This window comes from Mustela lutreola, chromosome 2, assembly GCF_030435805.1.
Source record: "Mustela lutreola isolate mMusLut2 chromosome 2, mMusLut2.pri, whole genome shotgun sequence".
Classification (NCBI taxonomy): domain Eukaryota; kingdom Metazoa; phylum Chordata; class Mammalia; order Carnivora; family Mustelidae; genus Mustela; species Mustela lutreola.
The window spans coordinates 8,970,480-9,083,893 of NC_081291.1; the positions used below are offsets into that span (position 1 = coordinate 8,970,480).

At 52.2% G+C, this 113,414-nt stretch overlaps 10 protein-coding genes across 23 annotated transcripts; 4 read left to right on the top strand and 6 right to left on the bottom strand.

The window, feature by feature from the left end:
• Nucleotides 1–6,826: 6,826 nt before the first annotated feature.
• On the bottom strand, nucleotides 6,827–16,349 carry RTBDN (retbindin). 4 transcript variants are annotated; one of them, XM_059160118.1, is made up of 6 exons: nucleotides 15,951–16,349; nucleotides 9,629–9,803; nucleotides 8,591–8,657; nucleotides 8,375–8,485; nucleotides 7,817–7,913; nucleotides 6,827–7,153 (listed from the first exon to the last, which is right to left on the bottom strand). In XM_059160118.1, the coding sequence occupies exons 2-6, from the start codon at nucleotides 9,795–9,797 to the stop codon at nucleotides 6,887–6,889; spliced, it is 711 nt and encodes a 236-aa protein (XP_059016101.1). In that variant the 5' UTR covers nucleotides 9,798–9,803; nucleotides 15,951–16,349; the 3' UTR covers nucleotides 6,827–6,886. The 4 variants fall into 4 exon arrangements, with proteins under 4 accessions (XP_059016101.1, XP_059016102.1, XP_059016103.1 ...); XM_059160119.1 differs by having other exon boundaries at nucleotides 9,629–9,819; XM_059160120.1 differs by having other exon boundaries at nucleotides 6,944–7,269.
• Nucleotides 13,976–46,126, top strand: MAST1 (microtubule associated serine/threonine kinase 1). 4 transcript variants are annotated; one of them, XM_059160116.1, is made up of 27 exons: nucleotides 13,976–14,145; nucleotides 18,017–18,045; nucleotides 19,979–20,067; nucleotides 20,578–20,653; nucleotides 22,501–22,579; nucleotides 24,649–24,809; nucleotides 24,997–25,072; nucleotides 25,246–25,455; nucleotides 31,547–31,648; nucleotides 31,735–31,867; nucleotides 31,947–32,014; nucleotides 35,034–35,119; nucleotides 35,209–35,417; nucleotides 38,993–39,131; nucleotides 39,254–39,386; nucleotides 39,523–39,688; nucleotides 39,790–39,891; nucleotides 40,052–40,174; nucleotides 40,558–40,667; nucleotides 41,360–41,538; nucleotides 41,616–41,863; nucleotides 42,197–42,403; nucleotides 42,616–42,845; nucleotides 43,171–43,293; nucleotides 43,412–43,548; nucleotides 44,453–44,640; nucleotides 44,744–46,126. In XM_059160116.1, the coding sequence occupies exons 1-27, from the start codon at nucleotides 14,107–14,109 to the stop codon at nucleotides 46,000–46,002; spliced, it is 4,701 nt and encodes a 1,566-aa protein (XP_059016099.1). In that variant the 5' UTR covers nucleotides 13,976–14,106; the 3' UTR covers nucleotides 46,003–46,126. The 4 variants fall into 4 exon arrangements, with proteins under 4 accessions (XP_059016099.1, XP_059016098.1, XP_059016097.1 ...); XM_059160115.1 differs by having other exon boundaries at nucleotides 13,977–14,145; nucleotides 18,014–18,045; XM_059160114.1 differs by lacking the exons at nucleotides 13,976–14,145; nucleotides 18,017–18,045 and adding an exon at nucleotides 18,208–18,381.
• Nucleotides 46,127–46,329: 203 nt separating this feature from the next.
• On the bottom strand, nucleotides 46,330–48,854 carry DNASE2 (deoxyribonuclease 2, lysosomal). Its single transcript, XM_059160125.1, has 6 exons — nucleotides 48,516–48,854; nucleotides 48,219–48,396; nucleotides 48,051–48,129; nucleotides 47,579–47,743; nucleotides 47,292–47,489; nucleotides 46,330–46,885 (listed from the first exon to the last, which is right to left on the bottom strand). Exons 1-6 carry the CDS (start codon nucleotides 48,608–48,610, stop codon nucleotides 46,500–46,502), a joined length of 1,101 nt encoding a protein of 366 aa, XP_059016108.1. The 5' UTR covers nucleotides 48,611–48,854; the 3' UTR covers nucleotides 46,330–46,499.
• A 679-nt stretch (nucleotides 48,855–49,533) lies between these two features.
• Nucleotides 49,534–53,264, bottom strand: KLF1 (KLF transcription factor 1). Of its 2 annotated transcripts, none has more exons than XM_059160124.1 (3): nucleotides 53,081–53,264; nucleotides 51,426–52,260; nucleotides 49,534–50,223 (listed from the first exon to the last, which is right to left on the bottom strand). In XM_059160124.1, exons 1-3 carry the CDS (start codon nucleotides 53,165–53,167, stop codon nucleotides 50,048–50,050), a joined length of 1,098 nt encoding a protein of 365 aa, XP_059016107.1. In that variant the 5' UTR covers nucleotides 53,168–53,264; the 3' UTR covers nucleotides 49,534–50,047. The 2 variants fall into 2 exon arrangements, with proteins under 2 accessions (XP_059016107.1, XP_059016106.1); XM_059160123.1 differs by having other exon boundaries at nucleotides 51,426–52,308.
• A 4,699-nt stretch (nucleotides 53,265–57,963) lies between these two features.
• Nucleotides 57,964–64,781, top strand: GCDH (glutaryl-CoA dehydrogenase). Its single transcript, XM_059160127.1, has 12 exons — nucleotides 57,964–58,071; nucleotides 58,166–58,295; nucleotides 58,384–58,419; nucleotides 58,688–58,831; nucleotides 58,978–59,040; nucleotides 59,331–59,501; nucleotides 60,191–60,320; nucleotides 60,402–60,618; nucleotides 61,104–61,207; nucleotides 61,507–61,632; nucleotides 61,949–62,109; nucleotides 63,541–64,781. Exons 2-12 carry the CDS (start codon nucleotides 58,205–58,207, stop codon nucleotides 63,612–63,614), a joined length of 1,317 nt encoding a protein of 438 aa, XP_059016110.1. The 5' UTR covers nucleotides 57,964–58,071; nucleotides 58,166–58,204; the 3' UTR covers nucleotides 63,615–64,781.
• Nucleotides 63,259–78,144, bottom strand: SYCE2 (synaptonemal complex central element protein 2). Of its 6 annotated transcripts, none has more exons than XM_059160133.1 (5): nucleotides 78,048–78,128; nucleotides 77,288–77,412; nucleotides 66,261–66,435; nucleotides 64,553–64,741; nucleotides 63,259–63,451 (listed from the first exon to the last, which is right to left on the bottom strand). In XM_059160133.1, exons 1-5 carry the CDS (start codon nucleotides 78,060–78,062, stop codon nucleotides 63,407–63,409), a joined length of 549 nt encoding a protein of 182 aa, XP_059016116.1. In that variant the 5' UTR covers nucleotides 78,063–78,128; the 3' UTR covers nucleotides 63,259–63,406. The 6 variants fall into 6 exon arrangements, with proteins under 6 accessions (XP_059016116.1, XP_059016113.1, XP_059016112.1 ...); XM_059160130.1 differs by lacking the exon at nucleotides 78,048–78,128 and adding an exon at nucleotides 77,687–77,873 and having other exon boundaries at nucleotides 77,288–77,430; XM_059160129.1 differs by lacking the exon at nucleotides 78,048–78,128 and adding an exon at nucleotides 77,687–77,872 and having other exon boundaries at nucleotides 66,261–66,471.
• A 2,787-nt stretch (nucleotides 78,145–80,931) lies between these two features.
• On the bottom strand, nucleotides 80,932–88,254 carry FARSA (phenylalanyl-tRNA synthetase subunit alpha). The gene is made up of 13 exons (XM_059160126.1): nucleotides 88,066–88,254; nucleotides 85,907–86,044; nucleotides 85,725–85,823; nucleotides 85,526–85,644; nucleotides 84,528–84,620; nucleotides 84,315–84,443; nucleotides 84,117–84,232; nucleotides 82,900–82,984; nucleotides 82,704–82,803; nucleotides 82,444–82,612; nucleotides 82,262–82,339; nucleotides 81,994–82,108; nucleotides 80,932–81,315 (listed from the first exon to the last, which is right to left on the bottom strand). Exons 1-13 carry the CDS (start codon nucleotides 88,210–88,212, stop codon nucleotides 81,177–81,179), a joined length of 1,527 nt encoding a protein of 508 aa, XP_059016109.1. The 5' UTR covers nucleotides 88,213–88,254; the 3' UTR covers nucleotides 80,932–81,176.
• A 2,934-nt stretch (nucleotides 88,255–91,188) lies between these two features.
• Nucleotides 91,189–95,116, top strand: CALR (calreticulin). Its single transcript, XM_059160134.1, has 9 exons — nucleotides 91,189–91,363; nucleotides 91,717–91,818; nucleotides 92,006–92,209; nucleotides 92,668–92,762; nucleotides 92,852–93,061; nucleotides 93,141–93,254; nucleotides 93,345–93,488; nucleotides 94,148–94,240; nucleotides 94,329–95,116. Exons 1-9 carry the CDS (start codon nucleotides 91,273–91,275, stop codon nucleotides 94,527–94,529), a joined length of 1,254 nt encoding a protein of 417 aa, XP_059016117.1. The 5' UTR covers nucleotides 91,189–91,272; the 3' UTR covers nucleotides 94,530–95,116.
• Nucleotides 95,117–96,727: 1,611 nt separating this feature from the next.
• Nucleotides 96,728–102,665, top strand: RAD23A (RAD23 homolog A, nucleotide excision repair protein). Of its 2 annotated transcripts, none has more exons than XM_059160136.1 (9): nucleotides 96,728–96,919; nucleotides 98,438–98,599; nucleotides 98,767–98,948; nucleotides 99,085–99,140; nucleotides 99,274–99,401; nucleotides 99,672–99,750; nucleotides 99,880–100,013; nucleotides 101,658–101,822; nucleotides 101,904–102,665. In XM_059160136.1, exons 1-9 carry the CDS (start codon nucleotides 96,848–96,850, stop codon nucleotides 102,015–102,017), a joined length of 1,092 nt encoding a protein of 363 aa, XP_059016119.1. In that variant the 5' UTR covers nucleotides 96,728–96,847; the 3' UTR covers nucleotides 102,018–102,665. The 2 variants fall into 2 exon arrangements, with proteins under 2 accessions (XP_059016119.1, XP_059016120.1); XM_059160137.1 differs by having other exon boundaries at nucleotides 99,883–100,013.
• A 506-nt stretch (nucleotides 102,666–103,171) lies between these two features.
• Nucleotides 103,172–105,010, bottom strand: GADD45GIP1 (GADD45G interacting protein 1). The gene is made up of 2 exons (XM_059160138.1): nucleotides 104,617–105,010; nucleotides 103,172–103,530 (listed from the first exon to the last, which is right to left on the bottom strand). The coding sequence occupies exons 1-2, from the start codon at nucleotides 104,964–104,966 to the stop codon at nucleotides 103,212–103,214; spliced, it is 669 nt and encodes a 222-aa protein (XP_059016121.1). The 5' UTR covers nucleotides 104,967–105,010; the 3' UTR covers nucleotides 103,172–103,211.
• Nucleotides 105,011–113,414: the final 8,404 nt, after the last annotated feature.

Sequence of the window (113,414 nt, forward strand, 5' to 3'; positions counted from 1 at the left end):
GGAGAGAACACAGTGAAAATCCTCCCTCCCACCTTGTCCTGCAGATTTCTGGTGGGCTTACTAAGGCATCTCAGTCTATTCGGGTGCTTTGACAAAATACCGCAGCTGGGGGGTTTATAAACAACGGGAGGCTGGAAGTCTAAGATCACGGTTTCTGCAGGGTCAAGTTCTGCTGAGGACCCTTTTCCAGGCTGTAGACTACGGGCTTCTCACTGTGTTGTCAGGTGCTGGAAAGTGCGGGGAACCTCCGATTATAAGAGCACTAATCCGGGACGCCTGGGTGGCTCAGTTGGTTAAGCAGCTGCCTTCGGCTCAGGTCATGATCCCAGCGTCCTGGGGTCGAGTCCCATATCGGGCTCCTTGCTCCGCAGGGAGCCTGCTTCTCCGTCTGACTCTGCCTTCCACTCTGTCTGCCTGTGCTCGCTCTCTCGCTCGCTCTCTCTGACAAATAAATAAAATCTTTAAAAAAAAAAAAAAAAGAGCACTAATCCCCTTCTTGACCTAATCACCTCTTAATACCATTATCTGTGGGAATTAGGATACCAACCTGAATTTTGGGGGAACACGCATTCAGGCCACAGCAGGTACCTTTTGTCCTTCTGGAGATAGCCTGGTGTGTTACAAGATAGATGTGCAGTTACTTCCCTAAGTTTGTTGTTGTTTACGAATGCAAACACTCTAGCCCAGGTAGCACGCATTCAGTACTCTTCACCGCGTCTGTCTCGGAGATAATTCCAAACGTGCCTAAAAACGTTCCTCATTCTCTTCTCGCTACAGAGTCCTTGGCGTGACTGTCCTGTGGTTTATTTAATGCTTAAAAGACAGTGAGTTGTTGCCCGGCTTCTCTTAGACATGTACAGCGGAGAAGGACCAGGGTGGGCCATCATTTCTCATGTAGTTTTGTCTGTAGGGTAAAATTCCCAGGGGTGGGCTTGCTGGCTTAGAGAATCTGTGTCATTTGTAATTCGGAGAGATATTAGCGAATTCCTGTCTTGTGAAGACTTGCACCCGTTGGCAATGTAAGTAAGCACTTACTTCGCACACAGCCTTGCCAGTAGCAAGACAGGTTTATCTCACTCCATGAGAAGCTTGGAAGTCAGGGGGCTCTACAACATCAGGAACACCATTTTTTTTTAAGATGTTTATTTTTTTTATTTTAAAGAGTACATGTGAGGAGGAAGGGGGCAGAGGGAGAAGGAGAGAAAGAATCCCAAGCAGACTCTGCACTGAGCACTGTACCTGATGTGGGGCTCGATCCCATGACCCCAAGCCCATGACCTGAGCCAAAATCAAGAGTTGGATGCGTGAGCCACCCAGGTACCCCTCAGGGACACTATTTTTTATTTTTTATTTTATTTTTTTAAAAGATTTTATTTGACAGAGGGAGATCATATGCAGGCGGGGGTGGGGGGAGTAGACTCCCTGCTGAGCAGAGAGCCTGATGTGGGGCTCGATTCCAGGACCCTGAGATCATGACCTGAGTTGAAGGCAGAGGCTTTCACCCACTGAGCCACCCAGGCGCCCCAAGGACACACTATTTTTTAAATTCACCTAGGGGCGCCTGTGTGACTCAGTCAGTTAGGCATCTGCCTTCGGCTCAGGTCATGATCCCAGAGTTCTGGGATCAAGCCCTGTGTTGGGCTTCTGGCTCAGCAGGGAGTCTGCTTCTCCTCTCTCTGCTGTTTACCCTGCTTGTGCTCTCTCTCTCAAATAAATCTTCAAAAAAAGCGGGGGGCACCTGGCTGGCTCAGTGGGTCAAAGCCTCTGCCTTTGGCTCAGGTCATGATCTTAGGGTCCTGGGATTGAGTCCCACATCAGGTTCTCTGCTCAGCAGGCAGCCTGCTTCCTCCTCTCTCTCTGACTACCTCTCTGCCTACTTGTGCTGTCTGTCAAATAAATAAAATCTTAAAAAAACAAACAAACTCATCTTCTATTTTGCCATCTTTGGTGTTTTTTGCCTCTCATGGGCCTACTATGGCTGCCACAGTTCCAGACATCACATCTCAACCTCCAAAGGCCTCACCTCCAAACAGCTGCCCTGTCACTTCCTGGCTGAAAGTAGGACATATCTATGCCCAAAGCATCCCTGTTAGGGGGAATGGAATATCTGGGGTAAAAAGAACCAGTTAAGAACTGGTATCTAGGAGGGATGCCTGGGTGGCTCAATCGGTTAAACTTCTGCCTTTGGCTCAGGTCATGATCCCAGGTACCTGGGATCCAGTCCTGAATTCGGCTCCTGGCTCAGTGGGGAGCCTGCTTCTTCCTCTGCCTGCAGCTCCCCCTGCTTGTGTTCTCTATCTCTCTGACAAGTAAATAATCTTAAAAAAAAAAAAAAAAAAAGGACTGGTACCTGGAGGTGAAAGAGACCCAGTAGCCCCCCCCCCACTTCATTCCCTCATTTTTTTTTTTTTTTTTAAGATTATTTATTGGGCTCCTGGGTGGCTCAGTGGGTTAAGCCCCTGACTTCGGCTCAGGTCATGATCCCAGGGTCCTGGGATCGAGTCCCGCATCAGGTTCTCTGCTCAGCAGGGAGCCTGCTTCCTCCTCTCTCTCTCTGCCTTCCTCTCCATCTACTTGTGATTTCTCTCTGTCAAATAAATAAATAAATACAATCTAAAAAAAAAATTATTTGAGACGTAGCAAGGAGAGCACGAACAGGAGGGAAGGGGAGAAGCAGACTCCCTGCTGAGCAAGGAGCCCAATATGGAGCTTGATCCCAGGACCCCAGGATCATGACCTGAGCTGAAGGCAGATACTTAACCGAGGCATCTCAGGGTTGATTCCTTCTGAGGCCTCTTCCCTTGGTTTGTAGATGGCCATCTTCTCCAACTGTGTTTCACAAGATCTTTCCTTTGTACATGTCTGTGTCCACTTCTCTTTCTCCTCCTCCTTCTTTATTTGAGAGAGAGAGAACATGAGTGAGTGGTGGGGAGGGGCACAGGGAGAGGGAGAAGCAGGTTCCCCGCTGAGCAGGGAGCCCAACATAGGGCTGGAGCCCAACATGGGGCTCGATCCCAGGACCCTGAGATCATGACCTGAGCTGAAGGCAGAGGCTTAACCAACTGAATCTCCTACGGTGCCCCTAATCCCTTCTTTTAAGGACTCCAGTAATTGGATTATGGCCCATCGGTATGACGTGAGTTTACTTTAATTACTCTTTAAAGACTCTATCCAAATATAATCACATTCTGAGGGACTGGGGTTAGGACATGAATTTGGGAAGTGGGATACAATTCAGCCCCATAACTGGTTCCCTCTCCACTCCATGGAGGTCCCGTGCTGGTCACCAGGAAGCCAGCACTGACCCAGCTACAAAAGGTCTCTGAGTATGCACCGAGGTCCAGGGGACCTTGAGTGCATGGTGGGGATGGCAGCCCTGACTTCCAAAGCCCGAGGAGCTGAATGGCGGAGATCTGAAGGGTGAGGGGTGGAACAGAGCAGGAGGGGGAAGAGAGCTCGCCTGAGGGTGAGGATAGTGAAGGCAGACCTTGAGGGGGGGGAACTGTGGCCTCCCTGTTTTCCCACCTGAGGGGATCCTTCTATTCAAGCCACAGCCTCTGATTATCACTGCAGTTGCAAAATGTTTACCCATCCAGAGTCCATTAATAATTCTGCCCTGTCCTTTTCCGTGCTGTAAATTTGTAAATGTATGCTTTCACACATTTGGGCTTTCAGTTTTGGATTTCCATTTTTTCCCCTCCCAAATTGTTATAATTACAGTTTATCTTGAATTTATAGGCTCTTCTGACTGCTGATGGAATTTACCAGAACAAGATCAACTCTCCCCCTTTCTTCACAGCTGGCCATAAGCAGAAGCTAGTCAGCAACCTAAAGATGTAATTTGCAAATGTGATTTTTTTTTTTGAAAGATTTTATTTTGCCAGAGAACGAGAGAGCACAAGCAGGGGGAGCGTCAGAGTGAGAAGGAGAAGTAGGCTCCCCGCTGAGCAGAGAGCCTGATTCGGGGCTTGATCCAGGACCCTGAGATCATGACCCGAACCGAAGGCCAAGGTTTAACCCACTGAGCCACCCAGGTGCCCCTCTTTCTGAGTTCTGAGGATGGTTCTGGTTCACCTAAATGCTGGCTGGGTCTAGGAATCCACTTAAAGGCGTCTTCATTCGCACATCCAGTGGTTGACACTGACTCTTGCCTTGAACCTCAGCTGGGGCTACACGTTGCCTGTCCCTGTGGCTTGGGCTTCTGCACAGTATGGCATCTGGGCTCCAAGGACAAGAGTTCCAAGTCTGGTTGAAGCAGTCTCCTCTCTGACTCCCTAGCCTTGGAAACCAGCATCTGCCCTCTCTTTGCTGATGTGTCACTAGAGCCGGCTTGTATTTAAGGGGAAGCATCTAGACTCCACCTCCTCATGGGAGGGAGGTCACATAAAATATTTAGGAAGTGCCTGGCACATAATTAATACTCAATAAATGTAGACATCATCTGTTATCACTCTTGCTGCTATATACTCTATTATTGTGACAAGGATAAGCATTCAAGGAAGAAAGTAGATAAGCCTCCCCCTCTCTCTCTGCCTGCCTCTCTCTCTGCTTCCCCTTCTGTCTTTGCCTACCTCTCTGCCTCCTTGTGATCTCTGTCAAATAAATAAATAAAATCTTAAAAAAAAAAAACCAGAAAAAATGATTGTTGTTTTCTACCACTAAGTTTGGAGTTGCTACACAGCAATGTATAACCAGAACAATTTGCATTCGCTCATTTAATTAATTTTAATTTAATTAATTTAATCCTAACAACCCTAGGAAAGGAATGATTCTCCCCATTTGATAAAGAAACAGAGTGACTGGGGAACATTCACAAAGTTGTGGCATGAGTAACTGGTAGAACTGGGATGTGAACCCAGGTGGACCTACTCCAGAGTCAGGTCATAGCCACCTCTCTCTGGCCCATATATCTTGATTTCCTCCCCAGCACTCCTTTCCCTTCGGGTCCCAGCACCTGATTTTCCTTTGGGAGCAGCTCTCCACCATCCTAAGTCCATGCAGTTCAGATGGAACTGACCCTACTTTGGGCCTTCAGGCACAAGCCCATAACCCACATCAGGCCAGCGAGAGCACAGCATTCCTCTGGGGACAGTGATTGGTTTGGTGATGAGCTCATGCTGAGGCAGGGTCACTGAGTGCCAGTGATGAAGTTCTAGAACCTAGGTGAGGTTTGGTGGGCTGAGGTCCGGAGCCGATGACCAAGAATTCTTGAGACATCTTTGGTGCAAAATGGTGGTTTATTAAAGCACGGGGACAGGACCCGTGGGCAGGAAGAGCTGCTGCCCCGGGTTGTGAGGGATGGCAGGTTATGTACCCTGCTGTTGGGGGAAGGTGAGGGGAAGGGAGGTGTCAGTGGAGTTTTCATATGCTAAAGAGGGCCTACAAGGTGCCAGGATGTTCCAGGCCTGCCGGAGGCCTTGCCCTTGCTGCTGGATCAATGTTGTCTTTAGACCAGCCATTAACATTAAGATCTTTGGGAGACTTTTTGGTGGGGTCTCACAATCCTGCTATCAATCGTCTTTGTTAGTGAGATTTAGGACATTTGTAAGCCAAGGGAGACTCCTGTCTAGCAGGATTGTGAGCTCTGCAAGTTAACTATTTGCTTATTGTTCATGGCAGTCAGGGCTGCCTGAGGGATGCTACACTTATGGAGGGGAAAGGGTGAAGAGGGGGTGCAAGGCGCCAGCTCTTGCTTTGTCCTCAGCCAGCCTCCTGCTCCCTCATCACCAGCACTGGAAATGTTGCTGGCTTTACAGAGAAATAGGCCTATTTTAACCACGGAATCATGTAGTTGCTGGTCCCATCTTTGCTGTTGCGAGGAGATCCTGTCCAGAAGTATAGTCAAGAGGAAGATAAAGGGTGCCTGGGTGGCCCAGTGGCTTAAGCCTCTGCCTTTGACTCAGGTCAGGATCTCAAGGTTCTGGGATTGAGCCCCACATCGGGCTCTCTGCTCAGCGGGGAGCCTGCTTCCCTTCCTCACCCTGCCTTCCTCTCTGCCTACTTGTGATCTCTGTCTGTCAAATAAAAAAATAAAATCTTTTAAAAAGAGAGAGAGAGAGAAAGATACAAGTAGATTCCTAACATCATTTAAGGACCTAGATATAGCCATTCCTGAAACTTCTCACTGATGGCTAAAGGTGCTTTGAACTGAGTTTGTCTCTTGCAGTTGAAAGAGGCCTCTCTGCTATTCTCCCAGTGAGGCTCTTCTCTTACGCATTTCCACCTTGCCTGAGGACAGAGAATGGACCTGATCTATTCTGTGTCTGGGTACAGGAACCATCCATCAATATTATTCTATTGAATAGAACTAAAAGGCACCTTGCCCCTGTTTCCCTGGTGAGGAAATGGGCTGTCCTAAGGCTTTTGGATAAGAGCAGGATCAGGAGTAGCACTTACATCCCAAATTTGAAATCTGAGTCAAGTTCTTTGTCTTACGTGGGGAACTGGAATTTGGAAGAAAAGGGAGGAAGAAATAATGATGGGGAGATCATGCCAGCAACTGCTGGGTCGGCTTATCAGAGGGGAGGGCCATGAAGTCTGTCTTGAGGTCTATACAAGTCAAGGAGCTTCCTCACGGGCCTGATGGCACACAGTGGGGAGCATAACTCTTACCCTTGTCAGCCACTCTTTTGGACCCCTCTCCATTTCTGACACCTGGATATTCCGAGTTGTGAAAGTGCTCAGAATACAGGCTGTCATTTACATGCTGGTGTGTATCACTTGCTAACTGTGGGACCTGAGGATCTGAAGTTAGACACCGATCACCTTCTGCCTGCTATTTTGCCACCTAGTTCCCCAAGAAGCAGCCACATCACAATGCTCTAGTTGGAGACTTTATTCAGGGAGGAGAGGGGAAGATGAGCTAGAATTGGATTCTTTGGTCTAGTCACCTGGAGAAGGGCGAGTCTCTGGGACTCCAGGAAGGAGAGACAGGACTCTGGAAACTAGAAGGCAGAGCAGGAGAGAGGTGGAGCTTTGGGTATCTTGAGGGGCCGGGTGGGGGAAAGGGACTCCCATCTCCCATCCAAGGCCCGGCGCCCCCTAGGGGCCGCTGCCGCTTCCACTGCCACTCCCGCTGCCCGCGGCATCCAGGATCCAGGTGCGTGAGCGGCGGGAACGCAGGAAGGTGATTTCTCGGGCCTTCCCTTCCTGTCTGGAACCCGGCAGTACCGAGGTGGAAATGTTGATGCAGTGACCGGCGCCAGGAGCTGCCACCGGCATCGCGTAGCCCAGAACCGAGCGGCAAAGTTCCGCCCCGTCAGCGAAGGTCTGGGGGAGGGGGTGGACTTAGGGTCCGAGTGGGCGGAGTCCAGGTACTCTGGGGGGCGTGGCCTTCGGGCTGAGGGGAGGAAGGGCTGAGGGGCATGGCCTTGGAAAAGGAAAATCCCGGACTTTGCAAGTAGGGGCCAGTGTAGAGGTGCGGTCTAGGGGTGGGCAAGTACCGGCTTTGGGTCCTACGGAGAGTGTGGGGGCGGGGCCATAACAGGAACCGAGTCCTGGGAGGGCGAGTTATTTTTACTGGGTCCCATGGTTGGGGTCGGGGAGGGCCAGATTAAGGCTGAGGCCTTAGGGAAGGTGATCTGAGCTTCTGGGTCTTTCAGGGGGAATTGTGGATGGGCCTAGAGCAGAGACGGCCCCTTGGGGAGGCCAAATCCAGAGCTTACAGACTTATCCCATTATGGAGGTTGTGGTGCGGACGGGGGAAGGGTGGGAGCAGGGGCCTTGGGAGTGTCAGTCAGGACCCTGGGGCCTAGGCGGCTTAAGATAGAACATAGTAAGTGGAGGTCTCTCTCCCGCACCTCTATCTCAAGCTCACCTGCTCATAGGTAGGGCAGCCAGGCTCACAGCCCCTCTTTTCTAGGATCGGGAGCCAAGTCGGGTCGCAAATAATATCGCTTTCACATGTGGCAAACCTGTGGATGGTGTGTAGAGAGAAAGTGGGTAAAGTCTCCGCAGTCGTGTCCTAGCGGGTTTCCAGCCCTCCAAGTCTTCGCTTCGTGTATGTCCCGCCCCCAGATCACCCTGCCCTACATTCTCCACGGGCCCTGGCACAGCTGACCTCATCCCGACAGACTTCGGCCAGCCCCTTGCATTCCCCACCTTCTTAGCGTCTCTTTCCTATCAGGAGGCCCCGCCCCTTAAAAGCCCAGGTCTCTGAAAGGTCTCGCCTACGAACCGCCAACCTCAAAAGCCAGGTCCTTTACAGGCCCCGCCCCTTTCCACCTGGCCTCTAAACACTAGGCCTCCAATTTAGACCGTGGTCTTGTGGGAGGCAGGCCACACCCCTTCAAACACTAGGCGGAGCAAACTGCCCAACCGGCCTTTGGTCCCGCCCAAACCATAGGACACGCCCCTCGCGCCCCGCCTCCCATACCAGACATCGCAGAGCTCGGAACAGAGCGGCTGTGCCTGGCGTGCTCCCAGTAACAGCAGGCGGAAGCGACTGTGGAGGGCAACTTGGAGATGTCCCAGAAAGGATTCGCACCTGAACATCGGGAAAGATAGGATCATTTGGGTCAGGATGCGCAGGGGCGGTAGTCCCTGGCAGGGTTAACTGGAGCAAGGAAAGACTGGCGAGTACCGTACTCACCCGGGGCTAGGGTCCCCACAGCGTTCTGGGGCCATCCCAGGGTCCAGTGCCTCTGATGTGTCCATCTCTGACAACAGGACAATAGGAGCATGGAGAAGGGGACTCCTGTGAGTTAGGATCTTGTATCCTCAGGATTGGGGAAGCAAGGCATGGGGGTCCCCTGAACATAACCCCAGTTACGTCAGTGCCGCCCATACATTAAACTTAAATAAAGACACTTCTCTTGGGACACAAAAGCAATTTTGAATAATAATAATAGTTTATCATAATCAGCTTAGTTATGTCCCTGATAATGGTATGTTTTCATATACTTACATATACTGCTTTACAATACCCCTATGAGATAGGTCTATTCCCCCCCCACGCCCCCTTTTTAAGGGTCTACAAGAAGCCCAGAGAGGTAAGTGACTTGCTCAGAATCAACCAGTTATGAAGTGGTAGACCTGGGTTTGGGATTTGAATCCAGGAAATCTGACTCCAGAATTTGTGCACTTTAACGAACATTCCTTTTTTTTTTTTTTTTTTTTTTTAGATTTTTATTTGTTTATGACAGAGGGAGGTATCGAGAGAGGGAACACAAGCAGGAGGAAGCTGGAGAAGGAGAAACAGGCTCCCCGCTGAGCAGGGAGCCCGATGAGGGGCTAGATCCCAGGGTGCTGGAATCATGACCTGAGCCGAAGGCAGACACTTAAGGACTGAGCTACACAGGTGCCCCACTACCATTCTTTTTTTTTTTTTTTTTAAGATTTTGTTTATTTATTTGACATACAGAGAGAGAGCACAAACAAGGGGAATGGCAGGCAGAGGGAGAGGGAGAATCAGGACCCTGGGATCATGACCTGAGCTGAAGGCAGAAGCTTAACTGACTGCACCATCCAGGTGCCCCTTTAACTACTATTCTTTAGCACAAGCCCTGACTCCCCATCTTCCCCCACACATGTGTCACCCCAAGCCCCTCTCATAAGGAGATTCTGGTATTGCTATGGTGAAATGGGATTTCTTAGGTGTTGGCGGTTAGGCAGGGTCTGGAGTGCTCACCTGCAAGGTGCAGCTGGCTTGTGCCAAGATCGGCTGCCAGCCTGTGGTGTCTCCGGGACATAGCTGGGAGTGGGCGGCTTCCTCCACAGGCTCCCAGCAGGATCCAAGCCAGGGTCAGTCCTAGGGCCCAGGTCAGGCCCTTGGGTCGAGTGTGGCCCCTGCAGGCCATGTCCACCTGAGACAAGAATCAGCTGGGGTATGGGGTAAGGTTTGGCTGACTGTATCCGGGAGCTCAGGGTTGTACCCTCCTGATGCCAACCCAGGAGACAGTGCCAGGGAGAGCAGAGAATGAGCAGTTGATGGGGAGGCAATGATCAAGAACCTTCAAATCCCAGGGGATCATCAAGTCCTGCCTCTGATCCAGGAGTCCCTTCTCACCCATCAGACTCATGTCCCCTCCCTTTAGGCCCAAGGGTCCCCTCCTCTAGTTGGACCGTGGTGCCCCTCCCCCTCACACCCAGCAGGGTCTTCCACCCTGTTGGCCCTTAGGTGATCCCCTCTGTCTTCAGAACTAAGGGGACTCCCCAGCTTTTTCTCTCTCTCTCTTCTGTCCAGTAATTCCTCTCTCTCTCTTCTGCCCAGTCTCCTCCCTCCCTCTTGATCCGTGCTGGCCCCTCTCATGGTCACCTTCTCTCGGCCCACAATCGGCTTAGGGGCTGCCACCAGGGCTGGTCCTTCGGAGCCAAGCTTGACCGTGGCAGGACTCTAGTTTTGCCGCTGGGGTACTAAAGCTGTACGGTAGGGGAAGCTGAGGGTCTGTGGAGACAAGACAACTCCCTCCCCTCCTCTGTCCCCTCTGGCCACCCCTCACCTGTTAACTGGACGGGTGTCTAGGGCGCTGCTGAGACACGGCAGGGTCAAGTGCAGGAAAGAGCGGTGGCCAAAGGGGTGTGGTTTGATGCAGAGGAGGAGTTTCCCATTGCTCCACCCCCTGCTCCAACTGACCAAAGGCCAGGGGACCTGGGACTGCGTTGTATATATCTTTGCATTGACCTTTATGTTGAGATGATGGCTTAAACTCTATGTGTATGTGTGTTGGATAAAAGTGTGTTTGTATGGCTGTGTGTGTGGAGAGAGTGTATGTTTGTTGTGTGAGGGTATAGTATGTGTGTCTCTTCGTTAACTAGTTGTATATGTGTGTGTGTGTGTGTATTCAAAATCTGGGTGAGGAAGTCTTTATGTGTTCCAAGCCAAGTGTGTCCAATTGGGTAAGATATAATAAATGTGAGGGGGGTATGTAGGGTCAGGATGGCCATCCTGTGAGAATATTGTGGATGAATCAGTGGATAAATGCTGTTGACCATGAATGGTGTCCATTAGTGAACAAGGGGGTGTTGACCTGTGTGGAGAGGGTGTGTCTGTATCTGAAACGTGTGTGTGTGTGTTCCTCTGCAGTTTCTGTGAATGTGGGTTTTTTGCAAACATTTTCTCAATTCATCCATTCATTCAACAATGTTTATGGAGCACCTATTTTGTGTCAGGTTCAGGGTATGCAGTAGTGATCAAAAAATGAAAACCTCAACCTTGGGATGCCTGGGTGGTTCAGTCAGTTAAGCATCTGTTTTTGGCTCAGATCATGATGCCAGGGTTCTGGGATCAAGTCCTGCATAAGGCTCCTTGCTCAGCAGGGATCCTGCTTCTCCCTCTGCCTGCCACTCCTCACTTGTGTGCACTCACTCTCTCTCTGACAAATAAATAAATAAAATCTTTTAAAAAATCTTTTTAAAAAGACTTTATTTATTTGACAGACAGAGATCACAAGTAGGCAGAGAGGCAGGCAGAGAGAGGAAGGGAAGCAGGCTCCCCGCTGAGCAGAGAGCCCAGCACTGGGCTCGATCCCAGGATGCTGGGATCATGACCTGAGCCAAAGGCAGAGGTTTTAACCCACTGAGCCACCCAGGCACCCCTTAATTTTTTAAAAAAGATTTTATTTATTTATATGAGAGAGAGAACATGAGAGGGGAGAAGATCAGAAGGAGAAACAGACTCCTGGTGGAGCTGGGAGCCTGATGCAGGACTCAATCCCAAGACTTTGGGATCATGACCTGAGTGGAAGGCAGTTGTTTAACCAACGGAACCACCCAGATGCTCAAATAAAATCTTCTAAAAAATTCACATTCCGAGAACTTACATTCTAGTGGGAGACCCTGGCGAGAAGAGCAGTCCTGTAGTGTATATGTGAGTATATGTGTGTCCATGTGTTGTGAGGATAGGATACTGTGTCTGTGTGTTGGATGAGAGTTTGTGTGTAGCTGAGCTTCTCTTGGTTTTTGTATTATGTGTGTGTGCTTGTGTCTGTTGAGTGTACATGTTACTTGTGTGTGTCTGCATTTGCTGAGTGTGTGTATGTCTGTTTTCTCAGTAGGTGCTTGCATGTGTGTGTCTTTGCAGAGCATGAGTTTATGTGTATATGTGTTTTTGTGTGCCTGTGTTTGCTGATTATTTGTCTGTATTCTGTGTTTTTGTGTTTGCATACGATTCAGTGTGTCTGAGTTTGCTAAGTGCATATTTGGAAACGTGTATGTGTGTTTGTGTGTGAGTCTGTGTTTGCTGAGAATGTGTATGTTTGTGTATTTTTGAGGAGTACATATTTGCAGTGTGTGACTATGTGTATGTGAGTCTGTTTCCTGAGCATGTGTTGGTATGTTCGTGTTTGTGTGTATTTTTGCAGTGTGTGTGTGTGTACCTGTGCTTGTAGTGTGTGCATATGTGTTTTTGTGAGCAATGACCACTACCACAATTCTCTCTCCCTTTTCAGGCTAATGCAGAATTTTTGTTTTGTTTCTTTCACTGAGGAACTCCTAGATCTCAAAACACTACTTTGTACACAGTAGGTGCTCAGTACTTGTTGAGTAAATTAACGAATCAGAAGGCCCTATCTCCTGGCCCCTCCAGGGGTACCCACACAGTGATGTCCTATAGGCATCAGCAACAAAGACCTAATGGATCTAGCCTTCCCCTAGTCCATTTTGGGTAGTCCAGGGTGCTCGTGTGTCATATCTTTCCAGTCTTTGGACTGTGCCTCCTGCCAACCCATCCCCTCCCCCGACCTCAGCCCCCAAACCTGCCCTCGGAATTCAGCACCGCGGACAGGAGCGCGTGAGATCAGCACCACGGAGAGCTCCCGAGACAGCTTGCTTTAGAAGGGGCGACAAGAGCGGAGTCTGGGACTTTGACAGAGAAGTGCGAAGAACAGACTTAGCGGGATGGCAAACAAACGTGCCGACAAACAGAGACAGAGAGAAACACTGAGATAACTCAGGCAAAGGCTCAGAGATGAGGAAACAAATGTCTGGGGAACACCTGGACCCAGACCTTGTCGTCGCACTCATTGGCCGGCAGGGGTCGCTCCCGCCCAGGGACCGCGCCCTCCAGGGCTTTCCGGTCGCCCCCTCCCCACCCTGTCCCCTAATGCCTAGAGTGGGGAGGTCACCGATGCTTTCCATACCAACTCTGGGAAGCATGGTCGGCTTGGTCTCAGCTATAGGAACACTGCGGGGTTGTGTGTGTGAAAATCGCGTCAGCTGCCCCCCCTCCCAAACTACCACTAATCGGTCCTATAAATACAGCCCAGCCTGACCTGACTACTTAATCCTGACGGTGAGGGAGGGGGTCGTTAGAGGGGCTGCTACGTTCCCCGAGAAGGCTCTGATTGGGAAGGGGGAGCGGTATATGCAGGCAAAATGTTTGTCTGTGGGAACAACTCCCTTGAGGATGGGTGTCCTCAATGCAAATGTCACTCTGTAAGAATGTATCTCCTCAGGATGTGAGGGTCTCGTGGGTGGGAACAATTTCCCACAGAGAATATGTGGGGGTCTTTCTTTGGGGGTATCTTTACCAGGCTCTCCAAGGAAAATGTCACCCGTGGGGATTTTTCTCTGCGGAAGTGTCTCTTCTTGGGGGCGGCAGGGGGCTTTGAGAGGAAGCGCTACCTCTCAGAGACCATCTGCCTTAGGAATGATTTTCAGGGTGAGGGGGGAGTTTCTGATTGAAGAGGACCTCCGGTGGAGACTATCAACCCGTGGGAATGTGTCTCCCTGAGGGGGTCGCTGCGGGGAGGGGTTGGTATCCGCATAAGGAATAATTTTAGTGAGAATGTCTCCCTTGGGTGTTTCTTGGGTTGGAGGTCTACCCATGGGCATGTCTCTCCCCTGGGGTGGCTCTACTTATAGGGGTATCTCCGTAGCTTGACTCCCTTGGGGACATAGGGAAGCTCCTCCCTCGCTTGCCCCCTCCCACCCCGCCGCGCGGGCAGCCTTGGCCGAGGCCAGGCTCGGGCGCCCAGACGCAGTGACGGCGCCGGGTCCGCCCCACTTTGCTCCGCCCCCGCCACCCCTCAACCACCCCCCCGTCGCCGCCGCCGCCGCCGCCGCCGCCGCGGTCCCCGCGGCTTCTCACTCCCTCCCTCTTCCCTCCTCCCGCCGCCGCCGCTGCCGCCACCTCCCTCCTCCCTCCCCGGGGCCGAAGCCGCCGCCGCCATGGACGATTCGGGCCTGATCCGCCGCCGGAGGCTGCAGGTACGTGGCGGCCCGGGTCCCGGGTGGTGGGGAAGGGGTCGGCGCCCTGAGGCGGGGCCCGGCAGGGGGCGGGAGAACTTGCGCCCGGGCCGGCCCGGCCGCCCCCTCCCACGGCCTCGGGATGCTACCAGAGGGGAACACGGTAGCCGCGCGTCCCGCCGCGCTGGCGACCCCGCCCCTCAGGCGCCGCCCGGGGATCCAGGGAGCTGACGGAGGGGTGCAGCCTAGCGCTCCCCCTCGAGGATAGCCCTGAGGGGCACCTGGTCCTCCTCCTCCGGAGGGGGCTGGGACCGAAGTCATCGCCCTGGCGCAAAGCCAGGCTAGGGGTGAGGGGCCGCAGAGCAAAGTTATTGCCCCAGGGCTCGCGCCCCTCGGGGCCACCGGCGCTGCAGAGGCCGTAAACATGTTTATGCTGCAGCGTCTCCCCTTACTACCCTAGGAACCCCTTTCTGAGGCGTGGGGAACCCCTGCGACCTCCATGCATCAGCCCGGCCACCAGGATTCTTCCTACTGCCCTAATTGGACAGACACCCTAGACAGCCTCCCTCCTCACTCTTCATTCCCCCTCCTTTCACTACCCATCCGCCCCCCCCACCCCCCCACCCCCCACCCCCCCCGCCTGCCTCGAGATCCTCAAGTCCAGCCCAGCTTGTGGGTGGGCGGGAGCGATTTTTAGCTCCTTGCAGCCTTAGAAGATACTGGTCTCTAGGCTGCGCAGGCGCGGGAGTGAGTCCACTGCACAGAGTGGGACACTGAGGATTGTGGAGTGTGGGGAAATCCAGGCCGCTGGAACTGCCACCTTCAAGTTGGGTGGGGACTCAGGCTGAAAAGGGTCCTCCTCTACTATCTTCCTCGTGCGCTTCTAAGGGTTAATAGGAAGGTTCGATGTTGCTCTTAAATTGACCCCAGCAAGGAAACTGATCAAAGCTTCATCCCAAGGCCTGCCTGGGGTCTGGTCCTTGTGAGGCTTCTTGGAGCTCAGACCCACGCTAAATAATCTGGAAGGGTTTAGATAAAGCCTAGGTGGCCCCAGACTCAAACTACATACCTAGCCTGGCGCTTGAAAAAAAAGGGGAAGATTCAAACCCTCCCCCAGGGCCATGTCCATTTCAGGATTCCTCTAACCCACACTATCCCTGAGGTTGGAGACCAAGGTTAACTGATCGGTCATTGCAGCAGGAAAAATCTGAGTCAGATGATAGGAAGGACTTCCCAGGTAGTCTGCATGATGCGGGAGCCAGAGCTGGGTTGGGAAACTAATTTGCTTTCAGCCAGATGGCTCCATCTAAGAGCCTTGGGCTCTCGAAATCTCCTCAGGATTCCCACCTCATCTTAGTGCTGGGGAGAAGAGGTTCTGACATCTTAGTGGGAGAAGAGGTTCTGACAAAAGGGAAGGAGCAGCGGCAAAGCCAAAGCAGGTGCTGAAGCAGCCAGTCTGGGTCCGCGCGGTCGGGTCCCCTGGAAAAGGGCGGAAAGGGGCGGGGCCTGCAAGGGGGTGTGTTCCCGCCCTCCAGGCCGGCGCCGACTCCCATTGGCTCAGCGCCACGCGGGCCTTCCATCTCTTCCTCAAGGCTCCGCCCCCAGCCCGGGATCCGCCCACTCCCCCACCCTTCCTTCCTGAGGCATCCTCTGGGCCAGGCTACCCTCCGCAGTCCTGCCCCTACCCCTTCCCCTCTGGCAGGGTTAACCACTTCACTGCCTTGGATACATCCTCACACACTGATGCAACCCTTTAGGAGCTGTTCCACAACTGCGGAGCGCCCGAGGGCCCCCAACTGTGTGCAGGTGGGATCGTATATACTTACAGCATCCTGAGTTCGAAAGCCCTGTCCACAGAGCCGTCCATCAATCCCAGGGAGAAGCAGAATCCGCTTGGCTGAGCGGCTCTGCAGCTCGTGATGGAGGTGGCGTCTCTTTACTCTGTCGCTGAGGATCCAAATCCTCTACAGCTCCAGTTTGCCCTTTTCTTAGACTCTAGGATGTTTAGGGGCGCTAGCAAATGGAGCTAGGTTCCAGGACTTCTCCGGGAGGTGTTTAAAGGAACCTCAGGGGCTCAACCTCGAAGGCTGAGTGTACCCGGATCTGGAATCCTGGGCTCCGTGGCCGGAAAATCCAGGTCTAGATTTCGCTTGGGCCATTGCGGTCGTCCCGCCCAGCCGGCCAGCCGAGGCTCATTCAAACTGATCCTGCAAAAACAGAGGGAAAACCTGGAATGGATTTTTGGTCATCCGTGGCTCAGGAAGGCAGGGCTGCCCAACTGGACAGCGTTCTCTTTGACTCCAACCGTATGTGTATCCTCTGTACATGGGAGTGGGAGGTCCCTTTGGCCCATCCTCTTTCATGGAGCATGTCCATTCACAATAACTCCTGTTCCTATGACCTAATATTTATTGAGTGCTTACTGTGTACCAGGCATCATGATAAGGTGCCAGGCACCTGAATCAGTTCACAGAATCCTCTAGGAGAAATGGACTGTTGGGAGGTCATTTGCCAAGGTTATAAGAGGCAAAGCAGGGATTTGAACCCAGGGCTTTCTGCTGTCAGAGATCCTAGAAAGGATCTAGAATGTCCCTTATTTTACCCATGTTGGAGTGCCCACCAAAATGCTTTTGAAACCCTCACTAGAATCTTTCCTTCTGTGGCTCCACCCAACCTCCTTTATTCACTTTCACCTGTGGACAGAAAACAGACTGGAAGGTAACACTCCCTTTTCCCACTGCTCTCCTGGGAAAGGGCACCGAATTCCATAACTTCTGATCCCTGTAGTGGCTTCCTGAGTGCTTGACAAACAGAACACAACCTTCTTCTGGTGTGGACACATACTGTTAATATTTAGCGGGGCGCCTGGGTGGCTCAGTGGATTGAGCCTCTGTCTTCGGCTCAGGTCATGATCCCTGGGTCCTGGGATTGAGCCCTGCATCAGGCTCTCTGCTTGGCAGGTAGCCTGACCCCCCCCCCCCCCCACTTCTCTGCCTGCTTGTGATCTCTGTCAAATAAATGGGTAGAATCTTTTAAAAAAATGTTAATATTTAGCAATTATTATCATCACACCAGATCAAAAAGACCTCTTGGCCATCATCTAATTCCCATTTCCAGTTTTATTTTTGAGCCATCCTAACTACATCACCTTCAACACTGAATCTGGCTGGGAGTGGGATAGAACCCTAGGGGTGGGGTGTGGAGTCATTCATTCATTCAGCCTTTCATGCTTGAGCATGCCAAGTTAATTCCTGTCTCCCTTGGGACCTTTGCAGTTCCCTTTATCTGGAATGCTCTTTCCACAAATCCTTCCATGGCTGGCGTTTATTTTTTCAACAACTGTCTTAAAGGTCATTTCCCCAGAGCAACCCTCTGACCATCTTGTCCTTCTCCTTGCATTTTCCCCTCACATCATGTTAGTTTTATTCACGATACTTATGAATACTTAAACTTAGCTTGTTCACGTCTATATTAGTCTTGTGTATTGTATGCTTCCCTTCTCTAAATGGCAGTCCCGAAAAGACAGGAATTTTTCTCTCATTCGCTGCTGTGTCCACAGTGCCTAGGACAGGGCCTGGCATACAAGAGGCGTTCAAGAAATATTTTCAAATAGGCTCTTGTTTCCTTTGCACAAATGCACATTGAGATGTCAACTCAGGAGTCCTGTTTGGGGCTTTGTACAGGCTGGTCTCTGGGGTCGGGAGAGAAATCACTCTGGCACCTTCTCCTCCAAAGAGCCCTGCTTTCCGGGGATAAGGAAGGGTGCAGGTGAGGCTGCTGATGAGGGGCTCGTCCCACCCAACATTTGCTCCTCCAGGGGGTGACAGGGTTTGCAGACAGCAGCTGCTGGTCCTCGCTGACCTCATTCTTTTGCCCCTTTGCCTTCTAGAAGGATTTGCCTCTGCCCCGGAAAAGCAGCAGGTGAGCCTTGGGGAAAGATGCACAGGGCTGGCGGTCCCTTCGCGAGCCCGGGTGGGGGCGCCAGGGGCGCGCGCGGGCGGGGCCTGGCCCACTGGTGCACAGGAGCGCCCCCTTCCGGCGGGCGGCAGTGGCACGGCCCTCCCTTCCCCCGCCCTCCCCTACTCGCTGCGGCTCCAGCCTCCGCCCCGCGCGCTCGCTCCCCGCGCTGCCGCCGCCACTGCCGCACCTGCCACCATGTCGCCGCCGCCGGGTCATGTCTGACTCTCTCTGGACCGCGCTTTCCAATTTCTCGATGCCCTCCTTCCCTGGCGGCAGTATGTTCCGCCGCACCAAGAGGTAGAACCCCCATCCCTCAGACCTTGACCCGGCCCTCCCCACCAAAGCCGTCCCTCTGGCCGCTGCCGCAGGGCGGGGCCCGGGATGCTGCACCCGGTCCAGCAGCGCCAGAGGTGCCCGTGCTGCTCCTTCCTACGGGGGAGGGGGCTGAATTGGGGACTGTGTGGGCCGAGACTGGGGGGCCTGTATGCCGGAGAGGACGGCCGCGGGGTGGGGGGGGGAGGAGGCTGCGCCGGGTGGGGGGTTGCGGCGCCTTTGTCTACTGGCGCTGCGGGCTCCGGCAACCCAGTGGGGGTAGGGGAAGAAGGGGAGGGTGGGGGAATTGGCACCCTCGGAACAATAGCCGCAGCCTGGCTTCCCCCCCGCCCCCCATGCCGCGTGTTCCTGGCCTCGCTAATATGCTCCGTCACTGTGGTGGGGGGGGGTGAGGGAAGTGGAGGGTCTGGGGGCTCCGTCTTCAGAAGCTGGGACCCTGAGGGGCAGAGGGGAAGGGGGGGCTTTATCAAAGCACAAACTACCCCCACCAAGAATACAGCTTCATAAGGAAAATAGTGACACACAGCGTCACGTAGGACATGATGTCACACACATACACACACTACAGCCCCAGTGGCCCAGATACACCCTGGAGCCATCACGCATGCAGTGGCCATAGGTCTGAGTCATGCCCAGACACACAGGGGGACCACCAGTGTCACACACAGACGAATAAGCCCACAGGTACAGTGCTGTGTACATCCAGAAACATGTCACATGCGTGGTGATACATACACACACACATACACACACACACGCACGATTTGGGCATCCAAGATGCACACAGACATATGTATGGCAAAGACATCCATGCACCTAACAATGTCACAGCACATCATATCACCTAAGCATGTCACATGCAGTATTACACGAATGCAGAATACATGGCACAGGGAATCTTGCAGAGATAGAGAGACACAGTGTCGCACGTTATCTCATGGGAGACTAATTTAGGGAATGCCACACATGGTGGCAGGTTCAAACATGCCCAGTATCACAAGGTATGAAACTCGGACACAATAGATGCCATACGTGGTTACACGTGGTGAATGTCACATACACAAGGACAGGATATCACATAGACTTAGAATGCCGAACAAAGCCGTAGACACATGTAGCAAAAATCATGCTCGTATGGAGTACAGCCCACGATGGCACATCTAGCCACGGACAAGTGGCATTACACACTGTGTCACACAGACGCACGAAGGTACAGGTTGTATCTTATGAGATAAATTCAACCCAGTGCTGAGCTCACACCCTCCGTACCACATGTGGATACCTACAGAGAACGTCATGTGCAGCCCCAAAGAGTCTCACACAGGCACTCGGGATCTCTAATGGTGTCGCATGGGCAACATGTCTGTTATTCCATGACTGACACTGTGCCCACATGGTCATACATGCTGGGACCTCTAGCATGTCCTCTGAGCCATCTTCTGGAGGCACCTCCAAGCACCCACAGATAGGACACAGGTGGGGATCTGAGATGGGAAGGTGGGGTTCACAAACTCACTGGGCTGTGCTCTGGCCCGGTCCCCTTGCCTCGCCTTCCCTGCAGCTGCCGCACCAGTAACCGGAAAAGCCTCATCCTGACCAGCACTTCGCCCACGCTGCCGCGACCCCACTCCCCACTGCCTGGACACCTGGGTGAGACAGGTGGTGGGTGTGGACCAGACCAGAGGGGGTGTGGCCACCGGTTAGGGGCGTGGCCACAGGGTAGGGGAGGGCCACAGGCAATGGGTGTGTCCATGCCGCAGGACTGGGCCCAGTCTGGACAGAGGAGGACCCGGATTGGGCAAAGGGCGGGACCATCTTTGTGTGGCCTTGGTCAGTCGGCTGAGGAACCGGCATTGGTGGGCAGAGGCCCAAACGGGGCTAGATTGAAAAAGGGATGGGGCTGAAGGGAGGAACCATGCCCGAGGACCGAGGCCATCTCAGATGAAGACGGAACCGGACTGGAGGGGGTTTGGGCTGACTTGGTAACCAAAACAGCTTAGAGAGGCAGGACCACAGCTAAGGGGGCGTGATCCACTCATGTAAGGTGTGACTAGACTAAAGAGGGGAGGAGCTATTGTTGGCAACCCTCTTTGAGGATTGGAAGGCCTGGTGGGATTGTCTCCCACACCAAGCCTTAAGATCCCCCTCTTTCCGCCACAGGTAGCAGTCCCCTGGACAGCCCCCGCAACTTCTCCCCCAACACCCCCGCCCACTTCTCGTTTGCCTCCTCCCGAAGGTGAGTCCCTCTCCCCAGGGCCCTAGAACCCTGGCCGGATCCTCCCGACCCATCGTCTGGGCCACCATCTGTTCCCCGCGTAATTGCACCTGAGCCAGGGCCCGAGGGACCCGCAGAGTGCCCCCACGTCCCAGCGGGAATAAGCGCCTGGCCATAGGGGCGGGGCCTATGAGAAGGCGGGGCCAACCGCCCATCCGGAATCAGAGGAGGAGTGGGACTTCCTTTGCAGTGGAGAGAAAGCGCCTGCGCTCTGAGCCCAGGGTCTCAGTCTCCCTAGCCTCTAGTTCCAGGCCGAGCGTTACCATAGCAACAGGACAGGGAGCGGAGATGAGGTGCGCAAGCGCAGCCTGCATGATGCCCACCGAGGGACTCGGTCTCCAACAAGAGGAAGGGCACCTGGGGCAATTTCTCGAGGGCCGAAGAGGAGGAATCTCGGGTTTTCCTAACTGGGGTCTTTGAGGGTTTCTGGAGTGTCGCTAATGAATTTCCTCGGGCTTTTGGCGAAATTGGGGGAAGCAGAAAGATTCATCCAATGTGTTTTGGAGAAACTTCTGGGAGTCACCAGGATGTTTGGGCGGCTCTCGTTTTCTTTGAACTTTATTCATTCTAAAAACGTTGTCTGAACACGTGCTGTGATCTGGGAATTGAGCATAAGAGGTGAATGACTCCCCGTCTCTGTCTTTGGGGTTGAGTTGGGGTGGCACTCCAGAAAACCTGGGTCACCGCAAAGGCTGGTGAAGGCTGTCGTGTGGGACTCACACAGGACTGTGGGGGACAGAGGATAGCTCCCTGGGGTGGGTGGGGGAAGACCCCCTTGGCTGTGGGATCCAGCTGAGGGCAATAGGGAGCCAGAAAATGGCTCTAAGATTGGGGCTGATGCAGTTGCCTGGGCTGGGTGGGAGGGCACTCCCTGGAGGGAGGAATACGGGACGAGTCTCGCGCTCGGGAGTGCGTGTCCCCGTGATGTGCAATCCGTGTGCCCATGTGGATGTGTGAGTATGAATTTGTGAGACTGTGCAAATGTGAGGCAGCGTGTGCCTACACATGTGTCCATGGGGGTGTGCGTCGGTGAACATGGATGTGGACATGGGTGTGAGGGTTTATCTGTACTTTGTTAAACGTGTGTGAATATGTGAGGGAGCGTGCCCTTCCATGAATGTCTCCCTGTGAGTGTGCAATCTGGTGGGCGTGTGAATGAATGTGTGGCTGTGTGGGAGTTCGAATGTGTGACTGAGTGCGTGAGGGTTCTTGAATGCGTCTGTGCGAACACGGAAGTGTAGAATGGGCATGAGGGAGTGGCGTGTCTTTGTGTCAGAGTGTGAGTACTGGGTCTCTAAGTACATGTGTTTGGGTGTGAGTGTGTATCTGATTTTGCCTGCGTGGGGGGAGTAAATGTGGGAAAGTGTGGTATTTGGGTCCATATATGGGTCAGTGAGTGTGTGTGAGTGTGTGTGTTGAGGAGTCCTGTGTGAGTGTGTGTGACTGTCAGTGTGTGAACTTGACCGCCCTCGTCGCAGTAACACTGGTACCTGTGGCCATGAGAGTGATGGTGTGTGTGTGTGTGTGTGTGTGTTTGAGGGAGGGGCCTTTCTTCTCTGAGAAGACTCAAGTGGTCTCACTCTGAATGCTTTCTCATGGGGGGTAACTGTTGAGATTCCCCGGTACCTGCCTGGAAGACTTCCTTTTTACCCCCTTGGCTCTGAGGCCCTTTGGAAATCTCAGACGGAGCACAGATATATCCCCTCCCATTCCCTACCCCGGTGGTGGCCAGTGGCTTCTACCACATCCTGAGGAGTGGGGGGACCAGTGGGGCCTCGGAGCCTCTGAGCATCTCGGCCGGGTTCCAGGGCGGACGGACGTCGTTGGTCTCTGGCTTCGCTTCCTTCGTCTGGCTATGGCACCAACACACCCAGCTCCACTGTCTCGGTGAGTTGGCAGGTGGGCGAGTGGGTGGGAGCTGCCAGGGAGCCCTCCAGCCTAGAGGCCCACACCCAGGCCAGTAGTCGGGCTGACCTTAAGGAGAGTTTGGGGCTTCTCTTGTTTTCCAAGGTGTTACCCATCCATCTATTGGCAAGTTACAGGTCCCCTTGAAAGCCCTGCTCTCCACCCTCAACATATCTTCTTGGGGGTCCTACTCATCACCGACTTATTTTACAGATAAAGATATTCAGGCTCATGTGTTGGGCTGCTTGCCCAAGGGGCTCAGCTGACCAAGGTCGGCACAGCCTTCACCTAGAACACATTTGCTCTGCACCGTGCTACCCTAAGTCTCTCTCTCTCCACCTGCCCCTTTTTCTACCTGTGTCTCTGGTTCACTCATCCATCTATTGGTATGATGTTCAGCAGAGATGTCACTGTCATATGGTGGGTGGGCTCTAGAAGCTGGGCCAGGATCCATGGACTGTCGAGGCCCTCACGAGTGGAGACAGATCAGTAAGAAGTCATCTCAACACGGGGTGGTTGGAGCTGTTTTGGGAGTAATACCAGGCGAGGTGATAGCAGTGTGGCAGGGGGGGAGGGGACTTGATTTAGCTGCGGGGGAGGTCAAGGAAGACTTCCTGAAAGAGGTGGAATTGAAGCCAAGACAAAAGATCAGCAGGCATTTGGCAGGTGGGAGAAGGAAAGGAAGTGTATTTCAGGAAGGGGATGAGGGAACAGCATGTGCTAAGTCCCGGAGGCAACAGACAACTTGTTGCCTTTGGAAAGCTGAAAATAGCTCTGAGTGGCTGGTGCTCAGGGTTGGAAGTGGAGGAACTGGGGTGAGGCAGGCAGCGAGTGCCCTTGGTCGTACTGGGGCTTCTCAGTGAGGGCCAAGAAGTGGATCTTATTCTTAATGTGGTGGGAAACCATACAAAGGCTTTTTTGCTGTATATTAAATTATACTAAAATTTCAGCCTGAGCTGTTTGAGATTGTGGTTCTGTAGATTATAGGTTATGTGCATTGAAGAAATTATTTTAGTAGATAACTGATGGGATGGGGAATGAGTAATGTAATATTTCTTTTTTTTTTAAAGATTTTATTTATTTATTTGACAGACAGAGATCACAAGTAGGCAGAGAGAGAGGAGGAGGAAGCAGGCTTCCTGCTGAGCAGAGAGTCTGGTGCGGGGCTCGATCCCAGGACTCTGGGATCATGACCTGAGCCAAAGGCAGAGGCTTTAATACACTGAGCCAGCCAGGTACCCCAGTAATGTAATATTTCAAAAGATCCTTCTGCCTGTAGAATTGAACAGCTATCCTTGTTTTCTCCACTGATATCTGTGGGTCTGTTGTGTATGCCAGGCCCTGATTAGGGCCCAAGCAGAACCAAGATCCTTGCCTCAAGCAGATAGCAATAAAAATTAGTAATAAAGATATAGGAAGTCAGAAGATAAATGTAGCAAGAAGAAACAAGATAGGGCAGGGATAGCGAGTGATGGATATGTGTTCAGAGGGATGAATGCCACCCAGAGGGGTGATATTTAAGCAAAGGTGTGAAGGAGAAGTGATCAGTAGCAGAAATGCTCCGGGCAGAGGGAAGAGTTAGTGCAAAGGCCCTGAGGCAGGGGCGTTTGTGGCTTGTTCAAAAACCATCAAGGAGGACTGTGCAGCTGGAGCAGAGTAAATGATGGGGAGAGTGGAAGGAGGTGATGGCAGAGAGACAGGACTGAATCTTGTAAGATGTTGTGAGTCCTGGGAAGGACTTCAGCGCCCACCTTGAGTAAGGTGGGAGCCATGGAGGGTTCTGAGCAGAGGAGGGATGTGACTTGACTCAGGTTTTAACAGGCTCCCACTGGCCACATCTGTGTGAGTGTCACAGTTCTCATCTGTGTCTGTCCCTGTCCCCCATCTGTCTCCAGGAGTCCCAACCTGGACCCTGGGATCCAAGGATCATAAAACAGGTCCTGATCCCGACCCTGCCCAGTGGCCCATCAAGCCCCAGGAATCCCAGCCCAGGGTCGCGAGATGTGGGGGGACCGCGGTGGCTCTGACTCGGGCCCCGCTCCTCCCCCCAGTCTTCCTGCTCCTCCCAGGAGCGCCTGCACCAGCTGCCCTACCAGCCCACCGTGGATGAGCTCCACTTCCTCTCCAAGCACTTTGGCAGCACCGAGAGCATCACTGACGAAGATGGTGGCCGCCGCTCTCCTGCCGTGCGGCCTCGCTCGCGGAGCCTTAGGTGGGCAAACACCCCCCACCCTCACCCAAGTTGATGATCTGAGGGACTGTGTACTGCGAGACCTCTGTCCGCATGATTAAACGGGTTGCAACACGATGGGTGAGGTTTTACCGGGGTTGGGGGTGGACCCCACCCTGGCTGTTTTCAGAAGCAGGGGGCTGGACAGGATGGGTTTCTCTCCCCGCAGCCCCGGGCGCTCCCCTTCTTCCTACGACAACGAGATCGTGATGATGAACCATGTCTACAAGGAGAGATTCCCGAAGGTGAGACGGGGCGGGGGGCGGCCGCTGGGAGGCCGGGCGGCGGGAGCCCTCGCTCGCCTTAGCTCCGCGCGCCCCCTGGTGGCCGGCGCGCGCAGCGCAGGCTCCTGGCGGCCACAGCCTCCAGGCGCATCCCCGGCGCCGGCACCCCCGCCCCGCCTCTGTCCCTCCCGCAGGCTACCGCGCAGATGGAGGAGAAGCTGCGCGACTTCGCCCGCGCCTACGAACCAGACAGCGTGCTGCCGCTGGCCGACGGCGTGCTCAGCTTCATCCACCACCAGATCATCGAGCTGGCCCGGGACTGCCTGACCAAGTCCCGCGACGGCCTCATCACCACCGTCTACTTCTACGAATTGCAGGAGAACCTGGAGAAGCTGCTGCAGGACGTGAGTGCACGGGGCCGCTGGCCTCATTCGTGCCAGATGCCTTCCCTCACCCCACTTCCGTTCGGAGGGCGCCTACCACGTACCAGGTGCCGGTGTGGAGCTGAGATTCCAGGGCTGGACAGGAAGGACGTGGTCCTCAAGAGAAGGCTGTGGTCCTCATCTAGGTCTGATGGGGGCGGCGAGAATTGAACCTCCCTCACCTTCTTCCCGTCTTTACTCAAATGTCACCTTTTCAGGTGGCCTTTAGACCCTCTTACTTAAAATGTCAACCTCTGCTCCAACTCACCACCTACTGTCTCTTTAGTTTTCTTCTCCTTGGCACTTAGCACCATCTGGCATGATCTATCTATCTATCTATCTATATATTTAAAGATTTTATTTATTTATTTGACAGACAGAGATCAGAAGTAGGCAGAGAGGCAGGCAGAGAGTGAGAGGAGTAAGCAGGCTCCCCGCTGAGCAGAGAGCCCTATGCGGGGCTCAATCCCAGGACCCTGGGATCATAACACCAGATGAAGGCAGAGGCTTTAACCCACTAAGCCACGGAGGCGCCCCATGATCTTTATTTTTGTCTTATTTCTTGTCTCACTTACTCGATTTTTTAAAAAAAGATTTTATTTATTTATTTGACAGAGAGACAGTGAGAGAGGGAACACCAGCCGGGGGCGGGGGGGAGTGGGAGAGGGAGAAGCAGGCTTTCCACTGACCAGGGAGCCCGATGCAGGGCTCGATCCCAGGACCTGGGGATCATGACCTGAGCGGAAGGCAGACACTTAACCAACTGAGCCAGCCAGGCGCCCCTCACTTACTCAAATTATTAAGTAACTACTGTGTGCTGGGGCACTGGAAGCACAACAATAGACAAACCAGAGAAATATTCCTCCCCTCTTGGGGGCTGATATTCTTTTTCTTCCTTCCTTCCCCCCATTTTTTTTTTAAAGATTTTATTTATTTATTTGACAGAGAGAGAAATCGGAAATAGGCAGAGAGGCAGGCAGAAAGAGACAGGGATGCAGGCTCCCCGCTGAGCAGATCAAGTCCTAGGACTTGATCCTAGGACCCTGAGATCATGACCTGAGCCAAAGACAGAGGCTTTAACCCACTGAGCCACCCAGCCTCCCCTCTTTTTTTTTTTTTTTTAAAGATTTTATAGGGCGCCTGGGTGGCTCAGTGGGTTAAGCCGCTGCCTTCGGCTCAGGTCATGATCTCAGGGTCCTGGGATCGAGTCCCGCATCGGGCTCTCTGCTCAGCAGGGAGCCTGCTTCCTCCTCTCTCTGCCTGCCTCTCTGCTTACTTGTAATTTCTCTCTGTCAAATAAATAAATAAAATCTTTAAAAAAAATAAAGATTTTATATATTTATTTGAGAAGGAGAGACTGCAAAAGAGAGTGAGTGGGGGAGGGGCAGAGAGGGAGGGAGAGAGAGAACCTCAAGCAGACTCCCCTCTGAGCAGCAATCCTCATGTGGGGCTCGATCTCACAACTCTGAGATCATGACCTGAGCCAAAATCAAGAGTCTGATGCTTTACCAAATTGAGCCACCCAGGTGCCTCTCTCTCTTTTTAAAAAAATTGTATTTATTTATCAATTTGAGAGAGAGAGAGAGAGAGAGCAGGGGGAAGAATAGAGGGAAAGGAACAAGCAGACTCCCTACTGAGCAGGAAACTGGACTTGGGGTTTGATCTCATGACGCAGAGATCATGACCTGAACCAAAATGAAATCAAGAGTTCAACGCTTACCTGACTAAGCCATTCGGGAGCCCCCTTGGGGCTAATGTGGGAGGAGTATAGGAAACAGACAAATCAAGGAATTCCATGATTTCACCTGATGCTCAGGGCTATGAAGCGAATAGAGCAGGGCACCCAGACAGAGTGTCAGGGGCTCCCTTGTAATGTCCAGGAGGCCTCCCTGGAGGAGGTGACATTGAAATTGGGGCAGGAATAATGAGGACGTGACAGTTATGAGAAATGCCTGGCGGGGGAGGGGGAATGTGTGCCGAGCAGGGGGAACAGCCTGAGGTGAGAAGGGAGTTTGGGAAGTTTCAGGAGCACAGAACCCAAGTGACCGTGCTGTCTCCTGAAATAAAGTTGGATAAGTGCACAAGGACCAGAATATGGAGTTTTGGGCTGCAGGCCCCCATTCAGACCTGAAGGGCAGTATTGGTGTCATTATGGGTTTAATCTTTTTATTTTTTAAAATTATTATTATTATTCTTTTGATTTTATTTATTTATTTGACAGAAAGAGAGAGAGCGCAATCAGGGGAAATGGCAGGGAGAGGGAGAAGGAAGCTCCCCGTGGGCATGGTGTGTGATGCGGGGCTCCGTCCCAGGATCCCGGGATCATGGCCTGAGCCAAAGGCAGATGCCTGAGCCACCCAAGTGCCCCTATTCTTTTTTTTTTCTTTTCTTTTCTTTTTAGGATTTTATTTATTCATTTGAGAGACAGAAAGAGCACAGGCAAGGAGAGAGGCAGAGGGAGAGGGAGGAAGCAGACTCCCCACTGAGCTGGGAGGCCCGATGTGGGGCTCAATCTCAGGACCTAGAGATCATGACCTAAGCTGAAGGTAGACACTTAACCATCTGAGCCACCCAGGTGCCCCTCTTTATACGTTTTGAAGTTTTTTTTGGTTTTGTTTTGTTTTAATTTGACAGAGAGGGACACAGTGAGAGAGGGAACACAAGCAGGGGGAGTGGGAGAGGGAGAAACAAGCTTCCTGCTGAGCAGGGAGCCCAGTGTGGGGCTCGATCCCAGGACCCTGGGATCATGACCTGAGCCAAAGGCAGACGCTTAATGCCTGAGCCACCCAGGCGCCCCTCTTTATGGGTTTTGGCATCAGACCTGGTCTGAGTCTAGATTCTGCCACTAGGCTCATAGGAGTTGAGGGCATAGATACCCAATGGCCTGGATTCATATCTAGCTCATCACTTACTTACTGTGCAGCCTTTGCAAATTTACTTAACCTCTCTGTGCCTCAATTCTTCTGCTATAAAAAGGGAATTTGCTCATTCTTTCATTCCACTCATTCATTATATGAATTCCACTCATTCATAAATATGTATTTTTTTAAAGATTTTATTTATTTATTTGACACAAAGAGAGAGATCACAAGTAGGCAGAGAGGCAGGCAGAGAGAGGGGGAGGCAGGCTCCCTGCCAAGCAGAGAGCCCGATGCGGGGCTCAATCTCAGGACCCTGAGATCATTACCCAAGCCGAAGGCAGAGGCTTTAACCCACTGAGCCACCCAGGTGCCCCGCATTCATATATATTTTTTATATTATATATAAAAAGGGAATTTGCTCATTCATTAATTCCTTGATAATTCCATTCATCAAGCACCTATTCTGGGCCTCCCCCTGACCTAGAAGCTGGAAAATTATCTGGAAATAAAACAAACAAAAAGTCCCTGCCCTCAGGAAGCTGACATTCTAGTTAAGAAGAGTCAGAAGCAGGGTGCCTGGGTGGCTCAGTGGGTTAAAGCCTCTGCCTTTGGCTTCAGTCATGATCCCAGTGTCCTGGGATCAAGCCCCTAATCGGGCTCTCTGCTCGGCAGGGAGCCTGCTTCCTCCTCTCTCTCTGCCTGCCTCTCTGCCTACTTGTGATCTCTCTCTGTCAAATAAATAAATAAAATCTCTAAAAAAAAAATAAAGAGGGGCGCCTGGGTGGCTCAGTGGGTTGAGCCTCTGCCTTCGGCTCGGGTCATGATCCCAGGGGCCTGGGATTGAGTCCCGCATTGGGCTCTCTGCTCAGCAGGGAGCCTGCTTCTCCTCATCTCTCTCTCTGTCTGTCTCTCTGCCTATTTGTGATCTCTCTCTCTGTCAAATAAATAAATAAAATCTTTAAAAAAAAAATAAAGAAAGAAAGAAGAGTCAGAAGATAATTAATAGGCATCAGGGCTGGGGTGCCTGGGTGGCTCAGTGGGTTAAGCCTCCGCCTTCGGCTCAGGTCATGATCTCAGGGTCTTGGGATGGAGCTCCACATCGGGCTCCATGCTCAGCGGGGAGCCTGCTTCCCCCTCTCTCTCAGCCTGCCTCTCTGCCTACTTGTGATTTCTGCTTGTCAAATAAATAAATAAAATCTTAAAAAAAAATTAAAAAATAAAATAGGCATCAGGGCTGGGACTAGGATGAGACAAGTGATTCCCCGCCCTCCAAAACATGAAAGTAATTGTTGAAAAGTAGGTGTATTAATACTTAACATTATTTTAAGTATTTTATTTATAACCAGAATTTGTTAGAATTTTACTTCCCTGGTTTTAATGAAAACAAACTCATCAATAATATTTTCATTAAAACTTGATCACTGAGGGGTACCTGGGTGGCTCAGTCAGTTAAGCAATGGGTTCTTGGTTTCAGCTCAGGTCATGATCTCAGGGTTGTAAGATCAAGCCCCGTGTTGGGCTCCGTGCTCACTGGGGAGTCTGTTTGATATTCTCTCTCTCCTTCTCCCACTAACCCTCCTCCAACACTCTCAAATAAATAAATAAATCTTTAAAAAAAAACAAAAACGTTAATCATCGAAAAACCATGTATCGGTTGCCATACACTTTTCCTTTTGCTTCAACCTCCAGTATGGCTTGACACAGCCCTCCTGGGTCCTATCCTTGTTTAAATTTTGTTATTTTGCTTGTCAGAGGTTTTTGCATTATTTCTTTCAAATACTACATTAAAATATCAGTTATCTCGAAGACTGAGATTTTTGGCATCAAGGTGAGTGTCTCACTGCCTCACCCTGGTCTTGGCCCTGAGAGGCATGATAGAGAAATTCATATACGGCTTGTTAGAAGGGGCTTCATGGAGTAGGAAACCGAAGTGTAGTAGGGTAATGGTGATTGAGGACCCAGTCAGGAGCTGGGGTGTGATTTTATTTTATTTTTTATTCTTTTAAAGATTTTAGTTATTTGTGAGAGAGAGAGCACAAACACGGGAAGCAGCAGCGAGAGGGAGAGAAGCGGGCTCCCCGCTGAGCAAAAGCCCAATGTGGGACTCGATCCCGGGACTCCAGGATCATGACCTGAGCTGAAGGCAGATGCTTAACAGACTGAGCCACCCAGGCATCCCATGGGGTGCGACTTTAGAGTGGGGCAGTGGGGTCAAGGGAGGCCTCCATGGCGAGGTGACAATGGAGCAGAGACCCAGTGGAGCAGAAGTAGGAAGCTGCCCAGGGACTGGAGAGGAGAGCGTGCCAGGCAGAGGGAGTCGAACTTGGCCTGGAATATAGGGTTGTTTTGGAAGATGAATGAGTGAAAGTTTAAGGACAGTGCTGACTCTAATCATCATCTTTTTAAAAAAAGATTTCATTTATTTATTTATTTATCAGAGAGAGAGAGAGAATGCACACAGGCAGGGGGAGCAACAGGCAGAGGGAGAAGCAGGCTCCCCACCGAGGAAGGAGCCTGATGACCGACTTGGTCCCAGGACCTTGGGGATCATGACCTGAGCTGAAGGCAGACAGTTAACTGCCTGAGTCACACAGGTGTCCCTATCATTATTATTTTTTTAAATTTAAATTTAAATTTTTATTATTTTAAAAGATTTTAGTTATTTATTTGACAGAGAGATAGAGAGCACAAGTAAGCAGAGCAGCAGGGAGAGGGAGAGAGAGAAGCAGGCCCTCTGCTGAGCAGGGAGCCCCATGCGAGGCTTGATCCCAGGACCCTGGAATGATGACCTGAGCTGAAGGCAGCCGCTTAACCAACTGAGTCACCCAGTCGCCCTCATTATTTTTTTTTTAAGGATTGATTTATATTTGAGAGAGGTAGAGAGAGAGAGCATGCACGTGAGTGGGGGGAGGGGCAGAGGGAGAGAATCAATCCTCAAGCCAACTCCGTGTTAAGCGTGGAGCCCATTGTGGGGCTTGATCTCAAGACCCATCAGATCAGGCCGATGAGCCCAAACCAAGAGTCTGAGGCTCAAGCAACTGGGCCACTCAGGCACCCCCATCATCATAATTTTTACAGTGTGGCCTGGTCCTCAGTTTTCTCACCCGTAAAATGGGACAACAGCAGCACTGTGTACCCGGTGGGGTTGGGACAGGGGCCGGGCTGAAGCAGGGCGCCTGTGACCCCCACCCCCACTGTGCCCGCCACCCCAGGCCTATGAACGCTCGGAGAGCATGGAGGTGGCCTTCGTCACTCAGCTGGTCAAGAAGCTGCTTATCATCATCTCGCGCCCCGCGAGGCTGCTGGAGTGCCTGGTGAGGCCCCTAGGGTAGGGGTAGGGAGCGGGGCAGGGGGAGGCGGTCTTGGAGCCCGCTGCCAGCCAGTCCCTGCCCTGCCTCAGGAATTCAACCCGGAGGAGTTCTACCACCTGCTGGAGGCCGCGGAGGGCCACGCCAAGGAGGGCCACCTTGTCAAGACCGACATCCCGCGCTACATCATCCGCCAGCTGGGCCTCACCCGTGACCCCTTTCCAGGTGCCGGCTGGTGGGCGCAGCGGGCTGTGGGTGGACCCGCCCGGACTCCAGCCTCCGCTCACTGTCGGTCTCTTCCCAGACGTGGTGCACCTGGAGGAACAGGATAGCGGCGGCTCCAACACCCCCGAGCAGGACGACCTGTCCGAGGTAAGGCCCGGCGGTCCAGCTGGTAGCGCTCTTGCTCTGCCCGGAGAGGCCCTTGCCACCTGGCTCTCTGCCTTCAGCCCAAGTGGATCTCTTGGTCCTTGCTCCCAGCCTCAGTTTCCCCGTCTGAGGATTGGGTTAATAATAATAGCTGTTCCTCCATGGGCTTTTTTCTCTTTGTGGTAAAATACACATAATATACACCCGTGTACACATGGTACATAAGATGTGCCATTTTGACCATTTAAAAACATTTTAAAAAGATTTTGTATTTATTCGAGGGGCAGCTGGGTGGCTCAGTCCTTAAGTGTCTGCCTTCTGCTTGGGTCATGATCCCAGAGTCCTGCATTGGGCTCCCTGCTCAGAGGGAAACCTGCTTCTCCCTCTCCCACTCCCCCTGCTTGTGTTCCCTCTCTCACTCTGTCTCTCTCTTAAATAAATAAATAAATAAAATTTTAAAATAAAATTTTTAAAAATTTATTCAAGAGAGTGAGAGAGATGTGGGGCTAGAAGCAGAGGGAGAGGGACAAGCAGACTTGGCGCTGAGTGTGTAGCCCAATGCAGGGCTTGATCTCACCACCCTGAGATCATGACCCCAGCTGAAACCAAGAGTTGGATGCTTAACAGACTGAATCACCCACGAACCCCCATTTTAACCATTTTTAAATGAACAATTCACTGGGTTTTAGTACAATCACAATGTTGTACGGCCATCACCTCTATCTAGTTCTGGAACATTTTCATTACCCCCAAAGAAAACTGTGTCCTCATTAAGCCATTAGTTCCCATTCACCCTTCCCCCATCAGCCTCTGGCAACCACTGATCTGCATAGATTTGTCTATTCTGAATATTTCATATATTTTTAAATTTTACCTAATTGTATATTTCCTGTAAATTTCCAGGTATTTTATATAAATTCACGTTCACTCTGTGGCCTTTTGCATCTGGCATAACATTTTCAAGGTTCATCCATGTTGTAACGTGAATCAGTGCTTCATTCCTTTTCGTGGCTGAATAATATTCCATTATTGGGATCCGCCATATTTGTTTGTCCATCACCCATGGATGGACATTTGGAATGTTTCTATCTTTTGGCAGTTGTATGAATAGTGCTGCTGTGAATATCTGTGTACAAGTGTTTGGACAACTGTTTCAACTCTTTTGAGTATATAACCAAGAGCAGAATTGCTGGTCATACTGGTAATTGTGGGAGGCCTGCATGGGGTTTTGAGTAGGTTGGATTGTCTGTGTTAACAGCTCAGCATAGTAAAAATTGCCATAGTCCCACCTCCCTGTCAGCCACACTCTGACAGATGTTCCCCATGTCAGGTATTGGCCACACATGTGTTTTTGCTGAACTGCGCAGCATTTTTTAAAAACTTGAAGCAAAATATAGAAAAGAGAAGATTTTGACTCAAAATCTAGATTGGGGCCTTCTTTTGAAAAAATCAGAGGTTCTGATAACACCGTTGTGGACCCAGCTGGTACTAAGACGGGGCTACCCTATGATAAGGGGTACCTGCCTCTCTGCCACCCGGTGACTCCCACCTGGCCTGCCTGGCCCCAGAAGGCATTTGAACTTGGATCCTTTGTTTCAAACTCTTATCTATGAATTCTCATATACACACACTCTTTCCTTTATATATATATATATTTAATAGAATCTCACTACCCATGCCATTTGTTTAATTTTTTGAATAGGTAATGGAATGACATCACTCAAAACTCTAAAACTCTAAAAAGGTATTTATCTTTAATTATTGTTTGTAGGATTCTACTCATTCCATTCAGTCAAACTTGTTAATTGAGTGATTCAATTCTTCCATCTCCCTATTCTTTTTTCTTTTTTGCCTGGTTAATCTAAGTTTCTGAGAAGTACTGTTAAATCCTGGTTTTGAGCAATTTCTTCCTGTAATTCTATCAATTTTTTGGTGTTGGATGTTTTTAGGCTACATTCTAAGGAGCAGAGACATTTAATATTTTTATATCAAACATTTTTGTGTAATGTTTATGGAATGAATCACTTCATCCTAAAGAAAAATAAACATAATTTTCAAAAAAGGTATACAGTGAAGTATCCTATACCCACCCTTGTCGCCCACTGACCTATATCCCCCCAAATATTATTAGTATATGTGCTACTGAATACCCCCAAATATGATTAGATAGCTCTGTTTTGCCATAAAAACATACAGGACATACCATTCCTTGCTCCCCCCACTCCCCAGCATAATAAAATACTTTGGAGGGCCTTCTGAATCAAGGTACTGAGAGATTCCTCATTTTTTTTTTAACAGTGGCACAATATTCCTTTACACAGATGCCGCTCGTTTGTTTATTTAACCAATTTCCTATAGATGAACATATGGTTTATTTCCAATCTTGCAATGGGCAAGGTAATTAATACATATGTCATTTTTCACATGCAAATCTGTAGCATTAATTAAAAAATGAAATTACTGAATCAAAGGGAACATGCACTTGGAGTTCTTTTGAATGCCAAAGTACCTTCCAAGGGGGTTGTAGCAATTTATACTCCCAACAGCAAGTTATAGAACTACCTGTTCCTCCACAGCTTTACTCAGAGTGTTTAAGCCCTTTGGATTTTTTTGCCAATCTCCTAGGTGAAAAATTGTGTCTTGGGGTAGTTTAATTTGCTCTTCTGCCACTATATATGAGGTTCAGCATATTTTCCTATGGTTAAGAGCTCTAATTGTTCATGTATCTTGCCTATATTTTCTCTTCAATTGTTAGGCTTTTTGTTATTGATTTCTGGAAGCTCTTTATATATTAAGGTGATTATTTTCTAGGCTTCTTTCCTAATGGAAGAAGTTAGGAATATGGCTTCAGAGTCAGGCAGTATGGGTTCGAGTCCTGACTTGGTTACTCCCTTACTGTGGCACTTGGGTGAAGGACCCATCTACCTCCTCCCTGTGCCTAAGATTCCTCACATGTAAATGGAATAACAAGAGTTCCAATCTTATGATGATGGTGGTGGTCGTCTCTACTTTTCCCCTGCAGGGCCGCAGCACCACCACCAAGGCTAAGAAACCGCCTGGAGAGAATGACTTTGAGACCATCAAGCTCATAAGCAATGGTGCCTACGGGTGAGCCACCCGGGGCTCTGGCGGGGGGAGGGTGGCGGAGGCCGGGTGTCTCGGAGGTGATGGCCGGTCCTCGCTCTCTCCCCCTGCAGCGCTGTCTACCTCGTGCGGCACCGTGACACAAGACAGCGCTTTGCCATGAAGAAGATCAACAAACAGAACCTGATCTTGCGCAACCAGATCCAGCAGGCCTTTGTGGAGCGTGATATACTCACCTTTGCCGAGAACCCCTTTGTGGTGGGCATGTTCTGCTCCTTTGAGACCCGGCGCCACCTCTGCATGGTCATGGAATACGTGGAAGGTGTGACTGCCTACAGGACCGCAGGGAAGATGGGGGGATGCATGCTGGTCATGCTGGCTCAGCAGCCTCTCTGAGCCCTAGTCACCATATTGACTATCCACCTGTATGTTTATCTACCTATTTAATTATTCAGTCATTGATTATTGTCTCATCTGTTTATAACCTAGCCGTCTATTGATTTATCTATCTTTTTTCATTTCATTCAATATAGGACATCCATCAAATACCCACCCATCCGTCCTCCACCCATTCATTTGCTAATCTATAAGTTTTTCTTTTTTCTTTTTTTTTTTTTTTTATTTTTTATTTTTTAAATTTTATTTATTTATCAGAGAGAGAGAGGGGGAGAGAGCAAGCACAGGCAGACAGAATGGCAGGCAGAGGCAGAGGGAGAAGCAGGCTCCCTGCTGAGCAAAGAGCCCGATGTGGGACTTGATCCCAGGACGCTGGGATCATGACCTGAGCCGAAGGCAGCTGCTTAACCAACTGAGCCACCCAGGCGTCCCAATCTATAAGTTTTTCTATCCACTCATCCATCCATCTACTCATCTGTCCTATCCATCCATCTATCCATCCATCCGTCCACCCATCCATCCACCTATCCATCCATCCACCCATCCACCCATCCATCCACCCATCCATCCATCCATCCACCCATCCACCCATCCATCCACCCATCCACCCACCCATCCATCCATCCATCCATCCACCCATCCACCCATCCATCCACCCATCCACCCACCCATCCATCCATCCATCCATCTACCCATCCATCCACCCATCCATCCATCCATCCATCCACCCATCCACCCATCCACCCATCCATCCACCCATCCATCCACCCATCCATCCATCCATCCACCCATCCACCCATCCATCCACCCATCCACCCACCCATCCATCCATCCATCCATCTACCCATCCATCCACCCATCCATCCATCCATCCATCCACCCATCCACCCATCCATCCACCTCTCCATCCATTCATCCATCCATCCATCCATCCATCCACCCACCCATCCACCCACCCATCCATCCATCCATCCATCCACCCATCCATCCACCCATCCATCCATCCTTTCCATCCTATTCATCCATCTGTCCAGCCATCCACCCCATCCATCCATCCAATCATTTGATTATCCATCCCTCTGTCCATTCAGATGATCTGTTATCCATTATCCATTTATTTTAAAAAATTAATAGACTTTGTTTTTTAGAGTATTTTAGATTTACCAAAAAAATTGACTGGAAAGTACACTGAGTTCCCACATATCCCCTTTCCTCACAGTTTCCTCTATCCTTGACATGTTGTGTTTGTTATAATCGAACATTTGTTATAATCAAACCAATATAGATACATGATCATTAACTGAAGTCCCTACAGTAGGGTTCACTCTTTGCTTTGCACATCTATTTTTTTAAAAAGATTATTTATTTATTTATTTATTTGTTAGAGAGAGAGATCACAAGTAGGCAGAGAGGCAGGCAGAGAGAGAGGGGGAAGGAGGCTCCCCACTGAGCAGAGAGCCTGATGCGGGGCTCGATCCCAGGACCCTGGGATCATGACCTGAGCTGAAGGCAGAAGCTTAACCCACTGAGCCATCCAGATGCCCCCTCTCTACCCATCTCATGTATCTAGCCATTTAGTCACCCATCCATGTGTTCACCCACCTACTCAGCATTCATCCATCCATCAACAACCATGTATCCATTTATCAGTCCAGCACCCACCCTTCTATTTACTCTCCATATTTTGATTCCTCCGCCCACAACTCTGTCTCTAGCAGAGAACAGAGTCTCCCTCCATTCGTCTCCAATTTATCCATCAGCCTATCCATCCATCCATCTACTAGCCAGCTGCCAATGTACATTTTTTTCATCTGTTTATCCACCCATCCCCATCCATGCTTATGTTCACCCAAATATTAATTCATCCATTGCCCCAAACACCCGTACTGTGGTTAAGACACACGTGGTCTTATGGAGTCACACTATGCTGCTCCCAAGCCTTTAGTCAACCATCTATTCACTCAACAGATGTCCCCTCATGGTTTTCTTCATGCCACGTGCTGCGCTAGGCACTGACGGCACAGTTGGGACCCAGACAGACACCTCTCCCTCGTGGAGGTTACATTCTGATCTGTGTAGTCAGACAATAAACAAGCCAAAGGAGACCAGGTGATGTCATATATGAGCACGGCATTTTCAGGGAGAGGAATCCCAGGCGCAAAGTCTCTTAAGTGAGAAGGTGTCTGGATTTGGAGGAGCAGTGAGGAGGCCAATAAAGCCAGAGCCAAGTGAGCAAGCCAGAGGGACGGTGGGGGGAGGTGAAGATGGAGAGGTGATGGGGCTGAGCAGGCTGAACCTTCTGGAGCCCCGAATGGCATCGGATTTTACTCCTGGTGCAACAGACATCAGCTGTAATGTTTTAAGCGCAGCCGATATGATCTGATTTCTGTTTTGAGGATATCCGTTCGGCTGCTGCAGTGAGGTCAGAAGCAAGGAGACCAGGAGACCAAGACGGAGGTGACAGCACACGTTTAAGGTCATGTGCCTCCTAAGTGTGGCCCAGCCTCAAAGTCTCATTTGGAAGTCAATCCAGCTTGGTTCTCATCATAAGTGTGTGTCAGGATTGCCTAGGATTGTGGCCAAATGCAGATTCCTGAGCCCCACCCCTAGAGAGTCTGTCTGATTTTGTCAGTTTCTGACACTGAGCTAAATCTGGCTGAAGCAGAAAGAAAGAAAGAGGTTAAGAAAGAGAGAGAGGGGAAGGAAGGAAGAAAGAAAAGAAAAAAGAAAAGAAATTGACATCATTAAAAAAATCATGTCGCTTTCAGGAATGGTTGTATCTGGGTGCTCAAACCAATGTCACCAGGAATCTCTTCATTTCTTGACTTTGCTTTTGCATGTGTGGACTTTCCTCTAGACAGGCCCTGACAGAGCAGAGTTGCCATCCAGCAGATGGTAATTTACATCCTATGAGTTCAGCCATCTTTGTGAAAATAGAAGGGAAAGTCTGAGGGCTGATTTACTGAAGCGACCTGGGTTACATGCTGACCCAGCCGCTGCACCTGGAAGAAAATCCGGCCCTTGTAAGAGAAGTTAGGAATGGGTCTTAGGAGACCAAAATACAAATGCTGTTTATCGTAAACCCGGTAGGGGTCAGGAACCTACATTTTAAGGCCCCAGACCCTCAAGATTCAGACTCCAGGAGATCAAGGGCCATGCTCCCAGACTCGGTCAGTAAGTAGGTAGGCTTTTATCTTGACCAGATCTCACCTCCACCATCAACTCCCCGCATGATCCAACAACCTCTCTCTGAGTCTCAATCCCCTCCTGGGGGACATTGGCTGATTAGATTAACTTGGTGGGAATGGCTAAGAGGAAGAGAGAAGCCTGGTAGAGGGCACTCCCCATGGGGCCCAGGGAGAGGAGGCCCCTCTCCGAGCATCAGTTTTCCTTAGCTATAAAATGAGAGGCATGTGAAGCGAGGACATGGTGCATGGTGAGTGCCCAGCTCTGGGCCGAGGGTGCCTCCCTCTTCACGTGGGCCAACTCCTTCCCCCACAGGGGGGGACTGCGCCACCCTGCTGAAGAACATCGGGGCACTGCCCGTGGAGATGGCCCGCATGTACTTCGCGGAGACGGTGCTGGCCCTGGAGTACTTGCACAACTACGGCATCGTGCACCGGGACCTCAAGCCTGACAAGTGAGCCCTTCCCATCACCTCCTTCCCACGCCTCGGGCGGCCCCAGCCTGAGAGGACCAGGAGGGAAGTGGACGTGTGCCTCACTTCTGAGACCCACCTCCCACCACACACACTCCTTGCAGCCTGCTCATCACCTCTATGGGCCACATCAAGCTCACGGATTTTGGCCTTTCCAAGATGGGACTTATGAGCCTCACCACCAACCTGTACGAAGGCCACATTGAGAAGGACGCCCGGGAGTTCCTGGACAAACAGGTGTGTGTGCGGGCATGGGGGTCACTGTGGGTGGAGTGACCTGACAGAACCGCGGGCCCCAGGGCCTAGTGGGGGGCTCGGCTCTCCCTCGAGGCCCCTCCTGCGGCCAGGGCGCAGGCTGACGGCCTGCCCCCAGGTGTGCGGGACCCCAGAGTACATCGCACCCGAGGTCATCTTGCGCCAGGGATACGGCAAGCCGGTGGACTGGTGGGCCATGGGCATCATTCTCTATGAGTTCCTGGTGGGCTGCGTACCCTTCTTTGGCGACACACCTGAAGAACTGTTTGGACAGGTCATCAGTGGTGCGTGCATCTATGGGGGGGCAGGCGGGGGCCCGGGGACCTGGGCCAGCCCAAAGTTTTGTAGACTCCAAGAGTGACCCCCAGCCCTGCCTTTTCTGCAGATGACATCCTGTGGCCAGAGGGGGACGAGGCCCTGCCCACCGATGCCCAGCTCCTGATATCCAGCCTCCTGCAGACCAACCCCCTGGTCCGGCTAGGCGCAGGTAAGGGGTCTGATTTTTAGAGAAACTAAGGACTGGGAGCTATTGCCAGAGAGCAGAACTCCAAGTCCAAGTGGTCTGAGGCTATCTGCGGGGCTGGCCTTCGGGGGTCTCTGGAATCGAGTCCTGTCCTCCCCTCCTCCCTCCCCCACTCCCTCTCCAGGGGGTGCTTTTGAGGTGAAGCAGCACAGTTTCTTTCGAGACCTGGACTGGACAGGACTGCTGAGGCAGAAGGCCGAGTTCATCCCCCACCTGGAATCCGAGGACGACACGAGCTACTTCGACAGTGAGCAGGGACAGGGGGCGGGATCCGGTGAGAGGGGCCCTTGGTTAGGCCTAGGATGGTACCCCAGCTGAACAGGGGACGTCCCAGTTCCAGCCAGAGGAGAGGGCTGAGGTTGTGGTCGGCGCGTGGATTGCTCAGATGCGTGGCCTGGCATGGAGCGCCCTAGGTGGGATCTGGAGGTGTGGCTTTCCTGGAGTCTCCGAAAGTGGGGCGGGGACCTAGCCTGGGGGCGGGGCCTGAATCTGACCCGAGATAAGGCCGGGGCCTAGCCGCGGCGGGGCGGGACCTGCGGGCCCGGCTGGAACGAGGATCCGGTTCCGGTGGGGGTGTGATCTGAGGCTGGACCCGTGCCCGCGGTTATGGCCCACCCCCCAATCCCTCAGCCCGCTCAGACAGGTATCACCACGTGAACTCCTATGATGAGGATGACACGACCGAAGAGGAGCCTGTGGAAATACGCCAGTTCTCCTCTTGCTCCCCGCGCTTCAGCAAGGTGGGACAAGCCTGCGCTAGGGGTGGGATGAGACCCAGGGAGGGCGGGGCCTGGGCGGAGGCGGGTCTTTGCTTCCCCCCAACCACCGCTTGAGGAGGCGGAGGGTGGTGGGTCCGCAGGGGGCGGGGCTGAGGAGACCGGAGAGCAGGGTCCCAGGCGTGAGGTCTCACGCGGGGGAATTACTGAGGGGATAAGAGATCTGGGGAGATAAGGCCTGCGGGGGAGGCAACCTGGGGGTCTTGGGACTGGCCTGTGGCATTGAGTGGAATCTGCCGGGACCCTAGACAGATGTGGAAAGGAGGCCCACGGTGGGGCGAGCTAGTTCTGGACGGGGCGGGGTCAGGGGGCTTGGGGCAAGGCTTGGCAAGGCTGGGCGAAGTCTAGCTTTGAGGAACAGTGCGCAAGGGGGTTCAGGGCCTAGCCGGGGCGAGAGTAGACATAACTGGGTGAAGCCTGCGGAGGTGGGGCACGAAGGAGGCCATATTCTTGAGGGCATGGGCGGTTGTGGAGAGGGGCCTGAGTTGAAGAATTGTAGGTGGTCGGGGTACTTCTCAGAATTGGGCGGGGCCCGGCCTTGGGGGTGGAGCGTAGTTTGGGCGGGCCCAGCGGTGGGGAGCGGATTGGTTCGCGAGCGAAGGCGGGAACTGGGGCCGAGCTTGCCTCGCACCGCCACCACCTGCGGGCTGGTTCAGGTGTATAGCAGCATGGAGCAACTGTCGCAGCACGAGCCCAAGACCCCGGTGGCGGCAGCGGGGGCCAGCAAGCGGGAGCCGAGCGCCAAAGGCCCAGAGGAGAAGGCGGCCGGCAAGCGGGAGGGCCTGGGAGGCCTGACCCTGCGCGAGAAAACCTGGAGAGGGGGCTCCCCGGAGATGTGAGCAGGTTCAGGACTGGGTTTGGGGGCGGGGCCCAAAGGGGCGTGTCTCTTCTGACCACGACCCCTTCTTGCAGCAAGCGTTTCTCGGCTTCCGAGGCCAGTTTCCTGGAGGGGGAGGCCAGTCCCCCGCTGGGCGCGCGCCGCCGTTTCTCCGCGCTACTGGAACCCAGCCGCTTCAGCGCCCCCCAAGAGGACGAGGATGAGGGCCGGTTGCGCAGGCCTCCCCGGCCCAGCTCTGACCCCCCGGGTTCGCTGGATGCGCGGGCACCGAAAGAGGCAGCTCAAGGGGATGGCACCCCCAGCGCTGGGGACCTCGACGCCAGTGAGTGCCCCCTACTGCCGCCTTCCCCAATTCCGCAGTGGCCATGTAGTGAGCACTTAAGTGAGCGTGGTGCTGTTTATGCAAGAGCTCACCCACTCTTCACACTCCAGCCTGGGGATTCTCATCAACATGGGGAACACCCCATATTCCCCGCTCAGTCAACAAATGTATTAGAGCACTCCTCTGTATCAGGAGCTGTGCTAGATGGATACGTTACCTGCTTTCGTGAAACTCACAAGTAAGAGAAGCGGGAAGAGCATTCCAGGCAGAGGGAACAGCATGCAGGAAGTCCGTGGCCTTGGACTGACCCCTAACCCACCTGCTCTGTTGCAGCTGACCGCTCACGCCCAGGTGACCTCTGTCCAACCTCGAAGGATGGGGACTCATCCAGTCCAAGGGCCACCAATGACCTGGTTCTGCGCCGGGCGCGGCACCAGCAGCTGTCAGGAGACCCAGCAGTAGAGAAGAGACCTTCTCGAACCGGGGGCAAAGTCATCAAGTCAGCTTCTGCCACTGCTTTGTCTGTCATGATTCCTGCAGGTGACGCCGGGCTCCACGTAGCAGGGGAGGGGCTGTCTCCATTTGTGCCAGGATAGGCCAATGAGAACACCGTATTTTCCCTTTTCACAATGATTGGCTCTGGGATGGACCAATGAGAACTCTGGGACTTTGACTCGGGAGGAATGAGGAGCAGCTACAGGGAGAGGTTTATCTTGTTGGCCCCATCTCTGACCATGATTCTGTGTCTGCAGTGGACCCCCATGGAAGCTCACCCCTGGCCAGTCCCATGTCCCCACGATCTCTTTCCTCTAACCCATCCTCACGGGACTCCTCACCCAGCCGGGACTACTCACCGGCTGTCAGTGGGCTCCGCTCCCCTATCACCATCCAACGCTCTGGCAAGAAGTACGGCTTCACACTGCGTGCCATTCGGGTCTACATGGGTGATTCGGATGTCTACAGTGTCCATCACATTGTCTGGGTGAGCACACATGCTTGGAGTCTATGTCCCGAGGTGAGGGGTGGGTGGGTGGACGAGAGGGGAAGAAGCCCCCCTCCCCCCGGGATGAGGGACAGCTTAAACTGTAGAACCAGGACCTAGATAAGAGTCCTCTGTGAGCTGTGCTCTCACTTCCATTTCTGAGCCTCAGTTTCCTCATTTGTCAATTGGGGAGAATGATTACTGGTTCATAAGGTGTTAAGAGGGTTGCTGTGCATACAGAGCTCGGCGTCTGGCACAGAAGCGCAGGGAGAATTTTTCGTTACTATAACTCTGACCCTACCCCTGTGGGGTGTCTTGTCCCCAGCACGTGGAAGAGGGGGGCCCAGCCCAGGAGGCCGGGCTTTGTGCTGGTGACCTCATTACACACGTGAACGGGGAGCCTGTGCACGGCATGGTGCATCCTGAAGTCGTCGAGCTGATCCTTAAGGTGCGTGCAGGGGAGGGCGCACCCTGCGGGGAGGGCCAGGGAGGGTTGGAGACATCCTGGGGAACTGGAGCTGCCTGAGCAGCCTCCAGCAGAGCATTTCTCTCCTTTCTTCCCCTAGAGTGGCAATAAGGTAGCAGTGACTACAACGCCCTTTGAAAATACCTCCATTCGCATTGGCCCTGCACGGCGCAGCAGCTACAAAGCCAAAATGGCTAGGAGGAACAAGCGGCCCTCTGCCAAGGAGGGTCAGGAGAGGTGAGTGGGGCCAAATGCAGTTGGCAGGCCTATAATCAGCAGACTGAGGGAACGCTTGTGTTTTTGTGGTGGTTGTGTCGTATGACCAGTGGGCGGGTCTAAGGTGGGAGGTGGTGAGAATCTGCGAAGGAAAGCGCCCAGGATAAGTGGCCGGCCGGGCCATCAAGCAAAAACAAGAGGATAGAGAGAGAAGGGCTAGGGAAGTGGGAGAAGTCAGGAAAGGAAGCTGTGCCAGGTTTCCAGGCTGGGCGAAAAACCTTGTGGGAGGTGTCTTGGGAGATGGGCAGGGCCAGCACTTGTCAGTTAAAGAGGGTGCTGTTCGGGAGCCAGTACTGACCTGTCGGATAGATAAAGACTGGGAGGACTGGGAGAAGGGATTTCCATGTGAAATGAGCCACTAGGCAAGACCCAGCCAACTGAAAACGTTTCTTCCCTTTGAGGTAGGAGGAGCGAAGAGAGGTGGGTGGGGCCAGGAGACTTGTGTTTTGATCTGAGGGTTTGGCGGTTTGGCCTGGAAAGTCGTTGAGTGGGGATTTGAGTGAGAGGAGCCAGGCAAAACTTGAGTCAGGTGAATTTCTTCCAGCCCTCCTTAGGTAGGTGGCCGCTGGTGGGGAGGGGCTAGAGAGGTGGGCGGGGCCAGAAAAGGATGGTCCTGCGTGGATGGGTGTTTTCCGGGTTTGGGCTAGGGGTTGCCTGAAAGGAATGGGGGCCTGAGCTGGGAGGAGCCGCATGGGACCAGCCTTAAGGGAAGTTCTTTCGGTTTTGATAGGTGGGTGGCAGCTGGAGAGGGAGGGGCTAGGAGGGGTGGGCGGTCCCCAGGGGCCGACGTGCGGCCCTAAAATGGAAGGAAGCCAGGAGTTCTGGAACTTGGTGAAGGGTAGGTGGCCCCCTCTTTGTCCCCCAGCAAGAAGCGCAGCTCCCTCTTCCGCAAGATCACAAAGCAGTCAAACCTGCTGCACACTAGCCGCTCGCTGTCGTCGCTGAACCGGTCGCTGTCGTCCAGCGACAGCCTCCCGGGCTCGCCCACGCACGGGCTGCCTGCACGCTCGCCTACCCACAGCTACCGCTCCACGCCCGACTCCGCCTACCTAGGTACGCTCTGCGCCTGCGCGCGGCGGGCCGAGCGGCGCAGGGTGGCGGGTCTGTGCCCTGGCTGTGCCCGCAGCGCGCGACAGCCCCTCTCGCCCACCCGCAGGCGCCTCCTCCCAGAGCAGCTCGCCGGCCTCGAGCACGCCCAACTCGCCAGCATCGTCGGCGTCGCACCACATCCGGCCCAGCACGCTGCACGGCCTGTCGCCGAAATTGCACCGCCAGTACCGCTCTGCGCGCTGCAAGTCGGCTGGCAACATCCCCCTGTCGCCGCTGGCACACACGCCGTCCCCGACACAGGCATCGCCGCCGCCGCTGCCAGGCCACACGGTGGGCAGCTCGCACACGACGCAGAGCTTCCCTGCGAAGCTGCACTCGTCACCGCCGGTGGTGCGCCCGCGCCCCAAGAGTGCCGAGCCCCCGCGGTCGCCGCTCCTCAAACGCGTGCAGTCAGCAGAGAAGCTGGGAGCCTCGCTGGGCGCCGACAAGAAGGGCGCACTGCGCAAACACAGCCTCGAGGTGGGCCACCCGGATTTCCGCAAGGACTTCCACGGCGAGCTGGCACTGCATAGCCTCGCCGAATCTGACGGCGAGACGCCCCCAGTCGAGGGCCCTGGCACACCTAGGCAGGTCGCAGTTCGTCGCCTGGGCCGCCAAGAGTCGCCCCTGAGCTTGGGCGCGGACCAACTGCTGCCTGAAGGCGCTCCCAGGCCACCGGTGTCCAGTAAGGAGAAGGAGTCTCCGGGTGGTGCTGAGGCCTGCACCCCACCCCGTGCGACGACCCCTGGGGGCCGGACCCTGGAGCGGGACCCCAGCGGCACACGGCACCAGAGTGTGCAGACAGAGGATGGAGTGGGTGGGGTGGCCAGGGCTGTGGCAAAGGCTGCGCTGAGCCCAGTGCAGGAACACGAGACCGGCAGGCGCAGCAGTTCGGGTGAGGCAGGCACACCCCCGGTGCCAATTGTCGTAGAGCCTGTGCGTCCGGGGTCCAAAGCCGTGGCACCCCAGCCTCCTGGTGCAGACTCCAAAGGGTTGCAGGAATCCACATCCCTGGCACCTTCTGTTCCTGAGGTCCCCCGGGGTCGGGAGTGCTGGGTGCTGGAGGTGGTGGAGGAGCGGACCACACTGAGCGGGCCTCGGTCCAAGCCCACCTCCCCCAAACTCTCTCCAGAACCCCAAGCCTCCTCCCCAGCCCCCACAAAGAATGCGCCCAGCAGTGCAGGGCCCCCAGTCCCACCCACTTCCCTCTTGGTCCCAGCCACCAAGCCTGAGGTGGGGCTGACCTCCCGGTGCCCTGCTGAAACTATACCCCCAGCAGGCCTGACCAAAAAAGGTGCCCCCTGTCCCACGCCTCCAGGCCCGTAGCCGAGGGGGCCGCTGGCCCTGCTCTGTACAGCCACCTGTATACATATGTACACATATAAATAAAGTGTGTCTGTGCTGTGTGAGCTTTCTGGGGCTCACCCCACCCCTGGCGGGGCAAGACATTGTGTTTCTGCCCCCTTGCCTGTGTGTGTCTCGAGGCCTGAATACCATGGAGAAGGGAGGTGAGTTTTGGGTATACCCTTCCTGTGGTCCTACTTTGGGTCTCACTTATGCACCAGCTGTCCCCAGACCTTCAGGGAGAGAAGAAGGGCTGTAATGTTGTCTGGAGTCCCAGTCCCCACTTGATGAAAAAGGTTAATAGCCCCGTCCACAAATTTCCTTTTATTTTTCAACAGTCCTAACAGTCCTGAATCACGTATTGTGATTCTCATTTGGCAGATGAGTAAATAGAGTCACAAGTTAAGGCACATAATTAAACTCACACAGTTAGACATTAAACTGGGGATCAAGCTGAAGTCCCAAGAGGCTTCTGAGCCTTAGCTCTTATGTGCTCTGCTCAGATTCCTGGAGAGAAAGGTTTTCTTCTCCCCACAGGGCTTGTAGGCCTTCACCAGAGGCTGGAAGGCCTTCCACAGGGCTGGCAGCTGGGCACATAATGTGCCACCACCCCGCTTCTCCTCTCTGAGGTTACGATTCATGTCACCCACACAGGTCCAGGGTACTGCTGGGGCTACACACCACTTGGAGTGGTCTTCTGTGGCATTGAAGGCCGGCCCAGCTGGCCCAGGGAAAGCTATCTGGGTCACATCGAACACCTGCTGGAGCCTGGAGCAGTTGGAGGGTAGGATGCCAGGAGAGTTTTGCCAGAATTGGACCTGCAAGTTACTGCCAAGGGCTTCTGCCAACCAGCCAGAATACAGGTCTGTGGAGGATGGAAAAAGGGCATGGACAGGGTCAGGGTCATTGCTAGGACCACTTCCCCTTTCTGAGTTCAGTTTCTTCAGTTGTCAATTCCTGGAGACACAAGGAATGACAACATTAAAACAGCCCTTACCAAATGCTTTATAGGCATCACTTCATAACAATCTGTTAAAGTAGATACCAGTGTCCCCATTTCTCAGATGGGTTAAACTAGGGCTCTGGTTAAATCACACATCACATAGCCAGAAACCAATATGTGAACCCAGGTCTGTTAGTTGTCTACCTCTCATTGATTTTGGCCGTCAGAGTCCTAGTCCTTATTATTCCTAACCTGCCCTTAGCCATGGACACACCAGGCACCCCCTCTGAAGAAAAAGAGCTTTGCAATCCTCAACTTCAGGACTCACCATCTCCAAATTTTCCAAATTTGGCAAAGCTCTGAAATGTGTCCCCTGCCTTGGATGTGAGCGTTACACTGCTGTTCCAGGGGCCGTGGGGAACGTGGTGGCCCTTGACCACATCTTCCAGATAGGGGACTTTCTGAGCGAAGGTGGCATCTAGCTTGTGGTCATACACTAGGGGGTAGGTGTAGGTCAGCTGTCTGCCTGGAGGGCAAAGGTAGAGAAAATAAGGGACTGTTCCACATTCTGGCCTCGGAATCAGGGATTCACTTTGCCTCCCTCTCCACACTCACCAATCTTCCCAAACTGAGTGAGGGGAAAAGACACACAGAGCAGGGTCTGCCCGTAGGTTCGGGCGCTAGAAGGCCAGCTGTATGCAGCAGAGCAGGCAGGTGGTGGGAAGTGAGGAACACTGTGGACCAGCCAGAAGCCCCCTTCTTGGTCCAGGAGCAGCACACCTGAACCAGAAGACAGGGGTCAGGAAGACTGCTTTTGCATCCCCAAAAGCACGTGTGCCACCAGGAACACCCTCCGTTTGCAGGGGACCTGGAGAAGGTGTGGGCAGTGTCAAAACCACTGCTGAGCTTAGTTTCTGCAGCTGTTAATTCTTGCAGTCAAGAAGAAAAACAATATAATAAGGAAACAGATGTTCAGAGTCTGACAGAGCACCCCCTCCACCACCCCATCCCTGGGCAGGGCAAGGGTTAGCTGGGGAAAATGCATAGGAACACCAGAGCCCTTCCCCAGCCCCAACCCGGGACTCACCCTTTGTGTGCCCTCGGCTAGACCAGTTCTGAGCCCTGCTGGAGTTAGGTGGCTGGTCATTGTATAGCAGGAAGGCGAGCTGAGGGGAGATGGATGGGGCAACTTGAAATTTCCCCCCAAGCTGGGTCTTAGAGTCTTATTCCAGGTTCAGCCCAGGCCCTCCTTCACCTGGCTGGCGTTCCGGTACAGCGGCAGCAAGCTGCGGCCCACAGCCCCCGCCGAGCTGTTGATGAACCCCGCGCCGTCGCGCCAGCCCCCTGAATCCTTATCCATGTACTTGTATCGCAGTCCGCTCTGCGCTGCATCCCCGGGCCCGCTCTGGGCTGGCAGCTTGTAGACAACGAACCTTAGAGTTGAGGAATGGGAGAAATGGAAGGAGGGGAAGACGGGGAACCCCAGGCTCCACGCAATTGCGGAGCAGTCCCCAGGCCCACCCCGGGCGACGGTCGGCGCCTGTGCACTTACCAGTCTACAGGCTGCCCCGAGTCCCCATAGCAGGTCAGGGTCCTTACAGGGACCCATAGCAGCGCGGCCAGGAGCAGCGGGCTCAGCATGGCCATGCCCTTGGGTAGAGGAATCTCTGTTAAGGCCCGGAACGCCAGGTCACGAGCTGGGCCGGGCCGGCCCCTAGACGACTTTCAGTTCCTCAGACAGGCGTGGGAACCCCAGCCGGAACCTCACGAGGATGGAGACTGCCCGCGAGACAGAGAAGCTGAGATTTGACTCAGTTCTGGGTCTCCGGAGGCGGGGCTTCCTTTCGGACGGTCCCCTTAGGCACCGCCTCCCGCTTCCGGGAGACTCAACTCTCGATATACTCCACCCACCGGTCACCTCAGGCCACGCCTTCCACGGCCACATGGTTCCCCCCCCTCCCGCCTTCGACTCCTTTCCCGGCCAATCATAGCTCATATCCCTCTGCTAGGCCCCGCCTCCGTCTCTTTCTACTGTGGTTAGTCTCAAACCGCTCTTCGCCGCCGGTACCGCGCAGCTCCGGCTCCTGGGTCAAAAGCGGTCTTGGATTTTTTTTTTTTCCTTTTCTGTCTTACAACCTGAGGTCTACCTCTTGTGATCTTTGCTCTTTTAAGGGGCGCTTGTGCTCCTGGTCCTCCCCATTTTCATTCCACATGTTTTCCTGGGGCCCGCCTGAGCTAGCTATGCGAGGGTATAGTTTGTGCTTGCTTCGGCGGCACCTGTATTCAAGGGAGTATTTTGGATCGGGTCACGGTGGAGGGTGATGGGGCTCTGGGGCCGGGCTGAAGGCTGAGGGGAGGAAGACGGTCCCAATGAATGTACCTGGGGTTCAAGGCAGGAGACAAGGTCTATTTAGGCTAAACTTGGGGTGTGGTGGGGAGGGGAGGCAAAGTCTCCAGTGCTAAGAGGGGTCTCTGAAGTTTACATGATTTTGTGAAAGTGTGTATGGCCCCCAATCTCACCCCTGAGAGTAAAACTTCCTCCCAACCTCCAGCATCCAAAACCCACAAAGTCAGGCCATCGCTGAAAGCCTTTATCTGGAAGCGGCATTGGTACAGGACCCATAACCATTCACAGCAGATCCAGCCACTATCCCGGGCTTCATTAGCCACGTTGTGAAGCCCCCTCTACTAGGCCCAGAGTCTCTGGGAACCTTCACCCCACAACCACTCCCACTGCCCAGGACTTCTTGTAAGCTGGTCTGAGGGTCCAGCTCTCTGAGGTTCCATCTCTCTGTCCGAAATGTCTGAGTGTCCAACTGAGTCGTTTATTTGAAGATCTGTCTCTGTCTCGCTGTATCTGTGGGACCATTGGATGTCTCCGTGTAGCTCCTGCGACTGAGGACGTGTGGGACCTTTGGTTGGAGGCTCCCCGAGGTCTGTCTATGGGCCAGTCCTTGATCTTTGGGTGGATCTGTGGGGTCGCGCAAATCCAGGAGAGGATCCATCTGAGGGAAAACCACCTGCGTGGATCTGCTCTTGTTCCATCCCCAACCCCCAGGAAGGGTCCACATGTTGGGGTGGGTCTCAAAGATGACGCTTCATGTGCAGGGCCAGGTGATCCGAGCGTGAAAAAGCGCGCGGGCAGAGCTGGCAGCGGAAAGGGCGCTGTCCAGTGTGCTTCCGGTAGTGGCGGGTCAGTTCGTCTGAGCGCGCGAACCTCCAGCCACAGCCGTCCCACGTGCAGGCGTAGGGCTTCTCCCCTGGGGAGGGTGGATGGGGGATGTGGAAGCCTTGAGCATCCCTGTCTGCCCCACCCCTCCCCCGGCTGCCTCTGCCTCTGGTGCACTTCTTTGCTCAGCCTTGGTCGGTTCTAGGATGAGGCAAGGGAGGCGCTCACTCTCAGGGCAAGGCCCTGATTCTGCACCCACGTCCGGCCTCTGCGACCTCGACCCTTCTTCTGTACCTGCACTTGGCGCCAAACCCATTCTCATTTCCTGGACCCAAGTCATGTTCCCTACTCCATCGGCTTCATTTCCTGTTCCCTATTATCCTGCCTCTGAGTCCTAAAGCCATTTTCACCTTCGTCCTTTGGTTTGGCTCCCTGCCTTGTAGGACAAGCCCCTCCCTTGTAGGACCCTCCAGCTGCTGCCCAGTTCTGCCCCCCGCCCCTCAACCTGCCCTGGCCTTGGCCCTAGAGCCTCGAAATCCAGGCCATATCCCAGGTAATTGTTCTCTCCCTATGCTACTCCTGGCCTCTCCACCTGCGTCTCTGCACGGCACTGCACACAAGGCTCTACCCTCTCTGGGCTCTCCTAAATTTAGGACTCACCCTTCCTCCTCCCCGCAACCTTTATTCCACAGCCCCGCCCCCGTCTTAGGATCCCTGGGACCCGGCTTCTCCTCCCATGCCCACCCTCCTTTCCCAGATATTCCCTCTATCCTTCTGGACCTGCCTCCGCATCTGGGCTCGGGAAACTGACTCTGGCCCTGCCTCTCCTCCTGCGTGCCGCCACGCCCCCCAACAGTCTGGCTCCGCCTCCCTGGCAAGCAACCCATGCTTTATACTCTTGGCCCCTAATTCGGCTTTCCACTTGCCCCGCACCTGAACCCTCTGTCTTTGACTCCGCGCTTAGCATTATAAGCTCCGCAGTCCCTCCTCTAGCCCGCCCCCTCTGTCACCGGTCAGGCTTTCTGCTCTTTAGCCCTTCGGCTGCCCAGGTCTTAGCCCGTCTGTTCCCTGAAACGCTCCTTAGGTTCCCCAGGCTGTCTCTTTGCCCCCACCCTCCTCCCGCAATGCTGCCTTTCGGGCTCCCGAGGTCCTAGACTGGCTCCCAGCTCCCTCTGCTCTGCCCGTGGCTCCGAAATTCTGCTTTAGTTCAGCCACCTGCTCGGGTTTCCCAGCTCCCCAGCCACTCGCGGCTCCTGAGACCCATCCTCCATCCCCCGTGTCCCGCTCCCTCACCTGTGTGCGTACGCAGATGAGCCTTTAGGTGTGAGCTCTTGGTGTAGCTCTTCCCACAGCCCGGGTGCGTGCACGTGTGCGCCGCCTGCCTCTTGCGCGCCCACGATCGCCGGCTGCGTTTGGAGGGCGCGGCGTCCGCGATCCCTCCGGGGTCTCCTGCCGTTCCCCGGAGTCCCGCACCCGCCGTCCCGGGTCCCAGACAACTCAAGAAAGAAGAGGGTGATGTGGGACCGGGCGCGGGCGCCGGGAGCCCGCGGAAGAGCTGGAAGTGCCCTTGGTACTGCGGCACCGGGTACAGCGCTGGGTACCCGGACAGCAGCCCGTAGGGGGCGCCTGGCGCCGTGGGCATTGAAAGCCCGGTCCGCGAGAAGTAGCTACTGGCGGAGCCCGCACCTGGCCCGGGGTACACCGGCTGCAGCGGGAGTGCCTTGGGCTCGGGAGCTGGGCCCAGGGCTGAGCCCACGAAGGCATCCGGGGCCGGGGCTCTTGGGGCCGGGCGTGCCCAGCCCGGGTGCTCCTCGGGACCCAAGAGCCCAGCCACCAGCCCTGGGCCGCCCACGTACGGGCTGGGAGTCTCGGGTGGCAGCGGCGGCGGAGGGAATTGCACCGCGGAGCACTCGCCTGGGGCCAAAGCGCAGGTTTGGGGCGCGCCGCCGGGCTCTGGGCACGAGAAATTGGTGAGAAGGAGATCCAGGTCCCAGGCGGTGGCCGAGTCCCTCTCGTGGTCTTCGTCCTCCCTGGGTGCGTCCTGCGACTCTGGCCTCACGTGGAGGGGCAGCCCGGTGGGATCAGGGGGTCCGGGACCCAAGTCCTGCACCTCCTCAGAGCGCCACCACTGGGGAGGGAGCCGGTAGCGTGAGGCTTCGGGGGACACCAGGGTACCCTGTCCAGAGATGGAGAGGGCTGGATGCCCTGATAGGGGCAGGCTGGCCAGAGGCTCTGGGAAGGGGTCTTGTTTGCTTGTCTGTCATGTCAGTCTGTCCCCCTCCCTTACACTGCACACTCCCTCCAGCCCCCCTCCAAGTCCAGGGACAGAGGTCTATGGGTCTGGCTGGAGACCCAAGATAAGACTGACATTATCTGGAGCCACACTCAGGCATGGGGGAAAGGGTGGCAGAGTTAGGCATGGAAGGCTGGGTGAGGGGCAGCCTTGCCTCAGTTTCCCCCAGACCCTCCCTCTCCTTCCCTGACCCCCCCCCAAAAAATTAATTCCCAAGATTAAATTCCTGCAATGCTGTTTCCCCCCGGTATCTGGGGTTGTCTTACTGTGGACTACTGCACTGTTCAGCTTCAAAGCTCAGGGTTCTTTTTCTTTCTTTCTTTCTTTCTAAGTAAGCTCTATGCCCAACATGGGGCTTGAACTCACAACCCTGAGATCAAGAGTTGCACATTCTACCTACTCAGCCAGTCAGGTGCCCCTCCAAGCCTCAGTTTTATATGACAAAAATAGGTCCTTAGACCAAGTTCAGAGCCCTGGCCTGGACTGAGGACCCCCAGTCTTAGCTAAGATTCAGAGCAAGAGGGAGACTAGACCCTGCAAGCTCTAACCACAGCCCAGGACCCAGCCCACCCACCTACAGCCCACCTGGCCCCTCCCAAGCTCTAACCACAGCCCAGGACCCCAGCCCACCCACCTACACCCGACCTGGACCCACCTTGAGAAAGTCCTCCTGTGTGTCGGGGAAGGGGCCCAGGGTGGTCAGGGTGCTGATGGAGGGCAAGGCGGTCTCAGCTGCGGCCATGGCTGGCTGGGGCCGACCCTGGGCCTCAGGCCTCCTCTCCCTCCGTGGCCTCGTGGGCTCTGAGACACCAATGGCCCCTTGGAGGGCTCCTCTCTGCCCTCAGCTGATTGGCTGAAGCCCCTGATAAGAGGCAGGCAAGGCGGGGGTCACTGTTTCTGGGGAAGAGACCTCATCTCAGCCTGTTTAGGGGCTGGGCCTTAAGGACTGACCCTGGATCTAAAGCCAAGTCAAGTTCAGGGGCTGGGGGCTCAGAAGTTGAGGGTTCAGGTGTTGGGTAAAGTGAGGCACTAAGTCTCCACGAAAGGAGAGACTAAGGGGGTCCTCTTAGTTACCTTCCTATAGAAGGGGTGATAGAATGGGGATCCTGGGAAGGGACTTGGAGACCCCATTTGCTGTGACTGGCGCCCTGTAGCTCTCCCCCTCCCCAGTAAACAGCAGCGACCATGTTGATGGCGGGACTTGGCATGAAGTCCCTGCCAAGCCAAGCATTATCAGACGCCCCAGATGTTGGAGGCTGCTATCAGGTGGGGGCCCAGAACAGCCGAAGCTCTGTTCCCGGTGAGTGGGAGGGTTGGGGGCTGGGGCTTCACATTGGGTTGGTTTGAAATTGCCTGGATTGTGAGTTCCCAGGGTCTGAGTCCAGCACCGGGAGGAGCCCCTCCCAATCCGCTGCTGCTGTTGACCATGGACCCTCTGGGTGGTGCTGGGAGGAGTCAGGCCCTGTGGAGGGGGAGGCTGCCATGACCACAGTTGCTCCAATGTGATGGGGCTGGGGCAGGGGAAGTGACCCCCTCTGCTGGGTGAAATAAGATGGTGGGATCAGGCCACAGGAAGTACCTGATGATAAGCAGGAGACCCTTAGCAACCCCTGCTCTGGGTCTGGCTGCTGTTTGATTGCTGCCCCGCACGGGGGAGGAATCCAAGCCTCTACATAGGGACCTCCACTGTTGTGCCCTGGGAGTCCAGGTGGATGCTATGGACACATCATAGACACCTAGTTCACGGTCACATCCACACACAACTGGTGGTTACACAGTGACCCAGATTCCTGGTCCCCCAGTCACACAGACCATATAGTCCCTGTACATGGAATTCCGTGTCTGCATATCATGTAGACCAGGCACAGATACCCAATTTCCAGACACAAAAACAAAGCTATACACCACATTGGTTACACAGTGATATAGTCACACAGTCTCTCAGACATAAAATTCACAATCACACAGATGGATACTGACACAATCACACACTGCTCCAGAAACACACAGCAACATACAACCACTCACACACACACAGCTACACATCAGACACAACCATTCACGGAACCATATGAAACCTACAACCTGACATATTCACGCCCCCTGTCACTGTCACAGTTTGTCACTGGTCACACGATTGCATAGTTACCAATGCCCAACCGTAGGGGGCAGAGCCAGTCAAAGACAGACAACCCTGCCAACACGGAATCAAACACTCCAATAGTGAAAAACACACAACCCTGCACAGGCACATGTCATCACAGACGCACAATCAGAGTTGGTGCATCGCAAAAGTTGCACATTTCACAAAAAGGCAAAATATTATCATGGGCCACAAGGGGAGGGGGAAGCAAGTAATACAGAAGCCAGCTCACGCACCAACTATGAGAGCCACAGAGAGAGAAAGTGGAACCCCGTAAACTGCTGGGGGGAATGGAAAATGTAGCTACTGCGGGAAAGTCTGATGATTCTTCCAAAAGTTAAATAACCAAAAAGTTGGACGAGAGTTACCATATGACCCAGCAATTGCACTCTTAGGTATATACATCAAATAATTGAAAATGGTATTCAGGGGATGCCTGGGGGGCTCAGTCGGTTAAGTGACTACCTTGGGTCAGGTCATGATCCCGGGGTACTGGGATGGAGTCCCACATCGGGCTCCCTGCTCAGGGGGGATCCTGCTTCTTCCTCTCCCTCTGCCTGCCACTCCCCTGCTTGTGCGCTCTCTCTCTGATCAATAAATAGATAAAATCTTTTAAAAAAGGCATTCAAATGAATACTTGTACACTATGTTCAAAGCAGCATTAGTTACAATAGTTAAGATGTAGAAACACCCCAGATGTCCACAAACAGATAAATGGATAAACAAAATGTGGTCTGTCCATACAGTGAAATATCTTTCAGCCATAAAAAGGAATGACATTTGCCGCTTCCAGTCGGCGACGAGAGAAGAATTAGGCACAAACAAGTCAGCTGCAAAAGACTGGGAGCAGGGGACAACAGTCGAAAAGGACTGCAGCCCCGAGCAACTCTACAGTCTCACTTTTACTGGATAGAAAACAGTAGCCAACAGAAGGACTGATGAAGGTCACACGTTAATCCCGTCTTGCACACAAGAAGGAGGATAAAGTTTATAGTTAATCAAGCACATTCAAAGGACTCATCTAACTAACAACCAGCACTTCTGGGAAGAGAAAGGAGCGACGAGGGAAAAGGGAAGCAGGCGGTTTTCGTTCCACCCTGAGCTGACTGGGGCGTTCCTGGTGCTCGGCTTCCCTGAAGCAGGCGGCGTTCCGCCCTGGGCAGGCCGGGCATCCCCAGCTGCCCAGCTTCACGGTCGTACATCGTCCTTCTCCCCAAAGACCCGTTGCCAGTATATGTATTTCTTAAGGCCATCTCTAAATGTGCTTGGCAACTAGTAAAATCCTCCAGGGGTTACAGTTTAAGTAACAAATTGTTCCGAGCGGCAGCAGCAGACATTCAATATATAATCATGTGGGTGAACCTCAAAAACATGCTAAGTGGAAGAAGTCCGTCACAAACAATCACACATATGAGTCCATTTAATATCCGGGCAAATCCATGCAGACCAAAAGATTAGTGGTTGCCAGAAGCAGGGGGAGGAGGAATGGGGAGTGACCGCTAATGGGTACAGGGTCTCCTTTTGGGGTGAGAAAAATGTTCTGGAACTAGATAGAGGTGGTGGTTGCTCAGCATTGTGAATGCTAAATGCCTGTGAATTGTTCACTTTAAAATGGTTCGTTTATGTTTTGTGAATTTTGCCCCAGTAAAATAAAATGACTGGAATTAGTGGGTTGCTAGAGAAGAAAGCACAGTCTCTCTTGGGGAGAGATCTCCTTGGTTTGGGACGAGGCACTAAACAGGCCTGTGTGGCTCTAAAATGGGAGGCAAGAAGATAAGAGTCCAGAGAGAGGGAGGCATTTGGCTGGAAGCATTTGTCCCCTAGGAGCCTGTGGTCTGGAGGCATGACAGACATCCCGGGGTGTCAAGGCCCGAACCCCAGTTTGGGTTTCCTGGTACAGATACCGACATCACGCTCTGACACTTACACCAGCTTCAGGGTGGGGAGATTTGGGGAAAGGAAGGGGGTGGGGGAGAGAGGCCACTGGCTACGGGAGAAGAGAGGTGACCAGAAGAATGAGAGCCATGCAGAATCAGGGGCATTTCAGGGTGTTGATGGACTCCCTGTGGGGTGAGGAGGAGGGCCCAAACGGGTTTTTATGAAGGTTAAGGGCAAGAAGGGCCCAGCAAGTGGGAGGATCTAGGGATACCCAGGCCCCAGGCACTTGGGGACAGGCAGCCCAGTGACCACATTCAGAAGACAATCCCACTGTTACTCCCATCACACTCATTCAGAGATGGTGTGTGAGGTAGAACATGATATACACAGTTAGTCAGAATGTTGATATGGGGAGACGAGTTCCTGGTGGGCAGGGACTGGCTCGGCCTGGAAACCAGGCTAGATCCCAATACTCATCCCTGCTCCGCACTTGGCCTACTGAAAACTTGAGCAAGATCATTCTGCTTTCTGGGCCTTACTGTCCCCACCTGGGAAAAGGCCATGTCATGCTAGATATGTGCCTTTTAGATATGGAGATGGTCAAGCACAGAGCACCCAGATTCAAATGCACATCACACAAATGCTTGTCAAAGTGACCTAGGTGAGCCTAGCCACTCACTCAGGCATATACTCATCACACTCACAGTCCAGTCCAAGTGCACATAGACCAAATCACACTGATACAAGGAGGCACACAACCACACAGACATACACACAAATATCCAATCATGTTGTCACAAAAATAATAGCCACACCTAGAGAGAAAACCATCAGAGCACAGAGTCATACATACAGACAAATGATCACACGGAATACCAATACACAAGCTTACAACTACACACAACTACAAGAAACCACAAAGACATTCAGGCACACAGCCACAGCCAGTTACAGTGGCATACAACCGGCCACAGTCAACCGCCCCACAACGGCGTAGGTACACCCGCATACAGATACATAGCCAGTCCGGCACCATCACACACGGAGATACAAGAAGCAACAGCTCACGGAAATCACCCCAAGTCACACACACGATCGCTCATGGCTACACGTGCTTCCTAGGACGGACTGGCAGGTAGGTTGGGCTGCGATCGCCCACAGGAGCCCGCCTCTCCACCTGCTCCCCACAGCAGCCATTAGAGGAGAGACATCAAGGTCTGCCCTCCTGGCTCCCAGGACTCATTTTTCTGGTGCCTCGGTTTCCTCGTTTAATCCCAGAACCCTTCGGCACACGGCCCCTGCAACTGACCAATCAAGAGTGGGCCGAGCCCCCTCCTAGGGCCAATCAGAACAGGAACACAGCTGGCCAATTGGCTTGGCTCACTCACCTTCCGCCCCTTCCCTGTTCTGCTTCTTAAAGCCGCTAACGCCTCTTGGCCCGGACGTTCACGATTCCACCGCCAGGCTGCCGTGGCCCTTTTAAAAGGCAGAGCCGCGGCGGAGCGGGGGTCCTAGCACAGACCAATGAGAAGCCCCATTCGGCATCCGCCCCTCCCACCCCCTCCAGAGGTCAGACGATTTTGCCTGTGGTACTGTGGACTGTAGGGTGAGGCGAGAGGCGCCAGGTAAGCGTTGGTGAGGGGGGCGAGAGGGGTCAGTGGCGCCAGGGCCGCGCCTGCCTGTGGAAGCCACTCCGCCCTGACGCCCCTGCTCCTCCAGGTTGGCCGTGGTTGCTCTGCTTGCCCACCCGCTGCCCAAATGGCTCTGAGAAGGTTCTCCGAGCGGCTACTGAGCCGGGGACCAGGCCTGAGCTTCCTGCGCGGGTGGGGGTCGGCGGCGGCGCAGACTGGTCAGTGCCCGTCGGGGGCAGTGTGGAGAGGGTGGACCTGGAGGCTCGGGGGACTTTTCGGAATGACTTTTTCGTCCTGTGTTTGCAGAAAAGGGCGGGAAGACACAGAACCGAGCGACTAAGGGTAAGGACCCCTCCTTGCGCGGGACGTCTGCGGCCCCTGTCCAGCTGTCTGCGCAGGATGGGCTCTGTCCCAGAATCCGACGGCTGCCCCAGAGGGGAGGCAGGGCGTGGCCGGGGCCAGAGACAGTGAGTTTCCCGGAGAAACGCCGTCTTGCAAGTGGTCTTTAACTGCCCACATCACCAGGAGCCAGTTGGGAGCGTTGGAGTGGGGCTGAGCCTTCCAGGAGAGGAGAGTCAAGCCCTCTCCCACTCTCTGCTCCCTCTCCCAGCCTCGCGTCCTTTATTTGACTGGAGGGACCCGCTGGTGCTGGAGGAGCAGCTGACAGCGGATGAGATCCTCATCAGGGACACCTTCCGCACCTATTGCCAGGAGCGCCTCATGCCCCGAATCCTGCTGGCCAATCGCAACGAAGGTGCTGCGGTGTGCGGGTGGGCACCCTCCCCTGTGCACACCAGCTCTGCTTGCTTTAGCAGGGCCCCCCGGGCCCCCTCCGTCCCTGGGATGGGGGCTCCAGTGGGCTAGGGCTGGGCCTGAGTTTGAGCATCTTGTGTTTTGCAGTTTTTCACCGAGAGATCATCTCAGAAATGGGGGAGCTTGGTGTGCTGGGGCCCACCATCAAAGGTAGGGACAGATTTATTTCCACACTCTGCAGCCCCCACTGTGCCTTGGAAAGCCCCTTCTTATTCCTGAGCCTGAGTTTCCCAGTCTGCAAATCGAGGCTGTTATTCCTCCATCTGAAAGTGGCTGTGGGGAAACATGAATAAACTTTCTAACTAGGACCAGTTTGGTGCCCCCTCCTGGGGCACCCCTATATAGCCCTGTCTCTTGGGCCCCAGGAATCACACTGGTCCCAGCTGGGCGGGACTTTTGTCTCCCATTGCCCTGTCTTCCCTCTCCCTCCCCTCCACCAGGGTATGGCTGTGCTGGAGTGTCATCTGTGGCCTATGGGCTCCTGGCCCGAGAGCTGGAGCGGGTGGATAGTGGCTACAGGTCAGCAATGAGTGTCCAGTCTTCCCTGGTCATGCACCCCATCTACGCCTACGGCAGCAAGGAACAGCAAGAGAAGTACCTTCCCCGGCTGGGTGAGCAGTTGACCGTAGAGCCTGGTGGAAGGAAGACCATCTCAGTGGTCTGGAACTTAGGAATGGGACTGTCCCCACCTCAAGGATAGCTCCAACGGCTACCCAGATCCCCTGCCAGACTGTGGGCCTCACCCCTACATTTGATCATGAATATTTTCTCCTGGGTCTCTCTTCAGTCTGCCCACTTACCACCATCATCTCCCTCCTGATTCGCTGTGTGTCCCCATCCCAGCCCAAAGTTTAAAGTCTTAATTTCCTGACTGGGTCCACCAGGCCCCTCATGAATAGGCAGGCCTCTGCTGACCATGCCACCTCATCTCTGGCCATTCGACTGCTTCTCCTCAGCCAGACTCAGCTGGCATTCTCCACTGTACCACTGGGCCTTTGCATATCTGTACCCTCAGTGGAACCGCTCCTCTTCACCCTTCCTCCTCCTGCTTAACTCCTTTTCACTGCCTTCAAGACAGGTTCGTTCTTTCCTGGCTCCTGTGGGGCCCCTCCCACCCGATCATGGCATTGTTCCTGTGGCCTGGGGTGGGTGGGAGGCTATCCCCACACACTGACCCCACTTGAGAGTGCCATGGGGGCAGAGTTGGGTCTCCCTTTGGCCTGGCTTGATGGGGAGGCTGACAATTTTCATTAGAGGAGTTGGGGGACAGGAGACTTGTGACCCTATCTTGTCCCTGCAGCCAAGGGGGAGCTCCTGGGCTGCTTTGGACTCACAGAGCCCAACCATGGGAGTGACCCTGGCAGCATGGAGACCAGAGCCCGCCACAACCCATCTAACAGGAGCTACACCCTCACTGGGACCAAGACCTGGTAAGGGGCCTGGGTGTCTCAGGCAGGTGGGCAGGGGCAGGAGGGAGGTGGCCAGACCCTCACTGCCTATCCCTCCCCCAGGATCACCAATTCACCTGTGGCCGACCTGTTTGTAGTATGGGCTCGGTGTGAAGACAGCTGCATTCGGGGCTTCCTGCTGGAGAAGGGGATGCGGGGCCTCTCAGCCCCCAAGATTGAGGGCAAGTTCTCCCTGCGGGCCTCGTCCACGGGCATGATCGTCATGGACAGTGTGGAGGTGCCAGAGGAGAATGTGCTGCCTGATGTATCTGGTCTGGCGGTGAGCAGCGGCCACCTTGGGAACTGGTGCAGCTTCCTTGGGCAGGCCCCATGCTGGGGACCCAGCTGGGGACCAGACACAGTCCCTGTGCTTGAGGACCCCACACACGAGTGATTCTGAGAGCTTCTGCTTGGCTCACTGATGTTTGGAAGTTGCCCTTTGGGGGTGACCATTTGGCTTATACTGGCTCTGCCAAGGACACTTACTAGCCTGAACCAGTTTAATCCTTTGATACGTGTGCTCTTTTCTGTCTCCTTACATCATCCCCTAGATCTGGGCCATCTGGGACGCAGGTCCTGGGCTGGGTAGAAACTGTGCGTGCGTGACCTTTGGTGCTGGGACCGTGTGTGATTGAAATAGCTGCCCTGAATGCCTCTGTTTTCGGTGACTGCACATCTGGGGAGGGGGCTTCTCCCTACGTGTTAGTTCTTCCTGGGGCCTCGGAGCTCCTGGGTAGGGTTGAGGCCCCCCTCTCAACCCCACAGGGGCCCTTCGGCTGCCTGAACAATGCCCGGTTTGGCATCGCCTGGGGCGTGCTCGGAGCCGCCGAATTCTGTTTGCACACAGCCCGGCAGTACAGCCTGGACAGGTGTGTGGGGCTGCCGTGAGATCTCCTGGGGGGCATGATGGGGGTGGGGGGGGCACGGGCTCCACCCCTTACCCTACCAGTGATTCCTCATCTCCTGCCTATCAGACTTAAGTTCCCCACTGGGTGAAATGGTCTGGGAAATCCTTCTGAGCAGAGAGGGGCCGACTGCTCAGTGACGTTGGTGAGGCTGAGCAGTGACAGGGCCAAGGTGAACTCAGTGAGGGCCGAGGCAGCCTGGGAAGGCTTCCTGGACTGGGGAGTGAGCATGCCCACACTTAGCCCTGAACTTCCCCGCTCAGGATCCAGTTTGGCGTCCCACTGGCCAGGAACCAGCTGATTCAGAAGAAGCTGGCAGACATGCTTACTGAGATCACGCTGGGCCTTCACGCCTGCCTGCAGCTTGGCCGCTTGAAGGATCAAGACAAGTAGGGGCTTTGTGTTGGGGGAGCAGGGGGTAGGCAGCAAGGAGGGGACCCTGTGCCCCAGCTGGACGTGGTGGTGGCTGGAACTGGGGAGAAGGGTCTTTCCTCCCTGGGGGCCCCTGGGGACCTGTCCCTTCTCTCCCTCTTGGCCTTAATAGGACAGGACTGCCTGCCTGTCCCTTACTGGGAGCTCAATGTCTGCTGCTGTGACTAGAACTTGGGGAATCTTCTCCCCCGGCTGGGTTGGCCCAGGGCTTAGGGACTTCTGGGATCAGTTCTTTGTGATTCCAGACTTGTGACATGTCTGGGCCATTCCCAGGGCCACTCCAGAAATGGTCTCCCTGCTGAAGAGGAATAACTGTGGGAAGGCTCTGGATATCGCCCGCCAGGCCCGAGACATACTAGGGGGGAATGGGATTTCTGATGAGTATCACGTCATCCGCCATGCCATGAACCTGGAGGCCGTGAACACCTATGAAGGTAGGTGCTGGGTCTCGGGGTGGGGCGGTGAGTGTCCCAGGGGCCTCACTGTCTAGAGGAGAAGGGTGGGGACAGCAGGCCTGAGTCCTCCTCCCAGCTGTCATCACTAGCAGTGTGACCTGGGGCAAGTCCCACTGTGTTCTTCATCTGGATTGGCTCACACAGGGACTGTGGCAGTGACATGCTCTCGGCCTTTTTCCATGGTGCTGCCTAGGGCTTTGCAACCTCCTCGGGCACCCCCAGCCTGAGGCACGACGCCTGGTGAACTGGTGGGTGCCCGGGAGCAAACGTGCAGCTACACACAGGAATCACCACCCCATTTTACGTTAAGAGAAAAAAGACAAATCACAGTCAGGCTGGGGTGTCTGGACCTGGTGACTGGTTGTTAACTTGCATGGGGCCCAAAATCCCTTTCCTCATGGGAAAACTGACATGGAAAAAGATCATTTAAAACTAAAAAAAAAAAAAGGAAAAAATAGTACCATCTCGTATGAGCCAGGCAGAAACAGGCAGAAGTGTAAAGGGGTACAAGTGCTCATCTTGGGGAGAAAGTGGGACCATGTTAGGCCTGAAAGGAAGCGTAGCTCCCTGGGACAGCAAAACAGCTTCTGGGTGCTATTCTCGATGGGCCATTCCAGAAACAGCAAGACGGAGGGTTGGGGGGATACTACCGGTGTGGGGATGACCCTGAGGACGAGCAGAGGGGGGCCTCCAGGGAGTTGTACGCAGGGGAGGGATGGGGTCAGATTGGCCCTTTGGGAAGTAAACATAATTATTTGGCTCCATGAAAGGGCAGAGGTATCTCTTCACCCATTTAAACTGAGAAAGAGCAAAGGAGAGCCCTCAGGGCTCGGACATGTTACCCAGCCTGGAGAGGGGGATATGGGATACGGCACGGTGGCTCTAGGATGGCGGAGATCAGCTGGACAAGCGGTGTTTCTGATTTTTGCTTCCCCATCTCTTCTGTGGATAAGAAAGGGCCTGTCCTATCCCACAGGGAAAGAAGCAGGAATGGGTTGAAAATCAAACATTGAACCAACTGTGCAGGGTTGGGTGGAATGAATCTGCCAAGTGTGGGGAGTCCCAAAGCTGGGCCCACAGCCAGGGCTGGACTTGAAGTTCTGGGTCTAGCACAAGGACCCTTGTTGGGTTGTTTTTTTTTTAAATTTTTTAATTTTTTTTATTTTTGCCAAGATGCATTGCAGAACTGTGAAAAAAAAATTTTCAGCATGGTGCCAGTGGTGGCCTCAGCCTTCTCTTGGTGGCTGTCACCAAGAGGGGATGCTCCCAGTAGCTCTCAGAATTCGCCATCTTTGTGGGCCTGTTCTTCCGAAGTAGTAGCCTAGGGGGAGAAGGGACATGAAGACTGACGTTAAAGCGAGGTTGGGAGCTGTTCGGACTGCACACCGACTCTGCATTTATCTTGTCCAGGCACTCACGACATTCACGCTCTGATCCTTGGAAGGGCGATCACAGGGATCCAGGCGTTCACGGCCAGCAAGTGAACATACTTCACCCGGGAGCCCAGATGGTCTCAAGCTCCTTCCCAGGGAAGTGCTGTGCTCTGAGCTTACTCAGGGGGTGGCAGATGGAGCCAATTTTTATAGTGGGAAGTGAGAGACACTGATTCTTAATTATCAAAATTTTCCCTTTGAAGTCATTCAAATGTGTTCCTTAAAAAGAAGATGGGACTCTCTGTACCAAGTTTCTCAACCCACTTTTAACCATGGACGGGAATGGATTCCACTCATCTTGAAACAGAAGCTTCTCTTGATGGGAGCCGGAAGAGGGAAGGAGAGTGGCATGGAGGCAGCCTGTGGTGTCTGACTGGGCAAAGGCCCCGCACACCGGGAGTCCACTGTGTGCCCTCCAACCCTCCCATCTTGTGGGTGAATGCCTAATGCTTGATGTTGGGGCAGAAAGAGAGTAAAAGACTAATAAAGTCGGCATGTGTGACCCCAAGGTATTGGGCCACATTTAATTGTAACCACCCAAGATCCTGATCCAAACCACCCAAGATCCAAATGACCAAGTCATTTCAGTCACAGGAAAAGTGTGGGGACTGTGAGGTGTTTGACATTCAGGGATTTCCCCCTCAAGTGGTATGGCCCGTGTCCGAGTTTTGGACTCTGCTGTAATAACCCTGGTTAGGCACTGACCCGGGCTCAGGACTGTAGACAGAAGGGCCGCTGTCCTTTCTGTCACCACAGAGCTGACCACGCAGTGGTGGCGAGTAACAACCGTCTAGCTTCTCAGCTCAGACATAGCACCTCAGGGAGCCTGGGGCCATGGGGGAAGGGGCCAGAGTATCAGGGGTTTTGCTGGGATAGTGGCCCCTGTGGCGTTTGGGGCTGGGCTCTGTGCTAATGCCCTTGGTTTGTGTTGACATTTACTTCATCTTAGCCTTCGTCGGTGGCGCCCACAGGCGTGCCATTAGTCATACCTCAGGCTGGATGCACAGGTCCTTGTACACTGTCTCCACGGTGTGGCACACTTGTTTGAGCTCTGTTTCCAAATGGCTGATCTTTGCCATTTTCTGGGTGAACTCTTGGAGCTTGTCCTGAATGATCTTGTTGTGGTGATTATAAATCTGATACATCCTCTCCTCGAGCTTCTCTGTCAGGTCTGAAACCTTTTTAAAAAATAAAGCATGTTTTTAGAAAATCAAACAAGAGGCATCACAAGATGTTTGTTTTTAAGCGTCTCGGTAAGATTTCTGCAATTTATCTTATAAAAATGGTAACAACAATTCCAGTGACTGGAAATGAAATTGCCTGTATATTTAAAAAAAATTTTTTTAAAGGAAGATGCAAAATTATGTATATAGTACAGGCTCAGACAGATTAGGAAGAAAATATGCAGTGGAAACTAGAAGAAAACATGCGACCAAGTAGTGTCTGCTTAGTGAGATCATAGGAATGTTTTCTATTTTTTCTGCTAAGTTATACTCTTCTCTACCTTCTAAGTTTTCTCTGATGTATCAGGGTGTGTACTGGTAGGGATGGGAGGAGGGAGAAGGGAAAAAGTCAGCCTGTCTTTTTTTTTTTAAAGATTTTATTTATTTATTTGACAGAAATCACAAGTAGACAGAGAGGCAGGCAGAGAGAGAGAGAGAAGGAAGCAGGCTCCCTGCCAAGCAGAGAGCCCGATGCGGGACTCGATCCCAGGACCCTGAGATCATGACCTGAGCCGAAGGCAGTGGCTTAACCCACTGAGCCACCCAGGCGCCCTCTCAGCCTGTCTTTGAGAGGTGCATGACATGTGTCCCCTATGTGACCAACAAGCTGTCCCACTCACAGAACTCATGATGCATTCTGAAGAAGCTTCCGGGACAATCATGAATGTTGGACCTGAACATAATAACATCAGGCTTTGTTAGACACTTTAAGGCCCAGCCATGTCAAGGGAATCCTACCTCCCATCACAAACCATTCCATTCTTTTTTTGTGGGGGGAAGATTTGTAAGTAATTACTACACCCCATGTGAGGCTCAAACTCACAACCCTGAGATCAAGAGTTGCGTGCCAGCCGGGCACCCCACAAGCCATTCAACTTCTGGAGGACAGATGTGTGTGACAAAGAAGGCTATGCCTCAGCCCCTACTCCCATGGCCAACAGCCCTAGCATGAAATAAGAGGGGTGGACTGTGGGGGCAGATGGGCTTTTGTTCCTCATCCTGGCTCTTTCATTTGGGCAAAGTATGTCCGAACCTTACTTTACCATCTATAAAACAGGTCTGAGGGACGCCTGGGTGGCTCAGTTGGTTAAGCAGCTGCCTTCGGCTCAGGTCATGATCCCAGCGTCCTGGGATCGAGTCCCACATCGGGCTACTTGCTCCGCAGGGAGCCTGCTTCTCCCTCTGACTCTGCCTTCCACTCTGTCTGCCTGTGCTCGCTCTCACTCTCTCTCTCTCTTACAAATAAATAAATAAAATCTTTAAAAAATAAAAAAATAAAAAAATAAAACAGGTCTGAGCTCTTGGCCGGATTGTTGTAGGAGGAAATGAGGTACTGTCTGCAGCTTGCTTAGCATCAGGCCTAGAACCTCAAAGACACTTAGTCGCAGTAGCTCATCCCCTCCCCTTTCACCCTTACAGAGGACGCCTTCCCCCTTCCCTCTGGGGCTTTGCAGTGTGGGGGAGAATCTCTCACCTTGATCTTGAGGCTGTCCCTGAAGTTGGTCATGAGTGCGTGGTCCTTCTGTCTGCTCTCGTTGATGTTTTCAATCAGCTCCTGGGCCCTCTTCTTCAGGATGTCGATGCTTGAGTCCAGAGAAGAAAAGTAGGATCCTGACTTCCCTTCTAGCATCATCAGCTGGCGGTTGGCACTGGAGGTGGCGATAGAGGGGCTAGAAACCTGACTTCTGTAAGTACAGGAAACTGAGGTCAACACTAAATTCTCTCCAGAGCGCTGATCTCAATTAGCTTGGTGCTGGGAGGGGAACCAGTGTTGTGTGTCTCCTGTGGGCGACGCTTGCTTACTCACACACTGCCCTGCGAGGCAGGGACAGCATCTCTCCATTTTATAACTAAGGAAATAGAAACAGAGGTGCAAACAAAACCCACCGGAAGTTCCAGAATGGAGATCTCCTGGGCTTCAGAGCCCACTGTCATGTTATTACACCAACTTGTTGAATTGAAATGAGTGTCATTTCTACGATAGTATATCAACAACTGTAGATTGGGGCAAAGCTTGTAAACATTTAGAAGGATACTGCATATAGACTGCTTTGTCAAGACTTACGACTTTTCACTCTGGTTTAAAAACAAAGAACTGGAGGAGTGCTTGGTAGGCTCAGTCAGTGGAATATGCAACTCTTGATCTTGGGGTCCTGAGTTCAAGCCCCACGTTAGGTGTAGAACCTACTTTAAATAAATAAAATATTTAAAAATGAAGTGGAAATTGTGGGTAATGCATTAAGAATGAAGTTTATGCAAAAAAAAAAAAAAAAAGTTGCCATCTGATTAGCAGACCCCTTGGTGTTCTAAATTAAGATTAAAATGTTTACGGTAGGGGGCGCCTGGGTGGCTCAGTGGGTTAAAGCCTCTGCTTTCAGCTCAGGTCATGATCCCAGGGTCTTGGGATCAAGCCCCACATCAGGCTCTCTGCTTGGCAGGGAGCCTGCTTCCTCCTCTCTCTCTGCCTGCCTCTCTGCCTGCTTGTGGTCTCTATCTGTCAAATAAATAAATAAAATCTTTTAAATAAAAATGTTTACGGTAGGACTCCTTCCTTCTCTTTTATCTTTTATCTTTTTTTTTTTTTTTTGTTCTGTATCTCTGCTTTATCTGATCTGTAAGCACTTTCCGTCAGGCACCCTCCTAACTGCACACCTTGTCTTGCTCCATCCTCTTTTTTTTTTTTTTTTAAGATTTTTCCTTTATTTATCTGACAGAGATCACAAGTAGGCAGAGAGGCAGGCAGAGAGAGAGGAGGAAGCAGGCTCCCTGCAGAGCAGAGAGCCCGATGCGGGGCTCGATCCCAGGACCCTGGGATCATGACCCGAGCCGAAGGCAGAGGCTTAACCCTCTGAGCCACCCAGGTGCCCCTTGCTCCATCCTCTTGACCATGCTTTAGGGTTGGTCCACCCATGGTCTTTACCTGCCTCCTAACTGAGGATGCAGAGTCAGTGTGTCACCGGCCCAGGGTCACCGGCCAGTGTGTGGTGGAGATGAGTGTGGCACCCAGCTGGCCTGACTCCCCAGCCCATGTCCTGCTGCCCCAGGGTCCTCTGTTTCTTTGCCGTCTCAGTTCCTTCCAGCTCTTAATGGCTGACTCAGAGGTGCCAACAGAGCAGTTCCTGAATACACCAGTTCACAAGCAGCCATAGAGTTGGCCGAGACCACAAGCCAGGCACTGATTACTTAGAAAATTACATCTTGATTTTTGGATGCTTTCTCCATAAAACTTTTTCTTGGTGGTTTCTTGACTGCCTAAGCTCTTCCTTTGGGCACAGGAGGACAGAAGCACAGTGAAACCCCTGAGCACAAGAGCCTGGGTGGCCAGAGTTCTTGCCTGCATGAAAGCTCTCGGGCCCTAGACCTCAGCTGTGTCCTGGTCCTTGAGTACTTCTTGCCAGATGGCTTCTTACCTCTGTGGCTTTGTGCTTGTTCTCTGACTTGACCTGTGAGACCTAGCCCACACCAATGCCTCCTTTGATAAACTGTCCACGACCCTGTGCCTGTCTCTGTCACTGCATGTGCCTGTCACAGCTTCCATTCCTGTCTCCCCAAAAGGCTGTGTCCTATTTATCTCTGAATTCCCAGCACTCACCGCTTAGTAAATCTTCATTGTTTGTTGAATGAATGAAGGACGCCTTCCAACTGTCTGATCTATTCTGCCCTCCTCTGGCCTCATATAAAGCATGCAAGTTCATCAGCCTCCAAGGCAAGACACGTGTGTGTGGTCAGTGCATTTATCAAGATGGGAAAGTATGTCTCTGAGGCAGATAAACTATAGCAGAGACTTATGTCCGTCAGAAAATAAACGAACTAAAGCATTCCTGAGCATTCTTGTAAAAAGACATTGTACTGCAGGAAAAAGGTTCAGTAAAGAGTTTATGGCCTCCTAGCTTGCGATTACTGCTTTCCTGCGGGGAAGTGAGCCGGAAGGAGATTAATTCAGAGCTGGGGCACACATTTTATTTTTTTCCTTTTTTTAATGATTTTATTTTTAAGTAATCCCTACACCTGAAGTGGGGCTCAAACTCACAACCCCAAGACCAAGAGTCCCATGCTCTTCTGACTAAGCCAGCCAGACCCCCTAACCCCAGACACCGACAGTTCAACATTCAGACTTTTATAACACTTGGATGCATGTGAAAAAATAGTGGATGGCTCTTAAAAAGACAGCCATGCTTTGCATGATGATGAGGGAATGCATTGTGGATATGGGTTCCAGAAAGCCCAGTGTTTGACTTCCTTGAGACCTCAAGCACTGACTGCCCCCTGTTCAGCCTAAACCAGGGGCTCTGTCACTACAGTCTTCATCTGGGGTTCTTAGACCCTCTTCCCTTCACCCCTGTGGCACACCCACACCAAAACCCCACCCTGGCTGTCCATGACCACGCGTTGTATCTTTTTTTAGACTTAGGAACTTGAATGACACTGGAGGAAATAATGATCCTGTGAACAAGGTCACTGCAGAGTCTGGCTGTCTAGTTTCTGGGGGGTCCTCAAGGTCACTGGGCACCCTGTCTGTGCTCTTGTCACCTCCCTCTCTCATTCTTTTTTTTTTTTTTCAAAGATTTTATTTATTAATTTGACAGAGAGAAATCACAGGTAGACGGAGAGGCAGGCAGAGAGAGAGAGAGAGAGAGAGGGAAGCAGGCTCTCCGCTGAGCAGAGAGCCCGATGCGGGACTCGATCCCAGGACTCTGAGATCATGACCTGAGCCGAAGGCAGCGGCTTAACCCACTGAGCCACCCAGGCGCCCCTCCCTCTCTCATTCTTACCAGCCATTCCAGACCTTCACAGCTCTCCCGCCCCTGGCCGAACACTTGCTTCCCCTCACCCTGAGCAGATACACACACAGTGTATCACAAACAGGCCAGTAACTTCCTGCACTGCCCACCCCCCATAAATGGATCCACAACCACCCTCTTCTCTCCAGATTCCCCACATGGCAGGCAGGAGAAGGGTTCCACGCCTCTGCAGGCCTCCCAATCCCCTTTCCCTCTGTACCTCACCCTCTTCTTGTACCTTTGACCTCTCCCTTGGGCTGGCCCATTCCGGGACATGTCATCCCCAGGTTCACATCTTAGAACAGCACACACATGCGCACCCCTCCCCTCCCACACCAGGTAGCCCTCAGCCAGCCACCTCCTCCTCCTTCCTTCCCTTCACAACCACGCAGCTCATCTAGAAAGAGCTGCCCGCACTGTCTGAGTGCGTTTTCTCACCTCTCTCTTCTCGGCCCACTGGTTCCTGCCCCAGTTCTCAAATGAAGCGTTTCCTGCCAAGGGCCCCTGTCGCACCTGGCAGATGCCTCAGGCCATAATTCCCTTGACCTACTGGCTGCAGCTCGTGCTACTGACCACCCTTCCCTGCCATTCCCGACACATCACGTCCCCAGACTCTGTTGCGGGCCTCGCTCTCTTCACACCATTGTTCTCACCATTGTTCACACCCTTGCTCTGAAGCCGGGACCCCCAACCTTCCTCCCTGCTGGTCTTTCCTGCTAATCCCCACCCACCACCTCACAATGTACAACCTGTCATTCCCCAAAGGCACCCTTGTAGCCAGTCCTTTTCCCTGCCTATATCCATCCTGCCTCTTCTAGAAAGTCTTCCCTGGCTGAGTTACATGCACACAGCAGCCACAGTGACAGGGCCTGCCCCTCAGCTTCCCCCGTCGTCTCTGGGAGGACCGGGCCATGTGTCACTCGTCTTCATGTCCATAATACCTACGTCTCATGATAGGAGTAATAAGGAGGCGTGGAATAAATGAATGAAATGGCTAGTGAGGGCTTTCATTACCATCCACCTTCTACAACCCCCAAGTTCATCCTCTGCTCACCCCTGTCTCCTGAGCTCCCAACAATGTATTTGACTACCTCCAGACCCTCTCCACTCGGCTGTCCCGGAGGCATCTCAGACTCCCAAATTTGCGCACCAACATCGCCATTCTCTTCCCCCTTCTATGAATGAAACCAAAAGCCACGTGGTTCCCATGCCAGAAACTTAAAAGTCAGCCTAGAGTCCAGCTACTCTCTGTCCTCCACATCCTGTCAGAAAATCCTCCCTTCCACCCCCTTAATCTCTCCCAAACCTATCATCTCCCCTCTACCTAATCATTTCGAACTCCACACCTATCATTTCTCACCTGGTCTTTAGGGACCTTCCAAACTGCAATGTGATGTCTTACTCCTGCTTGACAGCCTGAGAGCCCCCACGTGCTACAGGATCAAGTAAATTCCCTCGCACAGCACACAAGGCCTTCCAGGGCCCAGGCTGCCACCTTCCCTCGCCACCCTCCACTCTGAGCCATTTGGAACGTTCCACAACTTCACCAAACCCACCGGCCTTTGCCTGAAATGACTTTCCCTTCCTACAATTTCACCATTCAGAGTTTCTGCTAGTGCACCCCCTCAGCACCTCCGCTTACTAATCGCAACACTGCCACGGTTTACACACATTGGTTCCTTCCAGGACACTGTGCACACTCAGGGAGGGGACAGCATTCTATAGAACCCAAAGGCGGCACAAATAGTCACTGAATACGTGAAGGAATGAACTTCTTCCAGAGCCCCATGTAACATTCCCGCTCACAAGCCTCCTTGCCCACAGTCGCCATGTCCCGACAGAGCAAGGATCTGAAATTAAAATCAATTATAAAAACAGGTGCTTCTTTTTTACACAACTGCTCACAACTGGCCTGCGCTGCTAGCAGTTCAAAGTCACTCCTTTATCAGGCTCCAGGAATGAGGATGGAATGGTTTTCGTGGCAGCTATGCAAATGGTGAAAAATCACTTGAATTCGTCTCATTCAAATTTTGTTGTGGGACAAAGGCCTGCATCGCATGTCTGCAGAGAGCTTCTTGATTTTTTCCAACCTCTCCTTTGGGGATTTATTTCTTTCCATTTCATTTTTCTTAATACTCAGCAGCTGCATATTCATCAGGATGCTAATGAATCATAGGCTTCCCTGGGCCTGCATTCACCAATTAACTTTAATAAACAAAATGCACGATGTCCTCTTCACTGGTTTCCCCCATTCCCAGGCCTGCTTCTGTTGCCCAACCCTGGATGGAGGCCAGCGAATGGAAGTAGGCCCAACAAAGCAGGCTGGGGTCGGGCAGGGGGGACTTGGGGCGGGGGCTGTGAACACTTCACCACGCTCATCTATTATGGTCTGTCCTTCTAAGGAGTCCTTAATTCAGCTGCAAGGATTAGGACATAGTTTCCGAGCAGGGCCCACGCTGGCAGGGGGCCCGGGAACGGTGAGGAAATGGGTCTAAGTGAAGAGACCATCTGTTCGCTCCAGGTAAAGCTCTGATTGGCAGGCGTATGAGCCAGAGCCGCCCGCTGCTGGGGCCCTCCCTCCGTGGCCTCTAACAGATATACAAGTAAACAATCCGCCAGCCACTTATGACCACCGCAGGCGGCAGTCCCAGGAGGGGAGACAAGCTAATCAAACATTCAGGGAGGAACACAACAGAATCTCTGGTGCTTGGGCGAAATGAGGTTTTGCTGAAGTGCAGCCAGGAAGGGGGAAGGTTTGAATCAAAGCTACTGAGCCCATTCCTTACCCTCTGCTTTTCTTTCCCGAAATGTGTTCACATTTTAATCATGTCGCTGAGTGTCTGCTGCTGGATCTAATAATTGGCCCTTGCACTGGTTCTAGTCCATCTGTTTTTTCAGCCCAAAGCTCTAGTGGAACTCCCTGAAGTCTCTGATATGCAGTTGTCTGTGTCTCTTTGCCACTTCGATCCAGGTCAAAACACCGTATTTGCAGGAAGATGTTATCAAACAAATGACTGCAGTCATGTCCTTCTTTTTTCTGGTCTCCAGTTGATAATACACACCTAGAAACCACTCCCCGTTGTAGCCTGCTTTACACATGAGCAATCTGGAGGGAAGGGGAACCTGGCTTTATACCTAAAGTCCTCAGGGCCCTGTCCTGAGCCTGGCCTTGTCGCACTCCTTCCCCAGGTGAGCTCATTCACCCCACAGCTGCCACTGAAACAGTGGCTCCCACGGTGCCATCTCCAGCCCCTTGTCAACCCCGAGTTCCAGGTCAGCAAATCCGACTGTAAGCTGGACGTGTTCATGTGCGTGTCCCACGTCGCCTCCAGCTCAATAAGGGCAAAATGGAACTTATGTTCCTGCCTCTGCCACGGAAACCATTACCAGCTGGAAACCAGTCCAAAGTGGGGAGAAAGCTGTGTGCTAGTAAACATTTAGCAAGTGGCTCTTGGTGGGGGAGAAAAAAGGCCTGATTTGTACTCTTTGCCAATTTCCATGGTGCAGACTCCCAGTATAGCCAATTTCAAGCTACCAACATAAAAGGGCTAAATGCTATATTGGGAAGAGATGTGTAGAACTGGCTCTTGTGGACTGGGAGGAGCCTGCTCCAGCACAAGCCAGCAGGCTATCCCCGCTGCCAGTCACAATGCCTGACACACCGGCCTTTTCACCGTTTGCTAGCACACCAGCTGGGAGAGATCCTCGGCTCACCCCTTCCTCATGCCGCACTAAATGCTCCTTCCACCCCCGTAAGAGTTTCTCTCCATCTGTCCTGCTAGATGCTACCCCCACAGGAACCTCCCCCCTGATCTCACCACGTCCATTCCTGCCCGCTCCCACCCATTCTCCACAAAGCAGCCAGTGTCTTTTAAGAACAGGAACCAGAACATGGCACTTCTCTGACACAGTGATTGTCCTCCTAGGTATCTACCCAAGAGAAATGGAAATGGACGCCCACACCAAAATTTGTGCCTGGATATTCATAGCAGCATTACTCACAAGAACCAAAAACCAGAAACAACTCAAACATCCATCAACCCATCAACCAATGAATGGATAAGTAAACTACGGTGAGTCCACAATGTAGAATACCATTCAGCCATATGGACAAATGGAGTTCTGATATGTGTTACAATGTGGATAAACCCTGAAGACTTTATGCTCAGTGAAGCCAGTCACAAAGGACCGCATAAGTGTATGAGTCTGCTTACATGAAACGTCCAGCAGAAGCAAATCCATTTCCAGAGTGGCAGAAAGTAGTGTTTACCACGGGGCTGGGGGAGATCCAGAAACCAGGGAATGATGGTTAGGGGTGCAAAGTTTCTTCTTGGGGCAAAGAAAATGTTATAAAGTTGACTGTGGTGATTCACAGCTCTGTGAATGTACTAAAAACAGTGGAGTTGTACATTTTAGGTTGGGGAATTGTAGTATGTGAATTATATCTCAAGCTATTACCAAAAAAGTTCTCTGAATAAAGTCCGTAGCTGACAAAACGTATTACCTGGCCTCTGCCAAGCCATCCAGTGCTCCTCTCGCACTCACAACCATACCCAGCCTCACTGGCCTGCCCTCACTTCCCTGAACACCACAGGGCCCTTGCACAAACTCTTCTCAGCTCCTCCTCCCACCCTCATGGCCACTCAACGTTCATTTTCCCTTACCTTTAGATTCAGTATTGCTTCTTCAAGGGTGCGGTCTCTGGTCCCCATTCGGGGCTGGCTGCCCCCAGGAGAAGTGTTTTCCCAGCACCCCATTCTCTCCCATGTCAGTGCTTGTTCAGTATCTGCCTCTCGGTCAGATGGAAGCACCAGGAGGGTAGGAGTGCCTCTGTCCGGTGGACTCAGGGTATCCCCCTGCTGCCAATCACAATGCTGATATGCTGATCTTGCGACTGCTTTGTGAGCACACCACGCTTATTCATACCTCAGAGACTTCTACTCTGCCTGGCACATCTGGGCCCTCCGAGGCCTCCTGGCTGCTCCTTGTCATGTAACCTCCTTAGAACTCTTTTCTAACTACTCTAAACTCCCTATCACTCTAGTTGCTCCTTACTCTTGTTTTGTTTCTTCATAGCACATGCCACCAGTTGAAATCACATTATTTTATTATTATTCTCTCTCTCTCTCTCTCTCTCTCTTTTTTTCAGAAAATTAGCTTGGGTGGTTTTCTGGGTGGCTCAGTGGGTTAAAGCCTCTGCCTTTGGCTCAGGTCATGGTCCCAGGGTTCTGAGATCGAGCTCCGCATCGGGCTCTCTGCTCAGCGGGGAGCCTGCTTCCTCCTCTCTCTCTCTGCCTGCTTGTGATCTCTGTCTGTCAAATAAATAAAATCTTAAAAAAAAAAAAAAAAAAGAAAATCAGCTTGGCAATAGACCCAGAATAGCCAACCTAATATTGAAGTAGAAGAACAAAGTTGGAGGACTGATGCTCTTTGACCTCAAGAGTTACTATAAACCTATGGTGATCCAAATAGTGTGGTACTGGTATAGGAATAGATAATAAATCAATGGAACAGAATGGAGAGACTAGAAATAGACCTGCACATATATAGTCAACTGATTTTTGACAAAAGAGCAAAGAAAATTCAATGGAGAAAGGAGACTTTTCAACAAACAATGCTGGAATAACTGGACAGCCGTGGGCAAAAAAAAAAGAGACACGGACTTCATATTTTCACACAAACTAACTCAAAATGTAGCACAGACCTAAATATCAAACACTGTCAAACTCCCGGAAGATATCATAAGAAAAATCTAGAGGACCATCTTAAGATGTACTATCAAGAGAAAAAAAATTGGTAAGTTGGACTTCATTAAAATTAAAAAACTTCTGCTCTGCAAAAGACGCTGTTAACAGAATGAAAAGATAAGCCACAAACTGGGAGGAAATCTTTGTGAGACACATGCATGATAAAGGACAAGTATCAAAATATATAAAGAACTCTTAAAAGGGGCACCTGGGTGGTTCAGTGGGTTAAAGCCTCTGGCTTCAGGTTAGGTCATGATCCCAGGATCCTGGGATCAAGCCCCGCATCGGGCTCTCTGCTCAGTGGGATGCCTGCTTCCTCCTTTCTCTCTCTGCCTGCCTCTCTGCCTACTTGTGATCTCTGTCTGTCAAATAAATAAACAAAATCTTTTTTCAAAAAAAGCACAACAAAAAACAATAAGGAAACAACGTGATTAAAGAAAGGGCAAAAAATCCAGACACCTCCCCCAAGAAGACATATGGATGATAAATAAGCATATGAAAAGGTGTGTAACGTCATCTCTTCAGGAAACTGCAAATTAAAACAACAGTGAGATACTGCTAGACTTATCAAAATGGTGAAAATCCAGAACAGTGACAACATCAAGTGCTGAAGAGGATGTGGAGCAACAGGAACTCACTTTCATTGATGACAGGAATGGAAAATGGCACAGCCACTTTTGAAGCCAGTTTGGCAATTTCTTACAAAACTAAGTATATTCTTATCATATGATCAAGCCATGGTGCCCCTTGGTATTTACCCAAAGGAATTGAAAAATTTAAGTCCACATGAAGACCTGCACATGAATATTTATAGAAGCTCTATTCAGAACTGCCCAAACTTGGAAGCAACCAAGATGTTCTTCAGTAGGTGAATGGATAAACAAACTGTGGGACATCCAGACAATGGAATATTATTCGGCACTAAAAAGAAATGAGCTATCAAGCCATGAAAAGATACAGAGAAACCTTAGGTGAAGGTGGAAGAAAGGTGCTAAGTGAAAGAAAGCTCCAAGAGAGCAGAAATTGTGATTTGTTCACTGCTGCATACTCAGCATCAGTGTCTGGCCAAAACAGACTCTCAAGAAATATTCGGTGAATAGATAAATGTACAAGAAAAAAACTTTTTTGGTCATCCTTGATGCTGCTCTTTCAGCTCCAACAACTAATCCATTAGCAATTTCTGTCAATTCTACCTTCTTAAATATATCCAGAATCTGACTTCTCATCACCTCAATAGACCCACCATGGGCCAAATTGGAGTCACCTTGCCCCTAGAGGATTCCAATCGCCTCCTCACTGGTCTCCCAGCTTCTACTTCTGCCTTCAAAAACCTATTCTCTACATGGATGCCAGAGAGAGGTTTTTAATACCTTAGTCCAGAGGACTTCAAACTTCTAGAAAGGGCCAGATAGTGAATCTTTTCAGCTTTGTGGGTTCTGTAGTCTCAGTTGCAAAAATCTGTCTCTTCAGAAGCAGCCACGACAAGTGTGGCTACATTTCAATAAAAGTTTATTAACAATAGCCCTTGCCATGTCACTCTATTCCAGACCTTTTCATGGGTGATTAACACCCAAAGTCCCATTACCTGCCTGATTCTCTCTCTTACTATCATTCTCTTTGGCTCCTCCAGCACAGTCCTCCTCCCGGACATTGCAGGTGCTGTTCCTCTGCCTACCCTCCTGATTCACTTGTCACCTCCTCCAGGAAGTCTTCCCTAACCTTCTGATCTAAACTGGCACTCTCTCCTATCTCCTGACTATATATTCCCTAGTTTAGTTCGTCTCCTCCTCCAGAGTATCAGCTCACTGCTGTGCCCCGGCCCTTGGAACCATGCCACGCACATGGCAGATGTCTGACCAGTACACAGAGCAAATGCACCCACAGCAGACACTGGCAGGGTCTCGTGGAAGAACTGGGTGAATGAGAAGGACGCAGGGGTCTATGTGGACCCGTCGGGCAGGGTGCTTCCTCACCTAGCTGACCCCCGACCGGCTTCGTCTTCGCGGCTCTCCTCGCCCTGCTGCCGCTCCTTGCTCTCCCCCAGCGCGGGGAGATCCTGTGGATCCTGGTCCTTGCATTCTACGTGGGGCATGTCCACCTGTGAGCACAGCCAGCGCTTGAGAGGCCAGAGGGGGAAGGGCGAGAAGGGGTCAGGTCTCCTCCTACCGCCCTTTTGACCCCGGGCACCTCCGTGTGCCGCTGCGAAAGGCCGGGGACCCCCAGGAGGGGCGCGCGGGGCGGGGACGGGCACCACGAGGTCGGGGACGTGTGGTGGAGGGCCCTGCGCTTGGAGCGCCGGAGGACAGTGGCGGGGAGACCTGGAGGGGTTGGGGTGAGGGCAGGGGCGCCGGGAGGGGCGCCGGGCTCCTAACTGGTGTGTGCGTCGGCTCGAGTCCTCCGAGGAAGGAGAAGAGGTAGGAGAAAAAGAAGACAAGAAAGGGGTGCGGCGCGTGGATATCTGAGCCTTTCTCTACCCTGCTCCTGCCACGCGCCATGCGTGGGAGTCTGTCCTTCTGGCCCGGGCTGTCAGCGTGTCGGTCACACAGTCCCGTCTGTCAGTCAGGGCCTGGTCAGTCAGTCAGGAAATCGGACCCGGCCAGGAGAGGGGTAGCCCCGATGCCAGGAGACAAGCGGCCAAGTTCGGGTCCGCCAGGGGAGCCCGAGATCGCGGCCGTTCCCGCCCGTCCGCCCGCTAGCCCACCCTCCGCGCGAAGGAAAACAAGCGTCGCTTACTCCCTGCCGCTCCATCCTGTCTTTTCCCGCCTTCTCCTTCGTACCCTCTGCGCACGCGCTAGCTCCGCCCCCCGTCTCGCCAGGCCCCCGCGCACGTGCTGCATCACGTGCTCCTGGTTCCGCCTCTTTTTGAGAACTTGCCGGCGCAGCGGGGTGGAGCCGGCCGTTAACCGGCGGTTGGGCTGCGCTAGAGGCTTCGCGCGCAGCCGGCGCCGCCGGGAGGAGGAGGTGGTCTGTGTTCCCACGTTGAAGGATCCCGGGCCGTGCATGGGTTGAGGGAACCGAGCAGTCTCTATGTTAATTCTCAGATTTCAGTTCATCTGCACTGACCCCCCAAGAAGTCTTTGCAATAAAAAATCCTGACCGTGGATGACCTGTTGTCTTCAGTGAAGTATTTATGCAGTATCCCCTTGAATCATTGACCTGTGCGCTCTGAAACTGTAAACTCCTTAAAAGCATGGCAGGTCTGGCCTTTAGAGTTGGGCCCATATCCCTTACTAATAATAGTAGTAATAACAACAATGCCTTAATAGTAACAATAATGATTGGCACCTGAGGAGCCGCAGACTGGGAGAAAATATTGCTAAACATGGATTTGAGAACTTACAGCCAGCATTTACAAAGAGCTCTTACAACTCAATAGTAAGACAACTCACCTTAAAAATGGGCAAAATATTTGAATAGGCGTGTGCAAAAGTCCTGAAGTGGGAGCAGACTCAGTGCTTGAGGAACAGCTAGGCCTGGCAGGGAGGGAGAAGAGGAAATGGGGGAGGCTGTGAGTGAGGGATCAGAGTTGGGCAAGGGCTGGACTTGGGGCCAAAGCAAGGGGTTGGGGTTTTGCTCCAATTCACTGGTAAGGTGCAGCTGCGCTCTAGGACACCTGTCACTGTCCATGTGTGAGAGGCAGCAGGAATCCTGTGCAGGGCTCTGTCCCCGGTCACGCAATTCCTAGGGCACCCATGTTGACACCTACATTATGGAGAATGTGGTTTGAATCTGGTCCCTTACCAGTGAGAGGGGCTGGGGGGTGGGGCATACAACTGCCACTCATTCTCAAAATCCATTTTTGCCTGTAACTAAGGCAATAAAATCTAAAACACTATTTTAAGGGTTGGAACTTCTGGAACACAGTTTAATGAACAGCGGCTAACATTAGTATCTTGTGGCAAAGCCACAACGTAAACAAAACGTACATTCCTGCAGCACCAGATTTGAAGATTTGCGGATTATCTAGGAGAAAAATCTCAAAAGATTCACTGGTAAACATGCTCATGTGCATGCACTCATTGAAAAGAAAAGCAACACACAATAAGCAGGACAAATTTTTTATGGTGCAGGGTCTGTGTAATTTCTGAAAATAAGCAAAATCAAACCTGTCTTGTTTAAGTAACATATATAGTAGCAAAAGTTAAACACATGAGAAGGAGAAACGCCAAATTCAGGAGGGAGCAATCTCAGTGAGGTGCTGGCAAAAGGACCTAGGACAAGCCCACAGGGTCTTCGAACCATTAGTCACAGATCTAAGATGCGGAAGACCCAAAACAAATATAGTCCATGGTCAGATTTGATCCAACTGGGAGGCGGACTCCTAAGTGCTTGCTGTATTAGGCTTTATGGTTTATGTTCTGTACACTTCACCTTGCCCACCCACCTTCACTTTTCTGTGGTTTTACCCCTCCCTCCAGTTCCGTATTTATCTGTTTATATCTCGTGTTCCCTTTCCCCCAGCTCAGCTCCCCAGGGCAGGGACCAGTCAGTTCTCCCGTTTGCTGAGTCCTCAGCTCAAGACACAGCTGGCAGTCAGAAGGTGCACACTTGTTGCAGGAATGAGTATTTTCCTGTATGACTGACTTATTTAATTTGAAATAAAGAAAAAAAATCGACCGAGTAGCCCCTGGGAGATTGGTATGTACACACACCCAAGAACCAGAGAAGCCCACAGCCTCAGCTGCCAACTGTGCCGGCTGTAATGGCGGCCCCAAGATTCCAGAAGTACCGTTCCCATTTCCAAAAGCATGCCGATCCTGAGGACGTGGGGGTGAGGAACCTGGAGACTTTGAGATTTGTTTTAAAATACTTCCACAGAAACAGAGAACCCATTCACGGCTCAGTGTAGATTCAGGAAGCCCTATCCTACTCATCTTCCTAAGGAGCTCCTATGAAATTCTTAGGAGACCGTGTTTTTAAAAAAGAGTAGCTTTTTAGGGGGAGGACAGAGGGATAAACGGGCGGAACACAAAGGACTTTCAGGGCATTGAAAATACTGTGTTACCCTAACAATGGACATGCAGCATCACATCTGTCCACGCCCAGAGAATGTACAACACAGAGCGTGAAGTACACGAACCATGAAGTGGGGGCAGTCAGGAAGTCTCTGGAGTTCATTCATTGTTATGAAAGGCACAGCTCTGGTGGGGATGTTGATGGTGGGGAGGCTGTGCACGTGTGAGGGCAGAGAGTAGATGAGAAATTTCTATACTTTCCACTCAATTTTGCTGTGAACCAGAAACTGCTCTTTTTTAAAAAAGGGGGGCGGGGAGAGGAGGCAACCTTAAAGAAATGCTTTCGGGGATAAAAAAGAATGTTTTTTTTAAAGCTGCCTCCACCCCGTCACCTCACCATGCCTGGCTGCCAGGGGGAATTGTGGCACCTGCCTTGGCCTTCCCCTCTTATATGCCCCTTCCCCAGGGGTGGAAGGACTTCTGTTCTTCTAGGGTAGAGCCTGGCACCACCAGGTGATCGGTAAATGCTTGACGGAGCTAGTCTTTCCCAACGGCATCTAGCCCAGGCAAGCCAGGAGCTCCTGAGGATCCAGGGCCCCCAACCCACCGCTCCTCACACCCAGGCGTCCAGCACTCCTCCATCCCTAAGGAAAGGCATCATATGAGGACAACTGCCCAGTTTATTAGCCAGCGGATGGCCTGCAGGGCTCCCTAGGGCCCACCTTTCTAGGTCGAACCTGCTACCTGCTCCCTTGCGGCAGGTGCCGAAGAGGAGATACCAGGGGTGGGAGTGGGGGGTGGATGGCCTCACAGAGGCCTTATAAATACAAGGAGGTCTCTGGCAGGGATGCTACGGGGCTGGACAGCTGGGGCTCAGGGAAAGGAAGGCTATCCAGGGTGGCCCATGTCACGCGGCACCCTGTGTCCGTGGGGGCCCCGGTTCAGCATCCAGGCGGCACAGGGGACTGTCATACACCATCTGCAGGTTCACCTTGTGGCCCACCAGCTCCCGGATATTGTTGATGCCGTATTTGATCATTGTTGGGCTTGGGGTGGGGAGGAAGGTAAGAAAACAGTTTTAACGCAATATCAGGTCATGATCTCCTCTGATCAGGCTCTCTCTGATGGTTCCCACCTCCTTAAAAGCCCATGCTGTTCCCAAGACTCTCAAGGCCCTGAGTCATCTGTCCGGTCTCTTCCTCACCCTCCTCTACCTCCTCCCTCCCTCTGGCTACACTGGCCTCCTCAATGATCTCCAAATATAACACATACATTCCTGCCTCTGGGTCTTTGCACTGGCTGTTCCAACTGCCTGGAACACTCTTCCCCAGATGTACCCCCAGCTTACCCTTTCACCTGCTTCTGGTCTTTGTTCGGATACTGCCTCCTCTTTGGAGCCTTCTCTGACAACCCTGTCTGCTTAGCCTTCCCTACTGTGTTCTCTCGACAGCACATGCTGGCTTCAGACACACTCTGAGCTTTATTTGTTCAATTTACTTATTTATCTTGCTAACTGCCGCCTTTCTCACTGCACTACAAGCCCAGCTTTGCAGAGGCAGGGATGTGTGCTGTCCTACTCCTAGTATAGGACCAAGCACACAGCAGCCACTCACTAAAGGCTTGTCAAATGAGTAACAAACGGATGGGGCCGAAGTCTGCAGGTCCCCAGGCCCCGCAAGGCACCTGTGTGGCAGCCAGACACCCTGAGTGGTTTAGGCACTCACCGCTCCAGGGAGAGGCCCCAAGCAATGACTGACACGTTTTCGGGGAGCCCCATGGGCAGCAGCATCTCAGGGCGGAAGAGCCCAGAATTCCCGACTTCCACCCACTTCTTCAGGCCTATAGGGGTGGGAGAAAGAACGGCAGGTTGTGTGGATGACGCTGGCTCTGGCAGTGATCTTGGCAGTGGGCTTGGCAGTGACAGGGACCCAGGCTGAGCTGTGGGCAGCCTGAGAAATCCCTCCCCACCTCAGTATCAGGATCCCTCCTGACCTTGATGGTAGCTGAACACCTCCATGCTGGGCTCCGTGTAAGGGTTGTAGGCCGGCTTGAAGCGCAGTTGGGTGATACCTGGGCGGGGGAGACGGGGGAGCAGAGGGCTGGGGGGTAAGCTTGGCAGCATGGGATCTTCCCATGGCTCCCCTGCCACCGCCCACCACAGCCTGCCTGCCTACCCAGCTTGGTGAAGAACTCCCGCAGGACGCCCATGAGGTGGCCTAGGGTGAGGCCATGGTCAGCCACCACGCCCTCGATCTGGTGGAACTCGGCTAGGTGTGTGGCGTCTAGGGTTTCATTTCGGAACACACGATCGATGGAGAAGTACTTGGCCGGCGCAAAGGGCTTCTGCGGGTGACAGGCAGGCCGGGCCCGGGAGGAGGTCAGAAGGTTGATAGGACAGCCCCCTGCCACCCCCACTGCCCAGGATGAGCTGCACCTTCTGGGCCAAGCGGTAGAGGGCACGGGCGCTGGCCGAAGTGGTGTGCGTGCGCAGCAGGTTTTTCCGGGCCTCCTCCAGTTTCCACGTGTATTTGTACCTTCAGGAGGACAAATGGGAAGTCTGCATTGTGGCACTCAGACCCCCCAAACCTTGTCCCCCACACCGACACCCTGAAGTCTTGGTCCTGTCTCACCCCTGTGAGCCGTAGCCACCCTGAGAGTGGGTCCGCTTGACCCGATGGACGTAGTCCATTGGGAGCTGCAGGGCTTCAGCTGGATCTGGGCAGGACAGAGCATCATCTGGTCAGTCAAGGAGCATTTCTCAAACAGCCACTGCACAGAGGACAGACAGCAACATGTGCAGCTTCCATCCTTGCCACTCACAGCAGCCAGAGGGTGCCAGGAACACCCAAGTCAGTCTCATCCCCACCTCTGCCCAGAACCTTCCCATTTCCTGGGGTGTGGGGGTGGGAGGTGGGACAAAGCTCTCTCTTTGGCTATCCTGTCCTGTCACTGCCACTTTCTAGTTGTTCATTCCCTCCAGTCACAGGGCCTCCCAGCTGATCTGTGAGCATACCAGCCACATTTCAGCCTCAGGACCTTTGCATAGGCCTTTCCCTCTTGAACTTTCCTTCCCATATATGGTTCTCTCCCTTATCTCCTTTGGCTTTTACTTAAACAAAGACTTCATTTTAAGCTGACAGCCCTGACCCCTTCACGCCAGTTTCCACTGTGTTTACTGCCATCTTGTATTACTGCACTTGCATACCACTCAGGATTTAGTAAGTATCTATCCCACCAGGACACAGGTCTCACCAGGGCAAGAACTTCATGTTTCATTCATAGCTATAACCCAGATGTTTAACACAGACCTTGGCACACAGGAGGGGCTTGGCAAACATTTGTTGCATGAATGTGTGAATTCTTAAGAACCCTTTCCAGAAACATTGATTTTGGCGCACCCAAAAAGCTTGAGATCAAATCCCAGCTCCACCACGTTTAACCTGTATGACTGTGGGCAAGTGATGTTCCTTCCCTAAGCCCAGATTCCTCCTTCGTAAAAGAGAGCCAACACTGCTACCTCCTATAGTTGGCAGGAGAATCAGAACAGAGACTGGTGTATGGTGAGAACTTAGTAGACTAGAAATGAGAGACTTTTAGAATTCAGGGGGACAGGGCATGTCAAGCTGGCACCTCTATGATGTGACCCGTCAGCAGAGAACTGCCCAGCAGAGCAGGCAGGAGCCATGAACTGGGCAGGAGGGGACGTGGGAGGAAGTCACTGGGACCAGCTCACACCGCCCCAGCTGGCCACGCCAAGGATAGAGTTTATTCTGTAAAATGAGTACGCCACTCTGGAAAGCTCTTCCCCGGGCCTGGCGTCTCTGATGGCGTGGCCACTTCCACCCACCTCGGAGGAAGAAGGTGTCATGTTGGTCACGCGCTGGGTGCTGCTGGGGCTGGAAAAGGGCATCAAAGTTCCAGAAAGAGCTCTCAATGAAGTTGTCAGTCGGCATCTCTGTGAACCTGGAGGGAGATGTGACCTGACTGCCCTGCCTGTGCCCAGTGGCCGGGCCGCCCCTGGCCCCACCCCTGGCCCCGTGCTCACCCCATCTCCAGGAAGATCTGTCGGAACTGCGTGCGGACCTTGAGCAGAGGATGCAAGTGGCCACCGTCGGGGAGGACGCCATGGGCCAAGAAGTTGTATGGCTTGAAGGGTCGGTCCCGCCAGGAGCCACTGTTGAGGCATGCAAGGTACGTGGGTCTGGTGAGTGCTGTCCTCCCTCTCCGACCTGCCTCAGTTCCTGGGGTCACCTCCTACCTGGAGATCATCTCTGGGCTCAGCTCTGTCTCCTGCTTGGAGATGCTGGTGCTGAAGGCATTGCCTTTGCTCACCCAATAGGTCTTCAGGGTCCTGCGGCCAGAGAGGAGGAGGGGACGCCACTGTCACCTCCTTTGGGAGGCTTCCTTAGATCTCCCAGCTGATGCTGACCCCAACACCAACCACCATCTCACTGTTTTATTTTTCTCTTGACATTCATCATCACCCGAGATCCTCTTACTCAGCCCACACTTACATCGGTCTGTCGCTCACTTACTCACTCAACAAATACTTAATGAGAATCTACTATGTGCGAGGGTCTACTCAAAGTACTGAGCATACAGCTGAGCAAGAGTAACAGGTACAACTCTTGAGCGTTTATTCTGTGCTGGCATGTTCGACTCCACTGAAGTCATCCCACTACCTTGTGAAAAAGAGGCCATTTTACAGAAGAGGAAACGGAGGGCCAGAAAGATCAGGTGACTTGACCAAGGTCACACAACTAATAAGTGCCAGAGCCAGGACCAGGATCAGGCAGCTCTCCTCCAGCCTGTGTCCCCACAAATGCTATGCCACTCGATATCTCAAAGGGTACATCAGCCCTGGGAGAGCAGAGCCCTAGGCCTGTCTAGAATGGCAGTCAAAAAATTCCGGACCCTGGAATCAGTGCTGTAACGGAAGGAAACATGGCACTGGTATGGAAAGTAGAAGTGAGGAACTTTTATGGAACTCAAAGGGAGACAGGGGTGTCAGGATGGCAGAGGTTTGATGCCCAAGCCTGGCTTAAGGGAAGACCATTCTCGGCAGAAGTCATGGCACAAGCAAAGGCCCTGAGGTGGCATGAGCCTGGCACAAATTCTTGACAACCACGTGGTAAAGCAGAGCTGGGAGGACACTGAGAGCACTGTGGCCCAGTCTGGGCATGGTGACTCCGTCCCCCACCGATCCCCAGGACCAAGTAGGTGACACGGGATGGAAGGGAGGGGGCACCCACTCACACTTCAGTCAGCAGCTTCCTCTTCTTGAGCTCACTCCTCTCCTTCTCACCCAGCTTCTCAGCCTGCCCGCCCTGGACCAGCTGGAGCCGCCGCTGCACCTCATCGTCCACACTGTCCACCTGCCGTGATGATGGGTGTGAGAGACTGAGAAGGCCAGGGGCCCACCTGCCCGTCTGCCCCCCTGCACGCAAGGACTCACCACTCGGAACACCCGGGGCCCGTCAGCTGCACTCTTGTCCACGCGGATCCACTTGTTGGACATGGCCTTGCTGAAGCCCACCTTGCCGCTGGGCAGCTGCTGGGGGAGCAAAGCCACAGTGAATGGGGCACGAGGGCCACCTCACCCCATCACTTCCCTAGGCCTCGCTCTTAGGACCTTACCATGAGCTCACTCTGGGCCAGGCCCTCCTGGGGGATGCTATGAAACACCCGGGCCTCATGGCTGCCCTCCCGGGCGATCTCCTCGCCCTCAGCAGTAAGCTCCCAGCGCTTGGTGGAGCGCAGCTCAGCCTCAATGACCTGCAGGGAAATGGCAGAGTGAAGACCCACAGAGACAGGGTTCAGAGCCAGGCACGCCCTCACCACAGCACCTGGGTTGCACAGTGCCTGAAGACAGCTTCACAACTGAGTGGCACCACATTCCAGCAGAGTGAGCACCCCTTGCCGAACCTCCGTTTTCCTTCTGTGACACGAAGATAATGACAGAGACGGCGCACGCCTCTCAGGAAAAAGTAAAATATTAAGAATGGTATCTACTAGAAAATCAGTTCTATTACTTTTGAATCTCAGAAAGATTTTTAAGGCCCCAGTTCACCCCAGGTGAACTGATTCATCTCCACATTTAACATGTTGGCCATTTCAGTGCCCAGAGTGTCAGAAAAAGGCCCCCAGGTCCACATTACACACAGAAATGCAAGGCTCCGTGATGAGGATGGGTTCAGATCCAGCGCAGAGGAGCAAGGCTGGGTGGAGCCCACACGACCCAACTCCCTCTCCACTCTAATTCCCAGCTCTGCTCCTCACTCCCTGTGTGACCTTGGTAAAGTTGCTTAACTTCCCTGAGCTAATTTTCTTACCAGCAAGAGAAAGGTATGATGGGTTCTACCCCATCTACTGAATTAACCTATGGGAAGGACCTAGAATGTTTTGTTACCATCACTGTGTTAGACTGAGACATGATAAACAGCCACTATTTAACCTTCTGGGACCAACACAAGTCAATTTCACATTAATCAAGGTATTGAGGCTCCACACACCTGCCCTCTGCACTGATGACCTCAGGCTCTAGACCCTGAATGCTTAATTTTTTTTCTTTTCTTTTTTTTTTTTTTAAGATTTTATTTATTTGTTTAACAGAGAGAGAGACACAACGAGAGATGGAACACAAGCAGAGGGAATGGGAGAGGGAGAAGCAGGCCTCCAGCAGAGCAGGGAACCCGATGTGGAACTCAACCCCAGGACCCTGGGATCATGATCCGAGGCGAAGGCAGACGCTTAACGACTGAGCCACCCAGGCGCCCCTGAATGGTTAATTTCAAATCCAGGTTTGCCTGTTCCTTCCAGTGACACTGATCAAGTTACTGACCAGTGCTCAGGTGTCCAGTCTGTAAAATGGAGAGATCAGTACTACTATCCTTGGGTAATGACAAGAACTAGATGATAAATAACGCCAAGACCAACGTGGGGCACAGAACATGAGCTTGATGAATATGCAGCTCAGTTATGTTTTCTGATTTGTAGCCCCAAGGATCCAGCCTCCTAGGTGGCCCACGGGCCTCTCCAAATCTTCCTCTTATGACTTTATCCCTTTTTTTACTTGTCCGAGTCAAAAAGGCTGGGCTTCATCCATGCTCTTCCTGCCTTGCCATGGATCTCCTTTCGCTCCCTCTCCTGAATCCTCTCTCCATTCCACCTGCCTCCCTAAAACCAGACACCATGCCCTCTAGCTTGGGGAGGTGCCAGCCTCTGCCTTCCTCCCCTCACCACCAGTCCTGCCCCTGCCAATCCTTCCTCAGAGAGATGCAGATAGGACACACATCTGACTGGCTCCAGCTCCTGCCATGGTTCTCCAGTACCCCCAGGAGACAAAGACCTACAAGGCTTTGCAAATCTTGGCTCTACTAAGGCCTTTCTACATCTATTTCCCATCCCTGCCATTGATCCCTGGAGCTTTCCTCCTCAGTGCAGAGGCCTGACTCAGCCATCACCTCCACGGGGATATTCTCCTGGACTCCCAAGCCAGGGCCAGTTGTCACCTCTGGGTTCCCTGTACTTCCTCCATCGCTCTGAGAGTCACCTGAGCGTCTCCCTCATTAGACGGCAACCTCCGTGAGGGGCAGCGACCGCGGCTCCTTTTCCACCATCGTGCCCTCCCTAACGCCTACCACGTCTCAATGGGCATTTACTAGTGCACAACGTCAGTGCTTCGGGGCTCTCACTTGTTGCCTGCGGCGCGCAGGCAGGACTCCCGAAGGATTCTTCTGCAGACAGGGCCTTCAGGCGCAAAAGCGAGGAGGCCCGGCATCACCCGCACGACTCACCTCGCCCAGCGCTTGCAAGCTCTTCACGGCGCCCACTACGACCTGGTGGTCCACGCCCAGCTTAGCTGCCAGCTCCGCGCTGTCCAGGCCGCCATCGGCCGCCTCTAGCTGCCGGAGCAGCACCTCCGCCACTGGGCCGTCCGCCATGGCTGCTGCCAGCGTGCTCGGCGTGTCCCGGACGGGGCCTGAACAACCGGAACCGGAACCGGCGCCGGGAGTGTATCGCCATCTTGAGTGTGGCGGACTGTGGCCAGGCTCAGGACGCCGCCATCTTCAGTGCGGCAACTGAACCCTAGAGGGTGGGAGAGACTTAGTGCCCGCCTCCGCCCTAGCTAGACTGGTAGTGTCTGGTTGATCAGGGAGGCCAAATTGAAGACCTCAAGGACAGAACAGCAGCGTTGTTTTCAGTTTCACCCAGCCACACTTCCAGCACGCGGCGTGACCTTGGACTTCCCTCTCTCTGACTTTAGGAGCCCTCTGCCCTTGTAGGATTCTCTCTTGGCCTGCAGGAAGATTGTAGGTGGTGGCTCCAGAGACAGTCATTCCTCTGATATCACTGACTTTTAAGTTTTTAAAAGGAGGGTAGGTAGACAGAGACCATCCCTATTTCTAAAGGAGAGAGGGTCTCACCTAATAATAGTTATAGTCAAGATAGCAGCTAACCTGTAGAGACATCTCATGTCCTCTGCCCAGTGCTTTGGGTGTGTTATTTTCCCCAAAACTTTGACATAGATATTAATATAACCCCCCTTTCACAGTTGTGAAAATGGTGGCTCAGAGGGTGATACGACTTCCCCACGATTCCACAAGCAGTTGGTAGAGATGGTGTTGGAAACTATAAACACTTCAGATGGCATTCCAGTCAGTGTATGCTCATTTGAGAAGATCAATGTCAGGGCAATAATGGATACCCTAATCAGTACTGGCCTCTAGAAATATAATGCAAGATGCAAATCTAATTTTAAATTTTCTAGTGGCAGTGTTAAAAACAAAGTGGATGAAATTAATCTGAAAAATCTACCAAACTTGTCCAAATTATAATTTCAATACTATAAAATTACTAATGGAATATTCTATGTTCTTTTTTCATAGTAAGTCTCTAAAATCCGGTGTGTGTTTTATACCTAAGGCACATCTCAGTTGGGAACCACCTACATTTCAAATGGTTTGATAGTTACAGGTGGCCAGTGGAGATTAGTGCGAGTAGATTCTAATTCCATTTATACCACTCAGCCAAGTTGCTTAGTCTTTCTGTGCCCATTTCCTTTCCTGGATAGAGATGAGGTTATGGGCTTATATCACAGATTTAAGTGAAATACTGCTCACACATGTACTCATACTGCTGATACTAAATTGAGTGTGGACCATGTGACAAGCACTATCATAAGAAGAACACCTTTACTTTACTGTGATGGTTTTACCATCACTATTACTATGTGAGCCTGATCACCCAATCCTGACCCCACAGTGAAGTCCTGATAAAAATTCAGTATGTGGATCTCCAAGTCCCTCCTTAGCTTCAAAGCACTTCCCTTGTTTTTGTACATTTAATTCTTCCAAGAGTCTTTCCTTCTTTCCGTCACACAGCAAGTAGGTTTTAAGTCTCTTTTGTGCCAGGTGTTGCAAGAGACACTGAGGGATGGTGAAGTGAATAAGACAGTCACAGGGTCTACTCTCAAGCAGGAAGCACCAAACTCATGTGTGCATGACATACGGTGGAAGGGAGGGAAGGTGGGAGGGTCACTGGCAGGCCAGGAATGATCACCCCAAATGGGGATCCTCATGAGGGGGTGCAGGTTGGGTGATACTGGACATGCCTGCAGAAACCCAACTTCTCCAAGATTCCCAATTCCTCCTCTTTCTGAGTCTCCACCACTATCACCGAAGGACTCCTTCCCCAGTCTTTTGTTAGGATTCCCCCCTTCCGCAGTCCACTTCTATGTTCCAAGGTCCAGGGCTGTTGCTCAGAGTTTGGGAAACCCCCAGACCTCCTTCCTGCTTCCTGCAGCTTGGGGGCAGGGAGACAGTGTCAGTCACTGTCAGTCACGTGCCTCTGGCTTCAGAACACTCTAGACTCAGGGGTCCTGCCCATCTCCTTTGGACTTTATCTTCCCCACCATCTGTCTCATTTTTTTTTCTTCCCCAACGGAACCCCCCTCCTCTCCTCTTTAGCCGTTTAGTTGCAAAAGCCAGGCCGTTTGTGGGAGACCACAGGCAGCGACCCCTTTACCGGCTGAGGGAGGGTTTAAAGGAGAGGCTGCGATTAGAGGAACAACCCTATCAAACTCTGGGAGCCACGGCCAATAGTTACATCTTCTAACCTTCCTTCTCTGTCCCAAGACAACCCTAACAGCTTTGAAAGCGATTCTGTAGGGCGGCACCTAGCTGAGGTTGCTCCTCCTATCCTCTTAGAGGCTCCTGTGACTTCAGAGGCTAGGTGACTCGTCCCAGTCACAGAGCAGCAGTCTGACAGGCTGTCAGGGCACCAGAGAAGACGAGGGACCAGAGAGGAGAGAGCTGGCACTTTACTTGCTAGCCTGCAGACTGTGGCACTGGGGTGAAGTTAGGGACCCAGGTCCCCAGCCTCTAAGCTCCGGTGCCCTTTGCCCCATCTTAGCCAGGGGCGGGGGAGAGCTAGAGCGAGCGCGTCCGAGTGGGGGCTTCCCAGCTGCAGAGTAGAAAGTGGTTAGGAAAAACGTGCCCACAGCTCCCCGCAGAGGGATGAAAGAGAGCGAGCTCGGGCAGGATCCAGGTCCCGCGCGGTGACACGGGCACTAGCGCGCGTTCTTTAAACGCCCAGACCCGGAGCTAAGCGCGCGGGCTAGGGCGGGGTTGGGTCGAGGTCTGGTCACATGACCTGGGCAGAAGGGGCTCGAGGCCCCCACCACACCGGTGGGCGGCCCCCACAACGCGTGGTCGACCTTCATTGGCCAGTTGTGTGGCCAATAGAAATCGGCCATCTGGGAACCCTGCGTTCCGAGGCACACCCTAACTTGCTCAGACGACAAGAGTCCAATGGAAAGCCAGGGCCGTATCCGAAGACCAATAATAAGGCGCGGAGGGCGGGACAAGAGGCCGGGCCAGGTTGGTTTGAGGGGCGGTAGGGTATAAAAGCTCGCGGCCGGCGGCAGCGTCTGTCCCTACTGCAGAGCCGCCGCCGGAGGAGAGATTTAAAGGGCCCGCGCGCCGCCGCCCCCTCGGCCCGCCATGCTGCTACCCGTACCGCTGCTGCTCGGCCTCCTTGGCCTGGCCGCTGCCGAACCCGCCATCTACTTTAAGGAGCAGTTTCTGGACGGAGGTAAGGCCTGGTCCCGACTCGAGGCCGGCCGGACATCGAGGGCGGCCCGTCAGCCTAGATTTGCGTTGTTTCCGTGTAATTACTGCTTAGAGGACCAATACGGTGGGCTCCGGGTACGAGAGCCGCCGGCGAGCCTCCCTTCCATGTCCCTGGGGAGCGTCGAGGGTGCTGCAGACTCCCGCGGCGGGAGTTAGGATTTGCTGGAGAAGCCTTTAAGCCATTGAAGTGTCAAACCAGAGGTTGGGGTGGGGTCAGTCAAGGGGTGTCTGTTTCCCAGTGTTTGAGCCTACTGGGAGATATTTAGTGGGAAGAGATCAGTAGGGCCCCACTGACCTGCCCCTTTGATCCCCTAGACGGGTGGACCAACCGCTGGATCGAATCCAAACACAAGTCAGATTTTGGTAAATTTGTCCTCAGTTCCGGCAAGTTCTACGGTGACCAGGAGAAGGATAAAGGTAAGATCCTTGGGCTGGTGGGGGTTCGGATTCAGGAGGACTTCCTGGAGGAAGCCCTGCACTTCACAGCCTGGTTAATCCCCCATGAGCAGGGCAGGGGGAGGAAGGGGCAGCCCTCTGTGTCTTCAATGCTTAGGGTCCGGGGAGGTTGGGACTGAGCCATGACCTCACTATGGTCTCCTGCTAGGGCTGCAGACGAGCCAGGATGCCCGCTTTTACGCTTTGTCGGCCAGATTTGAGCCCTTCAGCAACAAGGGCCAGACACTGGTGGTGCAGTTCACCGTGAAACACGAGCAGAACATCGACTGTGGGGGCGGTTACGTGAAGCTTTTTCCAGATGGTCTGGACCAGACTGACATGCACGGAGACTCTGAATACAACATCATGTTCGGTAAGGGGCCCCACCCTGGTCCTGACCTTTGATTCGTTAGAGGGAGACTGAAATCTCATGGGTTCTTTAAAGCCCCCGACAGGTAGTTTTGAGAACATGAGAAGTACTTACATAGTTAAGGCTTGTTTTTGGAAAGGAGGCTGAGAATGTTGCATTGTTGTTGTTGGTCTGAAGCTGGTAGTGTATGGGATTTTCTGTAGCTGTTTCCTGATGTTACAAGTAAGGGCATTAAATTCATTAAGAGCCGGTTTTTGATTTTTTTGTTGTTTTGTTTTGTTTTTTTCTTTTCTTTTCCTTTTTAAAAGGCCACACATTTACTCCTTAGTACCAGTGAGGGTCTGATTCCTGTCCTGTGACCCTTCACAAACCTGAACTTAAGAAGCAAGTCTTCCTTTGTAAAGGGGAGCTTTGCAATGGCAGGCATCTTCTTGCTCTGACTGCACCCACTTTCCACCTAGGCCCCGATATCTGTGGCCCCGGCACCAAGAAAGTTCACGTCATCTTCAACTACAAGGGCAAGAACGTCCTGATCAACAAGGACATCCGTTGCAAGGTGTGACTGGGGGTGGTGACAAATGGCGATAGGGGAGTTTCAGGCCAGCATGGTGGGCGGGGCCACTCATCTCCCCCCCCCCCCTTCAGGATGATGAATTCACACACCTGTATACCCTGATTGTACGGCCGGATAATACCTATGAGGTGAAGATTGACAACAGCCAGGTGGAATCAGGCTCCTTGGAGGATGATTGGGACTTCCTCCCTCCCAAGAAGATAAAGGATCCTGATGCTTCAAAGCCTGAAGACTGGGATGAGCGGGCCAAGATTGATGACCCCACAGACTCCAAGCCTGAGGTTGGTGCTTGGGCAGAGGCTCCCCATGTGGAGGGTGCAGAGGACAGCTGGGTTGACTGACTTTTTTATGTACCCTCAGGACTGGGATAAGCCCGAGCACATCCCTGACCCTGATGCTAAAAAGCCAGAGGACTGGGATGAAGAAATGGATGGAGAGTGGGAACCACCTGTGATTCAGAACCCCGAGTACAAGGTGACCTGGGGCTCTGAGCAGGGTGGGGGTGCACAGTGGGTAGCACACCGACCATCACTCAACCACTGGTTCCCTTTTCCCCTTCCGCAGGGCGAGTGGAAGCCCCGGCAGATTGACAACCCAGATTACAAGGGCACTTGGATCCACCCAGAGATTGACAACCCTGAGTACTCTCCTGATAGCAACATCTATGCCTATGAAAACTTTGCTGTTCTGGGCTTAGATCTCTGGCAGGTGAGACACATAAGGGATTCCTGAAGTATTTAAATGTTCAGGGTCATCCAGGAGGAAAGGGATGGTAACATTCAACCTCGGGCAGATCTGAGCCCAAAGTGGTGCTTTTCCTGAAGAATTTCCTGGTCTGTTGTTACGGAGTTCTCACAGCAGCCACTTTGAGGCTCTGCTTATTATGTGCCAGATACCCTTCTAAGATCCTTTATGCAAACAAATTTAACTGTCCTTAACAACTAGAAATTGGTTAATCTCGTTAGGAAATTAGTTCCAGAGGTGCTTGTCTGACTCGATAGAGCATGCAACTTTTGATCTCAGGCATGAGTTCAAGTCCAACATGGGGAACAGAGCCTACTGGGAGAAAAAAAGAATGTGACTATGAGAAAAAAATTTTTGAGAAAATTCCATTTTGAAGGGATCAAATTTTTGTCAGTTTTCTTAAGTAATAAACATTTTATGCTTAGAATGGTGCCTGGCATGTAGTAGGTACTAGAAAAATATTTGAAGAGACTGAGAAATGCCATTTTACGGATGAAAAAAATCAGAAGGGCATTGTGTAGTTGTCATGGGAATATGGAGGGTGCTGGGGTGGGACTTGTCCAAGGCCAGGGACATCCAATGTCCCCTCTGACCACTTCTCCATCCATCCTCCTGTCCCCCAGGTCAAGTCTGGCACCATTTTCGACAATTTTCTCATCACCAACGATGAAGCATATGCAGAGGAGTTTGGAAACGAGACCTGGGGTGTCACGAAGGTGGGCCCAGGGTCTGGTCCTGGACTTGGGGGGGTAGGCAGGCCTGGTGGGTGAGGGCGAGGCCCTGAGGTATGTGGTCTGTGTATAGGCGGCAGAAAAGCAGATGAAGGACAAGCAGGATGAGGAGCAGAGGCTAAAGGAGGAGGAGGAGGACAAGAAACGCAAGGAAGAGGAGGAGGCAGACAAGGAAGATGAGGAAGACAAAGATGAGGATGAGGAGGATGAAGATGACAAGGAGGAAGAGGAAGAGGAAGATGCTGCCGCTGGCCAGGCCAAGGATGAGCTGTAGGGGCCATGCCGCTGCCTCCAGGGCTGGACTGAGGCCTGAGCGCTCCCGCCGCAGAGCCGGCTGCGCCAAATAATGTCTCTATGAGACTGGAGAACTTTCATTTTTTTTCCAGGCGGGTTCTGATTTGGGGTGGATTTTGGTTTTGTTTCCTCCCCTCTTTTTTTTTTTTTTTTTTAAACTGGTGTTTTGTCTTTGATTCTCCTTTAGTCCTTATTCCTGATCCTCCTCTTTCTTGATTGACATCTTCGCCTTCCTCTGTCCCCTTCTCTCCCCAGTTCCCTTAGTTCCCCTCCAACCTGAAAGGGGCAGGGGAGTGTGGAAGAGAAGCCCCAGGCCCAAGATTTCCATCTGCTTTCCTTCGTGATCCCAGAGGGGGGCAGGAGAAGAGGGTGGCATCCCCAGCCCCCAGCACTGAGGAAGAACAGGGCTCCTAGGGCCTGAGCTCTGACCCCCACTGACCACTTCCCTTTTTCCCCTGCTCCCAGGACTGGGCCACTTATAGGTGGGGCAGTGGGTTCCAGCTTGGCTCACACTGAGAATGTAAGAACTACAAACAAAATTTCTATTAAATTAAGTTTTGTGTCTTCCTCCTGTGTCTCCTTCTGGGGGAGGTGACTCTTGAGTAAGGCTCATTTTGCAGCAGCTCAAGTTTTGGTTGAATGTCCCCATAAGGTTCAAGGGGCTGTTTCCCCCTCACAACCTCAAAACAGTGAGAAAATAGTGATAGAAGTGCCATTACAAATACTCTACATACTAACTCATTGAGTTTTTGCACCAGACTGGTGATCGTGGTTTCTAGTACCAATTCAGTTGGATGAGGAGGTTGAGCTCCAGAATTTGAGTAGGGCAGGGCTATGAACCCACACTGTGGCACCATTTCATGCCATCCATTCCCAGTGAACCATGTATACCTCTTAACAAGCAAGACTACATAGAACGATTGGACCATTTTAAACATTTTCTTAATACTACTCATTAGCTATAATACAGGTACAGAGATGGTAAATAAATAGCACCACCAGTGGTCTTTGAATTCTCAGAGGAAAGAGATGGCCCCAAGGAGGGTGCAGAGATGACAGACCAACAAGGTCTAGGACCCCTGAGGCTTAGCTCATCACTTTGGGTCCAGGAGGCTGCCTGTGAAGTTCAGTAGGTAGTCTGGGGCTTATGTCCCTTGTTGAGGGAGAGAGGCAAGAAGCCCTAAACAGCCTGGCCCACTGTGGTGGAAATGTCTAGACTCTGTACGCCATGAAGAGAAGAAGCAAGGTGACCTGGCTACAGTTGGGCCATGGGTGAGGTGTCCCGTAACTGCTTTGTTTTGGACTTGAGTGCTTGAATGGAAACTAAAACCAAACGCAGGTTTGGAGGCAGGTAATGGTCAGTTGAGGGTGGGAAGACCTCCACTCAGTAACTGGGAGATGATCTTAGCCTTTGGCCAACTAATCCTTCAATACCTTGTTCATGGATGCGCCTCATGCTTCCCACCTGGGTCCAATGGCCCTAGCTCCACCCCTCTGGGTATCCTCCAGAATTGATGCATCCGGGGAAAGTCTCCGGATAGGATTCTGTCTTTTTAGTGTAAGGAATCCTGGAAAGGTGACAGTTTCCTTAAATACTTGCGGGGTCAGACTGGGGACAATGGGGTGAACAAAGTGGTTGGGGGAGGAGCAGCAGAGAGGTGGGACACCCAGGAGCTAGTACTACAGGTTCATTCCAAAAATCCAGTTCTCCCTCAGGAATGAATGAGGCCCCAAATTGGCCCCCTGTCCCTGCTTCAACGGACAAGTGTTTTTAGATTTTTCATTTTTTTAGTTGGTGACCTTTCGAGTATCTTTCCAGTTCTGAGTGAGGGTTCCTGTGAGGGCGGCCAAACCAGAACAAAACTCATTTGGGAAACAAAAAAATGAAATAGAAATAAAAATATTTACAAGTACACGAAAAATTTTGTTCAATGTAATCAACAAACTCCTAAGGACATGAAAAGGGAGCTTGTCGGAGCCATTTTGTGGCCCTATGACGTCACCGCTAACGGGCATGGCGTCACTCAGGAAGCCACGTGATGCGTATGTGTGCTGAATGAGAAGCTGCTCCGGGAGCCGAGTTTAGTCTGCGCATGCCTGGCCAAAGGCCTCTTTTTTGCGCATGCTCACCAAGGCTAAGGGGGGGGGGGGCGCAGGTCACGTGTTTTGGTGGTCGGCGCGCGCACCGCCTGCCCCGGAAGCGGTCGGCTCGCGGTGCGGCTGGGCGCTAAGATGGCGGCGGCGTGAGTTGCATGTTGTGTGAGGATCCCGGGGCCGCCGCGTCGCTCCGGCCCCGCCATGGCCGTCACCATCACGCTCAAAACGCTGCAGCAGCAGACCTTCAAAATCCGCATGGAGCTTGACGAGACGGTGGGAGCTGGACCGAAGCCCGGGAGTGGGAACGACGGGTGCCGGGGGTGGGGGTGGGGGAGTGGGGGCGGGGAGGAAGGGATCCCGACAGGAGGGGCGGGGAGGACGGCGCGGGCGGGATTCTGCCCACCCCTCCCAGCCTGCCTGACTTTGCCGAACCTCCGTTTGGTTCTCGGCCCAGCTCCCGGCGACTCGTGCTGATGGCACTTATGGGCCGGTCTCCGGACGAGGCCCCACCTCCGGGGCACCCATCAGGCCCCAGCTTCAATGTCAGCGCCCTCGCGGGTCGCGGGAGCCGCAGGCTCAGATTCCCGGCCGGGCCACGCTCTCTGGGACGGGGGCTCCGAGTTCCCAGCTTTGCAGCATCTCCTCGGGACGTTGGTGGCTGAATTTGGGAGTAGTGATCAGGAGATCCCGAGTGGTGACGGCAGTGACGATAATGATAATAAACGGCCTGAGTGTCAGTCGTCTGTGTTTGTTGACGATATGTTCTTTACCACCTGCTGAGCGATTTAGTATTATTTTACTAAAAATGCAAAACAAACTTCTTTGAGCCATTTTGACAATTTCACTCCATTTTACAGATGTGGGAGTTTAAGAATTAGGGAACTTTGCTACAGTCACATAAAGCAAGTGATGGCAGAACGGGGATTCATATTTGGTTTTTAGCTGAAAAGAGGTGTAGGAGCTAACAGACCTACTGAACGTCTAACTATGTGTTTGGCACTTTTGGAACAACTACCTCACGAAGGAGACCCTGAAGTCTATGTGTTGTAGAAATGGAAGCACTCCCGTTTTCCGATTAGTCCCAACTATTTGACTTTGGGCAAGCTACTTAATCTTTCTGTATCTCTGTTTCTCAAACATAAAATGGGATTAATAGCTAGTTCATGCAGTGGTGAGGCTTTAAAAGTGATACTGTACACTTAGTATTATCCCCATAAGATGCTTTTGGCACTGAGCACTGTCAGCAGTGTGGAATGAAGAATCTTACCTCTCTTTTATTCTCTTTTTTTTTTTTTTAAAGATTTTATTTATTTGACAGATCACAAGTGGGCAGAGAGTGGGGGTGTGGGTAGCCATCTCCCTGCTGAGCAGAGAGCCCCGGATGCAGGGCTCCATCCCAGGACCCTGAGACCATGACTCAAGCTGAAGGCAGAGGCTTAACCCACTGAGCCACTCAGGAGCCCCTCTCTATTTTTCATCATACTTTACGTTATGTGAAGTCATTTGTTTTCTCTTTTCCTCGCATTAGTGTTACTTTTGGGGAAGTGGTGACTTGTGCTGAGTTTTGTTCCGTGTTATATTATGTACTCAATACTTAGAGTAGCACCTGGTGTGTAGTGTTTGGTGAACACTCCGTTGATTGGTGGAATAGGCGAACAAATTGGAATCTGGCATGGTTGACTACGAAGCTTACTTTCTCTGCCATTGAGGCTTGTGGTCTCTTCCCCTCCTCCCCCTTCCCCACTCAAGAAAGAATCTTGAGGTTTGCAATGAGTGTTCCTCTCCTTCCAGGTGAAGGTGCTAAAGGAAAAGATAGAAGCTGAGAAGGGTCGTGATGCCTTCCCTGTGGCTGGACAGAAACTCATTTATGCTGGCAAGATCCTGAGTGATGACGTTCCCATCAGGGACTATCGCATTGATGAGAAGAACTTTGTGGTTGTTATGGTGACCAAGGTAGGTGAAGTGTGCTGCTTGGGAGGGTGGGTGAATTAGCTGGGGAGCTGACAAAGAGCCAGTGTGCCCGGGAGAGATTAGCTATGAATAGGGCGGGGCTGAGACGGGATGGGATGTTGGGGCTAGATAGGGAAATTGATGCCTGCTCCTTTTTCTGGGTGTCACAGGCCAAAACTAGCCCAGGCACCTCAGTACCCCCAGAGGCCTCACCCACTGCTGCCCCGGAGTCCTCCACATCCTTCCCTCCGGCCCCTGCCTCAGGCATGTCCCATCCCCCACCTACTGCCAGAGAGGACAAGAGCCCATCGGAGGAATCAGTCCCCACGACATCCCCGGAGTCCGTGTCAGGGTAAGGCCAGGGAACAGAAGCCCCACCTTGGGCCCTGTCCTCCCAGCACATTCCAGTACATACGTGTTCCTGCTTAACCTGGGGGAGGGCAAGCCGCCAGAAGCCAGGGTCCGATTTCTCTCTCTTGAATTTGCAGCTCTGTTCCCTCTTCAGGTAGCAGCGGGCGAGAGGAAGACGCAGCATCCACGCTAGGTGGGTGGGTGGTCCCCAGGGCAGAAGCAGTTGGGTGCCCCAGCCAGCAGCTGGGCCTTGTGTGGGTGTGGGAGGGTCTGGGAGCTACCCTTCTCCCTCCTTAGTGACCCAGGCCTTGCTGCTCCCTCCACAGTGACTGGTTCTGAGTATGAGACGATGCTGACAGAGATCATGTCCATGGGCTATGAGCGGGAGCGGGTCGTGGCCGCCCTGAGAGCCAGCTACAACAACCCCCACCGAGCCGTGGAGTATCTACTCACGGTGAGGTGGGGCTGCTCCCTCCTGGGGAGGCCTCAAGGGAGTACATGGGCTTACGTGCCCTGACGGGTGGTCAGAGAGGCAAAACCTGCCCTCTGAAGGCTTTGGGTTGTGGTTCCAGCCAGGAAAGGCTTCGTGCAGGAGCCTGGACATGAGTGATGGGGTGGGTCTATGGAGGGCAAGGCCGAGGTCTCACCTGTCTTCGGCCAGGGCTGAGTATGCAGAAGGGAGGCAGTTCTGATGTGCATTAGAACTAAATAGGACCCCTGACAGGGAATTCCTGGGAGCCCCGAGCCAGAACATGGTTCTGTCCAGGAGAGCCAGGTGTCGGAGCAGCCAGCCACAGAAGGAGGTAAGTGGACTGGGAGATGTGTATGTTGGGTGTCTGCTGTCAAGGTGTCAGACTCCGCCCTCCCCACACTGGTCCCCAAGCTTTTGGGAGTCCAGCATGCTGTCTGATTATACATCTTTCTTCTGCTAGCAGGAGAGAACCCCCTGGAGTTCCTGCGGGACCAGCCCCAGTTCCAGAACATGCGGCAGGTGATTCAGCAGAACCCAGCTCTGCTGCCTGCCCTGCTTCAGCAGCTGGGCCAAGAGAATCCTCAGCTTTTGCAGGTGCGGCCCTGGGGGTGGAGAGAGCCAGGGTAGGCACCACCTCCACTCCCCTGTGGGTACCACAGCCCCAGAAAGCTAGCTTTGCCTAGTGTGGTATGTAGGAGCCCTCTCTGTGTTTGGAAATCAGGACTAGTGACAGCCCCCTGCTGCTCTTGATCTAATGATCCTCCTGGTTTCATGTAATTCTCTCAAACACCTTACGAGGTGTGGGTGCTGTTCTTATCATCTCACGGAGGAAGATACCAGGAGTCTGGAGCAGTGTGGCAGCTAGTGTGGTGTGTGTTTGCTTCTGGGTCCTTTGCTCTACCTTCTGTGTCTTTCTGTTCTGGCTTGGCCTCACATACAGTTAGTGCATCCTAAGTGCCTACAAGGTTGTATGGCACCATCGAGAACTGGTGTGTCCCAGTTAGCTCTGCGACCACGGTACTCAGCAAGGTTCCATCCTGCCCTTGAAGGCTCCTAAGCAGAGGGGCAGTGGACCCTGGAGGTGACAGGGTTTTCTGGATCATCTGTAAAGGCCTGGTTTAGGGCCTGTCATCTACTGCTGCTCCTTCACTCAGTCCCTTTTGCTGCCTCCTCCTGCTTACCTTCTCCAGGTGTTACAGGGCACGGGCTGCACGCCTTTATCCTCATTTCTGTTTAGTGTTCCCTATATTACCATCTTGAGCAGTGATACACCTCCAAATCGATGTAACCAATCGGAACCTCCAAATGCCACACTTAACCGATGGCTGACTTGACGCAAACATGAAAGGGCCTTGTAGACGTTTAAGACTTGAGAGCAGATCCTCCTCCCAGCCCTCCCCATCCCCAGAAGGCTTGAGCCTCAGCCCTGTGCCTGCTGGGGTCCGCCATCCCCTGTCTTCTCAGAACATCTCACTCTGTCCGGCCCTGCACTTAGCCCCTACAGCGGCCATCTCGGCTCCCCGCCCAGTTCCCCGCTGCCCCCTGAGGGGCACCGCCCACACAGTGCATTCTCCACCAGGAGCCAGACTCTTGAAAAAACCCTTTCGAGGTGAAGTTAAAGTCAGACATTTATCAAAACAGAACTGTAGAGAGTTGCGGAACCTGCAGGTATGCAACACCCAGATGAATTAGGTCTTTTTGACATGTACACAGATCACGTCTTTCTCTTTTCACTGGGGTGTCCTTTCATTCTAGAAGACACTAGAAGCAAGTAGGTCGGGTCTTTGTTTTCATCTCTTTGTTTTGTCCCTTTTTTGCTGTTTGTTTCCTTTGTTCCTGCCACATAATCTGTTTCTGGGATTTGTTAAGTGCATTTCAATCTCCAAGCCTTTGCACTTACCGTTCTATCTGGAGGAAACTTCCCATCTTGCAGATCACGGGCCTTTCTTTCCTGCCCTGTGGATTTTTTTCTGTAGAGTCCAGTGTTGGCCCTACTGTATGCCAGGCCCCCTATTTCCATTGTAAATAATGACCCATTTATTTGCTTACAGCCTCTCTCCCTCCTCCGGAGCATCAGCTCCACCGGGAGAGGCCTGTATCCACTATCGTGTTGCTCTTTGGCCAGAATAGGCCGCCTCTGAATCTGTGCTGAGGGGATGAAAAAGCAGGGCGGTGATCAGGACCCTGGTGGGCATCAGGTGCGGGGGCTCACAGTCCCTTTCCCTCTGTCTCCCACAGCAAATTAGCCGGCACCAGGAGCAGTTCATCCAGATGCTGAATGAGCCCCCCGGGGAGCTGGCAGACATCTCCGATGTGGAGGGTGAGGGGGGCGCCATAGGTGAGGAGGCCCCGCAGATGAACTACATCCAGGTGACACCACAGGAGAAAGAAGCTATAGAGAGGGTAAGAGGCCTGGCTTGGGGGGTGACCTTCCTGGTGGGCAGGGCCCCCAGCCCCTGCTCATACCCACCCGTCTTCCTGCAGTTGAAAGCCCTGGGCTTCCCGGAGAGCCTGGTGATCCAGGCCTACTTTGCTTGCGAAAAAAACGAGAACTTGGCTGCCAACTTCCTCCTGAGTCAGAACTTTGATGACGAGTGATGCAGGGAGGCCAGGCCGCCCCCCCAACCTCCCCACCCCCCAACTCCACAAAAGTTTTATAAAAGAAAAAATATATATATATTCATGTTTATTTAAGAAGTGGAAAAAAATCAAAAACCTTAAAAAAAAAAAAACCTATTTCCCATCCTCCTCCAGTGGCCCCCGTTCCCATCTTGGCCTGAGAAGACCTAGGCCAGACAGCTGTCTCCCATCCCCCGCCCCAGCCCTGCCTGCTCTAAGAAACTGGCAGGACTGGAGGCGACAGATGGGCCCCTCTTGGCCTCTGTCCCAGCTCCCTGCAGCCAGATGGAGAGGCGGCTGCTTGCTTCCCCCTCCCCTGAAGAGCCCCTGAGACCTCCCTCCCTTCTTCCAGGGTGAGGGGAAGCTAGAGCCCTAAATTTTGATCCTCCATTGGAGTGCCCCAACCTTTCCATCTGGGGTAAACTCAAGAGGCCCAAGGACCCCCTCCCCAGTTTGGCCTTGGTCTCTGGCCTGTATCCCTTTGCTGGAGAGGTTGAGGCCTGGTTTGTCCTGCCTGGGGAGGCAGTAACATCAGAGCTGTTCTGGAGGTTAAGGCCACCCCCTTGACCCCAGGACAGAACCGTGTCTCTGATAAAGGTTTTGAAGTGAATAAAGTTTTAAAAGCCAGTCCTGTGGTGTGTGCCTACTGGGGCTTCCTACTCCAGCTTGTCTGGGTCTGGGGGCTAGTTGGGCACAGGTGATAATGCCTATGCTGAGAAGGGGCAGAGTGGTCTGTCAGCCTCTGCAGATTGGGGCTCCCAGTGTCTCCCACCCCCTTGAGGCTATCTCATTCCCAGGCAGTGGGCCCCAGCCCCAACTTAGCCTCGGAAGGGCTGTTTCTCCCTACCCCCCGCCATCACCACTACAGTCTGTTTTGGCTACACTTCCCCCACTAGTAATTGGCTAATTACTGGAGATTAATGTTGGTAAACAGAAGCCTCCTTCTTCTCTGCCATCTGCTCCTCCATTATTTCCCCATTGCATCCCCCTTTCTCCCCCTGAAGCCCCAGTTAGTCGGCATGGCCTAGAGTCCCTGAGTGAGCAGAGCCAGGAAGGGTGGGGGAGTCCCTGGCCCCAGGTGTTTGCGGGGGCCAGGAAGGGGCATGGTGAGAGAAGACACAGCTCTCCAGGGCTGGGGCTGTCGGGCAGCAGATTTTATTGGGAGAGGCTAGCTCAGGAACTGGGTGCCACCGAGGCTTCGGAGTCTTGGGCCGCAGCAGCAGCCAGTGCAGCAGCTCGTGCCTCCTTCTTCTGTCTTTGTTTCTCCTCCTTGAGGCGTTTGCGCTGCTGCTTCTCCAGGTCCTGCAGCAGCTCCTGGAAGCGGGCACTCCTCGGGTCCACATGGTAGCCCAGGCGTTCCTGGGCCTCAGCCTGCAGTCGGGCCCGCCGCTCCTTGTCGGCCTGCTCCTTTTCCCTGCGCTCCTGCTGCTGCCGCCGCCAGTTCTCAATCATCTGTGGCATCTTGGCCATTCTCTCTGCAATGAGCTGCTCCCTGCAGGGGAGGGTAGAGTGACGAAGATGGCAACACCCAGGAGCATCCATCCACCCACAGCACCCCCACCCCGATGAAAAACTGGGAAGACTTATGGTGGTCATTAAAACAGGAAAAGTCCCAGACAAGTGGAGTAACAGGCAGGAGGGATGAATTAATTTGTGTGTGACCCTGAGCACAGGAGAGTCAACACCCTGAGGAGACCCCGTCAGCTCGGCATTTTACTGAGCTGCCTGAGCCAGAGAGCTGAACACCATATCGCCATTCCCACAGCACAGACTCTGATCCTGCAGACATCACTGAGCGCCTACTGTATGCCAGGCCCTGTTGTAAAGGCAAGAAATGGATTGGACCTTTCTCTCCAATCCTACGACTTTGTAGGTCCCAGTCACAGTCCCATTTTTAAGGATTAGAAAGGTGAAGCTGAAAGATCTAAAGCCCCCATGGCAGAGTTATCTAGCTGGGATGGGGTGGAGACTGGGGTTCACATTCTAGCTTCACCTTTTACTGCCTGGGTGATTCCACAAACTCCCAGGCTTTGGTTTTTCATCTCTACAATGAGGGTGATGCCCTCTTCCTCTTAGAGTTACTGTGAGGACGAGAACAATAAAAAGCAGGAACACGCTTGGCCTTCACCAATTTGCCTGCCCTCCAAGAAGCAACACCATCCTGATGTTCCTGGTCTTGTATTCTTCAAGTCTAATCCTTCAGACCTGTCTCCTGAAGTCTGACCTCTGCCCTTGACTCCAGGCCCCACCACCCTTCCCCAGCCACAATGACCTCCTGGCAGCTCCTTAAAGCATATTCCTACCTCGGGGTCTTTGCACCTTTTACCAGGAACACTCCCTAGGATCTCCCCGTTGCTATGTCTAGTCATTCAGGTCTCTAAGGATCAACTTGGAGAGGTTCGAGGTCTCAAACCAAAGTCGTTCTCTGGCACACACATTTTTCAGTTTTATCTTCCTAATGGTTCCCTGTCGCCATTTAAAATTATCTTGTTCTCTGCTATGTGCTCAGCACCTGGGGCAAGGCCTTGCACACAGGAGGTCCTCGGCCCACCACCCCCGCCTGCCCGACCGCACACACCTGGCCTGGCGCTTCTGCTCCTCCGCCAGCTGCTGCACCCGCAGCGACTCCTGCATGGTCGCCAGGCTCGGGAACCATTCGCGCTCCTCAGCCTCCAGTTCGCGCAGCTGCTCCCGCGACGGCCACAGCGAACCGGCGGCCACCCCGGAGGCGGCGCCGTGCCGCGCAAACTGCTTGGCCGCGTAGCGCGGCCCCAGCTGCCAGCGCGGGGTCAGCGGGTCGTCCGGGTCCGGCCACCAGGGCCCTGGCGAGCGGCGCGGGGGCGGAGGCGCCCGGTAGTCACGGGAGCCCCGGCCCAGAATCGCCGGCAGCTCTAGCAGGGTCCGCGTTCGCCACACGGGCGCCGCCATCTTGGCTGTGCGGGGTCCTCGCGGGCCGGCCGGGGTGGCCACAGCACTGCCTGCGCGCGAGGTCCGAAGGCAGCCTGGGCGGGGCGAGGGGCGTCCCCGCGGCCTAAGTTCCGGGCAGGGGAGAGGAGGGAGTAACAAATGTCCTATACATCTTTAAGTATAATTAAAATTTTTATTTTAGGAGTTATTTATTAAAATCTCACTAAGTTTTAACTTTATACATTTAAGGTAGCATTTGATTTTTTATTTCAAAAATTTAAGTGTCTGAATTTTAACTATTTTTTTAAAATTTTAAATATTATCTCAGTTTGAAGTTTAATCTACGTATTACTTTATATTAAATTTTATTTTTAAGTTACTTTATATTTTAAATATTTAGAATCTTTTTAAGATGTTCGTTTAAATATTTAAATTTCATTTTAAATACCTGAATATTTTTATAACATTAAGTATTCATTTTTTATGCTTTATTTTATGTTTTTAAATTTTATTTTTAATATCTCAAGATTTTTATTTTAAAGAATTGTTTAAAACCGTACCTAGACAATTTTAAATATTTAAATTTCTACTTAAAATATAAAAGTACGATTAAGGTATATATGTAGAAATTTTATTTTAAGTTTTATTGTGAACATGTTATTACTTTTTGCCTTTCAATTTTTTATATTTAACAATATTTAAAATGTTTGATCAAAATGCAGCAATTAAACAGTATCTTTTCAGAACGGGATTTTAGCCTTAAAAAGGAAGGAAATTCTGTCTCATGCTGCAACATGGATGAACCTGGAAGACATTATGCTGAGTGAAATAAGCCAGTCACAAAAGAACATACATCATGTGATTCCACTTATATGAGGACTTTGGAGTAGCCAAATTCATAGACACAGAAAGTACAATGAATGGTGGTTGGCAGGGACAGAGGAGACAAAGAATGGGAGTTCGCGTTTAATGGAGACAGAGTTCCTGTTTGAGAAGATGAAAAGGTTCTGGAAATGCATGACGTGCTTAATAGCACTGAACAGTACATTGAAAATGATGAAAATGGTACGTTTTATGTTATATATATTTTATCTCTCTCTCTCTCTCTTTCTCTCTCTCTCACACACACACACACACGAATTGCGGTTCCCCGGGTGAACTAGCAAGCCTGGAGAAGAATGTCCAGAATTTATAACCTCAGCATATATATCATTTATGTCAGTCCCAAGCTGGAAACAGCGGGCACCCGAGTCGGTTCACAGCAGAATGGAGACCTAAATTTTGATGTTTCTTTTTTTTTTTTTTTTTTTTTTTTAATTTTTTTTTTTATTTTTTTATTTATTTTTTTTTTTTAAAGATTTTATTTATTTATTTGACAGAGAGAAATTACAAGTACACTGAGAGGCAGGCAGAGAGAGAGAGAAGGAAGCAGGCTCCCTGCCGAGCAGAGAGCCCGATGTGGGACTCGATCTCAGGACCCTGAGATCATGACCTGAGCCGAAGGCAGCGGCTTAACCCACTGAGCCACCCAGGCGCCCCTTTTTTTTTATTTTTTAAAGATTTTTATTTATTTATTTGACAGAGAGAAATCACAAGTAGGCAGAGAGAGAGAGAGGAGGAAGCAGGCTCCCTGCTGAGCAGAGAGCCCGATGCAGGACTCGATCCCAGGACCCTGAGATCATGACCTGAGCCGAAGGCAGCGGCTTAACCCACTGAGCCACCCAGGCGCCCTAAATTTTGATGTTTCAACCAACAGAATACTGCGCAGGAATACAAGAGTAGAAATGACATCTGGGTGTAATCTCAAAGTGGGTAATCCTCAGGGACAGCATTTGCAACAAAGGATGCAGGGCCCAAGGGATTCCTTTTCATGAGGGAATGTTTTTCACTGTGTAAAGTTTACACAAATTGTCCTTTTTATGTAAAGTGGAAAAATCCTGGTATAGTTATGGATGCAAACCCTTAGGGGTAAAGGCAAGGCAGCAATCACTCTGGAAATCAAAATGGGTGTGAGGGGCTATCGGAGAAGTGGTCATGTTGGTGGGGGGAGAGGGTCACTGGGTAACCGGTCCTTGAGCTGGACATTCCTGTTCTGTTTGCTTTTGGACTGTACTAAATGTTTGTTTGTTTGGTTTTTAAGATTTTATCAGAGAGGGCAAGCCAGCACCAGCAGGGGGAGGAGTAGGGAGAGAAGCAGTCTCTGCCCTGAGCAAATAGCCCAATGTGGGGCTTGATTTCAGGATCCTGGGATCATGACCTGAGCCGAAGGCCGATGCTTAACCGACTGAGCCACCCAGGGGTCCCTCATGTTATTTCTTGATCTGGGCTACAGGATGGCCTGAGTTATAATTATTCTGTAAGCTGTGTATGTGTGGGCTGCATACTTTCCTGTAGATTTATTATACTTTGTAAGTGAAAAAAAAAAATACAACCAACAAAAAGGATTACAGTGAGAAATCATACGCCCACCTGTCTTCTATACCCCCCGACCCCTGCCTGAGCTCCTCTCCTGACTTGTGTTAGTTTCTTGTGTATCCTAGAGCAGTGCTTTAGACATTGTCATTTACAGTGTTAACGAATTACTTCGCAAGGACAGATGAGTACAGTCACATATGTCATCACCCAGAGCTAGCAGATATTAACACTTTGACTAGATCGCTTCAGATCTTTTTTTAAATGGAAGTGTAGTTGACATACAATATTATGTTAGTTTCAGGTGTTCAATGTAGTGCTTTGACAATTGCACACATTACAAAATGCTCACCACGGTAAGTGTAGTCACCATCTGTCACCATACAATGTTACTACAATATTATTGACTATGTTCCCTATGCTGTACTTGTCATCCCTGTGACTTTATTTTGTTACTAGAAATTTGTACCTCTCAACCCCCTTCACTTATTTTGCCCATCCCTCTACCCCTCCACCCCGCTCTACCCCCATCTACCCCCCTCCCCTCAGGTACCCACCTTCAGATCCTTTTTTAAAAAACTCTTTTTAATAAAACCTGCCCCCTACTGTGGAAGTCTCCAATGACAGGCAGTAAGGCCTCCACCGACAAATACCACCCCTTTCCTAACCCCACCCTTCTCAGGAGTAACAATTATTTTGAAATTAGCTTATTATTCCAGGACCAGACCAAACTTTATGCATTTGCTACTTATCTGGAATCTTGAAAACACTATGCAATATGTATTTTTATTTTTTTACAAGATTTTATTTATTTAAAAGAAAGAGAGCAAGAGAGAGTGCACGCACGCAAGCAGGTTTGGGGGTAGAGGGGAAGAGAGAAGCAGACTCCCTGCTGAGCAGAGAGCCTGATTCAGGGCTGGATCCCAAGACCCTGGGATCATAACCTGAGCCAAAGGCACATGCATAATGACTGATTCACCCAGGCACGACTCCCTGGAGATTTCTTGTACATGCTGTGTAGCTGTTTTTCACCCTGTGGGTCAGGGGGCCCATTATTGACTCAGGAAATCAATGAGCTGGGTTACAACTTAGCATTTATTTATTTACTTCCAGGTTTATAATTAAGGGGAGAATGGTTCATAGAAAACTCTTTTTTTTTTTTTCTCCCATAGAAAACTCTTTATTTTAAAAAATGATTTATTTAGGGACGCCTGGGTGGCTCAGTGGGTTAAAGCCTCTGCCTTCAGCTCCGGTCATGATCCCAGGGTCCTGGGATCGAATCCCGCATCTGGCTCTCTGCTCAGCAGGGAGCCAGCATTTTAAAGTGTGCTAGTCAGTGGCAATCAGCACACTCACACTGTTGTGCAATCATTACCACCATTGAGCTCTAAAACTTTGTCGTCTTGCAAAACAGAAACTGTCCCTGTTAAACACTAAGTCCACATTCCTCCCTCCCCCAGTGCCTGGCACCCACCATTCTATTTCTGTTCGTATGAATCTGACGACTCTAGGGACTTCCTATAAGGAGAAGGATACTGTATTTGCCTAATTGTGACTGGCTTATTTCCCTTAGCATAACGTCCTCAATAATGTCCCCATTGCAGCCTGTGTTAAAAGTTTCCTTCCTTTCGGGGCACCTGGGTGGCACCTGGGTTGAGCTTCTGCCTTCAGCTCAGGTCATTGTCTCAGGGTCCTGGGATCGAGCCCTGTGTCAAACCCTGCACTGGGCTCTCTGCTTGGCCCCCTCTGCTTCTCTGCCTACTTGTGATCTCTGTGTCAAATAAATAAATAAAAATCTTAAAAAAAATAATTTCCTTCCTTTCTAAGACTGAATGACATTCCATCATATGTATTTACCACATTTTGTTAATTCATTCATCCGCTGATGGATACGTGAGCTGCTTGCGCCTTTTAACTGTTGTGAATAATGTTCCCATGACCTTGGGTGTATAGTGGTTATTTATATAGAAAAAATAGAATAAAATAAAAATATCAGATTGTATCACATGTAGTAAGGGTAAGTATCCTTCGGTAAAACTTGTATTCTATCACATATACTGTGTATATATATATACATATGTATATATATGCTAGTGTTCCAGTTGCAAATGGCGCTAACAAACTTTGCCCCAAACAACCATTTTGATTTTGCTCATAGAGCGTGTAGGTCAAGAATTTGGATATCAGGGATGCCTGGGTGGCTCAGTGGGTTCAGCCTCTGCTTTCGGCTCAGGTCATGATCCCAGAGTCCTGGGATCAAGCCCCGCATCGGGCTGCCCCGCATCGGGCTCTCGGCTCAGCAGGGAGCCTGCTTCCTCCTCTCTCTCTGCCTGCTTCTCTGCCTACTTGTGATCTCTGTCTGTCAAATAAATAAATAAAATCTTAAAAAAGAAAAAAAATTTTGGACATCAACAAAAGCCAAACTATGGAAAGAGCCCAAGCGCGGTGCCCATCTGATGATGGCTGGATAAAGAAGATGTGGTGTGTGTCTCTGCAATGGACTATGACTCAGCCATCAAAAAGAACGAAATCTTGCCTTTTGCAGTGAGGTGGATGGAGCTAGATAGAGGGTCTTAAGCTAAGCAAAATAAGTCTGTCAGGGAAGGACAAATACCGTATGATTTCACTCCTATGTGGAATTGGAGAAACAAAACAGATGAACACATGGGAAGGGAGGGAAAAAGAGAGAAGAAAACAAACCATAAGAAACTCATAACTAGGGGCGCCTGGGTGGCTCAGTGGGTTAAAACCTCTGCCTTTGGCTCAGGCCACAATCCTAGGGTTCTGGGATCAAGTCCCGCATCAGGCCATGTACTTGGCAGGGAGCCTGCTTCCTCCTCTCTCTCTGCCTGTCTATCTGCCTCCTTGTGATCTCTGTCTGTCAAATAAATAAAATCTTTAAAAAAACCCTGAAACTCATAACTATAGAGAACGAATTGTGGGTGGATGGAGAGAGGTAGGGGGGGATGGGCTATATGGGTGATGGGAATTAAGGAGGGCGCTTGTTGTGATGAGCGCTGGGTGTTGTATGTAAGCAATGAACCACTGAATTCTACTCCTGAAATCAATATTGTACTGTATGTTAACTAACAAGGATTTAAATACAGTTTTGCAAAAAAAAAAAAAAAAAAAAAAGGAGGGGGGATTTGGGAAGTGTGCAGTGGGGATGGATGGCTCGTCTCTACTCTATGCTTTCTGCATCTTCAGCTAGGAAGAATTTGAAGTTGAATGAATTGATGCCTGGCTACCAGAATCATCAGAAGGCATCTCCCTTCATTCATGTCTTGTTGTTGATGCTGGCTGAAGTCTCAGATAGGCTGTTGGCTGAATATCCTCAAGAAAGTGAGCCAACTTGAACTTCCTTACAACATGGCAGCTGGGTCCCAAGGGCTCTAGGCTGAAGGGCATGGCATTTTGATGACTGAATCGCAGGGGTCACATGACATCATTTCTGCTTTATGCTGTTGGCGGAGTCAGTCATCAGGTTTGTCCAGATTCAGGAGGCGGGGTCAAAGATTGTCATGCAATCAAAGGGTTTTCTCCCTTTTTTAAGTTCTCTCTCTCTCTCTTTTTTTTTTTTTTTTGGATTTTATTTATTTATTTGACAGAGAGAGTGAGAGACCACAAGCAGAGGGAGCAGCAGAAGGGGGGTGGGGCACTGAGCAGGGAGCCCTGATGAGGGACTCCATCCCAGGACCTGAGATTATGACCCGAGTTGAAGACAGACGCTTAACCAACTGAGCAATCCAGGTGCCCCCAGTCAGAGGATTTTCAAAGTCACATACAAAGAATTGTGTGTGGGGGTGGGGCATACTGTTGAGGTCTCTTTGGAAAGTACATTCTGCCACCTCTGGTTCATAGCATAAAGTGTATTTCTCACTGCAGTTATTTATAAAAAATAATAGTTAAAAAAAAGTTTCAGGGGCACCTGGGTGGCTCAGTGAGTTAAAGCCTCTGCCTTCAGATCAGGTCATGATCTCAGGGTCCTGGGATCAAGCCCTTCATCGGGCTCTCGGCTTAGCAGGGGGCCTGCTTCCCTTAAATTGAAATTTTATTTAAATTAAAATTAGAATTTATGTAGCATAAAATTAATTGTTTTAAAGATTTGTTTTTATTTATTTATTTATTTATTTGAGAGAGAGAGAGACAGAGCGCAGGGAAGGGCAGGGGGAGAGGGAGAGAGAAAGTTTAGCAGACTTCTTGCTGAACTCCCGGCTGACACAGAGCTCTATCCCACAACCCCTAAAGTTAATCATTTTAAAGTGAACAATCCAGAGGGGCCTGGGTGGCTCAATCAGTTGAGCATGGGACTCTGGGTGTTGGCTGAGGTCCTAATCCCAGTGTCCTGAGATCGAGCCCCATGTTGGCTCCTTGCTCAGGGTAGAGTCTGCTTCAAAATCTCTCTCCCTCATAAATATATATATATAGTATATAAATATATAAATAACGTTAGCAGTCCTGGGTGCCTGGGTGGCACAGTCAGTTAGGTGTCCGATTCTTGGTTTCATGATCTTGGGGTCATGAGATCAAGCCCCGCACCGGGCTCTACGTTCAGCGGGAAGTTTGCTTGGGATTTTCATTCCCTCTTCCTTCCCCTCCCACACGTGTTCTTTCTCTCTCAAATAAATAAATAAATAAAAACTATTTAAAAATAAAATGGGGGCATCTGGGTGGCTCAGTTGTTAAGCCTCTACCTTCGGCTCAGGTCATGATCCTGGGGTCCTGGGATGGAGACCCACATCGGGCTCCCTGCTCAGCGGGAAGCCTGATTCTCCCTCTCCCACTTTCCCTGCTTGTTTTCCCTCTCTCGCTGGGTTCTGTCAAATAAATAAATAAAATCTTTTAAAAATAAATAAAATAAAATGAACTATGCAGTGGCTTTAGCACATACATAGTGCTGTGAAACTACCGCCTCTGTAGTTCTGGAGCATTTCCATCGCCCCAAAAGGAAATTCCATCCCTGTTAAAGTCACTCCGGCTTACCCCCTCCCCTTAGATCCTGGTAACCAGTAGTCTACTTTGTCTCTACCAATTTGCCTAATTCTGCATATTTCCTATAAACGGAGTCATTTGTGACCATTTGTATCTGGATTCTTTTTTTTTTTTTTAAGATTTTATTTATTTATTTGACAGAGAGAGATCACAAGTAGGCATAGAGGCAGACAGAGAGAGAGAGAGAGAGGAGGAAGCAGGCTCCCTGCTGAGCAGAGAGCTGAATGCGGGGCTCGATCCCAGGACCCTGAGATCATGACCTGAGCCGAAAGCAGAGGCTTTAGCCCACTGAGCCACCCAGGCACCCCTGGATTCTTTTACTCACCACGTTTTCGAGGTTCATCCGTACTGTAACACGTATCAGTACTGTCAGACTGAGTTGCATCCCCCCTCAACAATTCATATGTTAAAGTGCTGGTTCCCAGTACCTCAGAATGTGACCACATGTAGAAATAAGATCCCTGGGGCACCTGGGTGGCTCAGTGGGTTAAAGCCTTTGCCTTCCGCTCAGGACATGATCTTAGGGTCAGGGGATAGAGCCCCGCATTGGGCTCTCTGCTTGGTGGGGAGCCTGCTTCCTCCTCTCTCTGCCTGCCTCTCTGCCTACTTGTGATCTTTGTCAAATAAATAAATAAAATCTTTAAAAAAAAAAAAAAAGAAAGAAAGAAAAGAAAAGGAAAGGAAATCCTGGGGCACCTGGGTGGCTCAGTGGTGAAGCCTCTGCCTTCCGCTCAGGTCATGATCTCAGAATCCTTGGATCAAGCCCCATGTCGGGCTCTCTTCTCGGCAGGGAGCCTGCTTCTCCCCCTTCTGTGCCTGTCTCTCTGCCTCCTTGTGATCTCTGTCAAATAAATAAATAAAATCATTAAAAAGAAAAAGGAAAGAAAAGGAAATCTGGACACAGACTCACACGGAAGGAGAACCACATGAAGACACAGGGAGATGATGGTCATCCACAAGCTAAGGAGAGAGGCTTTATATGTTCAGAATAAAAATGAGCTAGGGTGACCCCTCGATCTCAGATTCCTAGGCTCCAGAACTGTGAGAAAATAAATTTCTGTTGAG

What these genes read in the sequence shown, in the direction of transcription:
- GCDH (XM_059160127.1), top strand. Translation starts at nt 58,205, where the DNA reads ATGGCTCTGAGAAGGTTCTCCGAGCGGCTACTGAGCCGGGGACCAGGC. An exon ending in GCTGGCCAATCGCAACGAAG is followed by an intron (nt 58,832 to 58,977) that starts GTGCTGCGGTGT and finishes TGTGTTTTGCAG; the next exon opens with TTTTTCACCGAGAGATCATC. An exon ending in CGCTTGAAGGATCAAGACAA is followed by an intron (nt 61,633 to 61,948) that starts GTAGGGGCTTTG and finishes GGCCATTCCCAG; the next exon opens with GGCCACTCCAGAAATGGTCT.
- RAD23A (XM_059160136.1), top strand. Translation starts at nt 96,848, where the DNA reads ATGGCCGTCACCATCACGCTCAAAACGCTGCAGCAGCAGACCTTCAAA. An exon ending in TCCCCGGAGTCCGTGTCAGG is followed by an intron (nt 98,949 to 99,084) that starts GTAAGGCCAGGG and finishes TTGAATTTGCAG; the next exon opens with CTCTGTTCCCTCTTCAGGTA. An exon ending in GCAGCCAGCCACAGAAGGAG is followed by an intron (nt 99,751 to 99,879) that starts GTAAGTGGACTG and finishes TTCTTCTGCTAG; the next exon opens with CAGGAGAGAACCCCCTGGAG.
- DNASE2 (XM_059160125.1), bottom strand. Translation starts at nt 48,610, where the DNA reads ATGGCCATGCTGAGCCCGCTGCTCCTGGCCGCGCTGCTATGGGTCCCT. An exon ending in TAGCCGAGGGCACACAAAGG is followed by an intron (nt 47,744 to 48,050) that starts GTGAGTCCCGGG and finishes CTTCTGGTTCAG; the next exon opens with GTGTGCTGCTCCTGGACCAA. An exon ending in ATTTGGAAAATTTGGAGATG is followed by an intron (nt 46,886 to 47,291) that starts GTGAGTCCTGAA and finishes CATCCTCCACAG; the next exon opens with ACCTGTATTCTGGCTGGTTG.
- MAST1 (XM_059160114.1), top strand. Translation starts at nt 18,299, where the DNA reads ATGTCTGACTCTCTCTGGACCGCGCTTTCCAATTTCTCGATGCCCTCC. An exon ending in CACCCGTGACCCCTTTCCAG is followed by an intron (nt 31,868 to 31,946) that starts GTGCCGGCTGGT and finishes GTCTCTTCCCAG; the next exon opens with ACGTGGTGCACCTGGAGGAA. An exon ending in ATAAGCAATGGTGCCTACGG is followed by an intron (nt 35,120 to 35,208) that starts GTGAGCCACCCG and finishes CTCCCCCTGCAG; the next exon opens with CGCTGTCTACCTCGTGCGGC.
- FARSA (XM_059160126.1), bottom strand. Translation starts at nt 88,212, where the DNA reads ATGGCGGACGGCCCAGTGGCGGAGGTGCTGCTCCGGCAGCTAGAGGCG. An exon ending in AGGAAGCTGCTGACTGAAGT is followed by an intron (nt 84,621 to 85,525) that starts GTGAGTGGGTGC and finishes CTCTGGCCGCAG; the next exon opens with GACCCTGAAGACCTATTGGG. An exon ending in TGACACCTTCTTCCTCCGAG is followed by an intron (nt 82,985 to 84,116) that starts GTGGGTGGAAGT and finishes TGTCCTGCCCAG; the next exon opens with ATCCAGCTGAAGCCCTGCAG.
- GADD45GIP1 (XM_059160138.1), bottom strand. Translation starts at nt 104,966, where the DNA reads ATGGCGGCGCCCGTGTGGCGAACGCGGACCCTGCTAGAGCTGCCGGCG. An exon ending in GAGCAGAAGCGCCAGGCCAG is followed by an intron (nt 103,531 to 104,616) that starts GTGTGTGCGGTC and finishes CCTCCCCTGCAG; the next exon opens with GGAGCAGCTCATTGCAGAGA.
- RTBDN (XM_059160118.1), bottom strand. Translation starts at nt 9,797, where the DNA reads ATGGCCTGCAGGGGCCACACTCGACCCAAGGGCCTGACCTGGGCCCTA. An exon ending in TCCGAGCTCTGCGATGTCTG is followed by an intron (nt 7,914 to 8,374) that starts GTATGGGAGGCG and finishes CACCATCCACAG; the next exon opens with GTTTGCCACATGTGAAAGCG. An exon ending in GCTGCCCTACCTATGAGCAG is followed by an intron (nt 7,154 to 7,816) that starts GTGAGCTTGAGA and finishes GCCGGGTTCCAG; the next exon opens with ACAGGAAGGGAAGGCCCGAG.
- CALR (XM_059160134.1), top strand. Translation starts at nt 91,273, where the DNA reads ATGCTGCTACCCGTACCGCTGCTGCTCGGCCTCCTTGGCCTGGCCGCT. An exon ending in GGAGCAGTTTCTGGACGGAG is followed by an intron (nt 91,364 to 91,716) that starts GTAAGGCCTGGT and finishes TTGATCCCCTAG; the next exon opens with ACGGGTGGACCAACCGCTGG. An exon ending in TGACCAGGAGAAGGATAAAG is followed by an intron (nt 91,819 to 92,005) that starts GTAAGATCCTTG and finishes GTCTCCTGCTAG; the next exon opens with GGCTGCAGACGAGCCAGGAT.
- SYCE2 (XM_059160128.1), bottom strand. Translation starts at nt 77,809, where the DNA reads ATGGCGCGTGGCAGGAGCAGGGTAGAGAAAGGCTCAGATATCCACGCG. An exon ending in GGGACAGCCTCAAGATCAAG is followed by an intron (nt 64,742 to 66,260) that starts GTGAGAGATTCT and finishes TTTTTTAAAAAG; the next exon opens with GTTTCAGACCTGACAGAGAA. An exon ending in ACCTGTGCATCCAGCCTGAG is followed by an intron (nt 63,452 to 64,552) that starts GTATGACTAATG and finishes TTCTCCCCCTAG; the next exon opens with GCTACTACTTCGGAAGAACA.
- KLF1 (XM_059160123.1), bottom strand. Translation starts at nt 53,167, where the DNA reads ATGGCCGCAGCTGAGACCGCCTTGCCCTCCATCAGCACCCTGACCACC. An exon ending in CACAGGAGGACTTTCTCAAG is followed by an intron (nt 52,309 to 53,080) that starts GTGGGTCCAGGT and finishes ATCTCTGGACAG; the next exon opens with GGTACCCTGGTGTCCCCCGA. An exon ending in TCATCTGCGTACGCACACAG is followed by an intron (nt 50,224 to 51,425) that starts GTGAGGGAGCGG and finishes CACCCTCCCCAG; the next exon opens with GGGAGAAGCCCTACGCCTGC.